Source organism: Balaenoptera borealis (genome assembly GCF_965194805.1).
Source record: "Balaenoptera borealis genome assembly, chromosome: 8".
Classification (NCBI taxonomy): domain Eukaryota; kingdom Metazoa; phylum Chordata; class Mammalia; order Artiodactyla; family Balaenopteridae; genus Balaenoptera; species Balaenoptera borealis.
In genome coordinates, this window is record NC_138865.1 from 91,199,269 (window position 1) to 91,343,447 (window position 144,179).

At 39.4% G+C, this 144,179-nt stretch overlaps 2 protein-coding genes and 1 long non-coding RNA gene across 8 annotated transcripts in view; all 3 read left to right on the plus strand.

Moving 5' to 3' along the window:
* The first annotated feature begins 418 nt into the window (after nucleotides 1-418).
* Nucleotides 419-93,585, plus strand: TMEFF1 (transmembrane protein with EGF like and two follistatin like domains 1). 3 transcript variants are annotated; one of them, XM_082404121.1, is made up of 11 exons: nucleotides 422-1,080; nucleotides 10,440-10,526; nucleotides 25,841-25,950; nucleotides 43,877-44,006; nucleotides 47,187-47,213; nucleotides 49,386-49,482; nucleotides 64,229-64,377; nucleotides 66,668-66,733; nucleotides 78,297-78,420; nucleotides 88,833-88,991; nucleotides 92,482-93,585. In XM_082404121.1, the coding sequence occupies exons 1-11, from the start codon at nucleotides 888-890 to the stop codon at nucleotides 92,564-92,566; spliced, it is 1,227 nt and encodes a 408-aa protein (XP_082260247.1). In that variant the 5' UTR covers nucleotides 422-887; the 3' UTR covers nucleotides 92,567-93,585. The 3 variants fall into 3 exon arrangements, 2 of the variants coding, with proteins under 2 accessions (XP_082260247.1, XP_082260248.1); XR_014247898.1 differs by lacking the exon at nucleotides 78,297-78,420 and having other exon boundaries at nucleotides 419-1,080; XM_082404122.1 differs by lacking the exon at nucleotides 10,440-10,526 and having other exon boundaries at nucleotides 424-1,080.
* Nucleotides 93,586-93,718: 133 nt separating this feature from the next.
* CAVIN4 (caveolae associated protein 4) lies at nucleotides 93,719-104,652 on the plus strand. Its single transcript, XM_082404148.1, has 2 exons — nucleotides 93,719-94,502; nucleotides 101,225-104,652. The coding sequence occupies exons 1-2, from the start codon at nucleotides 94,095-94,097 to the stop codon at nucleotides 101,903-101,905; spliced, it is 1,089 nt and encodes a 362-aa protein (XP_082260274.1). The 5' UTR covers nucleotides 93,719-94,094; the 3' UTR covers nucleotides 101,906-104,652.
* Nucleotides 104,653-114,699: 10,047 nt separating this feature from the next.
* LOC309634304 overlaps nucleotides 114,700-144,179 on the plus strand; it is a 265,444-nt gene continuing 235,964 nt past the window's right edge. For all 4 annotated transcript variants that reach the window (XR_014247956.1, XR_014247957.1, XR_014247958.1 and 1 more), the window contains exon 1: nucleotides 114,700-121,454. This is a non-coding gene — a long non-coding RNA (uncharacterized lncRNA). The remainder of the gene's footprint in view (nucleotides 121,455-144,179) is intronic.

The window sequence follows — 144,179 nt, forward strand, 5'->3', positions numbered from 1 at the left end:
ATGAGGATACGAGTACTTTAGCCATTTATCCCCATCTCTAAGAACTACAAAGCTGGAGTCAGAACTTGAGTTCCAATTCTGGGGTCCTGCCCGTTTCCTCGTAGGTGACCTTGTACAAGTCACCTTCACTTCTCCGCGGCTCAGTTTCTTCACCTAGAAAATAGCTATATCATAGACCACCTGCCCTTTTCCCACCCAGACTGCTGGGCTAAAGAAACGCTTCAAAAATGCTCGCAAAGGGCGGCAAAAACGTCTGTTAGGGTAATGCTTTCGGAGCCTCCTCGGCGCCCGCCAGCCCCCCGTGGCCGGACCTAAGGGCGACAGCACCTCCTGCCCCCCGCGCTCCCGCCCCGCCGCAGGAACAATAGCTCCCCCGGAGGCGGCGCCGGCCGCGGGCGGGGGCGGAGCTGCCGGCGCGAGCGCTGGGGGTGTGCGCGGGGCGGGGTCGCAGCCACCCCTCCCGCCGGCGGCTCTGTCACGCTCCCCTCACCGGGCGGGCCGGGGTCTTTGTGACGCGGCGGCGACGGCTGCGGACACAAAGGGAAGGCAAGCAGGCGAGCGAGGGGCTGGGCCTGCCCCCGCCCCGCGACCCCCGCCCCACGACCCCCTCCCACCGCGCGCGCGCCCGCTCGTCCCCCGGCCTCGGTCTCCCCGGCGCGGGCTCGAACCCTCGCGCGCACCCGTCCCGACCCTCCGACTCCGTCCCGAGCGCGGCGGGCCCGGGCCTGGCGGGCGCTGCGGGTGGGGCGGGGATGCTGGGGGGCTGCTCCCGGGCGCAGCGGCGCGGCTGGTAGTTGGCGCCGAGGCAGCGGCGGGGCTCCCGGCGCGCGGCTGGATGCCCGGGGCCTGCGCTTCCCTGCGCTTCCCGCCGTCCAGGGGCGCCAGTCATGGGCGCCGCGGCCGCTGAGGCGCCGCTCCGGCTGCCGGCCGCGCCCCCGCTCGCCTTCTGCTGCTACACGTCGGTGCTTCTGCTCTTCGCTTTCTCTCTGCCCGGGAGCCGTGCGTCCAACCAGCCCCCGGGTGGCGGCGGCGGCGGCGGGGACTGTCCCGGCGGCAAAGGCAAGAGCATCAACTGCTCAGGTAGGACTGGCCGGAGCGCGCCCCTGCGGCCCCTCCCTCCCTCCGCTCCCGCTGCCGCCTCCCTGCAGGTCCCCGCGACCCGGCTGGGCCGGGCCCGGGCGTGGGGGTCCCGGGAGCGGGGCCGAGGGTGAGCGAGGGCGCGGGGCAGGGCGCGAGCGCGCGGTGCGGGCTTGGGGACCGGCGTGGGGCCGGGGAGTGGCTGTGCGTGCGTCCGTGTGTGCCGGGTGGCTGGGCGCGGGCGGCCGGGAGTGTTGGGAGGAGGTGAGGCCCGGCCGGCGTAGGGGAGGCAGCGGCCGGGGCCCCCGGTGTGATCGTGGGTGTACACGCGGGAGCGCGTGTTTGTGTTGTGAAGGCTCAGGGGAGGGAGGGCGGCCCCAGGCAGGGATTTTCTGTGTGTATGTGTGACGGGGAGGAGCCAGGGGAGTGACCGTGCGCTGGGGAGATTCCTTCTTCGGGCACTCGGGTCTCAGAGGGGTCGTGTGGGTAAAGGGAACGGGTGGCCCAGAGGACGCAGATTGACCAAGTAGAGTGACAGTGTGTGTGTGTCTTTTGGGTTGAGAGGTGGGCGCTCGGAGCTTGGAGTGACCCCGGGTCTGTGGATATGAGCAGGGAAGGTCCTGGGGCCCGGGAAGTGACCCTCTGCTTTTGTGTGTTGCGCTGGGTGAAGCCAGGAGCTCTGGGATGTGCCGGGGGTATGCACTGAGCAGGAAGGGTGCGGGTCCTGGGGTGAACCTCGTTTGTGTCGATTCACAGGGAGGTTAGCTAGGGAATCATCCTGTGTAGGATTTGGCTAATAGAAAGAGGCAGTTAGGTCTCAGGGAGTGCCTCTGTGTAGCAAGGTGTGAGCCGGGTTAAGGTGGTGTGGAAAGAGGGAAGCGGTTCCGAGGGAGTGATCGTGTGCGTGCGTTTGTCTGCTTTGCGGGAGGGCCTGGAGGTTGGCAGCCACGGGAGCACGGGAGTGACCTCTCCCCTCTCTCCAAGGCCATCTGCATCCCCGCAGCTGCTGGAAACAAAGAGCCTGCTGGGGACGAGACTGTGGAGGAGGGTATCCTGGCCGTGAAGTTCCCTTTTCCTTTCACAACGGGTCCCAGAGGAGCCCTGGGGCAAGGAGACGCTTCCAGGTCTCATTTAGGGGTGGGTAGGTCCTCCTGGAGCTGGCCTGGCGGATGCTAGTGATCATAAGCCACAGCCTTGCTAACTTGCCCTTTTATCAGTTCTCATTCTCCACTTGTCTTCTTTGAACCAAGGGTGGGAGAAGCAGCACGGGGGATGGGGGAGAGGAGGAAAGAGAGGGTGGACAGGCCACAGGGAATCTCGCTGGTCTGCCTGCCAGACAACCTTTGTACCCAAAGGGCTCTTGAAGGGGCATTGTTTTTGGGGGAGTGAGGAGGGAGCCAGAGGGCCTCAGCACAGATGCTTATGCTACCCTACATGAAGAAAACCTTTGGCCTGCTGTTAAGGTTTGAAGGTCTAAAAATCTTTTAATAATTTTCATAATGGCATGTTTTATGATGGGGGAGGAGTTAGCATAGTAAACAACAGTGTGTCCATTAAAACTTTTCCATCCATGAAATAACTTTTACTTTATTTTTCTAATTAAAAAAAACTTTATTTATTTTTGGCTGTGTTGGGTCTTCATTGCTGCGTGCCGGCTTTCTCTAGTTGGGGCTCACGGGCTTCTCTTGTTGTGGAGCACGGGCTCTAGGTGCACGGGTTTCAGTAGTAGTGGCACGCGGGCTTCAGTAGTTGTGGCTCCCGGGCTCTAGAGCGCAGGCTCAGTAGTTGTGGCACACGGGCTTAGTTGCTCCATGGCATATGGGATCTTCCTGGACCAGGGCTCGAACCCGTGTCCCCTGCACTGGCAGGCGGATTCATAACCGCTGCGCCACCAGGGAAGTCCCTATTTTTCTAATGTTAAGTGGAATATGGGATAATACTTCAACCATTAATCACACTTTAATGGTTAAAAATAAAAGTCATTTGTATAATAGAATGCCTTTTTGTAACAAATACTGGTTATCAAACTAGTAAGTGATCACACCATGTCAAAATGTTTTATGGGCTAATGTGCTTATTTGTTCTTGCTGAGCTAATTTGTCCTTAGCAAAATAAAGTGTGTATTGACGGATGTTTTTGTGTATGCATTCTAACTCTTTGTGGATAGTACAAGTTTTAAGAAAGGACATACAGGGCTGGAAACCCACATGGTGTGGAAAAAAGGGACTGATTTGGGGATTTTGGCTCTTGCTAAGCAACTGTGTGATTTGGAGCAAGTTACTTAATTTTTCTTAGTTTCCTCTTTTATTAAAAGAGGGATTTGGATTTAATAATATCTGAGTCTTCTTTCAAGGGTATATTGATATTTTGATATATATAACAGTAAATTAGGCTCATCAAATAAAATGTTTCCTAATGCTAAGATATACTTGAATAACTGGGTCTAAAGCTAGAGTTTTAACTCAATGATATTTGTAGATTCTTGTCCTAACTCTTTCTAGGATGAAGATCTGAGAATGATTCATATGAAAAATAAAATTTTTAAAAAAAATTAATTAATTTTTGGCTGTGTTGGGTCTTCGTTTCTGTGCGAGGGCTTTCTCTAGTTGCGGCAAGCGGGGGCCACTCTTCATCGCGGTGCGCGGGCCTCTCACTGTCACGGCCTCTCTTGTTACGGAGCACAGGCTCCAGACGCGCAGGCTCAGTAATTGTGGCTCACGGGCCTAGCTGCTCTGCGGCATGTGGGATCTTCCCAGACCAGGGCTCGAACCCGTGTCCCCTGCATTAGCAGGCAGATTCTCAACCACTGCGCCACCAGGGAAGCCCTAAAATTTTTAAAAATAAATTTATTTTTGGCTGCGTTGGGTCTTCATTGCTGTGCGTGGGCTTTCTCTAGTTGTGGTGAGAGGGGGCTGCTCTTCATTGCGGTGTGCGGGCTTCTCATTGCGGTGGCTTCTCTTGTTGCGGAGCACGGGCTCTAGATGCACGGGCTTCAGTAGTTGTGGCACGTGGGCTCAGTAGTTGTGGCTCGCGGGCTCTAGAGCACAGGCTCAGTGGTTGTGGCGCACAGGCTTAGTTGCTCCGCGGCATGTGGGATCTTCCCGGACCAGGGATCGAACCCATGTCCCCTGCACTGGCAGGTGGATTCTTAACCACTGTGGCACTAGGGAAGCCCCGGAAAATAAATTTTTTAAAGTTGATTAATTAGAAAGCTATAATACTCCAGTCTGAACATAACGCATCTATTAATGCAGGTTGAGATTGTGCATAGATTTTTTTAGTAGTTTTTATTACCCAGGTATTTTCCGCAAAGTTTACTCCTTTACATGTTTGAGTTTTAAAATCTAAATGCTGGCCTTGACTCCCTGTTGATTTTCATTTTGGGTTTTGGACCATCATTTCAGCCTACTCTGACCTTTCTGAAGCCTGATTCTGTCTGGCTGTGTGAGTTGGGTCACTCACAGCTTTGTGGCCCTTGTAAATGTGAAGAGCAGATCTGTGGCTTTATTAAATTAATAGAAGTTGTCTAGATTGTGGAAAAGAATGGAACTATGTGATATTTTACTGCAGACTTCCTTCTAAATTGGTTGATGTTGATACATTAATCAACCAGATGTTCAGCCAGCTATGCATCCTCCTAGTTGCATTTAACAGATTTTTGAGCTTCTGCTGTTCAACATTTTCCCATTTTGTTCGCCAGCCTATCATTAAAAGATTCTGTCAGATTGTCTTGTTTGAATCAGTATATATATATATGTCTGTATCATCCATTTTCCATTTTAGTAATCATATCAAAAAGCAAATGTCGTATAGTCTGCCTTAATCAAGAGCACATGGTGGCTTTTTCTTTTTATTGTGTTCAAAAACTTATTTACCCATTCTAGAGTTTTTCAGTGGATATGTGACAACTTTACTTATGGATTTTTTTTCTGGATTTCCATTTCTCCTTTTTTGAAAATTGAGAATGCATTCTCTCATTTCTGGTCTTATGGCACCTTGTCAAAATAGCTTAGATAATCAGCAGTCAGATCTTAAAGTTTTTTCAGTACCATGGAGTATGATTTGTTTGGATCAGAAAGCAAATTCTTTTGAACTAGCTCTCTATTCCATTACTGTCCACTTTCCATGCCACTTACCTTAGATGTTAGCTTTGTTTTATCAGAGTTCTACCTTTCCTAGTTTGAAGGTCATGCTCTTTGGAGAAGATTACATAAACAAAGAAGAAACTGAAAGGATCTGTATTATCCCTGTTATCTCTTGATATTACAACATCTTCCCTAAGCAATGGGCCCTTTGTTTATCTCTTCTTGTTCTAAACAAGACTTTAAAAAAAAATTGTCCTCTGTCTCAGTTCTCCACTCATTCTGGACTTTATATTTATTGTTTCGATTTTATATCTTTTTATTTGTACTTATTCTTTTAAAAATCTAACTTATCAGAAAGCTCCATGTTCATCCAAAGAGAAAAAAGTTTGGAAATACAGGATTTATGTGAAGAAAAATGAACCTTGAACCCAGGAGACCAGGTAACCTTAGACATGCCCCCCCTCCCCCTTTTTTTCATTTATAATGTGAAGATAATGATAATAGTCTTTTTTGGCTCTAGGGTGTTAGAGAAGAAAAAATGAGGCTAAACATGTGAGACATAGATGTCTTAGGGAATGGGGTTAAAGAGAAAGAAAAACATTCAGAGAGACCAACAAGCTGCATTGGTGAGAGACGTAAGGTGGAGAATTTGAAGTAGGTTTTTAAAATGTCCCGGGAATTAGAAGTGGATCCTCTGGATTGTGGTGGTGGTAAGGATGGTATAAATGGATGATATAAACTTCAGATTAAGAGAAGTGCCTTGTTGAGAAATTAAGGAAACACTCCCATTTACCATCACATCAAAAAGAATAAAATACCTAGGAATAAACCTACCTAAGGAGGCAAAAGACCTATATTCCAGAAACTGTAAGACGCTGATGAAAGAAATTGAAATGACACAACAGATGGAAGGATATACTGTGTTCTTGGGCTGGAAGAATCAATGTTGTTAAAATGACCATACTGGGACTTCCCTGATGGCACAGTGATTAAGAATCCTGCCAATGCAGGAGACACAGGTTCGATCCCTGGTCTGGGAAGATCCCACATGCTGCGGAGCAACTAAGGCCGTACGCCACAGCTACTGAGCCTGCGCTCTAGAGCCCGTGAGCCACAACTACTGAAGCCCACACGCCTAGAGCACGTGCTCTGCAGCAACAGAAGCCACCGCAATGAGAAGCACATGCACCGCAACAAAGAGTAGCCCCCACTTGCCGCAGCTAGAGAAAGCCTGCACACAGCAATGAAGACCCAACGCAGCCAAAAATAAATAAATTAAAAAAAAAATAAATAAATAAAATGACCATACTATCCAAGGCAATCTACAGATTCAGTGCAATCCCTATCAAGTTACCAATGCATTTTTCATAGAAATAGAACAAAAAAATTTAAAATCTGTATGGAAACACAAAAGACCCTGAATAGCCAAAGCAATGTTGAGAAAGAAGAGCGGTGCTGGAGGAATTACACTCCCTGACTTCAGACTATACTACAAAGCTACAATAATCAAAACAGTATGGTACTGGCACAAAAATAGACATATAGATCAATGAAACAGGATAGAAAGCCCAGAAATAAACCTATGCACTTATGGTCAAATAATCTATGACAAAGGCAAGAATATACAATGGTCTCTTCAACAAGTGGTGCTGGGAAAACTGCACAGCTATGTGTAAAGGAATGAAATTGGAAGGAATTCCCTGGTGGTCATGGTTAGGACTCGGCACTTTCACTGCTGGGGCTCAAGTTTGATCCCTGGTCAGGGAACTAAGATCCTGCAAGCTGTGTGGCATGGCAAAAAATAAACAAACAAACAAATAAACAAAAAAATGAAATTAGAACATTCTCTAACCCCATGTACAAAAGTAAACTAAAAATGGATTAAAGACCTAAATGTAAGACCAGATACTATAAAATGCATAGAGGAAAACATAGGCAGAATACTCTTTGACATAAATTGCAGCAATATTTTTTTGGATCCATCTCCAAGAGTAATGGAAATAAAAACAAAAATAAACAAATGGGACCTAAGAGAAGTGCCTTGTTAGTGGCAATTCAGGATTTTGGGGAATAAAAAGTGAATTTTTCCTAATTAGTATAAAATCTTGATCAGAACACTTCTGGATCCCTGGTATGTAATATGTGGGTGTTTATTAACTTATTTAATGAAACTTGATTGAATACCTACTTAGTATAACCTAATATACTAGATATTAAGGGAATATATGAGAGGTCATCTCTGCCTTCAAGGGCCTTATGTTCCAACAGAGGTGGTTAGTTAGCCTCTTATAAATATACACAGGAAATTTCTATTTACTAGACCTGGGCTTTCTCCCTCTTCCCTCCACCCCACTCAAAAGTAAGCATTTATTGAACACTGACAGCATTGGAATTTTTAAAAGGTGTACAGTTAAGTGATTTTTAGTATAGTCACGAAGTTGTACTGTCATCACCACTATCTAATTCCAGGACATTTCACCCCAAAAAGAAGTCCCATACCTATTAACAGTGATTCCATGTTCCTCTTTCCCCCCAGCCCTTAGCAACTACTAATCTTGTTTCTGACGTTATGGATCTGCCTATTTTGGACGTTGCATATAAATGGAATCATACAGTATGTGGCCTTTTGTGTTTGGCTTCTTTCACTTAGCCTGACATTTTCAGGAGTCATCCATGTTGTAGCATGTATCAGAACTTTATTCCTTTTTATGGTTGAGTAATATTCCACAGTATGGATGTATATGGCACATTTTGTTTTTCTGTCAGTTGATGGACATTTGGGTTGTTTACACTTTTTGGCTGTTATGAAAAATGCTGCTGTGAACATTCATGTACAAGTCTTTGTGTGGACATATGTTTTCAATTTTCTTGTTTAACTCTAACATTTTGAGGAACTAGCAAACTTTCCTAAAGGAGCTGCAACCATTTTAGATTTTCCCCAGCACTGTATGAGGGTTCCAGTTTCTCCACATCCTCTCCAACACTTGTTATTGTTTTTTTGATTATAGTCATCCTAGTTGGAGTCCTAGTTGAAGTTGTGGATCAATGTGGTTTCGATTTGCATTTCCCTAATGATGTTGAGCACATTTTTATATGCGTAACGGCCATTTATATATCTTGTTTGGAAGAATGTCTATTCAGATCCTTTGCTGGGCTTGATTTTAACTTTCTGTATTAAACATTCCCTTAGTAAACCATACTGTCCAAATCCCACAGCACACAAATGCTCCAGCGGTAGGTTAACTCTGGTTTGTCTGTGTATCATTTGATTTCTCTGCTTACCAAGAATCAGTTGTGTTTGTTCTCTGATTTACTTATACCACTGGTACTTGTGAGTATAAATTAATAAATATTACTCAAGTAGATGAAATGTGAATGCACGAGGAATTGTTTTTATGCATTGCTTTGGAAAGACTTGATAAAGGCACGAAGCTGAAAGAATTGCCTTTCAATGAATTACATTGTGGTCAAGACAGCTGAAACAGATTGGGGAAACCTTATAAATCTCTGGAAGGACTCTGCTCCTAGAAAACTTTGCAAGTATTTTTAAGTCCTGTTCTACTGTAAAAGAGAGGAAAACAGACATTGTAGATAATGGATTATGAGTGTGGTTTATCCAAGGAAGGGGGGAGCTGCATTTGGCAGACCCAAAGGTCTTGATGCTACATGGGGAAATGAATGTACATTTATATGTTTAAAGTTAAAAATGGTTATAATATGTATGTGTCATTTTAAAAAATGATTCCTTGCTCTACCTGACTTTTATGATTAATTCATCAGTGAGAGTTTTCACTATTCAAGGTGCCCTAAGGAAGATACAGATAAAGTGTTGAGGAAATGAATAATTCTGATTTCTAGGAATCAAAACAATACTTTCTCTGAATAAGTGACACTCTAGCTGGGCTTTACAGGCAGAATGTCAGGCTGAAACACCAGCCCCACTTTTGCCTGAGGCCTTTGCTGTTGATGTTCCTTTTGCCTGTAACCTTCTTGTCCCAGTTATTTATCCCCTCAGCTCCTTCACGTCTTTAATATCACTTTCAAAATGATGCCTTAAAATTGCACCCTTTTCCACCTTCCACCCCTTCTGCCCCTCTCCCACTCTAATCCTCATTTATGTTTTCTTCCTGCTCCAAAGCACCTTTTCCTGTGTGACCTGTTATACGTGTTACTTATTCTCTGACTCCTCTGTGTAGATCCATGAAGGCAGGGATTTTTGTCTGTTTCTTTCACTGCTGTATTATCTGTGCCTAGAACTGTGTCTGGCACAAAATTAGATGCCCATCTCATATATATATATATTTTAAATTAATTAATTTATTTCATTAATTTATTTTTGGCTGTGTTGGGTCTTTGTTGCTGCATGCGGACTTTCTCTAGTTGAGGCGAGCGGGGTCTACTCTTCGTTGCAGTGCACGGGCTTCTCATTGCGGTGGCTTCTCTTGTTGTGGAGCATGGGCTCTAGGGCACGCAGGCTTCAGTAGTTGTGGCATGTGGGCTCAGTAGTTGTAGCTCGCGGGCTCTAGAGTGCAGGCTCAGTAGTTGTGGCGCATGGGCTTAGCTACTCCGCGGCATGTGGGATCTTCCCGGACCAGGACTCGAACCCGTGTACCCTGCATTGGCAGGCGGATTCTTAACCACTGCGCCACCAGGGAAGCCCCCCATCTCATATTTATTTGAGGAATTAATGACTGAATGAACGTAGAAACTGAGAAGAGTTGGAAAGAGTATTCTCTGGGCCATGGGAATGGTGTTGGAAAAGGTACAAAGATGCGACAGCGAGGGGAATATTTGGGGATACTGGGATGTGGGGATTAAGGCAGGAGGTGAGTCGCACAACTGCCACCATGTTAGAGGAAGGCCTTGAAGACTGAGCTGAAGATTTGGCACTTGCCCTGAAGACAAAGGGAAACTTAAAGGATTCGAGTGACATTGTGGTTTTAGAAAACAAAGTCTGGAATTGTTGAAGATGAAAGGGAGAAGGGAAGAGACTGGGAGCATGGTGAAAGATAACAATAGTAGAAATGGGGAGAACTCAGAGGACTTGTTTGGCCTGCACTGTATTTTTAAAAATTGCATTGGTTGTTAACCATTAAAAATCTTGAGGTGTCACTTAAAAATCTGGATTGTGGTCTGCCTTTCTAAACTTGGAGGTATTGGTAACATTAGGCTCTTGCCACGTGGCAAAAATCCTCCAGAGTTGTCTAGTGGGGCATCAGCTGTTCACTTTGTTAGTCCCTACCCAGCCATCCTTTCACTGACCTTTTTCTCCCTTAGCTTCTGGATCACCTGCCATAGGAGGCGGGATGAACTGTGATGCTCTTGATTTGGGATGGAGAGCCTGTTTGGAGGAGGGTCAAATTGGTGTGTATTCCTTCCCTCATTCCTGTTACTCACCATCACCAACTTAAATGCAAATCCTTATTTCTGCAGTTTCAAACCCTTACCATCTGAGCACCTCTCCTGCCTGTAGTCCTTGCAACTTCTGCTGCACTCTGTTCTTTTTTTTTTTTTTTTTTAACATCTTTGTTGGAGTATAATTGCTTTACAATGGTGTGTTAGTTTCTGCTTTATAACAAAGTGAATCAGCTATACATAGACATACATCCCCATATCTCCTCCCTCTTGCGTCTCCCTCCCACCCTCCCTATCCCACCCCTCTAGGTGGTCACAAAGCACCAAACTGATCTCCCTGAGCTATGTGGCTGCTTCCCACTAGCTATCTATTTTACATTTGGTAGCGTATATATGTCCATGCCACTCTCTCACTTCGTCCCAGCTTATCCTTCCCCTTCCCCGTGTCCTCAAGTCCATTCTCTACGTCTGCGTCTTTATTCCTGTCCTGCCCCTAGGTTCTTCAGAACCATTTTTTTTTTTTTTTTTACATTACATATATATGTGTTAGCATACGGTATTTGTTTTTCTCTTTCTGACTTACTTCACTCTGTATGACAGACTCTGGGTCCATCCACCTCACTACAAATAGCTCAATTTTGTTTCTTTTTATGGCTGAGTAATATTCCATTGTATATATGTACCACATCTTCTTTATCCATTCATCTGTTGATGGACACTTAGGTTGCTTCCATGTTCTGGCTATTGTAAATAGAGCTGCAATGAACATTGTGGTACATGACTCTTTTTTTTTTTTTAAATATTGGCAATCAGATCCAGCAGTGTTTTAAAATTTTATTTATTTATTTATTTATTTATGGCTGTGTTGGGTCTTCGTTTCTGTGCGAGGTCTCTCCCCAGTTGCGGCAAGTGGGGGCCACTCCTCATCGCGGTGCGCGGGCCTCCCACCATCGCGGCCTCTCTTGTTGCGGAGCACAGGCTCCAGACGTGCAGGCTCAGCAATTGTGGCTCATGGGCCTAGTCGCTCCGCGGCATGTGAGATCTTCCTAGACCAGGGCTCGAACCCGTGTCCCCTGCATTGGCAGGCAGACTCTTAACCACTGCGCCACCAGCGAAGCCCTGGTACATGACTCTTGTTGAATTATGGTTTTCTCAGGGTTTATGCCCAGTAATGGGATTGCTGGGTCATATGGTAGTTCTATTTTTAGTTTTTTAAGGAACCTCCATACTGTTCTCCATAGTGGCTGTATCAATTTACATTCCCACCAACAGTGCTGCACTCTGTTCTTTTCCTTCTCAACCTTTGCCTTGAATCCACCTCCTACCTCTTCGTATTTGAAAGCTACCCCGCTATCTCTGACTATACCATTTTCCTTGAAACACTCTCTAATGATATTTTTATCATATTTAGTTTTCCTTTATTAATTTTATATTTTAGTTTTAGTACTTCCTCTTTTTCAACTTTCCCGTTTTTTTCTTTCTAAATTCTTGAGGTGGAAACAGATCATTGTTTTTTTTCCCTTAAGACCACAGGCATTTATGATAACACTCCTTTCATCATTGTTGTAAAATTTATGAATTTAGATATGTTACAGATAGTTTTGTGGTTTTGCATTATGGTCTAAGAATGTGTCATAGAATTTCTAGGTTTTCACATTAGAACTAGCTGTGTCTCTGCGTTCTAGTATGAGAACACATTTTATGAAATATACTTATACCTCAGAAAAGAAAGTATTATTTCCTTGGCTTCTTAGTCTCCTATTATATAACTATTAATTTTACTTAAACTTAAAAAAAATTTTTGAATTTCAAACTTTGAGATAAGTTGATGTAGTATACCCAGATTTCCCAATTAAGGTTTCACCACATTTGCTCTATCATAGTCTCTTTCTGTATCTAAGTCTATCTATCTCTATCTCTATCTATATGTATGTATGTCTCTATCTACCTTACATCTATATCTGTATCTATATTATATCTATATTTATGTATCTAAATCTTTCTTTTCTGAACCTGACTGCCAAGTTGGCTCCTACCAAGGGAAATGGTTTAATTTATGCTTTATATCAGTTCTGTACTTTTAATTCTTTGTGTTGTCATCTATTGTTAATGAAACATTGAAGCCTCCAGTTATAATACAGGTTTATTTTTCAAAATTTTTCTTATATTTTTGTTTTTCTGTTATTCTCTTAGGGACATATACATTGAATAGTTTTTGTTTCATTTTTTGTTGTACTTTTTATTTTTGTGCAAGGCAGATTTAAAGAATCTCCTGAAGTCATAATGTTGCCCATTCCTTTTTGGATTTGTGTTTGTTTTTTAGTTTTAAGTGTTGGGATTTGTTTCCCAGTGTATATGTAGACCATTCTGCTTTCATAGGTATTCATCCCATTTACATTAAGTGAAGTAATTATGATATTTGTGCTACCCTCCATTATTGTGATTATCTTTTAAAATGTAAAATCCAGTTGTTTTTAGTATAGCCACAAGGTTGTGCAACCATCACTGCAATCAATTTTGGAACATTTTTTTCCTCCCCAAAGAGACCTCATATTCTTTAACAGTCACTCCCCAAACCCCACTCCCACAGCCCTAGGCAACCACTAATCTATCTTTTGCTGTAGATTTGCCAATTTTAGACATTGCATACAAGTGGAATCACACAATATGTGGCCTTTGGTGATTGGCTTCTTTCACTTAGCATAATGTTTTCAAGGTTCATCCATGTCATAGCATGTATCAGAATTTCATTCCTCTTTATGACCAAATAATAGTTCATTGTATGGATAATACCATATTCTGTTTATCCATTCATCACCTGATGGACATTTGGTTTGTTTCTACTTTTGAGCTATTATGAATAATGCTGCTATGAACATTCATGTACACTTTTTTGTGTGGACATATGTTTTCAGTTTTCTTGGGTACATACCTAGGAGTAGAATTCCTGGGTCACATGGTAAGTCTATGTTTAACATTTTGAGGAACTGCCAAACTGTTTTCCAAAGTGGCTGCACTGTTTTACATTTTCACCAGCAATGTGTGAGGGTTCTAATTTCTCCATATTCTGGCCAATACTTGTTATTGTCTTTTTTATTATAACCAACCATCTTTTAAGTTCATATATGTTATCCCTCATTTCCCCTATATATGTGATTTCTCTAATGGCGTGTAAATTTTCAATTTTTTAAAAGCTGAATTGGGAGATACTGTCAACCCATTTACCTCCTCCTTCCCTCTCCCCCCTTTTTTACATTATTAGAAACATTGTTTTAGCAGAACTATTTTCATTATTCTTACTGTTAATTCCATTATTAGCTTCTCTCATGGGAGAAATAAAGCATTTAGGAGTTTGCATGTTTTTCTTCTCATGCACTTTGAAATTCTATGTTTAAATCTTAAAACTCCCTCAGTATTTGCTTTTAGTTTATTAGATGATTTACTGTTAATCTTTTGTTACTGTTTGAATCTATTTCCTTTTACAAGTGTCATGTATTTTTCATGGCTCAGTAGTTTCATCATTTTTTGAATTCTGAAGTTCTTAACATATTCTTCTGCCTTCAGAAACTTTTTAGCCATGGCGCCATTCCTCTCATTTTTGTGCAGATATTCTGAGTCTTTCTTTTCCATGGTTTAAAAAAAAAAAAGCAAAGCAAAGAAAAGAAAAAGGAAAAAAAACCCCACACCTTTTTTCTTTGTTATAAAGGCATATTTGTTTGATACAAGAAATTTGAGGAATATGGAAAAATGTAAAGAAGAAGTCTGTGATGATTGCCATTCTCCTCTGCAGTATCTTAATGTTTATGCTGAAACTATTTCAATTTATACCAGAAAAAGTTTGAACTTTTTCCTTGATATTAGTGTTTGCTTTGGCATATCCTGTTTAACCTGGAGCCACTATTGTTCACAGGACAGATCTTTTGGAATTTTTAAGTTTAGCTTATTTTGCCTTGTCAGCTTTCGTATAATACTGTTTTACAAGTGAATCTAAACTGCTGATATTTCTATTTCAATTCTGTTGTTTATAGCCTTATTGTATATTTAGATCCTCTATTGTTCACAAGTCAGCTCAGTCTTTTAGTGTCTTGTGTTCATCTTTTCATAGTTTTTTTCTCTTTAAAGTAGTTTGAGATATTTTTTAGATGGTGCCATTATGTTTACCGTTGTTTCCGTCTCCATGTTCAGAACATAAGTGCTTCCTAATTACCATTTAATTAAACTTAGTTTTTAAAAAAAATTATTCACTATTTTATAACAGTTTGCCATGGTTTACAGTGGTCCTTTGTAAAGATGTAAAGATGTCATTTAATCTTAGCAATCCTGTGAGGAGGGATTATTATACCCATTTTTACTCTAGGGAACTGGGATTTCTCAGAGAGATTTAGTGTTGGCCAAGATTATATAGTTACTTAATCAAATAATCAAAACTCTGACTCTGGAGCTCTTTCTAATGCACCAGAGTTTGTGAAGTCCTTTTAAAGTTCTCTTTTAAAATAGTTAATATCAGTTTCTTCAGTGCCAATTTGCAGGTTGTTTTGTAGATTTTTGTCCTTGTGGGTGACTTCTGGGTTCTGGCTACCTCCCATTCCATTTGGTATTGCAGACACTAAGGAATAGTGGTTTGAAATAGAGCCAGAGATGGGAATTCCCTGGCAGTCCAGTAGTTAGGACTCAGTACTTTCACTGCTGTGGACCCAGGTTCGATCCCTGGTTGGGGAACTAAGATTCCACAAGCCTTGTGGAGGGGCCAAAAAAAGAAAAAAAAAAGAAAAAAAGAAATAGAACCAGAGAGTGTTTTTTTGTAATTAGATTTATTTATTGATATTTTAAATTTTTTGATGGAGGAAATACACTGAATATACATGCAGAATTTTAAAATACTTATGTAAACATGTATATGTTGCAAAATATAAATTGCATTATAACTATATAGTTTATTTATTTTTCTTTATTTTTTTGGCTGCGTTGGGTCTTAGCTGTGGCATGCAGGCTCTTCGTTGAAGGATGTGGGATCTTTCATTGCGGTGAGGGCTCTTCGTTGTGGTGCACGGGCTTCCTTCTAGTTGTGGTGTGCGGGTTTTCTCTCTCTAGTTGTGGTGCATGGGCTCTAGAGCTCGTGGGCTCTGTAGTTTGCGGCATGCAGGCTCTAGTTGAGGCGCGAGGGCTCAGCAGTTGTGGCGTGCGGGCTTAGTTGCCCTGCGGCACGTGGGGTGTTAGTTCCCCAACCAGGGATCCAATCCGCCTCTCCTGAATTGGAAGGCGGATTCTTTACCACTGGACCACCAGGGAAGTCCCTATATAGTTTTATAACCTGCTTTTTTTCACTTCATAATGGATTTTGGTCTTTCCATATCAGTGTATGTGTTTCTGCTGCATACTTTCATGGCTGCATAATATTTCATCAATAACTTATTTAATTAATTCCCAACATATGGACACTTAGGGTTTTTTCCACTTTGCTGCTATAAAAAAAAAAAGCTGATGTCACCAATCTTGTACCTACATTTTTATATGTTTTGTCTTCTATCCCTATCATAATTTCCTAGGAATAGAATTGTAGGGTTAAGGCATAGAGACAATTAAAATTTCCGTGTATACAGCCATATTATCCTGTGAGAGGTTCTGCCAATTTATACTTTTATAGTTGGTTTGAGTGCTCATTTTCCACACCTTCTCCAGAGCTGGTGTTAATAAAAAAATAATAGCAAACACTTAACATAGCACTTACAATGTGTCATGCACTGCTCTGAGTGCTTTCCCTATCTTTATTTAATCCTTCATCAACATTATGAGATGGGTACTGTTATTGTCCCTAGTGTTATTGTCCCCATTTTACAGATGAGGGAACGGAGGCACAGAGTGGTAAATTACTAAGGTGTCACATAGCTGATAAGTGATAGAGCCAGGATACTGATCTAGGAGGTCTGATTCTAGGGTCTGCCTCTTAAACACTGAATTATAATGCCTGTTCATTTTTTTTTTTTTTAATTTAGGTAACATGGTTATTTTCTCTTATTCTTAAACTTTTAAATTTTTTATTGAGATATAAATTCACATAACATAAAACTCACCATTTTAAAGTATACAATTCAGTGTTTTTTAATATATTCAGTATGTTACACAACCATCACCACTATCTACTATCTAATTACAAAGCATTTCCATTGCCCCCAAAAAGAATTTCCATACCTATTAACAGTCGCAATACTCCTCTGTCCCTGTCCCCTGGCAACCATATAGGACTTCAGTTTATGGATCTGTGAGAGTGAAGCACACAGGTTTGCCAAGCTAGTGAGAAATAGTAAGGGAGAGAGTGTTGAAGTTCGAGATCTTTGATAGGGCTAGAAAGACCCTGGGTACCATTAATACCCAGCTCGAGATCTAGGTATTTCTTTCTGATCCTGCAATAGACTGTCCTCCCCATCACCTTGCCTGAAGCATACTGACATAGAGGCATTTAGAATTGAAGTAGGCAGCAGGGAATGATTGTAGGTGTTGGGGTAGAGGATTGACATGATCAAAGTGGTGTTTAACAAAGGGTGGTTTGGCAGTAGTGTGCAGAATGGGATGAAAAATATTGGAGTCAGATAATTATGTGGCACATGTGAATTTCTTTCGTTAAATATAGCTTAGAGAACTTTTAGTCATCTCTGCTGCGGATGCTGTTTAATATTAATGTAAACTGCTTTTGGTTTTCTATCATGAAGTATGAGTACAGTTTATTTTCCCTCTCATATTTTTATAGCAGAAAATCACAATGTAATATGGTTAATTTAGTAAACAAGTTGAAGAGAATTTAATTCCTAATTCATCTCATTTGCTGAGACTGAAGTCAACATTTACTAGATAGATCTGTTGTTTGATTTTCAATGATTTGTGTCATTAAAGGTATCTCTCAAACTGGTCTGGGGAAAGAGAGGAAGTGAATCTTTGTAGTATACCTACTTGTTCTAGGCACTGTTGCTTTTTAATACATTATCTCATCTAATCATTACAATACCTAGGGAAGGTGGTATACTCTACAATGTGAAGCACCAGCATGTGAACCTGGCCTGTATTGTCCCCCAAACTCACGCTTTGTGCATTGTATGGCAAGCTGTCTCTGGGGTTGTTTGAAATCACATTGAGTCTTTTCCCCCGTTAAATATAACTGGTATAGAAACTTTTAAAGAGAAAAAATCATCCATGTTCAACTGGTGCAAACACAACCCCTGTTAACCAATTTTTGTTTTTTCCTGGCTGGATTTTCCTATATGTGTTTTTTTTTTTTTTTAATTTTTATTTATTTATTTATTTATTTATTTATGGCTGTGTTGGGTCTTCGTTTCTGTGCGAGGGCTTTCTCTAGTTGTGGCAAGCAGGGGCCACTCTTCATCACGGTACGCGGGCCTCTCACTATCGCGGCCTCTCTTGTTGCGGAGCACAGGCTCCAGACGCGCAGGCTCAGTAATTGTGGCCCACGGGCCTAGTTGCTCCGCGGCATGTGGGATCTTCCCAGACCAGGGCTCGAACCCGTGTCCCCTGCATTGACAGGCAGATTCTCAACCACTGCGCCACCAGGGAAGCCCATATATGTGTTTTTTATACATTATCTTGGTGTATGTGTATAGCTTTGTTTTCTGCCTTTTCACTTGACATTCATCAGCTATTTCCACATTGCTATATAATATACACAGCCTTTTAAACAGCTGTTAAATGTTTTGTGGCTGTGTCACACCATTTCCTGGTGATATTTTAATGTTTAAATATTTAATATTTAAACATTAAATATTCTTAATATTTCCACTGTTTTCAGTGTAGAGATCATGGAACTGTCTTGTAGGCAGTTGGATATGGGGTCATGAACAAGCTGGGGTTTTTCTGGGAGTGAAAGCATCCTACAGGGGTCCTGTAAGACTGGATTGGTATACAGGTTTTCCCAAATACTATTAACATCTAGAGAATGAGAATAAACCCATTGAAATTTTCTTAAGAACAAGGTACAAAGTTTGAACATGTCCTGAAAGGGAGTCAATAAGGAATCAACTGGCGATGAACTGAAAATTTCCACGTGTTGATAAGTACTTAAAGAATACTTATCGTTAAGTATTATTTAAGTATTCATTTATAGGACTTTGCCTAACAGTGCTCTCTGAAGGCTGGAAATAGCACTGGCAAAAGCAGATGAAATGGCTTTAATAAGGTTGGGGAAAAGCAACTGAAGACTTGAGTGGTGGGAGTGCATGAGAATGCTGAGAGAGAAGAAGTAAAATGAGATATCACAACGGGATGGCTGAGGGCAGAATATTTTTATATATGGTAGGAGCCGTCTTGTCTCAGTGCTTTAAGATTCTGGTAGTTGGTTAATCAAAGTTTTTTAAGTGTGGAGTCACAAAATAATTCATAAATGCATGTAATATTTTAACTTAAAAATATATATTTATTAAACAGTATTTTGAAAGACGGCCCAGAATTTTTCTTTGAGAATAGCTGGAATTTCCCCTTTCTTGAATAAACCAGATTCATAATGCATTGAGTACACATTCCAGTTTTAATGTCTTTAAAAAGGAACTTAAAGACTTGTGTATACAAAAATCTAGATTTTTATCTTGCCTACACCTAAGGCAATAGCTATTTGTAAAAAGCAGCTCATCTTAAGTCTTTCTGTAGCATTCAATTTTGCTTTCATAGAAACAATTTATTTTCACTCTTATGAAGAGTTGAAACCACAGAATTACAATAACAAATACAGTTGGCATACACAAGCTATATAACATACATAATGACTCTTGAAGCACAAGAGCTGCTCTCCTGGTTGGAGCTAAAGTACTCATGAATGTTCTAGAGAGTGACCTAGTAGCCTTGAGGATTCATTGAGCCATGGGCATTGGTTTGTATGTTTTACAGAGAAAAGCACACTTTGGTTAATCTGGAGAGTTGATTAAATTGGGAATAAATTCTAAGAGTGACATGGACTGAGCAGTAGGAGAAGGGAAAAGGAGTGATTAAAAGGGAAGTGGTCAGAGAGTTGGGGGGATAATCAAGATTATTAGTTTGGAAGGGGAGGCCAGGTGTGTCAACTACTGTAGAAAGGTCAAGAAAAGAGTTGTAAGACTAAGAAAAAAGGTATGGATATTTAGAATAGAGGTCATGTTGACCTTTGATAGAGTTTTGATATGAAGGGGGAAGAAGCCAGGCTTGCTAGAGGTTAAGACATTATTAAAGGAGGGGCACCCAGTCTGAGCCAGGACTTGACATAAACTTGGAGGCAATATATTTAGGTCCTCCTGTTGAAATGAAAAACAGCCGTAGTAATGTGCAGAGATCTTGCAGATTGCTGCTTATTTGACTCACTTTCTTTATAATGATTGTATTAGAGAATTGAATGTAAAGCCTTTCATTTTATCTTTTATAGTGGATCTAACCCGGGGGTGATTTTGTTCCCTAGGGGACGTTTCGTAATGTTGAGACATTTTTGGTTGTTACAGCTGGTCCTACTGGCGTCTAGTGGGTGGAGGTCAGGGATGTTGCTGAACATCCTGCAGCGCACAGGATAGCCCCCACCCCCAACAAAGAAGCAGCTAACCCAAAATGTCAGTAGTGCCGAGATTGAGAAGCCCTCAATTCTGTGGTAACATTTCCAAAGTTAATTCACTTTTGGCTCCTGTAATTACTAGCTGACTCATAAGATCCTCCAACTACCTTCTGTTTAATTGGAACGGTGGTAGGAAAGTCACATCATTCTGGAGTGCTAATAGGTCTCATTTTGAACTGCAGCCTGAAGCTAGTTAGTGCTGCCAAAAGTTGGGGATTCTGGCAGTTCAGGTTCACAGTAAGTAGGGTTTCTTCCCTTACTGTGTATTGTTCCCCAGCTTTGAAATGTTAATGAAAATTGAGACAAGTTTTACATTTAGAGAATTATATGACTGGCACATTTGTAACCAGAGCAAAGTATATCTGTTTTGAGCCACTCTGCTGAGTGATTGCTTGTGTAAAATATTTCTATTTGGAGAACTGAGTTTTGAGGGCCTTAGAAATGGCTCATCCTTTTTGCTGAATTTCCATTTTGGGCTCAGGAAGGCAGGTGTGTAATCATCATCATCACTGACAGGTAGTAGAGTGCCCTCTTGATGCCTGGTACTGAACAGAATACTTGAAAAGAAATAACATTCAGAAGATGATCCCAATATAGAATTCCTTCTATACTGAGTTTGAGCTAAGGCAGTAGTTCTCAAATTTGGGAGGAGTCAGAGCACCGGAAAGTCATGATGCTCTTGATAATGTAATTTTATCATGTAAACTGTGATGTAGCACCAGATTATTTAAGACTTTCCTTAGAAATGTTTATCTTAAATTTACATGCAATCATTATGTCAGGATTGTCTTTAACTTACATGTATCAGTGACCTGACCAATAGTGGCTTAAATGATAAGGACTTTATGTGTTCATTTCCTGTAACAGTAAGTCTGGAGGGATGAAATCCAGGGTGGGTGTGGTGATTCCATAATTCTCTCCACACTCTTGCTCCTGTCTGTCTGGTCTACCATCTTTAGCTCGTAGCTTTCACCTTCACGCATGTAAGATGGTTTCCACAACCTTAGGCAAGAGGTTTACTTTCCAAACAGAACAAAGAATGGAAGAAGGAAGGAGGAATGGACAGTGCTTATATATCAACTGTGGTACACAGCAAGGGATTTGGGGAAATAGATTACTTAGCTGAGTACCTTGTTTCCCAGAACAAAATTGGGGTTCCCTTACTAAGTAAGAAGGAGAGAATAGATCCAAAGTAGGCAATTAGCCACGACGGCCACAATGACAAAACAATTTAAAGTATATGTTCGTGAGCTTGTGACATTCATTATCTTGTGTTCTCATAAAACACTGTTGGAGGACTTCCCTGGTGGCGCAGTGGTTAAAAATCTGCCTGCCAATGCAGGGGACACAGGTTCGAGCCCTGGTGTGGGAAGATCCCACATGCCGCAGAGCAACTAGTCCCGTGAGCCACAACTACTGAGCCTGCGCGTCTGGAGCCTGTGCTCCGCAACAAGAGAGGTCCCGATAGTGAGAGGCCCGCGCACCGCGATGAAGAGTGGCCCCCGCTTGCCGCAACTAGAGAAAGCCCTAGCACAGAAACGAAGACCCAACATAGCAATCAATCAATAAAAATAAATAAATCTTAAAAAAAAAAAAAGAAATCTAAGTGAAAAAAAAAGAAATCTAAGTGAAAAAAAGCTCACTTAAAATGAGAAAATTCTCTCCATTGAAGTTTTTCCCTTTCAAATGAGAAACTGAAATTCTACTTGATTTTAATGAAGGTACACTATAGTCTAGGACACGAGTTTTCCTAAGGAACATGGTTTGGGAACCACTGATAATTAATGTTTACGTGTACTATTAAATTATTTGTGTCTCTGCTTTCACTTATGTTGTTCATAGATAAGAACATTCTTTTCTCTCTCTTTTAATATTATCACATGTTGTGGGCAATTAAAACAATGCCATTTCTAAATTTTGTGTAATGATCCTATCTATATTAGTTTTATAATCAGAAAAAGTCTTAATAATTTTTCAAGGTCAGTGCAAGTGTTGCTGTCTTTGACACTGCACCCTATACTTCAAATCCATTTTTATTTCCTACTTCTTGAAACTCCTAGAGCAAACATGGTCTGTACAACACAATTTCCCCCTTATTATAGACTATATTTATGTTGAGTTAATCGCTTATTGTTCCATATGTTAGCAAGATCATAAGCTCCCTGTTATGTTCTTTCCAGTGTATACCAAATTCTTAGCATAATATTAGATACATAGGAGATACATAATTGCTTCCTGATCAACTAACTACATAATCACATTTACCACATTAACACACATGAAAATAGCATGGATTTGATAGCAAGATAGGTGTAAAATAAAACATGACAAGTAACCAGTATAATCAGAATTTCATGACTTTTCACCCTTACCTGTTAATGTAGGACCTCTAGCTCCCACAGAATGCCTCCTTGCCAAGTTTATTTTTGGAGTTACCCAAGGGTGTACCATGTAGGCTCACTAATGTATTCTGGCCGCTGCCACACAGCATGTCTTGTTTTTCTTGTGATGTTAGCTGCCCCTGAAGTTGCGCATTGGTACCTCCCCGTAGATATCAGAGGTGTACCTTGGAGCCTGACACCACTACCTCCTTGGCTTTGTGCTGGCCTGCCCAGGTGTGCTGGGCTGGGGATGGTGAGGTGTCCTAGCCCCTTTTCTACCCCTCTTATATCTTGTCATGTGGGTATCAAAGTGGAGCTCTTTGTGTCTTGTTGCCTCAGAGCTTTTTTTGGTTTGTTTTTGTTTTCAATTTTTATTGAAGTATAGTTGATTTACAATGTTATGTTAGTTTCAGGTGTACAGCAAAGTGAATCAGTTATACATGTATCCACTTGTTTTTTTACATTCTTTTCCCATATAGGCCCTTACGAGAGTATTGAGTAGAGTTCCCTGTGCTATATACAGCAGGTTCTTATTAGTTGTCTATTTTATATATAGTAGTGTGTATATGTCAATCCCAATCTCCCAGTTTATCCCTCCCCCCCATCCCCTGGTAACCATATGTTTGTTTTCTACATTCGTGACTCTACTTCTGTTTTGTAAATAAGTTCATTTGTACCCTTTTTTTTTAGATTCCACATATAAGCGATATCATATGATATTTGTCTTTCTGTGTCTGACTTACTTCACTCAGTATGACAATCTCTAGGTCCACCCATGTTGCTGCAAATGGCATTATTTCTGTTCTTTTTTATGGCTGACTAATATTCCACTGTATATATGTACCACATCTTCTTTTTCCATTCCTCTGTTGATGGACATTTAGGTTGCTTCCATGTCCTGGCTATTGTAAATAGTGCTGCAGTGAACATTGGGGTGCATGTATCTTTTTGAATTATGGTTTTCTCCAGGTATATGCCCAGGAGTGGGATTGTTTGGGTGCTTCAGAGTTTTTAGTGAAAGGCATTCTTTAGTTTCTCATTGTTAGCCTCTCTGTCTCCGTCATGACGACCCTTTGGGGCAGTCTGGATGAGATATCACCCTGTGCTTGGGATCACTCCTCCTTTCCAACCAAGGCTTTGTTTATCAGGCTGAGCTTTTCTGCCTCACTTTAGTAAGGATGATTATTCTCTAAAAATGTTCCTTCATCCCTCATGCAAACAGATGCCTGAACAACTCTCACAGACATGTGAGAATCTTAGTGGCAGGGAGGGTTTAGGCTCTAGATTGCAATCCCGTTGTGCTTTTAAAATGCAACAGGTAAAACATTGCAACTCAAAAGAATCTCAAGCCAGGATAGCAAGTCTTAACTCAGAGCATGATCTTGACCCATGGACAAAATAAAAACTTTATTCTTGTTTGGTATGTGTGATTGTATTGGAACCCAGTGTGAACTTTAAGGCTACAAAGAAAAGAAATAAGAGAAAGACACTAAATTTTATTTCTCAAATTGTACAGTTGTTTTTATTTCTATGGTCCCTTAAATTGATGAAACCTGTGGTTGAGCAAAGATATTATGCATTCTTATCTTCTTTTCCAGAGCAGTTCTTTATTAATATATAGTTATCTTCCTTGGGTTTTAAAATGTACATTAGACAGTAACTGGAACCCAGACCTTGTGCAGGTTCCCAGTAGGAATGTAGGCAGATTGAAAAAAAGCAAACCCCACACTTAAGATTGAGCCTCAGGAGGTAATGCAAGAGGTTAAGGGGGGAAGGGAAGAACAAGCAAAAAGTGGGAGATGAGGAAAACCAAGAACATAAAGCCTCCAGAGCCAGGATGAAAGAAGAGAAAGATGGTCATTTGTGCCTTGAATAGTGAGAGAAACAGAGAGCAACAAAACAGCTGCATTAGTTTCCTGTAGTTTTCATTTCTACTCATCTTTTTTTTTTTTAATTTTACACATATGCTTGAACTTTAGAGCAATCCAATTTTGTGCACCTGAGGTCCATTTAAGGAATAGAAGAAAAAATTTTTGTAACCAATAGTTACATAGACATATGCTTACTTTAGTGCAGTGCTTGGTGCAGAGTGGTTTCTCAAATAAGTACTGTGACTATCAACTCCTTGTGTATTTAGGTACTTGACTGCCAACTCATTGGAGGGTCAGCTAGGGGGAGGAGACCTGAGACACATTGCAGAGCACTGAGGACAAGTGGGGCAGAGAGAGGAAATGATGGTCAACCAGGACAGATGTCACTAGATAGAGAAGTAGAACCTCCTTGACTTAGTCCACCGAGTCCTGATTTGAAGTCTAGAAGTAGAAAACAACCAGGGATGAAGGATTGCTGGAGGAAAGCTCACTGAGATCTGTTTGCCAAGACCTTGTCTCCATCTAGAGCTGCAGGAGATCTTGTGCTCTTTCCAGAGTCTCTCAGCTGTTGAACCACAGGGTCAGAAGCTAACTTAGGCCTCTCTGCTCCCAGACTCATGAGTTCACCTCTACACTGGGATGAGTTTTTAAGCAACCATTTGTTTACTGTTTGTGTAAGTGCATTTGTTGTTATAGCTCTCATTCCCAGTAGGGAGGATATGAAAATTGTCTTTGTAGTGGTTTTCACCCAATTCCATGTGATTGGCTGCTTTACTTAGCACTAACCTGGAAGCAGTTTATTAGGTTTCCTAGAGAGATTATTTTGATAGTTCCAGAATAAGACTGACAGTTTTGGAACAGGCACAGAATGACCACAGAATACTAGTATTATTGATAGGCTCTGCTTCCTGTGGTAGTAAAATTAAATCAATCATTTAAAAAATTTAAGTTTAGAAAGATTTTGAATCTTTCTTTGCATGTAAATGCTCCATATGTACCTATTGTATGAGATTCAAGCTTACTTCATAATTCTTTTGTAATTAAAACTGTTTGTTTGTTCTAGAGTGAATAATGATCATCCAAAACTTATTTTGGGTACCAGAAGAATCAAGATTCTTTTTAGTTATTATTTTTTATCCTTAAAAGTAACTTAAACACTAGAAAAATAATCTAAAACGTTAAGACAATAGTAAGAAGACTGTCTTAAGCTCTTGGCAGGCAAAATAGAAAGATTCTTTGGATTTATCTTTGGGAATTATGTGAAATCCTGAAATTTTGAGTTTTATTTTTCTTTGCTTTTATATGCTTTTGGGCATATTATGCAGGACTCTCTTTGGGGAATCTTGAACATCTTGTGTCCTGTAGAACTTGTTTTTTGTATGTTGTGTCTTATTATTATACTTGTGAATGAGGTGTAAGGATTTTTTCTTTTATTTATATATGTACCTTTGGATAAAAAAGACAAATATATATGAAACAATGTTTCCTCTTTTACAGAATTAAATGTGAGGGAATCTGATATAAGGGTTTGTGATGAATCATCGTGTAAATATGGAGGAGTCTGTAAAGAAGATGGAGATGGTTTGAAATGTGCATGTCAATTTCAGGTAAGGAAATCAAACCTCTTTTCAAAATTTTTATATTTGTCATATTTTATAATTCCACATTTTTCAAATTAAAAAGCTTATTAAGGGGCTTCCCTGGTGGCGCAGTGGTTGAGAATCTGCCTGCCAATGCAGGGGACACGGGTTCGAGCCCTGGTCTGGGAAGATCCCACATGCCGCAGAGCAACTAGTCCCGTGAGCCACAATTACTGAGCCTGCGCGTCTGGAGCCTGTGCTCCGCAACAAGAGAGGTCGCGATGGTGAGAGGCCCATGCACCGCGTTGAAGAGTGGCCCCCACTTGCAGCAACTAGAGAAAGCCCTTGCACAGAAACGAAGACCCAACACAGCCATAAATAAAAAAAAAAAAAAAAAAAAAAAAAAGCTTATTAAAACACCTTGAACCCCACAAGAAATTTGGGTTCACAGCCCACGGATTCTTTTTTGTCAGATGAGGCGCTCTTATTTGTACCTTCCATGCTTCTTTTCTTGAATTATGGGAGCAGACTGGCTCTAATAGAATGTGAAAATGCCTTGAAAAATATATTAAAGTTCTATTCAAATGTAAGGTATAATTGTCACTGAAAGAAAATAAAGGACAGATTGCAGTAGAGTCACTTATTTAAAATGTTGGCCTTTTTTTCCCATTTCCTTCTCTTTCTAGTCTATCTCTTTCCCTTCCATTCTTATTTGCTGCTGTCTCATCTTTTTAGGCCAAAGAACATGACTGATTTGGTACCTCAGGGTAGATCAGGGTTAGAGATGGACTAGAAAGGGGAACCTCAAACCAAGAGTGTGAATATCTTTGCTTTTCAAATGTTGTTTTAGTTGTGATTTTGTTGTTTAAAAAAAGAAAAGGAATGGAAATGAAATGTTTTACATTCAATTCTTCTTTTTTTTTTTGGCTGCGCCACCTGGCTTAAGGGATCTTAGTTCCCTGACCAGGGATTGAACCCGCGCCCTAGGCAGTGAAAGCGCAGAGTCCTAACCACTGGACCGCCAGGGAATTCCCTCAATTCTTTTTTTTTGTGATTAAGTTATAATCTGGCTTCAGAATATTGTTCACAAGACGGTCCCTTATTAAGAATTTGAGATGAGACAAAGAAGGAACTAGAATTTTTTAAACTCATAATCTTATTCTAACTGTACCCACCATTTTGGATTTTAAAGGTAGGAAAGGGAACAGATCAGGAATAAAAGCATAGGATAGTCAGTTACTTCTAGTAACCCTATAACTTCAGTCATGTTTCTGTATGATCCACCTGAAAAGAGAAGGCATATTTCCCACCCTTTCTTATGATATTGTAATGAGAATTAAAATCAGAAAGGGAGCTTGAATATGAAGCCTCTTTGAAAACTATTAACTATCATGTTTATTTTCATTAAAAGAAGTAGAAAGTTTAAGTAAAGGAGGAAGGGTTGGGGAGTGTACTGTTGACCAGCCAAAAAGGTTGTTCTTGGTCAAAAGGGACTTTACAATCCACTATTTATTCACACTAGCCACCTTTGAAGTCACTTAGCTAACCTTATGCCCACCCCTCCATGGTTGCTTATGTAACAATAGTCAGGCCAGTGTAACTACTATTTATAAAATAGATAATCAACATGGACCTACTGTATAGCACAGGGAACTCTATTCTGTAATAACCTACATGGGAAAAGAATCTGAAAAAGAATGGTTATATGTATATGTATAACTGAATCACTTTGCTGTACACCTGAAACTGACACAAAATTGTACATCAACTATATTCTAATATAAAATAAAAATTAAGTTAAAAAAAAATAGGTGGTGATGTGTTTGACTGCCCTCCTTCTCCCTAAACCTTCTTAAAAATGATAGTAACTGAAGTGGGCTTCTTTCCTTAAAAGAAGGTGTTGGTGTACATGGTGTATACCAAGCCCTCATGAACTTTTACTTCTTCCTATTCTTCATGTTATATAAGTTTTATTGACCTATCTCAAGGGTCACTAATCCTTTCTTCTGTCATCTCCATTCTGCCCATCCAGTGAGTCTTTAATTTCAGATATTTTATTAAGAATTTATAGTTTCTATTTATCTGAGATTTCCTGTCTTTTCATTCATTACAAGAATATTTTCCTTGAGCATAGATATTGCTGCTTTAAAAATCTTTGCCAGTTTCAACATCTGGGACATCATAGGGATCATCTCTGTTGATTGCCTTTTCATTTGAGAACGCATTATATTTTCTTGTGTTTTGTTTCATATTTATTTTGAATATATCCTACACGTTGTGAATGATATGTTTTCGAGTGTTTGAATTATGTTATGTTCCTCTGAGTATTGTCATTTTTGAAACAGTTAAATTGGCTGAACTTACACTGCAGACTCTATCTTTCCCGTTGGGGGTAGAAACACAAATATCATTTCTTTTAGTCTTAGCTGGGCTACTTGCAGTGTGCCCCCAGAGTGCTTGGTTCAGAGGTCAGCCACAGAATCTGGGACTCCGTGCTCCCTCTCTCCTTTCTGGGATTTTCTCTCTCACTTTCCAGTGGCTTTGGTTCTTGATGCCACAAAGATTGCAGGGTTTTTGTTGGTGTTTCAGGCATCCTGTATGGGGAAAACTGGGGCTGTTCCCTTCTTCCAGCTGTCTTATATTTCCTTAGGTTAAATTCTTTGACGTGGAATTGTTGGGCCAATGAGATATTCATGTACAGGTTAACATTCTCACCAAGAGCAATGTATCAGGCTGCTTGTCTCCTTTCAACCTCTTGGTAGTGGATTTTGTCAATCCTTTAAAATTATATAAATCTGAAAGGGAAAAAGCTTTTTTATTTGCATTTGATTACTAGGGAAATTGGAAATGTACCATAAACTTATTGACCATTTCTTGTGAATTAATATTTCATATTCTTTGTCCATTTTTAGTATTTTCTTTTTCCCTTGTGTTGATTTGGGAAGACATGTGTATACACTATATATAATATACTATTTGTGTCCTTATAATATTGCTTACTGTGCTGAGCATTTTATATCCATTGACTATTCAAATATTTTATATATATATATAAGTTTACATAACTCATAAACTCTCATGAGAACCTATGATGTAGGTGCCATTTTGATACATTTTTTAGAAGAGTGATATATGCCCATAGTAAACAACTGGAACATTATATAAGATATATAATGAAAAATGTCTTCCTTCCATTCTAGAATACCAGTTGCTCTTCTCAGAGGCAACATCTGTTAATTCTTATACTTCCTTCTACAAATATTCTGTTATACAAACACAGAGGTGTTTTAATTTCTCTTTTAAGTACTAAATCACTTCATAGTATTTACCTTAGAGATGGTTACTTTTAGTTTATATAGATTACAAAAAAGAGTTCTGTATTTTAAAAAAGTTATCCTAGTATCACTTTAATTTTCATTTTGTTTATATTTTCTGATATAAAGAAGTTTTAAATTTTCATTTCATATTTATATTTGTCTTTATGATTCTGCTTTTCATTCTTTGAAAGTCTTTCCCTGCAGCTCTAAGATTATGAAGCCTTTTTGACCTTTTGACCAGCTAGAGAATCTTCTCATGATCTGTCTGGAATCCCTTGTATTCTTACCTTGCAGCAAAGCAAGAAAGGAAAATAAAAGTTAGGAGTTTAGATTGGTAGACATTTATCCAGTGCTTACTTTGTGCTAGGCACTAGGCTAGGTGCTAGGGATATGAGGATGTTTAAAGACAAGTTGCTTGCCTTGTAGGAGCAAACTGCCTAAGGGCTTATAGTGTGATTTGATCCTGCTGCTGAGCGAACTTTCCTCTGCCTTCTTACAAGCTTATAAATCTGTTCAAGTTAGACTTAGGTTCGTGCCAGTTTAAGAACAATGACCTCACATGCCCATTAAACACTCCTCTGACGGATGCTTTAGCAGTATCTTTCGATTCATTTAAAAACCTTGCTTATGAGGAGATTGGTTCAAGATGTTGGAGTAGAAGGACATGTGCTCACTCCTTCCTGCGAGAACACATGAATCACAACTAACTGCTGAACAGTCATCGACAGGAAGACACTGGAACTCACCAAAAAAGATACCCCATGTCCAAAGACAAAGGAGAAGCCCCAATGAGATGGTAGGAGTGGTGCAATCACAATAAAATCAAATCCCATAACCACTGAGTGGGTGACTCACAAACTGGAGAACAGTTATACCACAGAGGTCCACCCACTGGAGTGAAGGTTCTGAGCCCCACGTCAGGCTTCCCAACCTGGGGGTCTAGCAACGGGAGGAGGAATTCCCAGAGAATCAGACTTTGAAGGCTAGCGGGATTTGATTGCAGGACTTCTACAGGACTGGGAGAAACAGAGACTCCACTCTTGGAGGGCACATACAAAGTAGTGTGTGTATCAGGACCCAGGGGAGGGAGCAGTGACCCCACAGGAGACTGACCCAGACCTACCTGCTAGCGTTGGAGTGTCTCCTGCAGAGGTGGGGGTGGCTGTGGCTCACTGTGAGGACAAGGACACTGGCAGCAGAAGTTCTGGGAAGTACTCCTTGGCATGAGCCCTCCCAAAGTCGGCCATTTGCCCGACCAAAGAGCCTGTAGCCTCCAGTGCTGGGTCGCCTCAGGCCAAACAGCCAACAGGGAGGGAAATCAGCCCCACCCATCAGCAGACAATCAGATTAAAGTTTTACTGAGCTTTGCCCACCAGAGCAACACCCAGTTCTACCCACCACCAGTCCCTCCCATCAGGAAGCTTGCACAAGCCTCTTAGATAGCCTCATCCACCAGAGGGCAGACAGCAGAAGCAAGAACTACAATCCTGCAGCCTGTGGATGAAAACCACATTCACAGAAAGACAGACAAAATGAAAAGGCAGAGGGCTATGTACCAGATGAAGGAACAAGATAAAACCCAGAAAAACAACTAAATGAAGTGGAGATAGGCAACCTTCCAGAAAAAGAATTCAGAATAATGATAGTGAAAATGATCCAGGACCTTGGAAAAAGAATGGAGGCAAAGATCAAGAAGATGCAAGACATGTTTAACAAAGAGCTAGAAGAATTAAAGAACAAACACCTAGAAATATTAAAGAACAAACAAACGAAATGAACAATACAATAACTGAAATGAAAAATACAATAGAAGGAATCAGTGGCAGAATAACTGAAGCAGAAGAATGGATAAAGACCTGGAAGACAGAATGGTGGAGTTCACTGCCATGGAACAGAATAAAGAGAAAAGAATGAAAAGAAATGAATACAGCATAAGAGATCTCTGGGACAACATGAAATGCACCAACATTCACATTATAGCGGTCCCAGAAGGAGAAGAGAGAGAGAAAGGACCCGAGAAAATATTTGAAGAGATTATAGTGGAAAACTTCCCTAACATGGAAATAGCCACCCAAGTCCAGGAAACGCAGAGAGTCCAGGCAGGATAAACCCAAGGAAAAACATGCTGAGACACATAGTAATCAAACTGACAAAAATTAAAGACAAAGAAAAATTATTAAAAGCAACAAGGGAAAAATGACAAATAACATACAAGGGGACTCCCATAAGGTTAACAGCTGATTTCTCAGCAGGAACTCTACAAGCCAGAAGGGAGTGGCACGATATATTTACGTGATGAAAGGGAAGAACCTACAACCAAGATTACTCTACCCAGCAAGGATCTCATTCAGATTCGATGGCGAAATCAAAAGCTTTACAGACAAGCAAAAGCTAAGAGAACTCAGCACCACCAAACCAGCTCTACAACAAATGCTAAAGGAACTTTTCTAAGTGGGAAACACAAGAGAAGAAAAGGACCTACAAAAACAAACCCATAATAATTAAGAAAATGGTAATAGGAACATACATATCGATAATTACCTTAAACATGAATGGATTAAATGCTCCAACCAAAAGACACAGGCTCGCTGAATGGCTACCAAAACAAGAGCCATATATATGCTGTCTACAAGAGACTCACTTCAGGCCTAGGGACACATACAGACTGAAAGTGAGGGGATGGAAAAAGATGTTCCATGCAAATGGAAATCAAAAGAAAGCTGGAGTAGCAATACTCATATCAGATAAAATAGACTTTAAAATAAAGAATTTTACAAGAGACAAGGAAGGACACTACATAATTGTAGGAGGGATCAATCCAAGAAGGAGATATAACAGTTATAAATCTCAATACATAAGGCAACTGCTAACACCTATAAAAGAGGAAATCGACAGTAACACAGTCATAGTGGGGGAGTTTAACACCTCACTTACACCAATGGACAGATCATCCAGACAGAGAATTAATAAGGAAACACAAGCTTTAAATGATACAATAGACCAGATAGATTTAATTTATATTTATAGGCCATTCCATCCAAAAACAGCAGATTACACTTTCTTCTCAAGTGCACACTGAACATTCTCCAGGATAGATCACATCTTGGGTCACAGATCAAGCCTTGGTAAATTTAAGAAAATTGAAATCATATTGAGTATATTTGCGGACCACAATGCTTTGAGATTAGAAATCAGTTACAGGGAAAAAAGCATAAAAAACACAAACACATAGTGGCTAAACAATACGTTACTAAATAACCAAGAAATCACTGAAGAAATCAAAGATGAAATCAAAACATACCTAAAGACAAATGACAACAAAAACACAACGATCCAAAACCTATGGGATGCAGCAAAAGCAGTTCTAAGAGGGAAGTTTATAGCAATACAATCCTACCTCAAGAAACAAGAAAAATCTCAAATAAACAATCTTATCTTACACCTAAAGGAACTAGAGAAAGAACAAACAAAACCCAAAATTAGTAGAAGAAAGAAATCATAAAGACCAGAGCAGAAATAAATGAAATAGAAACAAAGAAAACAATAGCAAAGATCAATAAAACTAAAAGTTGGTTCTTTGAGAAGATAAACAAAATTGATGAACCTTTAGCCAGACTCATCAAGAAAAAGAGGGAGAGGACTCAAATCAATAAAATTAGAGATGAAAATGGAGGAGTTACAATGGACACCGCAGAAACACAAAGCATCCTAAGAGACTACTACAGGCAACTGTATGCCAATAAAATGGATAACCTGGAAGAAATGGACAAATTCTTAGAAAGGTATAACCTTCCAAGACTGAACCAGCAAGAAATAGAAAACATGAACAGACCAATCACAAGTAATGAAATTGAAACTGTGATTAAAAATCTTCCAACAAAGAAAAGTCCAGGACCAGATGGCTTCACAGGTGAATTCTATCCAACATTTAGAGACGAGCTAACACCCATCCTTCTCAAACTCTTCCAAAAAATTGCAGAGGAAGGAACACTCCCAAACCCATTCTATGAGGCCATGATCACTCTGATAGCAAAACCAGACAAAGATACTACAAAAAAAGAAAATTACAGACCACTATCACTGATGAATGTAGATGCAAAAATCCTCAACAAAATACTAGCAAACAGAATCCAACAACACATTAAAAGGATCATACACCATAAGGTTGCAGGATGCAAAATTAATGCACAGAAATCTCTGGCATTCCTATACACCAACAACGAAAAATCAGAAAGAAATTAAGGAAACACTCCCATTTACCGTTGCAACAAAAAGAATAAAATACCTAGGAATAAACCTGCCTAAAGAGGTGGAAGACTTGTACTTAGAAAACTATAAAAAACTAATGAAAGAAATTAAAGATGACATAAACAGTTGGAGTAATATACCATGTTCTTGGATTGGAAGAATCAATATTGTGAAAATCACTCAAAGCAATCTACAGATTCAATGCAATCCCTATCAAACTACCAGTGGTGTTCTTCACAGAATTAGAACAAAAAAATCTTACAGTTCATATGCAAACACAAAAGACCCTGAATAGCCAAAGCAATCTTGAGAAAGAAAAATGGAGGTGGAGGAATCAGGCTCTCCGACTTCAAACTATACCACAAAGCTACAGTAATTAAGACAGTATGGTACTGGCACAAAAAGAGAAATATAGATCAATGGTACAGGATAGAATGCCCAGAGATAAACCCATGCGCCTGTGGTCAACTAATCTATGACAAAGGAGGCAAGGATATACAATGGAGAAAAGATAGTCTCTTCAATAAGTGGTGCTGGGAAAACTGGACAGCTACATGTAAAAGAATGAAATTAGAACACTCCCTAACACCATACAGAAAAATAAACTCAAAATGGATTAAAGACTGAAATGTAAGATGAGGCACTTTAAAACTTTTAGAGGAGGGCTTCCCTGTTGGCGCAGTGGTTGAGAATCTGCCTGCCAATGCAGGGGACACGGGTTCGAGCCCTGGTCTGGGAAGATCCCACATGCCGCGGAGCAACTGGGCCTGTGAGCCACAACTACTGAGCCTGCGCGTCTGGAGCCTGTGCTCCGCAACAAGAGAGGCCGCGATAGTGAGAGGCCCGCGCACCGCGATGAAGAATGGTCCCTGCTCGCCGCAACTGGAGAAAGCCCTCGCACAGAAACGAAGACCCAACACAGCTTAAAATAAATAAATAAATAAATAAATAAATAAATAAATAAATTTATTTAAAAAAAAAAACCTTTTAGAGGGAAACATAAGAAAAGCACTCTTTGACATAAACCACAGCAAGATCTTTTTTGACCCACCTCCTAGAGTAATGGAAATAAAAACAAAATAAACAAATGGGACCGAATGAAACTTAAAAGCTTTTGCACAGCAAAGGAAGCTATAAACAAAACGAAAAGACAACCCTCAGAATGGGAGAAAATATTTGCAAATGAAACAGCAGACAAAGGATTAATCTCCAAAATATCCAAACAGCTCATGGAGGTCAATATCAAAAAAAAATCAACAATCCAGTTAAAAAATGGGCGGAAGACCTAAATAGACATTTCTCCAAAGAAGACATACAGATGGCCAAGAGGCACGTGAAAAGATGCACAACATCACTAATTATTAGAGAAATGCAAATCAAAACTACAATGAGGTATCACCTCACGCCGGTTAGAATGGCCAGTATCAAAAAGCTAGAAACAATAAATGCTGGAAAGGGTGTGGTGAAAAGGAGACCCTCCTACATTATTGGTGGGAATGTAAATTGATACAACCACTATGGAAAACAGTATGGAGATTCCTTAAAAAACTAAAAATAGAACTACCATACGACCCAGCAATCCCACTACTGGGCATATACCCTGAGAAAACCTTAATTCAAAAAGAGACATGTACCCCAATGTTCATTGCAGCACTATTTCCAATAGCCAGGGCATGGAACCAACCTAAATGTCCATCAACAGATGAATGGATAAAGAAGATGTAGTACATATATACAATGGAATATTACTCAGCCATAAAAAGAAATGAAATTGAGTTATTTGTAGTGAGGTGGATGGACCTAGAGTCTGTCATACAGAATGAAGTAAGTCAGAAAGAGAAAAACAAATAACCATATGCAAACATATATATATGGAATCTAAAAAAAAAAAAATGGTACCGGTGAACCTAGTTGCAGGGCAGGAATAAAGATGTAGGCATAGAGAATGAATTTGATGACATGGGGTGGGAGGGCGAAGCTGGGGTGAAGTGAGAGTAGCATCGGCATATATACACTACCAAATGTAAAATAGTTGGCTGGTGGGAAGCAGCAGCATAGCACAGGGAGATCGTCTCGGTGCTTTGCGATGACCTAGAGGGATGGGATAGGGAGGATGGGAGGGAGGCTCAAGAGGAAGGGGATATGGGGACATGTGTATGCATATGGCTGATTTGCTTTGTTGTGCAACAGAAACTAACATGGTATTGTGAAGCAATTATACTCCAATAAAGATCTCTTAAAAAAAAAAGGATCATACACCATGATCAAGTGGGATTGATCCCAGTGATGCAAGGATTCTTCAATATATGCAAATTAATCAATGTGATACACCATATTAACAAATTGAAAAAAACCATATGATCATCTCAATAGATGGAGGAAAAGCTTTTGACAAAATTCAACATCCATTTATGATAAAAACTCTCCAGAACGTGGGCGTAGAGGGAATCTACATCAACATAATAAAGGCCAGGCTTACCTGGTGGCTCATTGTTTAAGAATCTGCCTGCCAATGCAGGGGACACGGGTTTGAGCCCTGCTCTGGGAAGGTCCCACATGCCGTGGAGCAACTAAGCCCGTGCACCACAACCTCTGAACCTGCGCTCTAGAGCCCGTGAGCCACAACTACTGAGCCTGAGTGCCACAACTACTGAAGCCCGCACGCCTAGAGCCTGTGCTCTGCAAGAAGAGAATCCACCCAATGAGAAGCCCAGGCACCACAATGAAGAGTAGCCCCCGCTCGTTGCTTAGCCTGTGCGCAGCAACAAAGACCCAACGCAGCCAAAAATAAAAATAAATAAATAAAATTAAAAACAAAACAAAACAGAAAAACATAATAAAGGCCATATACGACAAACCCACAGCCAACATCATTCTCAATGGTGAAAAGCTGAAAACATTTCCTTTAAAATCAGAAACAAGACAAGGATGTCCACTCTTGCCACTTTTATTCAACATAGTTTTGGAAGTCCTAGCCAGGGCAATCAGAGAAGAAAAAGAAATAAAAGGAATACAAATGGAAAAGAAGAAGTAAAACTGTCACTGTTTGCAGATGACATGATACTATACCTAGATAATCCTAAAGATGCCACCAAAAAAACTACTAGAGCTAATCAATGCATTTGGTAAAGTTGCAGGATAGAAAATTAATGCACAGAAATCTCTTGCATTCCTATACACTAACAATGAAAGATCAGAAAGAGAAATTAGGGAAGCAGTCACATTCACCATTGCAACAAAAAGAATAAAATCCCTAGGAATAAACCTACCTAGGGAGACAAAAGACCTGTATGCAGAAAACTATAAGACACTGATGAAAGACATGAAAGATGATACAAACAGATGGAGAGATATACCATGTTCTTGGATTGGAAGAATCAACATTGTGAAAATGACTATACTACCCAAAGTAATCTACAGATTCAATGCAATCCCTATCAAATTAACAATGGCATTTTTTATAGAACTAGAACAAAAAATCTTAAAATTTGTATGGAGACACAAAAGACTCCAAATAGCCAGAGCAATCTTGAGGGAAAAAAACGGAGCCGGAGGAATCAGACTCCATGACTTCAGCCTACAAAGCTACGGTAATCAAGACAATATGGTACTGGTATAACAACAGAAATATAGATCAATGGAACAGGATAGAAAGCCCAGAGATAAACCCATGCACCTGTGGTCAACTAATCTATGACAAAGGAGGCAAGGATATACAATGGAGAAAAGATAGTCTCTTCAATAAGTGGTGCTGGGAAAACTGGACAGCTACATGTACAAGAATGAAATTAGAACATTCCCTAATACCATACACAAAAATAAACTCAAAATGGATTAAAAACCTAAATGTAAGACCAGACACTATAAAACTCTTAGAGGAAAACATAGGAAGAACACTCTTTGACATAAATTGTAGCAAGATATTTTTTGACCCACCTCCCAGAGTAATGGAAATAAAAACAAAAATAAACAAATGGGACCTAATGAAACTTAAAAGCTTTTGCGCAGCAAAGGAAAGTATAAAGAAGACAAAAAGACAACCCTCAGAATAGGAGAAAATATTTGCAAACAAATCAATGGACAAAAGATTAATCTCCAAAATATATAAACAGCTCATGCAGCTCAATATTGAAAAAACAAACAACACGATCAAAAAATGTGCAGAAGACCTAAATAGACATTTCTCCAAAGAAGACATACAGATGGCCAAGAGACACATGAAAAGCTGCTCAACATCACTAATTATTAGAGAAATGCAAATCAAAACTACAATGAGGTATCACCTCACACCAGTTAGAATGGGCCTCATCAGAAAATCTACAAACAACAAATGCTGGGGAGGGTGTGGAGAAAAGGGAACCCTCTTGCACTGTTGGTGGGAATGTAAACTGATATAGCCACTATGGAGAACTGTATGGAGGTTCCTTAAAAAACTAAAAATAGAATTACCATATGATCCAGCAATCCCACTACTGGGCATATACCTAGAGAAAACCGTAATTCAAAAAGACACATGCACCCCAATGTTCATTGCAGCACTATTTACAGTAGCCAGGTCATGGAAACAACCTAAATGCCCATGGACAGACGAATGGATAAAGAAGTTGTGGTACCTATATACAATGGAATATTACTCAGCCATAAAAGGGAACGAAATTGTGCCATTTGCAGAGACGTGGATGGACCTAGAGACTGTCATACAGAGTGAAGTAAGTCAGAAAGAGAAAATCAAGTATTGTGTATTTATGCATGTATGTGGAATCTAGAAAAATGGTACAGATGAAGCAGTTTGCAAGGTAGAAATAGAGACACAGATGTAGAGAACAAACGTATGGACAGCAAGGGGGGAAAGTGGGGGGAGGGGGGTGGTGGTGGGATGAATTGGGAGATTGGGATTGATATGTATACAGTAATATGTATAAAAGATATTAATAAGAATCTGCTGTATAAAAAAATAAAATAAAATTCAAAAAAAAACCCTTATGATTCAGTATGCTTTCGGTGTTAATATAAGCTTTCTGGGACATAATTTAAACACATTTTAACAGATAATAACAGGATTTTAAATTCTAAAATTGTTTTGTTCAGCCTGTTGATAGGAGCTATTACATCTTGCCACATATATAAGCAAAGCTACTTTTATTAATGTTGAACAAAGAAAAATGATCAGTATTGCATCTTTTCATTAAAACCTGGGTAATATACAAAGAAGAGTGCCTGTGGCTTTTTCCCTGTTTTCTTTCTTCTTTCTTTCTCTTTGTTCTTCTGACTGGAGTTCTTGGGCCTATGTCTTTTTTCCTGAGTTTTTTAGTGTCTGCTCTTGCTAGGTACTGTGTCCACTTATTAGACCTTTGTATTAGTCAGAGTTCTCCAGAGAAACAGAACCAACAAGATATATATATGGAGAGAGAGAGGAGAGAAAGAGATTATAAGCAATTGGCTCACTCAATTATGGACGCTGAGAAGTTCCACAAATCTGCAGTCCGCAAGCTGGAGGCCCAGAAAGGCTGGTGGTGTGGTTCCAATCCGAGGGTGAAGGCCTGAGAATCAGGGGAGCTGATATATATGTCCCCGTCTGAGTCCAAAGGCCTGAGAACCAGGAGAAGACCAAGGTCCCAGCTCACCAGTCAGGCAGAGAGTTAATTCTCCCTTCATTCACCTCTTGGTCTATTCAGGCCCTCAGTGGATTGGATGATGCCACCCACATTGGAGAGGGCATTTATTCAGTCCACTGATTTAATGCTAATGTCATCCAGAGACACCCTCACAGATACATCCAGAAATAATATTTAATCTAGGCACCCTGGGGCCCAGTCAAGTTGACACATAAAATTAACCATCACAACTTTGTTAATATTATTTATTGTATTCAGCACAGTTCCTGACACACAGTAGGTACACAATAAATGCTTGAATGGATGTGGCTGCAGAGTTGTACACTGCTGCACCTTTGTAAACTACTTCAAATCACTCTTGCAGCTAAAGAGAAGGTGTAGGGGAGAGTTCTTTTCCCCAGCAAGTGGCAGTATAGAGGAGGCAGACCTTAGGTTAGAGTCAGTGCCCAAGTCAGAAGTTGTATGTTGTTAAAATTGCCCAAATCCCTTAATTTTTCCATAGCATAATGAGAGGCTCTTAAAAGAGACTTCTGGAAACAGAATGGCCAAAGAACTGTAGGTCTGCTTTTCCCATCTCATGCTCACTCCTTGGTATGTGCTCGTTAGGTTGCATTTCAGGGACATTGCCTACACTGTTTTAAGCCCCCTACTCACTACCACCAAGTGACATATAGTGAGATCCTGCTGAAAAACTGGTGTGTAGTGGTTAGAGAACATCACTTGTCAGGAGTCGTGGGTCTTCCATTTGTTAGCTGTGACCTTGGGCAAGACTTAAGACTCAGAAATGATAATAGCAGTAGCAGAACCAGCTAATGTTTGTTGAGAATTTACTATGGCTAGCTGTAAATGCTAAAGATAGATTTCTCTTATTTAATCCTCATAACAATTTTATTAGGTAGATACTATTATAATTACCATTTTATAGGTAGGGGTAATGGCACTGGTGCTAGCCCATAGTCACATGGATGGTCAACCTAGGATTTGAACTCAGCATTTTACTTTGGAGCCCCAGCTCTAAGCACTAAGTCATGTGCTTTGCAGGATTGTTATATTTAAGTTAGTTTAGGACATTTAAAGTTGTAGCCAGTGTTTACTAGATAGAAACTCTTCAATAAATCTTAGCTATTACCATATAGATTCTCAGCCCTATCAGACTTAATAACCCTTTTTTTTTTTTTTTTTTTTTTTTTTTTAAAGGGGCCTGCCCTGAGACAAAGGGCAGGGTTGTTTTTTTTTTTTTTTTTTTTTTTTAAGTATTTGCTTATTTATTTATTTATGGCTGTGTTGGGTCTTCGTTTCTGTGCAAGGGCTTTCTCTAGTTGTGGCAAGCGGGGGCCACTCTTCATCGCGGTGCACGGGCCTCTCACTATCGCGGCCTCTCTTGTTGCGGAGCACAGGCTCCAGACGCGCAGGCTCAGTAATTGTGGCTCACGGGCCTAGTTGCTCCGCGGCATGTGGGATCTTCCCAGAGCAGGGCTCGAACCCGTGTGCCCTGCATTGGCAGGCAGATTCTCAACCACTGCGCCACCAGGGAAGCCCAATAACCCTTTTTTATAACCAATAATTTATATTCCATTTCTTTTCTATTCTTAAATGAAATTTGTAGATAATGTAACCTACATAAGCACATAATTAAAGAAATCACTATAATATACACTTGCAATGTAAAGGAGAAATGAAAGTAATTTATAGTAAAATAAGTATTTCAAAATGTAAATGTTTGGGCATGATTACACTAGAAGACAATATATAGTAGTCAGATGCTTATATTTACTTATAATGAATATTTGGATTTTTAAAAAGATCATCAGTAGCAATTTCATACTAGTAGTATTTGAAAACAAAAAAGTAGAGGTATGGTGGATGCTAGAATAAAAGCTATTAGAAGCTAGAACAGTCTTATTTGTATATGGTCTTACCATAGTTCCTACATGAATGGCTAGAGATGCACTGAGAAATTGTATGGTATGTATGTTGTGTGGAACTATCCTTTCCTTTGCAGTACACCGAGCACCATTGGAATCCATCTGCTAAATGACAGTAACGTCCCTTTCTCATTGTGACAACCAAAAATGCCTCCATAGGGGCACCCACCCCTAGGGGGCGATATTAGCACCTTTGTGAGCACTACGTTAGAAAGTTATTAGATGTTTGTTGAGTGAAGAGTTGGCTTGAGAAGTCCATAGACTTAGCATTTGACATCTTGGAGCTTATGGTCTTTTTTGCTAATTATACAGTGTATAATTACAGAGTAACATTGATTCCTGCAGACATCATACAAGTTATTGTGTACATTTTAGGGGGGGAGAGAATAAAGTAAGTGATCCTTGAAGAATTAGAGGAGTATAGGAAGGCATCCTAAAGTAAAATTTTAGTTTTAACTAAAGTTGATGTAGGAGTCTGCTGATATTGTATAGCAAATCAACTTGGTTATAAAATATTTTATTAGAAATTGTTTTTACCAATGTTTGACCTGGGGTAGCATGCCATATTTAAGATTCATAAAGTAAGTTGACCACTTTTTAAAAAGTAAATAAATGATAAAAGTAAGCCTTGTTCTTTGCAGAAAAATTGAGAAATACAGAAAACCATATACATGGAAATAAAAAACTATGGTGACAAGTAATGTGAAAAATTTACTGGTGTTTTCTTCCAGGATTTACTCTATGAATATTTATTTTTTCTAAATTAGATATATATGTGTATATATATGTAATTTATTTTCTTGCTATATTTTTATATTATCAAATTATTTAAGAAATTTGCATTCAGTTTTGTGGACTAGATAATACATTTAAAAATGGCAGGGACTTCCCTGGTGGCGCAGTGGTTAAGAATCCACCTGCCAATGCAGGGGACACGGCTTCGATCCCTGGTCTGGGAAGATCCCACATGCCGCGGAGCAACTAAGCCCGTGCGCCACAACTACTGAGCCTGCGCTCTAGAGCGTGTGAACCGCAACTACTGAGCCTGTGCTCTAGAGCCCGTGCTCCGCAACAAGAGAAGCCACCGCAGTGAGAAGCCCGCGCACTGCAACGAAGAGTAGTCCCCCGCTCGCCGCAACTAGAGAAAGCCCGCGCGCAGCAACAAAGATCCAACGGATCCAAAAAAAGAAAAAGGGCACAAAATTCTCAGAAGTTACGTATATGGTATTATCACCTACTTTTCACCTAACATCTTTTTCTGTCACACAGTATTCTTATAAAGGGTAATGCTCAGTGACTCCTTGAACAGATATAGCATGGTTTAAATAAATATTGCCTTGTTGGATATTTAGGTTGTTTCTATGTTTTAGATATGAATACATTTCTATTTGAAATGACTGTAATAAATTTTCATCTATAATAGTTTCCTTCAGATATATCCCTAAATGTGTAATTCTAGATAAAAAATCACATTTCTTTTTTAGAACTCTTGAAATGTATTGTTAAATTATGTTCTCAAAAGATTGAGCCAGTTTAAATTAGCACAACAGGTATATTGGTATGCCCACCAAACTGAATTTTTTGTTTGTCTAATAACCAGTTTTATAAGCTAAAAATAGCATTGTGTTTTCATGTACCACTCTGATTGCTAGTGAAACTCAGCATTTTTTTTTTTTAATATTCTTTTTTTTTTTTTAATTTTGTATTTATTTATTTATGGCTGTGTTGGGTCTTCGTCTCTGCGCGAGGGCTTTCTCCAGTTGCGGCAAGTGGGGGCCACTCTTCATCGCGGTGCGCGGGCCTCTCATTATCGCGGCCTCTCTTGTTGCGGAGCACAGACTCCAGACGCGCAGGCTCAGTAATTGTGGCTCACGGGCCTAGTTGCTCCGCGGCATGTGGGATCTTCCCAGACCAGGCCTCGAACCCGTGTGCCCTGCATTGGCAGGCAGATTCTCAACCCCTGCGCCACCAGGGAAGCCCCTCAGCATTTTTTATATATTAATTGACCATTTGTTATTTTTTGTAAATTTATCTTTTGTATTAATTTGTACTGTCTCTCTTTTAGTAATAAGTTATGTCATATTATACTATTTTCCCCAGATTTTAAAACTTTAGTTCTTTATGATATTTTTGACATTTAGAAGTGTTAAAGTTTTTTAAACATACCAATTCAGTGTCATTTCTCAAACATGAATCATCTTTTTTCTTTTCATCTACTAATCCTTCAAGACCCAGTTCACATTTCACTTTCTCTGAGGAGGCTTTTCTTGAATACTTCAGTTTACAGTAATAGGTATTAGATATTACATTTATTGTCTATACTTTTGATTTAGTACATGATCATATGTGTGTATATATATATATATATATATATATATATATATATATATATATATTTCCTATTTATATGGTTCGCTACCAAGATCGTAAGGTCTCTGAGAACAGAGTTCATTTTTCTACTCTAGCATTTACCTTGAGACTTTGTGTACTAGACGTATTGAATAAGTGAATTTTGATAATAATGAAATGACATTACATCATTAGTGCTCATGACAAACATTGGCAAGCATTTCCTCTTATATTATCTCCCTGGATCACAAGCAAATGATGTAGATAGGATAGGGATTTTCATTCTCATTTTTATGGATAGTTGATAGTTAATTTTCATTATGATTGTGAAAAAAGGTATGAGAAAGTAGCATAACTCTTCTTTTTAAAAACCAAATAAAAGAACAAACTCTTTTGTAGTAGAAGTATGTCATAATACTATGGTATTGCATTCATGAATATGAAATGAACTATTAATATTCATGCCTAGTCTGAGAATTTATTTTTGTTTCTTTTGCAGTGCCATACAAATTATATTCCCGTCTGTGGATCAAATGGGGACACGTACCAAAATGAATGCTTCCTCAGAAGGGCTGCTTGTAAGCACCAGAAAGAGATAACAGTAGTAGCAAGGGGACCATGCTACTCTGGTATGTGTGATATTCTTCTGAAAAAATGTTAGAAATGGTTCTGCCATACTTGTAAGAGGAAGTTTCCAGTCAGAGGTTTATTCCCAAAACTGCTGTATGGTTTGGTGATGATTATGTGGGGAATGGGGGAGCTCTTTTTTGCCTCCATTTCATGTTGCTTTTTAACCCCAGGTAGTCTTGTACCGACTATGTTACTTCTCAGGACGTTTTTAATGCTTAATGCTTTTTTTTGGTGGGGACTTTGCATATCTTTTGCCTTATGGTTTGAATAGAAGACAGGATAAGATTTGGGGTGGGAAATGCTATGGGATCCATTTTGTTGATTTTTATCTTGGGGGGTGGGGAAGGAGTGGGGAGTATCCATAGGAAGTCATTAGTGGCATCCCAGGATGTGTCTCTGTCCAATCTCTTCTCTTTTTATATCTTCTCATTTCTGTTTGCTAGCCCTCGTCATCCACCTCCCCCAATTGTTTGTATTTACTTCCTTGTCTTTTCCTTCCTGAATTGGTAATGGTTAATTTTAGAAGGCATTAATATTAGTATCTTACTTGCGTTTGTATTTGGGGGCAGGGATGCAGAGTGAGGTATTGTAATAGAATTATTGTATGAAGGTTAGCAGTAAAGGTGGAGACTATTCTTACATGATTACTCCATTTCCTTTCTTTCCCTGTATATTACAGTGCCTATGTTTTTATTGGGGCTCCATTACATAAGCGTAATTGATTGATGGCCCATGTGGTTGATCTCAAACTCCAGGTACACTAATACCACATGACTCAAAGCCCCCACTCTGAACTGTGTGGTTGGTATTTCTGGTGTGGCCAGCCCCTGCCCTAAGAGTATTGAGTGTGGCTTGTCCCACCCTAAGGTCTGATGTGGTCAACACCCTTCCTAAACATCGATTGCCTTCCAGAAGCTGAGGGCGAAGGCCAAAACTCTCTTTGGGCAAGGCCAAATTCTTTTCCATACACTAAATAATTAGATGCTCTTAGGCCAATAGACTATCATTTGATATGGTTCTTATACACTTCTCTAAGTACATTATGTTTCACAGACTTGATTTAGTAACTAAGAAGGAATATGGCGTTCTTTATAATCCCAAATTAATTATGCATCCTTTATGAGAAGTTTAAGACACCAACTGCTTTGATAAGCAGTGAATATTAAGCATTGGGAGGCAGAGTGGAAAGAGCTGGAAAGAGCACTGCACTAGGGTTACAAGACTTGACTTTAAAGTAACTCCAGCTCTTGTTTACTGTATGACCTTACACAAGTCACTTAGCTGCTTTGAGCCCCAGTTACATACCTAAATTGTTAGATGGATGTCATCTCCTGGGGTTAAGTGAGAATTGAATGAGCTAAGCTATAAGGTGCTATATTGATTTTGTTATCTTCTGGCTGGGGCCAGAGTTGTTCATGTCATTTGGTCTGGTGTTGGTCCTATTCCCTGTGCTAGGAACAACATTCTCCTTTGCTTATTTGAGAACTTTTTTATGCTTTAAGATTGAGCTTAAGCCTTTTCTACTCTGTGAAATCTTTCTTCTCTGGTATCTCCTGGCAGAATTTATTCACACTTTGTGCATATCTCTATGTAAATATCGTACTGTATTTCATTTATCCAACACATCTGCCTTTGGCCAGATCCTGTTTCTCAACAGGAAAGTACTATGTCCTGCCTAGGGAGGTATATCATAATCCCAGGGTTGGGGCAGGGGAAGGCGTGTGTCCAGCGAAAATATGATTGACAAGAAGAACTCAACCTCATTATCAGAATAGTCACAGTATATTTAATTTATTTCACAATTTTAAATGACCCTTAAGGAAGGTGTGAGATATTATATTTATTAAAATTGGACATTAGTTGGAAAAAAGATTGGGAGTGAGTAAGTATGTCATGCACTGGAACTGTCTTATTTATCAGTTTATATCTACCTTTTACTTATTATGTGTATGTTGTCTAACACATAATAAGTACCCAGTCAATGTATATGGAATAGAAGGGACAAAGAGAGTTTTCCTAAGAAAAGTTTGGTAATAAAAATACTTCTGAGTTCCCTTTTTCCTTGTCTTTTTTTCTGCTCTTTTACTCTTTTCCTCTTTGCTTTCTCAGAGAAGATATAATTTTTTTATGGTTGATCAATCAAAATGAATACAATGTAAGACTTTGTATAAAATCCCATGAAGAGTTGAAGTGGATGCTACATAAAATATGTATTTTTTTTCCAGTTCTTCCTGTTTCTACCACGTTTGGGACTTTTATTATAGTCTGCAGGAGATTGAAGGGAAGGGGGGAAGGGAGCAATATTGTTGAGGGTGTCTCCTACTCTGGAGAACTATTTGAAGAACTGGAATGGATTCTCTAGGAAATCCTCCTCCCTAGAAAGTGCTGGGTAAAGTGTTTAGTTCATCACTTGCCATCTCTGTTCCACACTTATGATACTGCACCATTGCCCTCTTTTCAACATGCTCTGCGCCATATGTTGGTTCTTCTAGGATTATAAAATACATATTTTAAATTAATTACATTTTACTCCGGCTTCTTGCTGGTAACTTTGAGGGAGGCTCTTTAATTTGACTAGTAACAAGTTTCTCACCTACACCTTGGTGAGATTCCCTCTGGTGAGGTTTCCTAGAGGAAGTTAATTTCATCAGTAATATGAAAACCTCAACCTTGAGGTTCTTTCCTTCTAAACCTTGGGGCTTTTCATATCTTTTGGCTTTTGGCTGTTATCCACAGATTTAATGAAGAAGATTTTTGGAGCAAGACCCAAAGCTCTTTTCCTCCCTTTTTAATAAAAGCAGTTTATTCTTTATTCCTTTCAAGCTTTAACAAAATTAAAAATTTCTTCTACCTTTTAAGTGAGTTATTTAAAGTTATTTCTATTTAGCCATTTACTTTATAATATTTATCGGTTTTTACTCTGTACAAGGCACCTGGGTATTTCCTGAATGGGCTACAAAGATGTATGAGGTATGGATTATGTGTCCAAGTAATTTATATTTGAAGAAAGGTACAAAATAAGTATATAAGAATAAACTGTTAGATATCCAGAAAAAATGAGAAAAAGGGCTACATGAGAATGGATATCACAGTTTGATTTTTGATAAGAAATTTTACTATTTGATAAGATGAGATTTCCAGGAAAAGTATTCATATTCATTCTTTATTTTTCTTCTCAGATAATGGTTCTGGATCTGGAGAGGGAGGTAAGTTTCAAATACCCCTTAAAAAGCATTTTTTTTCTTTCACTTTTAAAAAACAGCTCTATTGAGATAAAATTCACATACCATGCAGTTTGCCCATTGAAAGTATGTAATTCAGTGGCTTTTAGCGTATTCACAAAATTGTACATTCATCACCACAGCCAACTTTAGAACATTTTCATTATCCCGGAAAGAAACCCTGTACCCCTCAGCTATCACCCCCAATCCCTCTATCCCCCTTAGCCCTTAGCATTCTTTTTTTCCTGCATTTATTTTTCATTATAGGTTTGTTGTCAGACAAAGGGGAAATGTTGCACCTGTTAAACTGAAGTTACACCAAGGTGCCCTCTCCTTAGGATCATCCCCAGGTGATTTTAGCTTGGACCAGAGTATATAACACTCTCCCATCCCTTGCTTACAAATTTTTGCTCATAGGGAATTTTCAAGGTACAATATTTAAAAACTGTTTTAAAAACTAATATTTGGTAATTCAGTTTACTCTGAATTATTAGAATTGAGAATGACTGATCTATTTCATGGTCTAATGAGGCTGTAATTCTTAATGAGTATCCACTGTATGCAAAGTAAGTTTGAGGTGCTCTGGGGATGCACTAAAAGAAAAAACATACTCTGGTAAAATTCACACTTATGCAAATGAAAACTACAGTTGTGATCCTTTCAGTACTATCTGAAACCTTATTCCACCCTTCTACATTTCATAGAATCCTAACATTTTAGAGTTGGAAGGGACTTTGAAGGTCACCTAGAGAGTAGAAGAACTGTTCTGAGAAAGAATTTCAAGGATGACAGTTTGACCTTAAAAAAAAAAAAAGATTTAAACTGTCCAACAATAGAATTTAATTTAAATGGACATGTTCAAGCAGAAACTTCATGATCATGTGTGAAGGATGAGATCATAAATTCTGGATCTTAGAGCTGGAAAGGACTTTAAAGGATCATGTGGTCCAGCCCCTGTGGTCAGATATTCAGTTAGGAAACTGTCATTGTTACTATATTAAAGAAGTGGAAGTTGATCTCCACATTTGCTTATATGGTACAAATACTGGATATCTTGCCCTGAGGATGTTGGTTGTTGGCAATTTTTTTTTAGGGAGTGTGAGTTAGAAAGGCTAAGTGGTTTGCTCAGATTAATATACAAACTTTAGTGAGCTCATGGTGGCTGTATGATTTCTAGATCTCATTATGTTTCTGAGGCCTTAGAAATACTTAGGATTATGCTCCCTGGAATTGTTTTGGGAGTATTCATTAGAATTTGGGAAGGATTTCTACTTAAAGTGTAGGCAGACACACAAAATGGCAAGTTTGGTAATAGTACCAAACAGGCACTTACGTTTGTGTGCTTTCCTTATAACATCTTCTCTGCTGATTGACACCCCCTCAATAAGGTGTGCTTTCCCAAACCAGACTGGGAAATCCCTTGAGTAAACTGTAATCCCTAAATTGGCTTCAGAACTGATCTCCCTGCCCAGTTTGCGGTTATCAGGGTAGGATCCACTCTAGTTAAGACCCAGAAGTGTAGGGTTCCCTAAATGTGGGATATGAGCTGAGTTGGGGGCTGGTGGTATGCACTGTTTTTTTGTGCTGGGTCATGGGAGACGCGTACCCTTCTGTATTCTGGGTGTTGTTGGCTGTGCTAGGTGGTAAAGTAGAAAAGGGCAAGTTCTTTGTAAATAGACCCCTTTCCTTTTTAAAATTTGGAGATAATTTTTAAGGCAGGTGTGAAACTGATGTGAGGAAAAGGTAGTGGTTAGACTCTGCTTTGTTTAATCACTTATTTGCTAACCAGGATTGCACAGGCTATTTCGATAGGGTAATCACTGGACTAAATTTATTGCTCATGTTTTTTTTTCCTCTCTCTTATTTAATGTTTTGGTAATTCTTTTAAAGAATCAACAAAATCTAGCATACTGTTCCACTGTACATAGGTTAAGGGATTATTTTTCTAGCCCCAATACTTTTTTTTTCACAAAATATGTTGTACTCTGTATTGTCAACATTCTTGGACTCAAGCATTGATAGAGTTTTGGAACTGATTGTTTTCAAGAGCTTGGGTACATTTTCCCCAGAAGTAGGATAATGGCTGCTGAAAACATGAAGCATATCTGGAAAGGATCCCAACTTTTGGTTGAAAATTTAATTTTTCTTTTTAAACAGAAGAGGAAGGGTCAGGGGCAGAAGTTCACAGAAAACACTCCAAGTGTGGACCTTGCAAGTATAAAGCTGAGTGTGATGAAGATGCGGAAAATGTTGGGTGAGTTGATTGAGGGAAGGGGATAAACTTACTTGGAGGTTAATTATCAGCATTATTATATTATAGAAAGGTATCATCTAATTTGCTTCTGTGTATTTTGTGCGTGCCTTCTATTTTTTTTTGTTTAATGCTCGTCTATTGGCTTTTAAATTGATATAATACTATAGCTATTTAAGTGTTTTAGAATGGAAATCCATTTATAATTTTTTTCATTTTACCGCTGCCTTTTTTTACTGATAGTTTTACATATTTTTTAAAAAAAATTTATTTATTTATGGCTGTGTTGGGTCTTCGTTTCTGTGCAAGGGCTTTCTCTAGTTGCGGCAAGCGGGGGCCACTCTTCATCGCGGTGCACGGGCCTCTCATTATCACGGCCTCTCTTTTTGCAGAGCACAGGCTCCAGACGCGCAGGCTCAGTAATTGTGGCTCACGGGCCTAGTTGCTCCGCGGCATGTGGGATCTTCCCAGACCAGGGCTCGAACCCGTGTTCCCTGCATTGGCAGGCAGATTCTCAACCACTGCGCCACCAGAGAAGCCCAGTTTTACATATTTTATACCAAGTGCTAATTTTATTCATCAGAATTGCTCTTATTTGGAATTATCTTACTATTATATTTTTAACTAGTATCAATGATAAACAGTTTTTCTTTTTCTTAGCTTGCATTTTTATACACAAACTTTTCATGTATGTCAGTGCATTAAGAAAAATTCAAAACATTCAAAATTTTAGAGATAGTAAGTAAATATTACATAATAAGTAAAAATTATTTCTGGAAATCTCAGCTGCACTGATTGACATTTTGTTTTATTTTCTCACTCATGTTCAGCCTTCACTAAGGTGGGTTTTGTAGCTGGACAGCATTGTTTGTCCAATTTCCTGTGCACTCCCTGTGAGAAGGGTGTTGTTTGGTGGAGTAGTAACAATATAGACCTCATCAACACAGTCATGTTTGTTTCTTCCTTTCATCAGGTTCCTGTTTGTTTATTCCCAGTCTCAACCTTCTTTCATTTCTCTGTGGTGCTTGCTTTTTGCATAGGTGATTCTAAAAGCTTTAATGCTGTCTTTAGGACCTTATGTAGCACAAATGGATCTTCTTCACTTCCTCAATTTTCCCTTAGTGCATATTTTACAACACTTATTTTATAGAGATTTGCACTTTCTTTCTTACTCATATGTATTTTCACTGTGAATTTCCAGACTCATGTTTTATTCAGCCCTTAAATGCCTATTTGAGCCTTTTACTGATCAATGGTAGTATGGTTTAATTAGCATTTATGCCTGGAATGAGTTTTACAAATCAGGATAACCACATTTTCAGTATTTTGGTACAGAATCACCTATTTGTCTGGCACTTGGTAAAATTAAATGTTTGATAATTTACTTGATAGATGTTTGAAAGTAGGTGAGAATTGGCAAAAGACACGGTCAATAAAAAGTGAATTCAGCAAACCCTGAGTTTGCTCTGTTTCTGCATATTGGTCATTTGGATTGACATGTCCATCTGTTTCAATCAGAGTGGATTGATTTGTAAGAACATGTTTTCCAAAGTAGATTTTGGCCTGTAGAACATGAGAGAAATGATAGCAATGTGGACTTGCAGAGAGAACAGGTAATAGGTATTATGTTCTCTTCTTCTCTCTTTGTACTAATGACATGCATGATGAAACACCAGCATTTGTGTGTGTGTGTGTGTGTGTATTTTTGTAGCTATTTAGTTCTTTTCAGTATTTTTCCTCAGGACTGTTCTATAATAGTGTTCAGATTCAGAATAGCTGTCAGTGATTGATTGGCTTGGTCTGTTGATCTGTTGTTATTCCTTTGACAGTACCTCTCTTCAGTCCTATTTTTTACATTTCTCTGCTGTCATTTTTCATCCCTTAATTGAAAGAGATAGAGATCTTTTGCTGGGAAGTAGAATGGATTCTGTGTAGTTTCAGAGGTGGCCCCAAGTATGACATCTATATGATAAAATACACATCTTTCTATGTACCCCTTCTCTTGATGGAATATGTAGCCTATGCCCAATCAGAGCAACTCTGTTGTATATACTAAATTCATTTTGTGTGTGTCTGTTTGAGAACTTGCAACTGCTGTTCTTGCAGGTACAGGCTCTAAGCATAAGAAAGTGGGCATAGACCAGGGAAGGGCTTACCGATAGTAAGGAGCATGCAGGCTGAGGAGCTTCCTAAGGAGCACATGGATAGATTGGGACAGGCAGCCAAGACCAGGCCAGGAAATTGATGCAATAATAGGAGAACATTAAGGAAGTAAACTGTACCTTTACCTAGAAAATAAGTACATATATACATGGTAATAATAGATATTAAGTAAAACAAAATTCTATAAAATGATACTTAACCTTTACTAAAAATAATGTACTCTAATATTTTCCATACTGATTATGACCTACAGTTTAAAAAAATTGCTCTGTAATGTAACTATAATAGATATTTTATTTCATATTACATTTTTAGGTATGGGTATTCATTTTTCATTTAAAAAAATATTTTATCTTTTCTCATTTTGAAATGTCTTTCCTATCAAAAGAAATGCTATATATGACCTATCTGGTTTCCAAAGGGCAGCTAATCTTTTTTTTTCCTTTTGTAGTTGGTTAATTTATTATTATTTTTTAAAATTTCTTTTTTTATTGAAGTATGGTTGATGTACAATGTTGTGTTAGTTTCAGGTGTACGGCAAAGTGATTCAGTTATACGTATATATATCTATCCTATTTCAGATGCTAAAATCTTTCTCTTGCTTTAAAACTCTTTCTTTTTTTCTTGCTAATAGTAGGAAAGAAAACTGGCTATTTGGGGGAGGGGATAAATGGTACCATGTAAGTTAATTTTCTGCTATTAAGAGAAGCATAGTTTTTTATTTAGCCATTTAAATAGAAATTGATTTAAATATATTGTCTTAGAGTATACAAAACATATTCTAACATATTCTTAGAGTCATATATTGTATAGTTTGTTACATTTTTCAAATGCTGTTATATAGATTATTTTTTCAGCTCTTTATGGCAGTCTGTCCAGTGGGTAGGGCAAGGAAGTATTATCCTGATTTTACTGGGGGAGCTGAGCTCAGAAGAAGCTGAATGGCTTGTGATCAAGCAGCAGAACCAGAACACAGGTCTCATGACAAGAGATTTATCCATTCTGTTGTGCACACACGTGTGTAATACGATGATCTTCTCAGAGGCCACTGCTGTTTTTAGTGGTAGCTGTTTCACGCCTACTAAAGGCTCCATTTTGCTTTGTGTTTTGGGTTCTACATTGTTTTATAAAAATGATTTTTCTTCTCCCATGTCAGGCTCTTCGCTGTTGCATCTGGGTGCTGTCAGTATGCCTTGTCAGTGATTCTGACTGTAGATGACTCCAACTTATTAATTGCCTCTCTGCTTCCCTGAAATAGGAAACAGTATGCTTTTAGAAACTATATCAAATGTAGGAGTAAATTCTAAATGTAAAATCAGAGTAAATAGGTTCTTAGTGAAGTGTATGAACTTCAGATATTGCATGAATTTTGTCTCTCTTGTCTGCTCGGTGGCTATTTTATTTATAATTTAAATTATTTTTGCTTGTGAGAGGCTTTTTTCCTCTTTCTTCCTGAAGCACACTGTGTCTCTCTAATGGCATCGTGGGGCTTTGCATGGGTTTGTGATGGCTATCTTCATTGATGCTTACCTTTTGAATTCATACCTAGAGCAAGGTAGTTGAAGTTCCAAGAAATTTGACTCCCACATGGGTGAGGTTTCAGTATTCCACTGCGACCGTTGTGACATACAGTGGCTAGACTTTCTGCTTAGTCTTAAAACTTGGAAACAATACCTGCTTTACAGAAAATTGTATTTCTTAAACTACATAATTGTAGCAACCACACCCCCTCTTTATCTAAACAGTATTTCTAACCTGCCCAAGGCTGAGGTTATTGCTGCAAGATAGCCCTCAGCTGTTTGTCTGGACGGTGGGGCCAGGTAATCATAGAACTGCTTCAGCCAGGTAGACCTTTTATATACCTGACCTAAATCCCTGCCATGAACGATTTGAATAGTCTGTAAAATCATCTGGCATAATGTCAATACAGGCGAGTTATAAAAAACCTCTAATTATTCCTTTAAACTTTGTCTGCCATGTGCTTTATGGAAATTGTCCCTGCTCTTCTGCCTCTTTGATGTCAGTCATTTTGGAGATGCTGTTTCCCTTTTCCCCTGAGTGATGTAAGCTCTCAGAGTTGCTCAGAGAAAGAATCATGTAGGTGTGCAGTATGACAGACAACGTTGAGAAGCAGTTAATTCACCTGTTGGACATCTTTGTCATTTATGGTACCATTTTCTGTTTGGACACAGTTGCTGGCCGCTATCACAGTCTGATGAGTCTCTCCCTCAGAACGTGGAATGAAATTTTTTTGTTGTTGTTTAAACAGAGAGAGTAATGCTATACATCTGTCGTCTCCATTAATGTCCTCCTTTCTGGAAGTTGCATATACTTTTAAAAAAAAGAACAACCAAAGGAGTACTTTTCTACCATTATCTACTCTTCGCTTCTGATTTCCTCCTAATCAGAGATGACAATAATTTTCATCATTTAACATTGCCTGACTCTGGATATTTGGAATCTTAGACTTTCAAAACTATTTAGGTTTAATAAATTTCTACCAAGGCCCCTTAGATTATAATGGAAAAATAATTGTATGTTGTCCTTTATGCTCTGATAACAGGAAATAAACACTATTAAACGTTATTTTATACCAAGTATAACCCAGATGTTAATAATGACAGGCTCATTTGTCCAGAAATGCAGAACACAGTATCCCCATGGCCTCCTGCAGTTTGCTGAATGCTCTGTTACTCTTTGATGATTTGCCTCTGTTATTCTGTCTGCCTGAAGTCCCACCCCTGTATATCTACTTGTTTAATTCCTACTGTTCCTTCCAGCTTGGCTGAAGTATGACTTCAGCACCTCTTCCTAGCAGCCTCCCTTGCTGTTTCTGCAGTCCCTATGAGTTAGGTGACTAACTCTGTGTTCCTCCCTTGGTCTTGAGAAAAACAACCTCCACATAGCACTTAAATACTGTTGGGATCACTAACAGATTGTGGGCTCCCTGAGTACAGGGACTTTGTCTTGCTGGTTTCTATGTTGGATGAACTTGCCATAAGGTTGGGTATCTTAGGGTCCCTCTATAGGTCTTGTTGAACTCGTGGCAGTTCACACAGGGCTTTCCTGTTCACTTAGAGCCGCACAAAGGGTCGTTGTGATGGTTTAACATGTGTGAAAAGCACTAGTAGTATTGTGAGGAATTTGTAGCAGGTGAACTTGTTGCAGGCTTCGTTAGGTGTTTCTGAAATCTAAATAGCTTCACATGAATTAGTTTAAGCCAGTGTTTTCCTAACTGCTAAATAAAACTTACCATATGGAGAAGGAATGACACTTTCTATGTACAGTAAGGAGAAAGGAAGAGACAGGATAGATATTTTTCAATAATCATACCTTTCAGATGTACATAGTATTTGATGATTTCAAAGGGCTTTTTACAAAAGCTTATTTGATTCTGTCACCAGTGTTTGAGGTATTATCGCTATTATTAAAGACTCAGAGTTGTGATTTGCCAAAATCCTAGAGCTAAATCAGAGAAGTCATTGAATTTATTCATGTATGTATGTATGCATTCATGCCTTTGAAATTCATAGTGTTAGGAAATTCAAAAGTTTTAAAAGGCTATACAGTAAAAGGTCTGTTTCCCACCCCACCCCTGATCCTCAGCCACCCAATTGTCTTCACTAGACGCAGTCACTGTGATCTGTTTCTTAATCTCCCAGAGGTATTTTTTGCAGGTACAAGCAGGTATGTACACGTATTCTCTTTCTTTCCTTTTTTTAAACTAATGGCAGCACACTATACATACTGCTCTACTCTTTATTTAAAACTTTTTCTGTAAAATGTGCATTTTGCATACAGATGTGTTTAAAACATACACATGCAATTTAGAGAATACTACACCTATGTACGTAACACCTAGGGTACAAAATAGAATATTGCCAAATTCACAGTACCGAGTGTTGACTTAGCTGGCACTGTTAGATGAAAGCTTACGGAAAAAGACACATTGAACAGTCTCTGTGTCAGAGTCTGACTTTTGGCTTCCTGGTTTACAAGATTCCCTTCTGGGGAAGTGGGTGGGCAAGACCCTGAGTGAGTTATGGGGAATGTCATAGGGCTCATAGTTGAGACATCTGGCAGGATTCTCATGTCACCAGGTATGGATGATTGGCAGAAATGTGGTCAGAGAGTGGACTGCTCTGTGTTTTCTACCTCCAGCTCTCAGGAGTACGTCAGTTAAATGAGTGTGCTCGTTTGGTTCAGGTAGTTGACATGAAGGGGAGAGCAGGAACTTCATCAAGGCAAGTACAATTAAGAATCTGAGCCAGGCTTACCTGGGCATTCTGTCCTCTGGCTAAGAAGAGGGTAGTAGGCATCTTGGTAATGGCATCTAGCAATACGACTGTCCACAGAGTGCAACTATCAATATTTCAGTATGGGGACCTCCCTGGTGGCGCAGTGGTTAAGAATCCACCTGCCAATGCAGAGGACACAGGTTCGATCTCTGGTCCGGGAAGATCCCACATGCCATGGAGCAACTAAGCCCGTGCGCCACAACTACGGAACCTGTGCTCTAGTGCCTGCGTGCTGCAACGACTGAGCCCCCGTGCCGCAACTACTGAAGCCCGCGTGCCTAGAGCCCAGTGGTCTGCAACAAGAGAAGCCACTGCAATGAGAAGCCCGCGAACTGCAATGAAGAGTAGCCCCCACTCGCCACAACTAGAGAAAGCCCGTGTGCAGCAGTGAAGACCCAACGCAGCCAAAAATTAAAAAAAAAAAAAAAGAAAAATTTCAGTGTGGACTGGTTGCCCTCTTAATATAGCTGTCATCTTGGAATCTTCCTTCAATGTTGTGTCTTTTCCAACAACAATCAGTTCTCCAGTTCTCCTTCACCAACTGGGTGTCCTACAGTTTATTTCTTTTATGCACTTCTTGGAGTCAGCACAGACCCCACAGGGTAAGGGCTTAGACCCACAAATTGCCCCTGCTTTAGACACCAGCTGCAAATGAGGTTCCTTGCACTTCTGCCCAGGATACTACGAATCTGGAGGTTCCTACGACCTCCCTTAAGGTTCTATAATTTGCTAAAATGACTTAGAATTAAGGAAAGAGCTGAGTCATCTCATTAGCATACAAAAGACTCTTTTGTCAAAGTTCCAAGGGTTTTAGGAGCTCTGCCAGGAACAGGGGACAAAGACCAAACATATTTTTTGTTATACCACAAGCATCATCCTAGAAATTCCTTTACCTCTCTCCTACATAGGATATTCTGTTTCTTGCATTTTTTACTTTTAACTTTTTTGTTTTACTCTCCCATTTTAGTATATCTTTCAGTAGCTTCTTGAGAAAGGGTACAAGGTGAGACCTTATATTTAAGGTGTTTTTATCCTACACCTAATACTTGACTTATAACTTGGTGAGTGCATAATTCTAGGTGGCAGATAATTTCCCCTCAGAATTGTGAAAACATTGCTCTGTTGGCTTCTAGCTTCCAGTTGAAGTCTGAAGCCACTCTGATTCACGGTCCTTTGTATATGATTTGTTTTCTCTCTCTTGAAGCATGTAGAATCTCCTTTTGGTCCTCAGTATAATGAAATTTCACAGTTCCTAGAATCTTACTGACTTCTGATTTGAGAAATTTTCTTCAGTTAGTTCTTTGATGACTTCCTTTCCTCTCTTTTCTATTTCTGGTACTTCAGTTATTTGGATGCTGGACATTCTGGACTAGTCTTTTAATTTTCTTTTCTCTCCTATTTTCTATTTAGAAAAATTTTTGCTGTTTTTTTGAATTTGTCATTTCTCCTGTACTTTTTAATTTCTTAGAGCTCATTTTTGTTCTCATGGTGCTTTTTCATAGCATCCTATTTTTGTTTTATGATTGCAGTATCTTTTTGTGGCTTGCATTATTGGTATTCTATCTGCTATAAGGATGAGGTTTTGTTTTATTCATTTTTATTCAGTGAGTTTTAATCTGTTACTTTAACTTGTTTTGGGGGTTATATGGCCTTATAAAATGAATTAGTAAGTATTCTTTCTATTCTCTGGATGATTTTGTGTAAGAACAGAAATGTCTATTTATTGAATGACTGGAATGAATGTGTTCATGAACTCTTTTTAAAAAAACACCTGGATCTGATGCTGTTTTTGAGGGACATTTTTTAAACTGATTTCTTTAATGATTTTAGTACCATTCAGCTTCTATTTCTTTTTTGGTCAAATTTAACAGTTAATATTTTTTAAAGCTTATTCATTTCACCGAAGTTTTCAAATTTGCTGGCATAAAGTTGTTTACAATAAACTTTTATTATCTTTTAAACCATAATCTGTAGTCTTTTTAAGTCCAGTTACTGTTTTTTCTCTCATCCTGCTTTGTTGATTTGAAAGTCTTTTCAAAGGACCAACTTTTGGCTTTATTGATCTTCTCTGTTGTAACTTTGTTTTCTATTTCTGTTTAGATGTATCTATAAATCTATATCCATATCCATGTCATCTTTTTTTGTTTTCACTGGATTTATTCCACTGCTCTTTTTCTAGTTTCTTAAATGGATGCTTAGTGATTTAACTTTTGGCTGTTCGTTTAATATTTGAGATAAAACTTGAAAAAGGTGCGGGATCAAACCGAGTGGATGTTTGAGGGAAAAGTGTTCCGGGAAGAGGGGAAGCCCTGAGACGGGAGTGTTCCTGGTGTGTTTGAGAGAAAAGCAAGACCAATTTAGTGAAAAGATTTTTCATGATATAAATGTGGAAAATAACTACTTATCTCCTTTCATCTGTCACTTTCCCTGCTGAGATGTCTGTTTTATGTGACAGCTGTGATGAGTGGGGAGAACACCATCTCAGTCACTCATTAGATTTGTGATCTAAGGGTTTTTAACGTCTTTCATATTCAGCTTCCCTGTTCATAATTTGTTGTCGTGATTAAAGAGGCAAATGTGACTATCCCTGCACAGTAGGTGCAGAGTAAGTGGTTGTTAAATGTTTTGAATTTGACATGTTTGCTGAAGCGATTTCTTTCCATTTTAGTGCACACTCCTGTGCTTGGGCATCCTGCCCTCTGCTGCCGTTGCCAGTGTGCAAACAACGGGAACCGCTGTAATCAGTAGTGTCAGTGGCATCTAGGGTCTAATACTGTCCTCCCCTCCTCACTGTTTCACTGAGCTGGACGTTCCTTGAGATGGTGGTTTCATTTTCTTTCGTCACGTGCTATTGAAAACATCAGCAATGGTTGTTCTCACAGCTCTTGGTCTTACATGGACCTTTTCTACACATGATCAAGGAGGTTCCTGTTGAGCTGCAGTGCCCTCTTCTGAGTCACTCGTTTCTCCTTACTAGATTGGTTCAGGATCTTGCCTTTGTTGCTCAGCCTTTTCTCATCCCTGAAACTGTTCTGTAATACTTTCTTCCATTGGTCATCATTTATTCCTTAAACCTAGAGTTGGCAAAATTTTTCTATAAAGGACCAGATGGTAAGTATTTTACGGTTTGGGGACCACATATGGTCTCTGTCACATATTCTCCATCCCCACCCATTTAAAAATGTAAAAGCCATTTTTGACTTGTTAGTAAATATTCTTATGAATTTAAAGTTTTTTTTATGGTGCCTTAATTTTTAAATTGTGAAACAGAGCATATATTGAAAAGTTTATGAAAAACTTACACATTTAGTTTAATGTGCAAAAATGAAACAAATTGTGACTCCTGCCTTCCAAGCCAAGAAATATAGGGTATTGTCAATACTTTAGAGCTGCCCCCAGCCCTGTGACCCTCCCCAACTGCATCTTTCTTTGATCCATCCACTCTACTGCATTTTGTGGAAATCATTCCTTTGCTTTCCTTATGGTTTTATCACATGATAACCCTCCTAATAATATATTACTTGGTTTTTGTTTGATTTTGAGTTTTGTATAAGTGGAATCATACTATGTGTACCTTCTTTTGTTCAGCATTATGTTTTAAAGTTTTATTCATGTTAATGCTCATAGTTGCTTAGCTGAATTCAGTTGCTTAAAGTTTCCACATCCTTTTATAGTCCATTTTAATGTTGATGGACATTTGGATTGTTTCCAGTCTTCTGTTCTCATGAATAATGTTCTGTGAACATTCTTATGCATGTCTTCTGGTGCACATGTGTAAGAGATTTTCAAGGGCCTTACTCAGTAGTGGAATTATTGGGCATGTGCATGTCTAGCTTTTCCGGGTAATGCCTGTTTTGCAAAGTGGTTGTACCAGTAAGTTCTCCCTTCAGCAGAGGGTAAGAATTCCCTTTGCTCCTCATCCTTGTCAACACTTGGTATTGTTCTCTTAATTTTTGCTGTTTAGTGAATGTGATGGTATCTCATTGTGGTTTAAATTTACATTTTTTTGATTATTGAGCAGATTGAACACCTTTTTACATATATTGTTTTTATATGCTTCCAAGTTCTATGTCATTTTTTAAATTAATTTTTATATGTATTCTGGATACTGATTATTTGCTGGTTACATGGGCTGTAGTTTTTTTGTTTGTTTGCAGATTGTCATTTTTATTCTCTTTGTGAGGTGTTCTTTATTTCAAAGTTAAATTTATTGGTCTCTTACATTTGATCTTCTAAGTCTTTTGTAGTTTTGCCTTTCACATTTAGGTCTTTAATTCACCAGGAATTAACGAAATCTTCAAACATGTAGAAGAGGAGAAAAAAATAAAGTGGACCCCTCCCCATATACCCATCACTCAGTTTCAGTTAGTGTAAAAAATCCAACTTTGTTTTATCTCTTTTTCCCTCCACCTTTTTTGGGGGAAGTATTTTAAAGAAAATCCCAGCATTATGTCCTTTCATCTCTAGTTATTTCAGTTTTACTGATATTTTATCTGTTTGATATGTGAGTTACAGAGAGATGCATGTTAAAATCTACTGTGGTAGATTTGGCTGTTTCTCATTGTGATTTTATCAGTTTTTGCTTTATAGATTTTGAGCCTATTTAAAAATATTTAGAATTATTATATCTTCCTGGTGAATAAAATTTTTTATTATGAGGGATCTTCTTTCTCATAAATCTTTTCTGCCCTGAAGCCTCTTATGTTTGACATATATATAGATATATAGCCATACTAAGTTTCTTCCATTCCAGGTATGATATATCTCTCACAGTTCTTTTATTTTGGTACAATACAGATAATAAAATTAACCATCTTAACTATTTTTAAGTGTGCTGTCCAGTGGTATTAAATACATTCATAATGTTGTGCTATCATCACCACCATCCATCTCCAAAACTCTTTTAATCTTGTAAAACTGAAAATATATCTATTAAACAGTAACCCCCCCCATTCCCCCCTCCCCCCAGCCCCTGGCAACTACCCATATCATTACAGTTGAATATGTCCCTTACAAGCAGCATATAGCTGGCTTTTGTATTTTTATCCAGCCTAACTATCTTTGTATTTTAACTAGAAAGTTTAGTTCACTTAAATATATTATAGGGAATTCCCTGGTGGTCTAGTGGTTAGAACTTGGCGCTTTCACTGCCTTGGGCCCAGGTTCAATCACTGGTTGGGGAACTAAGATCCCACAAGCCCCGTGGCATGGCCAAAATAAATAAATAAATAAAAGGTAAGAATTAAAAAAGATATATATAGGGGCTTCCCTGGTGGCGCAGTGGTTGAGAGTCTGCCTGCCAATGCAGGGGACACGGGTTTGAGCCCTGGTCTGGGAAGATCCCACATGCCGTGGAGCAACTAGCCCCGTGAGCCACAATTGCTGAGCCTGCGCGTCTGGAGCCTGTGCTCTGCAACAGGAGAGGCCGCGATGGTGGGAGGCCCGCGCACCGCGATGAAGAGTGGCCCCCGCTTGCCACGACTGGAGAGGGCCCTCGCACAGAAACGAAGACCCAACACAGACAAAAAAAAAAAAAAAGATATATATATATATAAAATAAATACTGATGTACTTTGATTTTTTAAAAATCTTATTTTGTACTTTTGTCTTGCTTTCCCTTCGTTTCTCCTTTCTTGCATTCTTTTGAATTTTTTTCTCTCTATTAGTTTCAGTGTTATACATACTCCTTTTGGTGGTAACCTTAGCATTAACATGCTTATTCAACTTATCACCGTCTAAAATTCATCAATATCTTTGCTCTTCTTAAAATACTGTAATTTCATTCCCTCCCAATTTGTATGCTATCATTATTAATATTTTAATTTACTGTTTTAAAAAAAATTTAGCAGCACAGAGCATTGTTGTCATTATTTTATATTGTCAATATTTTGTTAATATTACCTATATATTTACACTTTTGTTCTTCATTTATGTTTGCATCTCAGATCTTACTTGTAGGATCATTTTTCTACTGCCTTTATAATTTCCGTTATTGACAGTTGGCAGGCGACAAACTCTCTAAATTTTTACTTCTTCCAAATTATTTTTATTTTACACTTAACCATGAAAGATAGTTCTTTTTACATAGAATTTTATTTTATCCCAGCACATTGCAGGTATTATTTCACTGTCTTTTGGCTATAAATAAACAATTTGGCTTCAGTATTGCTTTTGAAGACACCTGTCTCTCTTCTTGCTTCTTTGAAGGTAATCTTTCTCTTCTTTCTGGCTGCTTTTAAAATATTATTTTGTTGCTCTTGTTACAGAAATTCCACTGTGATATTTCACTGTCTGGATTCCTTTTTAATAATCCTGTTTAGAATTTATTAGGCTTCTTGGTTATTTAGATTAGTATCTTTCTTTAATTTTAGAAAGTTTGAGAAATTGCCAAGAATATTGCCCCCACCTTATTCTTTTAACTCATCTGGAACTCCAGTCAGATTTTTATTAGCTCTTGTGACTCTGTCTTCCATGTCTCTTAATTTTTTTTTCATGTGTTCTGTCTCTTTGACTCTGCCATGGTCTGGGTAGTTTCCTCTGACCTGTCTTCCAGTTCACAGATTCACCTTTAGTTTATCTAATCTCCTGTTAAATCTGCCCATGAATTTTTTATTTCTAACAGTGCATTCTTTATTTATTAGAAGTTCTCTTTGCTTCTTTTTCATATCAGCTTGCTCTGCCCATGGTGTTTTATTTCCTTGTCTCTTGTGGGTATGGGAGTAGGTGAGCACGTGTGTGATATACTTGTTTTTCTCAGAACTGTATCTTGGAAATGTTTGAGGTCTAGGATAATAAAGTTGTGTTTCTCCAGAGAGGATTGCATTTACTTTTGTCAGTTGTCTAGGGCCCCTTCCAGTCTTTGACTCTTAAAATAAATTCTGGACTTGAGGTTTTTCAGAACACCCAAGCAGTATTTTAAGTCGTAATTACTCATGTGAGGGCCGGCTTACAGTTTTGATTTCTCGGGGAGATATTTTTTTCCCCCTGTCTTCAATGCTGTGTAAACCACAGCAGAATATTTTTTTCCTTTAAAACAGCCCCCTTGGAATATGGCAACTCATTTATACTCTACCCTCATGCTTTTTTCTAGGGTCTTTAGACTCTCCACCTTAGGTAGGTCAGTATTCTTCATCTTCTGTTCTCAGAGGCCTGCAAAACCAAAAAATTGATAATTGAATTTACCTAGTTTGGTAAATGCCTTCAAGGTGAAAATCAGCTTTAGTAAACTTAACTGACCTTTCTCTATTCCTGTCTTCATATAACTTTTGTCTTAAAATTCCTTGCTTTCTTGACAACTTACGAATGCATTTGAGGGCGTTTTGAAACATTTTGTCCAGTATTTTTTGTTGTTTTCATTAGGAGGATTAGTACAGGTTCTGAGTTCACCATGTTGCTGGAAGCAGGAGAGTCTCTGTGTTTTTTATTTTTATATTCCGAGTTAGATTTTACTGTTCTTGAGAGGAGTGACCATACCTTGGACTTTCTTGGCCTTCTCTATAATGCAGTCTCAGTGTTAAGTGGACACTCAGTTTTACAGGTGGATGTGCAGCTAGGAAGCAATTTTGAGGGTCTTCTATTTTACATGTTTTATATCTATTATGTTTTTTAATCTTCCCAATTATTTGGTAAGGTTACATATATTATTACCTCTGTTTTACAGATCAGTAAACTAAGACTTAGAAGGAGAATATGGACACAAATCTGGTTATTAGTTGGGCTAGGATTTAGATTCATGACTTTTGACTTATAATTCTGTGTCCTTTCTGCTATACCATGTTGCTTTTTAACTAATGTCATTGACATTTGACATTTCTTGATTATTATCTCTAGATACGAAAATTTTAGAGAAACCACTGGATTAATAATATCTGGATGAAATTATCTCTAAATTCTCACCTGAAAGAAATTGTTAGCTGAGGGTTCACTTTGCTTAAACTTTTATCAGTGACTTAAAACAATGTATTGACTTCTGTTACAGAAAGCAGAAAAAGAGAATTGCTTACAAACTACTATGTATAAGATAAATAAGCTACAAGGTTATATTGTACAGCACTGGGAATATAGACAATATTGTATAATAAATTTAAATGGAGAATAATCTCTAAAAATATTGAAGCACTGTGTTGTACACCTGAAACTAATGTAATACTGTAAATCAACTATACCTCAATAAAAAAGTTAAAAAGTAAAAAAAAAAAAAAAAAAAAAGAATTGCTCATTTTTGCTGTTACAGCATTGTGAAATACTTTTGTTGTAAAATATAGGTAATTTTTGTTTTTTTCCAACAGGTGTGTATGTAACATAGATTGCAGTGGATACAGTTTTAATCCTGTGTGTGCTTCTGATGGGAGTTCCTATAACAATCCCTGTTTTGTTCGAGAAGCATCTTGTATAAAACAAGAACAAATTGATATAAGGCATCTTGGTCATTGCACAGGTAAAATTCATTCTACTTATCTAGAGACCTGTTTTTAATATTGAATATCACATGTCTGCAGTCTTATTTGTACATTTTGGTAGTGTTCCAAATTTGGAAAATGAGAAATCTTTTTTTTTTTTTTAATTATTTATTTAATTTATTTTTGGCTGTGTTGGGTCTTCGTTTCTGTGCGAGGGCTTTCTCTAGTTGAGGCAAGCGGGGGCCACTCTTCTTCGCGGTGTTCAGGCCTCTCACTATCGCGGCCTCTCTTGTTGTGGAGCACAGGCTCCAGACGCGCAGGCTCAGTAGTTGTGGCTCACGGGCCTAGTCACTCTGCAGCATGTGGGATCTTCCCAGACCAGGGCTCGAACCCGTGTCCCCTGTATTGGCAGGCAGATTCTCAACCACTGCGCCACCAGGGAAGCCCTGGAAAATGAGAAATCTTTGATGCTTTATTTTTTTATTACTATATATTTTAGAATTTCTTTGTTCTGTTACTAACTTAGCTTTTTTTTCCCACTTATTTTCATTATCTCAAGATACAAACAATGGTCTTGGTTTATTTATTTTAGTTACTAAGCTGATCCTAACATGGACTTGTAGATATATTTATAGTTCTTAAAAGTTGTCTCAAATTTGTAATGATTTTAGTTGTTTAAGAATTTGCTTATTTTAATTATAGTAAAACTATAAGTATTACCATATTTTTTTTCTTTGGCCGCACTGTGTGTCATGTGAGATCTTAGTTCCTGGACTAGGGATCAAACCCATGCCCCTTGCAGTGGGAGCACAGAGTCTTAACTACTGGACTGCCAGGAAAGTCCCAACCATATATTTTTTCATCTTTTTTTCTAGAGAATAATAGTTTACTTTGTTTTCACATTTTCTCTGTAGCTTTTGCTCCTACATATTATACACTGTTAGAGATTTTGGCGTGAAGTTATAGAATGTAAGGAAAAATTATTACCTTCAGTTTAAAATTCTTTTTCTCTTCTTGCCATCATTTAGAAGCCATGATACCAACTAAGAATGAATTTTGGTTTCTTTTCCTACTAGAAATATCCAGTCACTAAAGGCACAGGTTTTCAACCTTTTTCCTCAGTAATACACACATGGGCTGAAATAATATATCATTTCCTAGTAACAAACAAGGGCCCCACACATTTTCATGGCCTAGGATTGTGCATCTTTTCTGCTTACGAGGTCTAACGACCCTCCCTCTAAGCCCCGTCCCTTTTTTGGACTTATTAAAGGGATATGTTTTTTATCTGAGCTAAGGGAAAGAAAGTTGCAAGCCAAAGTTTGCTACTTTATACTGATAGCAAGCTATTTGTGAAATACTGAACAACTGATTGCAATATCTGTGGTCTCAGCTACCGAAGAATGCCCAAGAAGCTCATCATAGGGTTTCCACGTGGGGGTCAGATGTGCACATGGTACAGGAAACTGCTGATAGGGACCCCTTATAGGTGGAAGAAGTAGTATGGTTTGCTTTTCTTTCATGGGGTGGCATTTAGAGTGTAGGTAGGTTAAAGAGTAGCTTAGAGAGAGAATATCTTTTCTGAGGAACTGGTATGTGATTGAATGGTACTGTCTGGAATTTCAAATTCAGAACAGTTGGTCGTTTGAGGATTTTGTTAATTGAAACTCATGCCGATTTGGAAGTGAGTTTGGAGTAGCTGGTCCTTAATTTTTGTCTTGGTTCCCATTTACACCTGAGTATTCCTTCCCTTCCCCCCCCCCCCCCCCCGCTAGTACTGGGAAGCTGAAGCTTGTGCTTCTCAACAGGTGTTTATGGTTCATGTACAGTCTTCCTGTCCTACTACAATTAATCAGTCAGAGGTCATTTTTATAGTAAATTTTGTCTGACAACAGTTGAGGTTCCATGTTTATCTTAATCTGATATTTTTCCAGGGAAACTGGTGGGAGAAGGTAAATCTTGAGACCATTGTCCCTTGGAGAAAGGGCTAATCCTTTCTCTTCAGGGTATGTGTTATTTCAGTTAACACAGGGAAGACTTTTTTTTTTCAGGGAAGACTTTTTAAGGAGATGATATTTGAGCTGAAGTCTGAATGAAGTTAGACTGTTCATCACGCAGAAGACTGTTCATCACACAGAGTGCGTTTAATACCTGGGATGCCTTGAGACTGAGATAGAAGTGGCACAATAGATCAAGAGAGTGTTAGAAAATGTGAGCAGGATAAGTGGAGAGAGTTGGGAAGGACCTGGAGCATTTGAAATATTTAGGAGTTTCATGGTGTGACTTATATATCATATGTATCTTAATTTGAAAACTTTTCTCTTACAGACACAGATGACACTAGTTTGTTGGGAAAGAAAGATGATGGACTACAATATCGACCAGATGTGAAAGGTACTGAATCACAATTTCCCAAATATTGGCCAACTACTGAAATATGGTCACTAGCTGTCCTTAGTAGTTCTATTTCTATTATAACGACCTTTCTAACTTTGCTCTCTGTAGCAATATACAGTTGAATATTAGTAATAATACTGAAATAGTTAAGGTACTTCTCAGTTTACAGAGTACTTTCACATACGCTTTTTTTAAATTGAAATTTTTATTGAGATAATTATAGATTCACATGCAGTTGTAAGAAATTATATGGAAAGTTCTCTCATATTTGCTTGTAAAATCCTCTTTACTTCTCTAGAATCTACTGTTAACACTTACCCTCTGTGCATGGGTCTTTGAACCTTGTTCCCTCTGCCTGGAACTCTTCTTTGCCTAATATTCATCTTTCCAGTCTCACCTTAGAAGTCATTTCCTTTTGGGAACTGTCCCTTGACCCTTAAATCTAGATTAGGTGCCTCTCCTACATGCTCCCCTATCCAAGCCCTTAACCTGCTCTAAGTATAACCATCTCTTCTACTCATCTGTGTCCCCCTCTAGGCTATGAGTTCTGTGAGGACAGGAGACTGTATCTATCATGTTCACTTTGGGATTCCTAACACTTAGCAGAATGTCTGGTACTTACATAGATGCTCCACACTTGTCAAAAGAATGGATGCAGCTCAAAGAAGCTGTAGGATTTATTTGTACAAAGTCTTATGTGTAGTAAAGGTCAGATTCTTAGGTCCTTCGACTGCAGGGCCAGTGCTCTTTCACTCCTCATTTTCATATTCATTATTTCATTTGATTCTTACAACTACTCTGAGGGTTAAGGACCAGTGGGAACATTGAGGCTCAGTGAGGTTATATCTAGTGAACCAAAGCAGGTCTCCATCTTGGGATCCTAGACCAAGGCTTCTGTATAATTGCTTTTCCACGTGTGCATCTTCTACGCATTTGTTTGGTTATACTAATGGACAATTTTTTAAAGATATGTGATCTACCTTTTATGCCTAATTTCTAAAAAATATATAAAATGATAATAACAGGCCCTATCTCATAGAGTGTCATAAAAGTAAAATGAGATAATGCATGTCAAGTGCTTTGAATAGTATCTGACATACTCATAAGTGTGCAAGAAATGGTAGCTGTTATTATCTTTGAATAATTTGTTATTTCTGTCACTTGAATCAGTTATATCCCATGAGCCCCTGACATATCAGTTTCCTCTGTTGATAAAAAGTGCTATATTTAAAAGAAGAAGTCTCTGTATTCTCATAGGAGACATAATAGATCAGTGCTAGTTTTATTCTTTATACTGATAGTACATGACCAGAATAGGAAGGCTCTTTTTCAGTAGGTAGAAGCTCCTACTTAAGGCAATTTGGGGAATTGTGTATACCCAAAATACTTGTCTGCCTTTGATAAAATTACAGGGATAATTTAGTGCCTAAGCCATTTTTGAGATACTGAACATTCTTTACACATAAGAATTTGTCTGTAATGCAAATGAAATTATCATAATCAGTAGATATAATTTACTAAGTGCCTACTTTATACTGGTTATTTTACTAGAAATTATTGGTGGATAGAAAGATATCTAATACATGACATCCATCTTTAAAGAACTTGTGATACAATAAGAAATGAATATAACCTAATTCTAACAAAGTAGAAATGGGTTATTGTCATAAATGTAGTGCTGTTAAAAAGTGCAGTGAGAACTCAGAAAAGAAGAGATTACTATTTGGTGGGGGATGGTGAAGATTTGAGGAACTCATGGAAGAGGTGGAATTTGAGCTGAACCTTGAAGGATGGTTAGGATTTGAACAGAGGTCAAAAGGGTATTTAAGGAGGATGGAAGAGCATGAGTAGAGGTATGGATGCAAACAAACATTGTGATAGAGAATGTATTGGAGAATGATAAGGAATCCTTTTTTGGCTGGAGAGTAGGGGGCTTAAGAGGCAGAAGTGGAAGGCAAGACTGGAAAAGTAGCTTGGGGCCAGATTGTGTACAGCCTTTTTTTTTTTTGGCTGAGTCCTAACCACTGGACTGCCAGGGAATTCCCATGTGTAAAGTCTTGAATGCTGTGTTATCCTAGGGCATTTAAACTTCATTTGTGGGCAGTGGCAGAATCATTATATATTTGAAAAAGGCAAGACAACAAAGTTAACCAGTTGAATGCATTATATCTGGCAGGAATTGTGCTTATTATATACTTTGGACTAGAGGCAGGGAGATCAGTTAAGTAAACTCAAAAGGAATAGATTCCTGCTTAGATATGGGGGATAAAGAGTTCAAGCTCAGATGACTTAGATGATGGATTCTATTTGTAGAAGTAAGAATGTTGGGAGGGGAAAGGTGTTTGGGGTAAGGTAAGGGAGGAGGTGATTAATTTTATTTTGGAGTTTGAGTTGCTTGTGGAACTCACCCAGGTGACTTTGCTTATTAGCATAAATTTGTGAGTCAGTCGAGGTGATAACCGAAGTCATGAGAACAAGTGAGAGAGATTATAGAGCTGTATTGTCTAGTAGGGTAGCCACTGGACACATGGCTATTTAAATTTAAATTTATTAAAATAAAATAAAATTAAACGTTTTGTTTCTCAGTTATACTAGCCATATTTCAAATGTTCAGTAGCCCCATGTGACCCGTGGCTACCATATTGGACAGCACAGAAATAGAACATATCAAGAGTTGCAGAAAGTTCTGTTGGACAGCATTGTTATTTAGAAAGGAGAGGAGGCTAGGGACTTCCTTGATGGTCCAGTGGGTAAGACTCCACGCCTCCAATTCAGGGAGCCTGGGTTTGATCCCTGGTTAGGGAACTAGATCCTGCATGCATGCTGCAACTAAGAGTTTGCATGCCACAACTGAGAAGTCCGCATACTGCAACTAAGAAGTCCACATGCTGCAACTAAAGATCCCACATGCCACAACAAAGATCCCGCATGCTGCAACTAAGACCTGGAGCAGCCAAAAATAAAAATAAAGAAATAAGTAAATATTTAAAAAAAAGAAAGAAGGAAAGAAAAAAGAAAGGAGAGGAGGCCAGGATGAAGCAGAAAGAGGATCCAGAGGGAAAAAATAAAGAGTACAGTGGCACAGAAGTCAAACAGAAAGGTTGCCTAGTAGTTTAAAATGCTGCATGAAGGACTTAGATGACAAGCATCGAATTTGAAGACAAGGGGATCATTGGTAATCTTGGACCAAGGAGTTTCTATAGAGTTGTGAAGATGAAATCCAGATTGTAAGAGTTAACACATGTGCTAGTAGTAAGGAATAGAGGTCAGAGGTAACTCTATTTTGTATGTTTACCCCATTTGCTTTTGTTTTGCTTTTTTCTCACAAGCATTTATAGGAGCCCCTTAGTAAATATCTGTGTCCCCAGTACACAACCAAGATTAGGTAAGCAGGGTCTAGGAATGGAGGCTACAAAGTGAAAAGCAGGGGCACAGCATCAGCAAGAAAAACTGGAAGATAGTGCTCAGTAAGAACGTTGTAAAGCTGAGCTCTTGGAGAAGAGTGCTCCCAAAATGGAGCATTTGAATGTCCAGCATGGTGGCTGAATTAGTGCTTTTCTTGGGCTGTTGGAAAACCTGTGGTAAATATTGAAATTGCAGTGTTAGAAGCTTGGTTGCAGATGTTGAAGTCATAAAGGGATATGATGGCAGAGCATGAGGTGTGTGGGAACAGGGTAGGTGACATTTTAAAAACTTGATTGTAGAAAATTTCAAACATGAACGAACAAGATAGTATGATGAACCCTCACGTACCCAACCACCATCAACGGTTAAGAGCATTCTGTCTTTCTTGTTTTGCCTATGTATCTCTACCCAGTGGATTATCATTATTCTTATTTTACAGGTGTTTTTTTGAGGTGTAATTTACATACACTGAAATGCACAAATGTTAGCTATCAGTTTTGACAAATGGATATACCCCATCTGCACTACACCTTATCGTAGTCTATAACGTTTCCATCTACCCAGAAAGTTCCTTTGTGGCAAATGACATTTTAATGTGGCCATTTTTATCCAAAGACGTTTTCATACAGCCTAAAATCTAACCATATTAATACAGCTTATTTGATATGCCCTTTTAAAAATGGCCTTGATAAATTTGCCTCATCAAAAGGTAAGCCTGAGAAGGTTGCGAAAAATCACTGAAGGAAGGTGAGAGTGTGTGTTGTGGAGCGTGGTGGAGCGTCACGAGGAGGATGGTTAGAAGGATGCGTAGGTGGATGGTACAGACCCCTACGGGAGGGCGGTCGTTGGGAGATGAGAGTGGGATGCTGATCTGGAGGTGACAGGTGGTGAGCACAGCAGGGGAAGATGAAAGGAAGGGGGATGGAGGAGTGATGTGATTTTGGTATATCAGGGAGATGAAAGGAGTACTTCCTAAGCAAACAGCTGTGGAGATGGATGAGTTTATGTGCATTAGAAAAGGTGTTTCACTGGGCAGAGTAGAAAGACCAGGAAAGAAAGAGTTAGGGTTGATAAGGAAAAGAGTGGGATTTAGACATGAGAGAATAGGGGGTGTTGGAGGGTAGGTAAGAGTTTCTACCTAGGTAAATAATTCTCTGTTGGGGTCCGAGGAGACTCGGGTTAGGGAAGGATGTGTTAGTGATGAAGCTTGGTGTGCAGGGTGGTATAGGGGAAGCAAGAAAGAGTATATTGAATTTCTTAACTGTAGGGATTTGTGGAAATAATGAGCCCTAGAGTTACCTATGCAGTATTGATGATGTTGTTTCCGCCTCAGCAGCACCTTCTAGGTGCATGTCTTGGTTGTTAATAGCAACTCCTGATGCTTTATTTGAGTGGAGTATGGATGGACCAGGACAGATTGCCAGTGAAACAGGGCTTTGCAGATAAGCCATCCGGAGCTGGGCTTTCTTACAATATCATCACTTAGAACCATACTCCCCTTTGTATTTGAAAACATTGCCGCTGGTGGCAGATTTGTTTCTGCATGCCTCTGTGGGTGGAAGGAGCCGATGGGTGACCAAGCACACTTTTTATAATTGTTCAGAGACTAACAGTTGCAGCTGTTGTTCATGGAGCCTGTCACAACTTGCCCGAGTGCATTGTTTGTGCTGGACTGTGCCCAGTTCTTGCTGTGTGAGGCTACATCTCTGCTGTGGTTTCTGAAACTGTGCTTTATTACATCTTTAATGCCTTTTAATCTTTCCTTTTTGAAGTTATCTGATTTACTTGGTCTAGAGAACAGGTGCTTGGACATACCACTTTTGTCCATTCCTTACCCATCTCCCAGCGTAGCTTGGTGAAGTAATAGTGTGATGGTTAAGAGCTTGTGCTCTGAAGTCAGACTTGGTCTACACTTAAAGGCTGTGTGGCCTGATTTCTCTGAGCCTCAGTGATCACTTCTATAAAATGGGGGCAGTGATATCTACTACCTAGGATTACTTTAAGTATTGAATGCTGTGTCACTGAATTCCTTATCAGTGTTATTATGGTGATTGTAAATATTTTTGTTTTCTAATTTCATTGTTAGTAGCCTGGCTGTGTTAAAAGTTCTTGCCATTGGTGAGTCTGCCTGTCTGTAGCATGTTTCATGTGGTTCATGAGTGACAGTAGGGTGTTCATCCACTCAACAATTCTTAATCAGCACCGCCCTACTGTGTGCCAGGTGCTTACTCATATTTAATCCTCATCACAGCCGTATTATTGTCATTTTGCAGATGAAGAAGCTGAAACTGTGAGAGTTTGTGGCTCATGTAGAATGGCAGAGCAATGATCAGAATTCAGACTTTCTGACCCTAAGCCCTGGTGCTCTTTCTCTTGTATCACAACTGTTAGAGAATTCTGCACATTAGAAAAGGTGTTTCACTGGGCAGAGTAGAAAGACCAGGAAAGAAAGAGTTAGGGTTGATAAGGAAAAGAGTGTGATTTAGACATGAGAGAATAGGGGGTGTTGGAGGGTAGGTAAGAGTTTCTACCTAGGTAAATAATTCTCTGTTGGGGTCCAGGGAGACTCGGGTTAGGGAAGGATGTGTTAGTGATGAAGCTTGGGGTGCAGGGTGGTATAGGGGAAGCAAGAAAGAATATATTGAATTTCTTAACTGTAGGGATTTGTGGAAATAATGCCTGCTTTCTCTTGCCTGCTTTCTCTAATTTTCTTCAGAATATTTAATTTGCCCTCAGCTATCACCTTGGCGAACACTTGTTCTCTAGCTTTAATCTTTCTCTAAGAACTAGTTTCATACGTTCAGCTGCCTAGTGGGTCTTTGCACTTACATTTTGTTTGAACTGCCATTGCCTGAACCTCCAGGAACTACCATCTTGCCTGGAACATGATAGGTGCTTAATAAATACCTTTCAGAGGACTGGAGGTCTGAATTTGAACTCAGTTTACTACATTCTCTCTCCTGTCATTAGGCTCACATTAGAGTCATTTTTGCAATTTTTTTTATTGTGGTGAAATATATATAACAACTAGTACCATCTTAACCACTTTTAAGTGTATAGTTCAATGGCATTAAATAAATTTATGGTGTGGTGCCACCATCACCACCATCCATCTCTAGAAGTCTTTTCATCTTGTGAAACTGGAACTATATCCATTAAACAACAACTCTTCATTTCCCCCTCCCCTCAGCCCTTGTAACCACCATTCTGCTTTTTGTTTCTATGATTTTGACTACTCTGTGTACCTCACATAAGTAGAAATCATATAGTGTTTGTCTTTTTGTCACTGGCTTGTTTCAATTAACATAATGTCCTCAGGATTCATCCATGTTATAACATATGTCAGAATTGCCTTCCTTTTTAAGGCCGGAATAATGTTCCATTGTATGAATATACCACATTTTGTTTATCCACTCATCCATTGATGGACACTTGCGTTGCTTCCTATTCTAGCTATTGTGAATAATGCTACCATGAATATGGGTATATAGCTATCTCTTTGAGACCCTGCATTTAGTTCTTTTTGGTATATATCCAGAAGTGGAATTGTTAGATCATAAGGTACTTCTACTTTCAATTTTTTGAGGAAGCACCATACTGTTTTCCCTAGTGGCTGTACTGCTATATATTTTCACCACCAGTGCCCAAGGGTTACAATTTCTCTACGTCCTTGCCAATGCTTGTTATTTTCTGGTTTTGGGGTAGTAGTCATCCTAATGGGTGTTAAGGTGCTATCTTATAGTTTTGACTTCCATTTCCCTAATGATTAGTGATGTTGAGCATCTTTTCGTATGTTTATTGACCAATTGTTTATCCTCTCTGAAGTAAAGTTGTTTTACACAATTCTGTATTAGGAGCATCTTCAATAAGGAGGACAGTTCTGTTGTACTAAGCACTTAAATGTTAATGGGTTGGTTGTTTCAGACTATATAAAGGGTGGAACTGGGGGAGTTTGACCTTAAAAAAAAAATTGGTAGGCAGTGGGTTAGGTGGTGAGCAGACATGGGGAAATCCACACAAAGTTAATGAGAGAGAGATTTCACTTAACATGAGGAAAATTTGATAGTATTGGAATTAACTGTATTATGTTGAGTTCCTTATCTCTGGAAGTATTTAAGTAGAAATGGGATCTCGAGGCTATAACTAAAGAAATTCCTTCATCAGACCAAATGGCCTCCAAGGACCCTTTCAGATCTGGGTTTCTGAGCTCATTTACTTTCCAAAGCATCTTCCAGCCATATTTATTTTTTTCTGTGTTTCTAATATCTATTCCTACTTCTGAGCTCAAGCTTTTCAGTGCCACAGTTTGGATTCTTTAGTAACCTCCTCATTGGTCACCTGGTTTTACCTTTATCTTCCAATTAATTTTTAACAGCTTTTTGAGATATAATTTACATACTATTAAGTTCACCTGTTTAAAGACTGCAATTCAGTGTTTTTTTTTAGTATATTTGCAGAGTTGTACTAGCATCACATCATAATCTAATTTTAGATCATTTTTCATCACCCTCAAAAGAAACCTCACACCCATTAGTCACTCCTCATTGCCTCCAAACCACCAGCCCTAGGTAACCACTCTCAGTTAACTTCTGTTGTAAAATGTGGCTTTCATTGTGTTGCTTTCCAGCTAGGAGGAGTTCAGGGTCCTCTCTGTCCGTATGATTAAGAAAACATTTCTCACCTGAGGTTCAAATTTTTCCGTACTCTGATTTCAGCTTATTTTTCCAACTTTGACTTACACCTTTCTCCAGTCTGAATGTACAGCTCTTGCTAGGTCCATTTCACTCTCGTTCTTGAGAGTGAGAACAGGTGCGTTATACCTGTCTTTTGGTTTCCACCATTCCTCTGTCTAAATCTGTCTATGCTTTGAGACCTAACTTGAGTCCTACCTTTTCTATGAATCCTTCCCTGGGTTATTTTGCCTAAAATGAGTTCTCCTTTGCATGTGAACTTCCTTAGCACCTAGTATTATAAAACCTTCTTTTGGTATTTTGTTGTGCACTCTCATGTGGGACCCCTTCCCTTTTGTTGTTCAGCTTTTTGTGTGATTCCCTAAATTGATTATAAGCTTCTTAAGGGCAGGGACTGTGACCACTTTTTCTTTATACCTTCTGTAGCTTAGCTGAGCATATGGATGTGCACGGAAATAGAATGTAAGGATAAAGGAATGAATAGTGCTGGCACTGAGCAGGATGCTGAATTTGGACTCTGGAATAGACACAGATTTCAAAGTCTTCATAGACGTGTCCATGTTTTATATGGCTTTGCTTTGTCTAGAGCTTGAGACCACATTCTTTATTAATTCATTCAATAAATGCTATTGGTGTCATACTTTGTCTCTTAATTTCTCAAAACCCATTATTAATTTAGTTAACTTTTTTTTATTGCTATCATGCATGTGAATTCTCTGATCGCTTTCAGCTCTGCATTATTCTTGAAATTTCCTGCTGTTTCTAGGACTCTCTTATGGTAGATTAGTACATTACCACAGCCTCTGTAGACCAATATGGTCTTTTTGTTATACACTTTATAGGACTTTGTTATTATAGGTTAGTACATAACCTCAGTCTCTATAATCCCATTATTATATACTTCCTGGTATACCATACCATGAAAATATCATGTTCTGAGAAGTTGCAAGGTGGTGATAAGCACTGTGGGAGACAGTTGCATTTCTTGAGTCACTTAATGGCTTGATTGCGAAGGTAGAATAGTACTTTTGGCTTGATACCATAGCAAGAAAGTACTACATGCTAGGTGTCAGGAGTTATACAGAAATGAGTAATACAAGCATCTAGATTCTCAAGGAGCTCACAGTCTTATGGTAGAGACTGATTTAAAAAACCTAAATAGTTATAAGACAATATCGTGAGTATTGCAGTACAGAAGTGGGTGCTAGAGTTATAGCAGCCCAAAGGAGGGATTGATTTCTTTTGCCACGGCAGAATTACAGTTTGGGAGCTGGAGGAGACCCTATACGCCCTTTGAGGACAGGATATATCTTAACCGTTTTTCTATCCCTGGCACCTAGCAGAGTCCCTGGCATATGAAAGGTGAGGCATGATGATAAATGAGTAAGTCATCTATTCTGTGCTGTCCAATACGGTAGCTACTAGCCACATGTGACGCTATTGAGTATTTGAAATGTGGCTAGTCGGAATTGAGATGTGCTGTGAGTGTGGAGTGCTCATCAGATTTTGAAGACCTATTTGAGAAAAAAGAATGTAAATTATCAAAATTTTATGTGTTGATTATATATGTTGAAATGCTATTTATTTGATATATTAGGTTAAATAAAATATATGATTAAAATTTATTTCGTTTTACTTTTTAAAAATATGACTACCAGAAAATAAAAAATTATGTACATGTCTTGTATTATACTTCTGATAAACTTTGCTGATCTCATTCAACTCTCTTAGAAATGATTTGACTAAGGTTACAAAATAGCAGAGATACCCTTAAAATTGAGACTTTACGTGTTGGATTTCTCCTAGTTTAGTTCTCTTCCTAGGCATAAATTAGTATAATGTAAATATATAAAATTTGAGGTAAAGTGATGTAAGTTTTGTCTTGTTAAGGATGACGTGATACTCCCTGCTGTAGTTATCTTTGAGCTTAATAATCATTAAAATTTTTTTCCTTTTGTGTGTAAATTTTGATCTCCAGAAAAATCTACATGTTCAGTTCTCAGTTTTTTCACACTTGGTACTTCTATTCCCATTTCTCCCTTGCTTTTCCTCTCCCCACACTTATATAAACAGATATACACATAGCCTCCTATTTATTCCTTCTTAATTTGTCTCCATTAACTTTCTTCCAATTATATTAACACTTTATTTGTATTTTGGGGAGATAAGCCTTTGCTGTTGCATGATGTGCTACATGGAGAGCTGGTTCGTTTAGTGGTCTTGTACGTGCATTAATTATCTCACATAATCCTCTCAAAACTGCATGAAGTATAGTCCTGTTGTGGTCCTAACTTTACAGTTGTGAAATCTCAGGCTTAGAGAGGGTGGTATGTTCAACGTCACACAGCTAATTATGCACAGAATCTGTAAGCTGGAACTGTACGAAACGGCAGGAAGCCTGGGAATTTTTCCTACACACGGACAGGCCTGTAAACATTGGGGAACTCTGGGTCCATAGAGCTGAGGACTAAAGTATTAAGTATATGCCAGAAAAAAAAGTAAAAAAAAAATCCATTCCAGATTGTGTGAGTATGTGAATGAGTACGTGTGTATGTAACTAGATGAGAGAAAGAGACAAATAAGGATAGAGAGAGAAATGAATGAATGAATGAATATCATTGATTTAGAAGACTGGGTCTCCATGCCTTCATGTTTCCTGCCCTTTTCTGTCTTTCCTTCCTGACTCTCTTCCCATTTCTGATAGTGGTATTACTCACCACCCTTCGTATTTTCTTCAGTTCAACACAATTCAGTTCAAATCAGTATGCCTAAGTCCAAACAGATGTTCATTAACATGTTTACAATGGTTCTCTTTGGTTAGAGGGATTTCAGGTGATTTTAAATTTCTTTTTTATTTGTTCTCTGTATTATTTGAATTTTTTTATAGTAACATATATGAAGAAAAGCTATATAAAAAGAACAGCAAAACTATTTTCATTTGGGAAAAAATCAGTATGCTGGATAGTTTTCATTCCAAAATAAACCTTTTACCCTAAAATTTCAGAATCTCATACTTGTTCTCTGCCATACCAGTGTTCTTTGGCCTCAGTTTCATAGCCTCAAGGTGAATGGTTACAGTAAGTCAGTGTTCCAAAAGCCAATGCTGTATACACCATCTCTCTGTCACAGAGGTGAGATTTCTTTTGGAAGTAACATTTATTTTTATAGCAAAGATGTTGAAGGTTTTTTTTTTTTTTTTTTTTTTGGCAGATTGTTTTTAAACAGCAGTAGCCCACAGTGGTCACATCCTGCAAATATTTTTAAATGCTTTGAGTCTAAAGAGCCTACCTGCTGTGTTTGTGGCATAATGAGACCCTGGTTTTTGTCCAGCCTCCTATCTGATACATTTCCTTTCCAAATTACCCAGCAAGGGGTGAATTTATTTGTTGCCTTAGAACCTTTGAAAAGTCCATATTTTTCAGTTTGCTTTCACTGTTTATTGACCTGTTTTATGTTCTTGTAAGATGCTAGTGATCAAAGGGAAGATGTTTATATTGGAAACCACATGCCTTGCCCTGAAAACCTCAATGGTTACTGCATCCATGGAAAATGTGAATTCATTTATTCTACTCAGAAGGCTTCTTGTAGGTAAGTCAGAGTACCTCCAGATCAGAGGTGAGACATTTTTTCCATCATTGGTCACTGCTCTATAGAATACAATGAAATGTGGATTAAAAATATTACTAAGAGGTAGTATTTATTTGCAGGTGAGTTAAAAAATAAATTAGCAGCATCATTTGGAAAAAACTGGCAAGTAATATGTAAAAACAAAAACAGATGTTCTATTAGGGTTTTGAGATGGACTTAACATTTTTAATATTATGCTATGTATTTTTTAATATAAAAATATGCCATAAACCAACATTATTTTGGTTTTTAGGCAATCTATCACGGAGTGGTTTGAGGGACTAGAGAATGTGTTAAGAACCGAGGACATGTAACTCAAATAAAATTTATAGTAAAATAGATTTCTAAAAATAAGGGAATGTGGATGTAGAATCAGGTGTGATATGAGAGATGGTAACAGAAAGGGTGTGAATCTTCAGCTGTGTGATTCCAGAGAGGCTATGTGACTTGTTCAAACTCAGTAGCAAGTTAGGAATAGAGCTGAGACAAAACTAGGTCTCAAATTTCCTGATACTCAACCTGATGATCTTTGTGCTTTTTGCTCTTCTGTGTCTGTGCTGATAACACTTCTTGCCGCTGCTTCTGGGAGCTTGTCCTCCACCTCAGAATGGTCTAGTGGGCCAGGCAATGTTTCCAGACTGAGGGAGATTGCTCTCATTCTGCTCACTCCTGCCCCCCTGCAGTTTGGCCAGTGAATCTTTCTCTCAAGAAGTAAAAGAAAGCTGTGTGAAACCAGGTCTCCTGGTTCCTCTATTCCTTTAGCTCCATTCTCCTGACTCTTTCCCCTGCTGCCCCACTCTCCTCCTCCTTAAAAAATAAAACAAAACAAAACACTATAAACTGTTTTAATGGTTATTAAGAATTCTTTGTTAAGCTTTCCGCTTCTTCCTGATTGAAAGGTTTTCTTGTCTTTGAAGGAGCTAGCACCAGCCTCCCCCCCACCCCACCCCTTTTCCTGAACATTGAAAATACAGCCATGCAAGGGAGAACAGACCAGTTTTAAAATAAAATCATACAGTGGATTCCTCATACTTGTCTCACAGTGACATACATACCTTGAAAGAAGATCAGATCGTGTTGTCCTCTTAGGATAGAGTGTCTTTTAAGATACCTAACACTGAGGGATGAGAGAGGATGATGTCCTGATAATGAAGTGATACCAGGTCACTTTGTAGTATTTTACTCATTGACAGTAAGAAGACTGAATGGGGGCCTGGTGGTGCGGTGGTTGGGGATCCGCCTGCCAATGCAGGGGACACGGGTTCGAGCCCTGGTCCGGGAGGATCCTACGTGCCGCAGAGCAACTAAGCCCGTGCACCACAACTACTGAAGCCTGCACGCCTATAGCCCGTGCTCCGCAGCAAGAGAAGCCACCACAGTGAGAAGTCCGTGCACCGCGGCGAAGAGTGGCCCCCGCTTGCCGCAACTAGAGAAAGCCTGCATGGAGCAAGAAGACCCAACACAGCCAAAAATAAAAATAAATAAAATAAAATAAAAAAACAAAAACAGAAAAGAGAACTGAAGAATAGACCAAATTTGTTAAAAAAAAAAAAAAAAAAAGAAGACTGAATGGTTTAGTAGTTAAAGGCTTTGGAATCAGATATATCGGACTGGCCAGTTTTTGGCTATGCCCTTTGGAAGTTACTTAAAATTTCTAAGCCTCATTTTCCTTATTTGTAGAAAAAATAGTAATGGTACTTGTTTCCTAGTGTTGTTAAAATTAAATGAGCTAGTGTATGCAAAGTGCTGAGCAAAATGCCTGTTACACAATGTGTGTTTAAGAAATAGCAATTGATGTTATTAGACTGTACGCACCATTAGGTTAGGGACTCTGCTCTGCTAACCACTCTCTCCCTAGTGCCTAGCACAGGGCCGCTTCCAGTAGCTACTCAGTAAATAGTTTTTGAATGACATGTGATGATGGCCAACTTTTCCCTCTTCTTCAGACCAGAGGTGTTTCTTAAATGCTACAGAATCTCTTTTCTGCATTCTTGTAACTCCAAAAAGCAGGTGATCTTTTTTTTTTTAGTCTAAGCATTTATAGTGTCCACAAGAACCAGGCCATAGTATCACGTGCATTTCCACTGGTAGGTGTATGTGTTTGAGTAGCAGTAAACAGGCAGGGATAAACGCCCTTTAGGCACAGTCCTATTATTAGGTTAAAATCTTTTAGCATTATCCCATCATTAGTTTGTTTATTTATTGCCTATTTTGTACCAAATCCTACCTGGCACTGGGGTCTCAAATTCAAATATGACATGGATCTAGCCTTCAACAAAACATACAGTCTGGTGGCAACGACTGAAAAATAATACACAATTAAAATATAATATGAAAAATGCTATCATACATAGATATGCATGAGGTGATTTGGGATTTCAAAAAAGCACTTCAACCTGAAGGGGGCATGGAGGACATTGCAGGAGGAGGGGCAGGTCTTACAGGGACAGTTGTGCCAACCCAGGAGGTTGTCCTCTGTCTTAAAAGCAGTGAGAAGCCATTTAAGGATTTAAATAAGAAGGATGTGGTCAGATCTGAAAGCCACCCTGGTGGCTTGGTGAAAAATGGATTAGAAGACTTAATGTTAGGAGACTGTGTATGAGTGAGGAGTGAGAGCCTGAACCAAGTAAAGAAGTTGTAGTGGGAATGAGATGAGGAGATAAGTTGCAGAGAGAAAATAGGTGGCTGAATCCATAGGTTTTGGTGACCAGTTGAGTATGAAGATGGGAATGTGGGAGTTGGTGGAGGGTCATGGGAAAGAAGAATCAAGAGAGTCTCCCGGGTTTCTGGCTGATGCAAAATTGAGTAGGGAAAGAGAATGGGGGCAGGAGGTTTGCGGGGACATGATGTACTGAGCTTCATAATGCTTGGTCTCAGGTGCCTGTGGGGTATCCCCTTACCTAGTAGGCTACTGGGTATCTGTGGTTTTGGAACTCATGAGACAGATGCACATTGAAGGTGTGTTTGGGAATCATTCCATCTCTAGCATATCCCTTCTAATTCCTACTCAGCAGTCCTTCCACCCCACTGGGCCTCCAATTGATTGATCTCTCACCCTGCATGTCCTCTTCGCCTCCTTACTCAGCTTAACTCGTGGTCAATCCTTGCAGTCCCTCTCTTGCTTCATCATATACTCACTTGACAAAACTATAATCCAGGTTCATTCCAGCTTCCCGCCTGCTGTATACCTACACCCACCAGACTGACTGGTCTCACTGACCTTTATACTCAGTGGGCCCTGTATGCTGCCGGCAGTCACTCTATAACTGCGGTCCATTCATCCTCTCCTAGATAAGGTGACTGCTTTACACCGTCACCCCTCTCTTCAGACTGTCAACACCTCCTCTCTCATCCTCACTCTCAGCTGATGATCTTGTTTCCAAGTTCACTGAGAAAACTGAAGCAAGATGAGGAGAATGCTCACAGACTTTTTACTATCACTGCCAGCAGTGCTCCCCCTTTTTCTTCTTATCATATATTCTTGTGTACATATATTTTTTAATATATTTGTAAATATATTTTTATTTCTTTTATCTTGAAAGATATTTCTCATTCTTACCTCTCCCAGCTACTGTCCCATTTCTGTCCTTTCCTTTGTAGAAGAACTCAAAACAGTTGTCTATAGTCTGTCTCCAGTTTCTCACTTCCCATCTCTCATGAATCCACCCCAATAGGCTTTTGCCACCCAGCACTTCACTGAGACTGTTCTTGTTACTAAATTCATTAGTCAATTCTGAGTCTTAAATTACTTTTTTTTTTTTTTTTAAGATGATAGGCAATCCAAGACTTCAGCTTTCAACCAAGATGGAGTGAAAGAGAATAGATTTGCCCACCTTACTGAAACAACGTTTTTATAACATATTTAATTAATTTATTTATTTATTATTATTTTTTTTTTGGCTGTGTTGTGTCCTCGTTTCTGTGCGAGGGCTTTCTCTAGTTGCGGCAAGCGGGGGCCACTCTTCATCGCGGTGCGTGGGCCTCTTCACTATCGCAGCCTCTCTTGTTGCAGAGCACAGGCTCCAGACGCGCAGGCTCAGTAGTTGTGGCTCACGGGCCTAGTTGCGCCGCGGCATGTGGGATCTTCCCAGACCAGGGCTCGAACCCGTGTCCCCTACATTGGCAGGCAGATTCTCAACCACTGCGCCACCAGGGAAGCCGTTAAATTACTTTTGAACGATCAGTGGCGTTTGACCTCCTGTGTGACAGGCATTCTTCACTTGGCTTCTGGGACGACACTCTCTTGGTTTTCTCCTACCTCACTGGCCATTCCTTTCAGCCTTCTTGCCTGGGTCCTCTTTTGCTTCCTGGTCTCTCAGTGTTGGTGTACCACCAGGATCCAGTCCTGGTCCTTTTCCTTAGTGATTCCATCCAGCCTCAGGGCTTTACATGACATATGCTAATGACCCCCAGACCTCTCTCCTCAATGTGGGACTCACAGATCTCTCTCCAGCACTGCCATTTTCACATGGTTGTCTGACCCCCCAAGGTAACAGGACCTAAGCTGATCTCCTGATCTGTCTACCCTCCCGTAAACCTATTCTATCTATAACTTCTCCATCTCAGTTTATGCCAACTCCGTCTTTTCATTGGTTTAGACAAAACACCTCTGATACATCTTTGACTTCTCTCTCTGTCATACTCCATATTTAGTCAGTTGAGGGGTCCTGTTCGCTCTATTTCAGAATATATCCAGAATTTGATTACTTCTCATCATTGTCACTGCCATTCCTAGTCCAGGCACCATTTTTCCCCTCTGGCATTATGCAGTAGCCTTCCTGATTGTATCCTAAATAGTCCATATTCAACACAGCAGCCAGAGTGAGACTTTTAAAATGAAAGTGAGTTCATGTCCTTCTTCTGCTAATGCCCTTCCAGCAACTCCTCCATCTTCTGAATGAGGAGAACTTCACAGGTGGGCCCCTTCACCTCTCTGTCTTGGTCCCCTGCTTCCCTTCGACTGGCCCACTCCAGCCATACTTGCTATTTCTTGGACAAACCATGCACTCATGCTCCCACCTCAGGGCCTTTGCACTGACTCTTCCTTTGCCTGCTATGCTGTCCTCCCACTTGTCCACATGGCAAACTCCCTGACCTCTTTCACATCCTTACTCACATGTCTCTTACTGAAGCCTACCTTGACCACCTTACTTAAAGTTGCAGTCCTCCCTTCCTGGCCCATACCTGGCACTCATGTTATCCCTTAGTTCTCTCTCTTCTCTCTCTTGTGTAGTACATGTCACCTTCTAACATAACCATTTAATTTGCTTATCGTGTTTCTTGACCCTCCCTCCCTGACTAGAGGGTAGACAGGCCAGAGATCTTTGTTCACTGATGTATCCCAAATGCCCGTTATAGTACTTGGCACATGTCAGGTGCTCAATCAGTGTGTTAAATGGATGAGTGAATGAGTCAGCCCATGAGGCCATGGGAGTGAATGAGATTACTATGGAGGGTATGGGGATGAAAGAATAGGCAGTAGAGGACCAAATGTCTGGATCTGCCTTTAATCAGCAACAGAAGAAGTAGTGCTAACCTAGAAGTTAATACTCTGGGTATTTGGAGAGTATAACCCTAAAGTCAGGTGCAGAAAATAATGTCCAGGGAGGATTGCCTGAATCATATATGGCCTATACATTCTTTTTGATATTCTGATTTTTAATCTTTGGGTTAAGCTAAAGTGTCAGAGAGCTGAATAACTAGGACATTGTTATAGCTCCCTATGGAACTATTTTTATTTCACTGAGCTTTGAGTTTTGGCTGTTAGCCTACCATGAAAGACATTATTTTAAATAATCCTATGAGACTTCATTATTGAATTTATTGCAGCTATATTATTGAGGATGATATTCTCTGTATGAGAAAGTACCCTCCTTTTTTTTTTTTTTTTTTGGTCACACCGCGTGGCTTGTGGTGATCTTAGTTCCCCGACCAGGGATTGAACCTGTGCCCTTGGCACTGAAAGCGCCTAGTCCTAACTACTGGACCGCCAGGGAATTCCCAGAAAGTACCCTCTTTAAGTGAGGACTAATGAGATAAAGTTCCCTTAAATTTACTGAAAATAGTAACGTGATTCTTTATTTTTTTAAATTAAAGTATAATTGATTTATAATATTATATTAGTTTCAAGTATACAGCATAGTGATTCAGTATTTTTATACATTATACTCCATTAAAAGTTATTACAAAATAATGGCTATAATTCCCTGTGCTGTACAATATATCCTTGTTGCTTATCTATTTTAAGCATAGTAGTTTGTATCTCTTAATGCCATACCCCTATCTTGCTCCTCCTCCCTTCCACCTCCCCACTGGTAACCACTAGTTTGTTTTATATATCTGTGAGTCTGTTTCTTTTTTGCTATCTACATTCATTTGTTTTATTTTTTTAGATTCCACAAATAAGTGATATCATACAGTATTTGTCTTTCTCTGACTTATTTCACTAAGCATAATATTCTCTATGTCCTTCCATGTTGCTGCAGATGGCAGAATTTCATTCTTTTTTATGGCCGAGGAGTGTTCCATTGTACATACATAAAACACATCTTTATCCATTTGTCTGTTGATGCACACTTGGGTTGCTTCTGTATCTTGGCTATTGTAAATAGTGCTGCTATGAACATTGGGATGTATGTATCTTTTCAAGTTAGTGTTTTTGTTTTTTTCTGGATATATGTCCAGGAGTGGAATTTCTGTGTCATAAGGTAGGTCTATTTTAGTTTTTTGAGGAATCTCCATACTGTTTTCCATAGTGGCTGCACAATTTACATTCCCATCAACAGTGTAGGAGGATTCCCTTTTCTCTACATCATTGCCAACATTTGTTATTTGTGGACTTTTTGATGATTGCCATTCTGACAGATGTGAGGTGATATCTCATTTTTTTTTGTTTTTTTGATTTACATTTTGTTAATAAATAGCGATGTTGAGCATCTTTTCATGTGTAAGCCATCTGTATGTCTTCTTTGGAAAAATGTCTCTTCAGGTCTTCTGCCCATTTTTTTTTTAATTTTTAAAATTTATTTTTAGTTTTGGTTGCATTGGGTCTTAGTTTCAGCACGCGGGATCTTCGTTGAGGCATGCGGGATCTTTCGTTGTGGTGCGAGGGCTCCTCGTTGCAGTGCGCGGCTTCTCTCTAGCTGTGGCGTGTGGGTATTCTCTCTCTAGTTATGGCACGCAGGTTTCAGGGCATGTGGGCTCTGTAGTTTGTGGCACGCAGTCTCTCTAGTTGAGGCGCGTGAGCTCAGTAGTTGTGGCATGCGGGCTTAGTTGTCCCATGGCATGTGGGATCTTAGTTCCCTGAGCAGGTATCGAACCTGCGTCCCCTGCATAGTAAGGTGGATTCTTTATCACTGGACCACCAGAGAAGTCCCTTCTGCCCATTTTCTGATTTTTTTTTTTTTGATATTGAGTTGTATGAGCTGTTTTATATTTTGGTATTAACTCCTTATCAGTCATATCATTTGCAAATATTTTCTGCCATTCAGTAGGTTGTCTTTTCGTTTTGTCTATGGTTTCCTTTGCTGTGCAAAAGCTTTTAAGTTTCATTTGGTCCCATTTGTTCAGTTTTGCTTTTATTTCTTTTGCCTTGGGAGCTAGATCCAAAAAAATATCGCTACGATTTATGTCAAAGAGTGTTCTGCCTATGTTCTCTTCTAGGTGTTTCGTGGTTTTCAGGTCTTATGCTTAGGTTTAATCCATTTTGAGTTTATTTTTGCATATGGTGTGAGGAAATGTTCTAATCTTATTCTTTTACATGTAGTTGTCCAGTTACTGTGATTCTTTTGAACAACTGGCTTGATTTCATTTTGTGGAGATTGTATTTTGTATCAGTGATTTTATCTCTTTTCCTTTTCCTCTTCCTTTTCCATTTCCTTTTCCTTCTCCCCCCCTTTCCTTCTCCCCCCCTTTCCTTCTCCCCCCCTTTCCTTCTCCCCCCCTTTCCTTCTCCCCCCCTTTCCTTCTCCCCTCCCCTCCCCTCACTCCCCTCCCCTCCCCTCCCCTCCCTCCCTTCCCCTCCCCTCCCCTCCCCTCCCCTCCCCTCCCCTCCCTCCCTTCCCCTTCCCTCCCCTCCTCTCCTCTCCCCTCCTTTCCTCTCCCCTTCTTTCCTTCATCCAATGGTTTTTAGTATAGTCACAGAATTGTGCAGTCACCACAGTCAGTTTTACATTCCATTACCCCAAGAGGAAACTCTATACCCTTTAGCTATTACTCCCAAATCTCCCCATCCTCCTCAGCCTTAGACAACCAATAATCTACTTTGTCTCTATAGATTTATCTATTCTGGTCATTTCATTTAAGTGGATTATATACATATAATATGTGGTCTTCTGTGTCTTTCACTTAGCATACTGTTTCCAAGGTTTATCCATGTTGTGGCATATATTGGTATTTTGTTCCTTTTTGTGGCTGAATAATATTTCATTGGATGGGTAATACCACATTTTTTAATCCACTTACCAGTTGATGAATAGCTGGACTGTTTCCACTTTTTGGCTATTATGAATAATGCTGCCTTGAATAATTTTTTGCAAGTTTTTGTGTGGACATATGTTTTAATTTCACTTGGGTAATTGCGTAGGAGTGGAATTGCTGGGCTAAATGCTAACTCTGTGTTTAACTTTTTGAGGAACGACCAGACTATTATCAAAAGTGGCTGCATCATTTTATGTTCTCTACAGTAACCTTGCCATCACTTGTTATTATCTGACTTTTTGATTTCTAATGGGTATATTAGATACCTCATCATACCGTGGTTTTGATATGTATTTCCATGATGACTAATGATGTTAGTGCTTATTTGTCATTTATCTATCTTGTTTGGAGAAATGTCTATTCAGATATTTTGCCTATTTTGTATTTTTTTGTCTTTTTGTTAATGAATTTTAATAGTTTTTTTAATATATTCTAGATACAGTCTCTTATCAGATACATAGTTTGCAAAAATTTTCTCCTGTGGGTTATCTTTTCACTTTCTTGGTAGTGTCCTTATGTACAAAAGATTTAATTTTGATTTAGCCCAATTTAACTTTTTTGTTGTTGCTTTTGTTGTCATATGAAGAAATCATTGCCTCATCTAAGGTCATGAATATTTACTTTCCTTCCCCCCCCCCCAAGAGTTTTGTAGTTTTAGCTCTTACATTTAGATCTGTGATCCATTTGAGTTAATTTGTGTATGTTGTGAGAAAGAGGTCCAGCTTCATTCTTTTGTATGTGGATGCCCAATTGTCCCAGCACCATTTGTTGAAGAGACTGTTCTTTTCCCATCAAGTTGTCTTAGCACCGTTGTTGAAAATCAGTTGACCATAGATGTATGGGTGTATTTATGGGCTCTCAATTATGTTTTCTGATCTGTATATCTACTGTACTACTATTTTTTGTCTGCTAGGAAGCTTAGAACCAAGTGTGCAACCTTCTGGCAGGCGGCTAGGAACCTCAAGGGTAGGATTGGTGGACTCACATCACCCCTGGCTTCCCCTGTTTACTTGCTTCCAGGTTTCTTTCTTGCTATGTGTGTTTTATTAAAAAAAATTTTTTTTGTAATGAAGTGTGGGTCATTAATAAATATCCTTATACGTCAGATGTTTTATTAATCAGTTCTAACCGAAGGCTGGCTAATTTACACATTTTGCTTCTGTCAACTAAAAAATGTGAATTTTCTATTAAGTATTTTAAATGTTTCCCCCTGTCAAATTACTATCATCACCTGATGTCGCCTTTTTATTTACTCTTAATTGGAATTCAGATAATTTCTAAGATTCGCAGCTATTTGACTGCTTGGCTGTGTTTCTGTCATTAATAACTTATTTTCATCTCCCCCTCTGCATTTTAAATGATTATATTATGTGTACTGAAAAGTAACTTGAATATAATTTGGTGTTATGTTCAGAGAACTGTAAATGTTTATACCTATTTATTCAATAATCCCACTTCCAAGTATCTAGCCTAAGGGATAACACTAAATACAGAAAAGTGAGCATTCATCATAATATCCACCACACCTAATTCATAATTCTGAAAAATGGAAAATAACTGATATGTCTCAGAGCAAGAAATAGATGTTAGCTGTATTATAGCCACTGAATGGGATATTGTGAATCCATTTTTAAATGGCAGTAATAAAGTAGTATAAAGACTACTTAGCAGCTTTAAAATTAATGTGATATAATGATAAGTGGAAGAAGCACTTTATAAAATAGTCATATTAGAAAGAGTAGAAAGAAATACAATGATGGCAATGTTTTTTTTTAGATGGTGGGAGAGTGTCTGATTTGCTGTTTTTGTTTAAGTGTGTCATTCTTTTGTATGTTTTAATTTTAAAACCTGGAATTATTGAAATTTATAGGAATCCTTTTTTTTCCCTTTTTCAGATGTGAATCTGGTTACACTGGACAGCACTGTGAAAAGACAGACTTTAGTATTCTCTATGTAGTGCCAAGTAGGCAAAAGCTCACTCATGTTCTTATTGCAGCAATTATTGGAGCTGTACAGATTGCCATTATAGTAGCAATTGTCATGTGCATAACAAGGTAGGTAATGGCCTAAGAAACACCAACTTTCAATTAGAGGTGGGTGGCTGTTAAAGAAAAACCTTGAAACACTCAAAATGATAGGGACTTTACGTCCACCAGCCTATTAGGAAGAAATCCTAGGATCAGTTCTCTAAGGTTTCCATGTAGGTCTGACCTCTCAGTGTCGTGCTGCTTTAGAATTTGGTCAAGAACTCACTCCCAGGGTTACAGGCTGCAAGCAGAGGAAGCGTGAGGATATTCAGTGGCTTAAAGGAATTTCGAGATCTTAGAACTATGTGTGTGCTTCAAGCACTGAATTTAGGGACAGCGATGGTAGCAGAATGGTCTGCACATGCACGTAAGAGCCATGCAGAAACTTTTTAAGTCCTGCAGAACTGATTAGGTCTTATGCCCTAAGAATATACTTTATCCATAGTAAATATAATAAGGGAAGAAATCAGAGGTTAAAGAAAACTGCTTTTTTATATGTTGTCTTAACATTACTTCATTTTCTGGAATACAGTCATAAATATTAAACTTCAAAATTCTCTATCATAACTAAAACTGTTGGAGTTTATCATAACTAACCCCCAAACTAAAGGACATATTTGGAGTGCAGTTAGCCTAAAAATGGGTGTTTTCCAGGCTGAGTGGAAATATGTAAGTCAGAACGGAACTGGACCTGGGAGAAGTCAAAGCAAATTAAGTTCATCTTGTCTTTATGCTTCCCAGTCTCATGTCTTTTCTTCTTGCTTGCTTTGTCCTACCTCCTTTAAGGCTTGGTTCAGAGTCCCATAAACATCATCTCTATACTTTTCTGTATTATTCTGGGCAGAGGGTTGGAATTTATCAAGTGCAGATATTGGCAGGCCATAATGGATTTATGGCTCTTCTATCCAAAGTCTGGATAGAAGCAGATCTTCAGTGGTCTCAGCCATCTGGAGCTAAAATGATAAATCTAGAAATGATAAAAAATATTCTCTGAGTAGCAGATAGTTTTCATAAAATTTAAGCACTAAAGCCAGTGGACTTTATTCTGTAGAACAGATGATCTGCCCTTAGACAAGACTACTGAGTATAAAATTTGACAGTAGATTAAAGTAGAGACATAATATTATAAAAAATAATGACAGCACAAAGAGAAAACAGGAAAAAAAACTACCATGTAACAGCAGGGCTGCCTCTGGCTATTTAACATAGGCTCAGAGGTTAAGTAATTTGCCTGTAGTCATCCAGATAGCAAGTGGAAGTGTCTGGATTTGGATTTGGTGCTGCCTCATTTCCTAAATCATTCCTCTTTCCACTGAACCACCAAGAGGAGGAGGGTCTATGTTGAGTCATCTTGGGAAATATATTTGCCAAGTATGACCATTGCATGGGAGCAAGGTTCAAACCTGATTTTGTATTGGTTCAGGGTTTTTGAACGGGGGAGGGACTTGGTATGACCCATTTTTCCAGAGCATTAATCTGAGTGTCATCTGAAAAATTCACCAGAGGAGAGAAAATGTGAGGTTGGGGGAGACCATTTGGGACATTATTAGAGTAAAGCAGGAGTGGAGTAATAGATGATTTGGAAGATGAACGAAAGAAATAAGGTAATAAGGTAAAGGTAAGGGAAGATTTTGAGGCCCAGTGATAGTGCCATCTTTAAGATCAAAGGATGTTAAAGTCAGCAGGAAGTTATTTTGCATTCAACCCTTTCATTCTAGAGAAGTGAGGAAACTGGAGCCCTGGGATGGGAAGTATCTTAGCCAAGATCACAGAGATAGTTCAGCCCTTTTACAAATCCTGTCCAGCGTTTTGTCCAACTCTCTGCTATGATTCTCACTGTGCTGTAATCCTCAACGACTAAATTAAAGATACCCGGCAAGTAGTTTTCAAGGTAGTAACCCCCCCAGTTTATACCCCAAATGCATTTGCTGCCTTCACAGACATGTCAGCATTGCCACATATTTATTTTTAACTGCGTTACAGTGTCTTCACTGCCCTCCATCTCTATGTCTGAAGGGTCATCTCATTGAATTTATCATAGATCTCTCCCTGAGGGCTTTTTATTGTGGCATTTTCTCCTCTAGAATGTCTTGCTCATGTGGATTTAGGATATTATAATTATGCACTTGGACTTATCTGCATTGCATTTTTAAGGAGTGCCTCTCCCACATAGTCCATTACGGGACAGCTGTTCGCTTATCCTGGGGTGGCTGTTACATATGAGGAATCTTCCTTTAAAAGGATGTTCTCACTGACCCACTTATCAAGACTGCATAAGTGAAATTTTCTTCTTTTATGCTTGTAATCTCCTTTCATGTTGAACATCACCTTAGCCAAACCCCTTTATTGTATAGATGAAAAAACCGTGGTCCTGGGAAGTTGGAACTTGTCCAATGTCAAGGTGAGTTTGTGACAGTTGCAGAGGGTTGCTTGCCCTCTCAACCAGTGTCCCCATTTATGAAATGGAGATGATTCCATCACTGTCTACCTCCAAGTGTTTTTATGAGGATGAGTAAGATAAAATTTGTGAAAAACAGTATGTAAGATGGAAGCGTTACCATCAAGGCTTTTAAGTCAAGACAAAGTAGTGCTCTTTGAAACTGAATAAAAACCTGGAACCTTACAGTAGAAGCACTCATTCTCTCAAGACTTTCTTTCCATTAGATTATAAGTTCCTTGCTGGCAGAGATTTTTGAGGTTCGTCCAACTTTAATATTTTGCTTATAGGAAGAGGAGGTTGCACAGCTAGTTTCTAGCAGAGCCCAAACTCAGAATTACTGGAACTCATCTCAGTCCCTTTATTCCATGTTGTGTAGCATAGCACTTTGTGCACAGTGAGAGCTGATATGTTTGCATTTCTAGTGGGGGCAGGCACAAGAGCAGTGACGGCACCATGAGCTTTATACCCCCGCGGAGGAACATGTACGGAACAGTGAGAGCAGAGTCGAGGAATATCCCTCATGCCCCGGAGGGCAGTTCTATTCTGGGTTCTGTGGTGTGCCCTAGCAGGGTGTGGAATGACTTCTTCTTAGTTACTGTCTAAAATCGCTAGGCATTTCCTGTGTATTCTGATCTGAGGTTAATAAGCACATTTCTTCCTGATTTCTCCTTCATTGAAGCTGTCCTTGTCATTTTTGGGCGTGTCATCATTCTCAGGGAAAGTACATAAGCCAGGAGCCTTTCTGTTTATATGTTAGCAGTCACTGTGTCTTGGGAGCCGCCAGCCCAGAAGAAGGGTGGGGATTCCTCTCGGGGATGCACATGCAACAGGGGAGACCCCAGGAGTGAGTTTCATTTGTATTCATACCTGCATCATATATCTAACCCTCTCACCTCCCAGCTTTATAGAGAAGATGGCAGTCTGACATGTTGGTCTCTCATCAAATAGCGTCTGTTTCCCTTTCATGTGGTCACATGCAATATGGCTTTACGTGTGAAGTGTGTGTTACTCTGGAAACATTTGAAACATCCTAAACAAAATGACATTTTTCTTTTTTTTTTTTTCTTAATTCAACAGAAAATGCCCTAAAAACAATAGAGGACGACGACAGAAGCAAAACCTAGGTCATTTTACTTCAGATACATCATCCAGAATGGTTTAAACTGATGACTTTTATATGTACACTGACCATGTGATGTACATTTGTCTTTTTTTAAAGAATGGAAATATTTATTTCAGAGGCCTTATTTTTGGACATTTTTAGTGTAGTACTGTTGGCTTGTATTTAGAATATTCAGCTACAACAGTTTTGGACTGTTTAGTAGTCTTTGTTTTATGTTTTTAAATACAGAAATTGATTTCACAAATTTGTACCACATGGTAATTCTAAGACTTGTTCTTTACCCATGGAATGTAATATTTTTGCAAAGATGGACCACTTCACAAATGGTTATAAAGTCAGACCCACTTCTTCCACAATGACCACAGCAAATGACCAAGCATGAACTGAAGGTAAAGATGTTTACAGATTACTTTTCTTACAAAAAAAAATCTAGAAGACTCTGTGTTTAGACATTTCAATGTTTTTGAGATTTATTAACCGATTTTTTAGACACTGCCTATCGCATGAATTGTAAAGCTGTGTGTGTTAGATGTAAAATATTTATAAGATGTGTGGACTGGATTTGATCCTTTCTCTCTTTGAAAAAATAATTCTGAATTTTTAAAAGTATATGGTAGCAATGATGGAACGGATCACTGAAAAGTAGATTTAGATGTCGTGAAAATAGTCTGTTTAACAAACAGATTGGAATAAAGCCTACTCTATCATTTAAATTACTTCTATACACATTCATTTTTAAAGAAATATTTGTTTTAACATAAATAAACCAATTGTATCAGTGTTTGTGAATAAATGCAAAAATGATTGTTAACGATTGGTGCTCTTCACATGAGCTTAAAAATCATCTAAGACCTCTATCCAAATTTGTCCTGTAGTAATAGCTATACTAATAGATTGTTGGTGTTTAAAGATCTGAAGTGTGAATAGAATGTATTCAGCTGTTTAACATGTAGTTTAGGTATTCAGAAGTATGCATGTAGAATTTAAGAATATATTCAAAATATTAATTTTAATATTTGGTTTGGAAAAGCATGTTATAATATAATGTTTTCACTATACGGCCTCTGTTTTGGTGTGTTTATTTACTGCATTCTTTGATATTGACATATCAGTACGTTTAATATGTGAAACTAATAGGAAAAGCAGATTTCAGTTCAAAATTCCCATTTGCTTTTACAAATACTGCTTGAAATTGTCTAAAGATAGAAGCTTCACCCAGCGCTTGGAGTTTGCTTTTTTGGTTATTTGGCTTCTAGGCTTAATATTAGTAACATGGTGGCTTTAGGGAACTTTTTTTTTAAAAAGCTTTCCTCTTCTACCCACACAGTCTTATTTGAGTCCCTTAGTCATCAGTAAGCATGTTTGGAACAGCACCCAGTGCTTTTGCAAGGGTTCATATTGCAGAACAGTCACGTATGGGTATTTGTAGTTACAAATACTTGACCAGTCTCCAGGGGTGGGGTTTCCAACCCTTTAAACAACCCTGTTCCCTGTTATCAAGCTAACTTTTTGCTCTCAGTGCCAGAATTGATTGTGCTAAGACATCTTTCACTGAGAAATAAATAAAATGGAACATAATGGGTCTGCTTCAAATGCTGATAAAATCCACCAGAATCGCCTGTCGAGTGTGACAGAAGATGAAGACCAAGACGCTGCTTTTACCATCGTGACTGTGCTGGACAAAGTAGCTGCCATCGTGGACAGCGTGCAGGCCAGCCAGAAGAGGATAGAGGAGAGACACAGGGAGATGGAAAATGCCATAAAGTCCGTCCAAATTGACCTGCTGAAGTTTTCACAGTCACACAGCAACACAAGTTATGTCATTAACAAGTTGTTGGAGAAAACGCGAAAGATCAGTGCTCACATTAAAGAAGTGAGGGCCCGAGTGGAGAAGCAACAAACTCACGTCAAAAAAGTTGAAACCAAGCAAGAGGAAATAATGAAGAAGAACAAATTCCGTGTGGTAATATTCCAGGTAAGCTTGCACCTGTGTTTAGCTCGATTACTGCTATCTCTTGCATCCTTTAATGGCCAACAGGTCCTATCAGACCTGTCACATGGTAACTATTGTGTATATGCGTGTGGTGGAGTTCTGTATCATCAGAGATCTCAGGATAAAACCATTTCTGTGTTAATTGGTATACTATCATGTCAGTGTTTTGAGCTTCTCAACCGTTTCATGTAATATGAACTGTGGATCATAGCTGAGTCTATTTCTTGCCTTTGAAACTTAATATTGGTAAGCTGCTTTTGGCATATTAGCCATATTAGCATGATGCCCTCTCAAAGCCTTTGAGAAGGTTAGGACTAGAAGATATCTAAGAAGCCTCCAGTTTAAAACACCTCTTTGTTGTAGAGAAAAAGAAACTGAGGACCTGTAGCCCTGCAGTGTGGTTCTTTCCCTTATTATGGAGAGCCCAGAAAGCCCTAAGCAGTAAAATGTAAACTTTTCAGAATATAATTTGTCTGTTGGAATTTTTACCTATAATAATGTATAAGTCACAATAATAAGACAAACGGTCTATTTCTTAATGAACAATCAGACAGTTGTTCTTTTTCTTATAGTTATATAAATGTAGGAGTCACATAAGTAATTCCTTATATTTGATTACCAAGTCTTTACTTAGCTGAATTCTTTTAGCTGCACCGCACAGCTTGTGGGATCTTAGTTCTCTGATCAGGGATCGAACCCGTGCCCTCTGCAGAGGAAGCACAGAGTCCTAACCACTGACCGCCTGGGAAGTCCCTACTTAGCTGATTTTACATGATAGTTTTTGTGTGGCGTTGTGTGTTGAGCTAATAAGTTCCTATCTTACTCTGCACTTGATACTCATATTTTTTGAAATAGGAACACATCCATGGCAAATGCCTAATATCTATAATATATTTGGAAACTCTTACAAATTAAAAGGGAAAAAGTTGAACTTTCATGGTAGAAAAATTGGAAAGTCATTATCAGTTAGTTCACAAAAGACAAAGTAAATGAGCAAAATTCCATTTTCACCTATGTAAATATTTGCAGTTACTGAAACATATTCGCAGAGTTTAAGAGTAGGAAATAATAAGCACTTTCATATTCTGCTGGTAGAATATTAAATGGTACATTTCTGGAGGGCGGTTTTGGTAGTATGTGTTAAGAACCTTAAAAATTCGCAAACCTTCTGGCCCCAAAATTTAATATCAAAGAATTTGTTGTAAGCATAAAATCAGGAATGTGTGCAGGCATGTTCATTGGTACATATATGCAGTGTTATCACACTGTATTTTTAAAATAAATGTATGCCCATATGCATAGGGAAAAGGCCTAGAAGAATAAAAGCAAATTGAAATAGGAACACAGTTGGCAGGTATTTGTAAGATACCAGGGATGTGGGCCATAACTCCCGGGGCATTCTTTACACTTTAGTCAATTCTCCGTAGCCCACTGTTGGCTGATAAGGTTACACGGGGATGGCAGAGTGGTATTTTGGATCTGTATTTAAGAGCCTGTTGGTTATTTAGGAGGAAGAATGGGAGGAGAGAGAGGGTTTCTTATTTCAAGGGTAGTCAAGTTCGACTATGCCATCTGAAGGCCTTTACCATTTCCCTCTCCTCCCAGGTCCCTGGAAGTCCTTCTCCAGACTTAAATTTTTGAAAAAAAAAAATTAGTCATCTTACTCTCAGAAGCCAGTGGTAGTATGTGTAATGGGGATCTAAATTTATTACTGGAGAATGTAGTATCCATTCTTGAATTTGCTTTTCCACGGGCATTAACAGTAATGGGTATAACTCACCCTCCACTTGCATGGGGCATGCCAGGAAACATTCTTGGTATCCAGCATTTCTCCTGAGAACCTTTGTGTGAAGAGTAGACCAGGTTAACAATCAAGATTTACAAAGGTTAAAGAAAGCAGAGTTTCTGAGAAGTTCTAATTGACCCTTGTTTGTCTATTGACATAATTTTTTTTTTTAAGTTGTTTCTATATTCACCTGTTTATTCCCTGAAAGTTGCTAGTTTTTTCTTTGAGTGCCTACAGTTACTTGAATAAATAGAAGATGGTATGAAAAAGGAAGCGAGAGGCACTAGTGAGAGACATAATGCTGTGAAGAGTCTGTGAAATTAAGTTGTTCAGAGTAAGCAGCACTTTATCAATAAGCAGTGGCTATCTCTTGTAATGGGAGAGCATGTAAAAAAAGATAAAGTAAATACCAATGGATTCAATGATTCATTAGATATTAGAACACTGTATACAGCATTCATATGGGATTGCTTAACAGTTAAAAGTCATATATATATATGTGTGTGCATATATATATATATATATATATATATATATATTTTTTTTTTTTTTGGCCAAGCTGCGCACCTTGCAGGATCTCAGTTCCCCAACCAAGGATTGAACCCAGGCCACGGCAGTGAAAGCTCCAAATCCTAACCACTAGACCACCAGGGAACTCCCCAAATTCTTATAATTCATCTTATAGTTAATATGTTTAAGTGGCTATATTGAGATTGCGCCTTCTACTAAAATTAACTTGAAGCTGAGTAATTCAGCTGTAGTATACTTTCATTTCGATTTGGGTTTTTCCTCAAAAAGATTTCCCTAGATATATCTTTTGGTGGCAGTCTTTATTGCTATTTTATCTCCCACCATTGTGTACGACAGAGCTTTCACCTAATTCTGGACATTGGCATTGAAAAAAATTATCTGCTCTTTATCATACAATTATGATTTCTCTTTGAACGTGCTTTCACCTTAGTGACCTCCTCACCATGAAAGAAAGCCAGGAGGCTTACCATATCTTCTAACAATTTTGCTTACTAACCACATGCCCGTGCCTCCCAAATGAGGTATTTGGCCATTCCCTAATGATAAGTCCTGGACTTCTAAATATTCAAAATTCTCTTAGCAGTATTACTTTGATAATCAAGGCCATTATACTCTGACTCATAATACTCATTTTGTTACAAAAATCATCTTTTTACCTAGAATTTTACATGAAAAAATGTATAATAATTGTATTTGGAAATCAACTATAATTCAGCCCTATAATTTTCAATTATTATTACAGTGTATTTACCACTAACTCATGGTATCTCTGACTCATAGGAGTTGCAACAAATAGATTTACATAGCAGGTACTTTCTCTGTCTCTACCCCTGTTTTGTTTTGTTTTTAAGCCTGATTTTGTAGAGTTTGTTGTGCAGTTGAAGAAGGGTTTGTGATTCCTGAGTTAAGCCATAACTGATTTCTTCACAGCAGGATTGTGAGGGTTTTTCCCTAGGAAACAGTAATTATTGTTTGGCTCCTTTTCTAATTATACCTACTCAGTCCATACCCACCCACTCGGTGCTGCTGAAGCTACTCCCTGTAGTAGGTGTCAGGAAAGGAGAGGAATAATGTTGCTGCTTCTGATTCATCAGAGAGCTATGAGATACCCACCCTGCCTTTTTTTTTTTTTTTTTTTAAGTTCCTAGACTCTCCAATCCTGTAGCCAAAGAATTTAATTTTAAATAAGGATCCAGAGAAGTAAAGTTCTGGGGATACGTTCTTGACTATCAGGATGATAGGTTTTGGAATATGTATAAATGTATTTCTTACATAGTAAATTTTTTGGTTGAACAGATTTAATCTGGATCTCAAGTAGGAGCACAGTTTCTTTTAGAAATTTCAACTCGTGGGTTCAGTTAAAAATCTCATGATCTTTAAAGTTTTTCCTGTTTAGTGTTAGAAATAACCCCTAAATAGCAAGTTGGGGTTCTTTAGCAGCCATGTTTCTGGCCTGCTTCTCAAGGTTACCAGTGTCTGCCATGTTCCCAAATCCAATTTGATGAGTCCTTATCCATTTGACACATTTGACATAGTTGGTCCCTCCCTCTCGAAACTTTTTCCCCCTTGGCTTCTGGGGGTGCCTCTCGCTCTTGGATTTCCTCCTGCCTCACTGGCTGATACTTCTCCTTTTTGGTTCCTTCTCATCTCTTCCTTCCTCTTCTTCTTCTTTTTTTTAAAAAAAATATTTATTTATTTGTTTGGCTGTGCTTGGTCTTAGTTGCGGCATGCGGGATCTTAGTTGCCCCGTGCGGGATCTTTGTCGTAGCATGAGGGATCTTTAGTTGCAGCATGCAGGGTCTTTAGTTGTGGCATGTGAACTTTTAGTTGTGGCATGTGGGATCTAGTTCCCTGACCAGGAATTGAACCCAGGCCCTCCTGCGTTGGGAGTGCAGAGTCTTAGCCACTGGATCACCAGGGAAGTCCCTCATCTCTTCCTTCTTATCTTCAGGTCCAAAATCCATTTATCTATCAATAACACCAAAATTCAAAAATCTGTAAAAATAAAGTTTTTATCGTAACTTATTTGGCAGCAAGACCTAGCTTTACCTGAACTCAATGGATGCCAAAACCCAACCTCAAGTAGCATGAGGCTGTTTATACTCTTTGTCCCACCTTGGAGTGAATATTTGTATATTTTTTGCCACAAAAAGGTTTCTTCCCAAGATCTCACTGGGAATGTTATGTAATATATTATTTTCCCCAAATCTGAAATATTCTGATTTCTGAAAGGTAGCTTGGTTCCAAGGAGTTTTGAATAATGGAGAGTAGACCCATTCATTCAATCTCTTGGTGATCTCTTTCATCTGGTCTCATGATTTTTAGTTTCATCTTTATGTTATTGATACCTAAATTTATCTCTAGTCCAGATCTCTCTCCTGAATCCCAGACTTAGGTACTCAGCTGCCCACTCAACATCTCTGCTTGGATGTACAGTGGGCATCTCAAAGTCAGCATGTTCAGATCCCATCCTTTCCCATCTCAGTGAATGGCTAATCTGTCCTTCAGCTGCTCAGGCCCTGGACTAGAGAATCATCCTTGACACTCTCCACATCTCAGTCTAGCAGCAGCAGATCCTGTTGGCTCCTACCTTCAAAGTGGATCTGGAATCAGGCCACTTCTCACCGCCACCTCTGTCAACACCCTGATCCATCTCTCACCTGATTGAGCTCAGTGGTCTCTAACTGCTGTCCCTGCTTCTCATCTTGCCCTCGATAGCCTCGTTTCAACAGGGTGACCCTTTTACAACATGGGTCAAATCATGTCACTATCCTCCTGAAAACTTTTTAGAAGTCTTCCTATCGCACTCGGAATAAGAGCCACGGTCCTTATGATCAGATACAGAGCCCTACGTGAGCTGGCCGTCCCACTACCTCTCTTACCCTCTCTCCTCCTCTTGCCCCTTGGTCACTCTGCTTCAGCCACACTGCCTTCCTTGCTGTTTCTCGTTTCCTCCCAGTTATGTGCATTACCTTCAGGTCTAGGCTTGGATGTCACCTTGTTAGTGAGGCCGTTCCAAGCATCCTCCCCAGTCACTGTGTATCCCCCTGCCCTGCTCTATTTTTCACCTTAGCGCTTATCACCATCCAACATACTATGTAAGTAACTTGTTTATTTCTCTCTTCAAGAATACAAGTTCTTTTACTCTGTTTTATTCACGGGAGGTTCTCAGTTCCTAGACTAGTGACTGGTGCGTGGTGGGTGCTTAGTAACAATTTGTTGAATGAAGGCGTATGCTTCTTATTTGTTCCAACAGTCATTTGTTGAGTATACCTACTATGTACAAGGTACTCTGATAGATGCCAGGCATAAGACATAAATAAGATACAGCTCTGCTTTCATGGAAGCTATTATTTAGTGAAGGCCTCAGAGAGACATATATAAATGAGTAGAGTTCTAATTCAATTCAGACTGTGATAAATGTTATAAGTAGAGGAATGCATGTGTCATTTTGGTATAAATTGGAGACAGGTTTGACCTCTGGGGGAAGTTGGGGATATTTGAATTGACTCGAAGAAAGATTTTATTCACGAAGCTGGAAAGAGGTGAAAGGTAGCAAAAACCATGTTTATAAAGGCATGCAGGGATGAAAACAGTATGTGTTTAAGGAACTCAGAGGGGTTGTGTTGCTGGACTGGAGGAGTGGGAAAGTAGGTTTTGCTCAAACTGAAGAGCCTTCTAATTATGCTGAAGAATTTGAACTCTATCCTTTGAGTATTGGTGAGCTCCCCAATGTTTTAAAGTAGAGAAAGCATGCGATCAGAGCTATGTTTTAGAAATATTTCTCAGGAAATACTTTGGTGATGTTTTGGAGGTATAGCTATTGCACGAGTTCAGGCCTGAGATGACAGGGCCTGAATTAAGACGTTGGTAGAGGCAAGGAGGAAGGAGGTGGGAACAGAGGAGTTAGTAGTTATTAAGCAATATTATCGACAGCGCTTAGTGACCAGTTGGATATGGGATGAGGAGAGGGAATATTTGGGACCATGCTTCTGAGGTTTCTCTGGGTAGCACCTGGAGGTATTGGTGCTGAGAGGTCCAGGAAAGGATGATGGCTGGGCCTTGATTTTTGGATATGTGAAGTTAGAGGTTCCTGTGTTACATCTAGGCGGAGAAGTCTGTCTGACATTTAGAAATGGGTTTTCATCTTAGGGGAAGGGGAGAGGTGAAGGTAAAAGATTAGTGAGTCTGCTTCCTTGGATTTGAAGGTAGAGCAGTGGATAAGTTTGCTCGGGGTGAGCTTGGGAGATGAAGAAAAAGAAACCCTGAGAAATGCCAGCATTTAAGGAGTGGGGGCAGGATAAGCAGCCCGTGGAGGAGATTGAAAAGGCGTGGCCGGAAAGTCCAAGAACCCATCGCTAACACGCTCGCTTTCTCTCTCCTTCAGGAGGATATTCAGTGTCCAACGTCCCTGTCTATCATGAAAGACAGAAGCTTGACTGCTGAGGGTCCAGAGGAGGAGGACGATATCTTCGATCCCCCAGTTGATCTGTCTTCGGACGAAGAATATTATGTTGAAGAGAGCAGATCTGCCAGGCTTAAAAAGTCAGGCAGGGAGCGCATTGATAATATCAAAAAGGCCTTTTCCAAAGAAAACATGCAGAAGACACGGCAGAATTTTGACAAGAAAGTGAACAGAATTAGGACTAGAATAGTGACACCAGAGAGGAGAGAGCGGCTAAGGCAGTCAGGGGAGAGGTTAAGGCAGTCGGGCGAGAGGCTGAAGCAGTCAGGGGAAAGGTTTAAGAAATCTATTTCTAATGCAGCTCCTTCAAAGGAAGCTTTTAAGATGCGTAGCCTTCGGAAAACTAAAGACCGCGCTGTGGCCGAAGGTCCCGAAGAGGTCAGGGAGATAGGGGTGGACATCATTGCCAGGAGCGAGTCTCTGGGCCCCATCAGTGAGCTGTACACCGAGGTGCTCAGTGAAGCAGACCCCGAGGAGGCCAGAGCCTCGCATCCTCCCCGAGAAGGCAGGGAAATCTCGACTCCCGAGCCTTTAAAAGTTACTTTTAAACCCCAGGTGAAAGTAGAGGATGACGAATCTCTTTTGCTAGATTTAAAGCAGTAATTATAAAGAGGAATTAAGTATATTATAATTGTAAGTCTCCTTAATCACACAGTTTTAGTTTAATTAGTATAGTCATTTACATGTATATGCCATATAGGAAAACATAAATGGTATGGCTGTCTCATTTCTTAGGTTTAAAATTTTAAAGGTAATACAATTATTAATATACATTTCCTTAATTAATATACACTTCCTGGGGAATTCTTTATTTTTCCTCCCTTGGGGAATTTTTTTTTTTCCCCTCCCCCAGGACTTAATGATTCTATCAGCTTTCTCTCTTAGGTCACCTCTCATGGCAGCTGTGGATTTTTAAGTTCCTTTCTCTTGCCCATCAGAAAAATACTTTCCTAGTGAGGCCCACTTAGGTGTTTGGTAGTCTACAATAAATGAAGGCCAAATTTATGGCCATCATTTATTTGCAAGTGAACTCTCGATTTTGGTCTAGATTAATATTGTGGCCAAGCTGAAAGGGGAATAAGTCACATGTGGATTTTATCTCTATGTTCAAATCAATAGATTTTTTAGTAAATTATCAGTCACACCCCTTTTTGATGGCTTTACATAAAAACATTGAAGTGCTGGACTTGAGCATTTAGTTCTGGCATCACAGCTTTGCTTACAGGGAGCCACTTGGCAAGTCGTCTAATGGTCTGGCCAGTACAACGGAGAGGGTTCGCCTGTCCTACCCATCTCAGAGGACTGTTGTGAAGATAAGGAAATGTTATACATTCTGGGAGAACAAGAGCTATGTCCAGAGAAAACAAACCCCACTGGTTCCTCAAAAGCAGAATCGAAATAATTCCATCTTCTGAAAAAGTCCTGAGCTCCAAGCAGTGAGGACCTAGGTCGAACAGACACTAAAGTTGGTCTTCAGAAGCGTTTTCACAGAATCAGGAATCAAAAGTCAATGTTTGGGTGACATCTTTTTTGTCAAAGACTAAAACCAGACCTTGGGTTTGAGTTGGGTCTTAAAACGTTTCCTGGAAAATTCTTTTCTGATTTTCTTCTGATTCAGATATCTGGTGGACCGGAGCAGCATTGTTTTGAGCAGCATGAAGCCTGCAACTGTGGCTGTGTCTTCTAGAGGCCTTTCTAAAGTCAGCCCTTGTGCAGTGCTTGGAAATGACCTCAAATGCTTCTGATTTCCAGAGTGAACCCCTCAGGGCCCATCTGTCCAAAACAGTGTTCTTAGGAGTTCATCATAACTGCTTTGGGAGGAAGCCAGATTCCACTTATTTGTTAGCTGTAGATCTAGCCAATCTAGAAGTAGATATTATTGCTAAAGAAAGAGAAATGGTCATACTGGTCCTGCACTTGTGTATGTTTAAATCTTCTGGTTTGTAAAAGGAAAGAAATGATGGAATTGTGGAATTTGAAGAGTTTGGACAGCAGTCAGCTTTCAGTCAGTTTTGGATGCTCAAGTAGTAATTAAAAATTGTAATGTATACACACACACACACACAAATCAGCTTTAAAATATTTAACTCAGTTACCCAGCTGTTTGGGTTTGAGAGTTTGATTCAGCATCATTTCCTCTTCACTCTGCGTGAATACATAAAATCATGAATTGTTAATCTCATTATCTTTTTTTATTGAAAACTAAAGTGTATACAGCTTTGAACAATACTTTAAAAGGAATAAGTTTTAAAATGTTACAGTTTAGAAAGAGCTTGGATGCCTAATCACACATTTCCTTAAAGCCATAATAAATCTGAATTTAAAAAAGACATTATTACAAAGTTTGATGTCAGTGTCCTATTTGTAAATATTTTTACTAATAATGAATGCAAACAGTATGGCATGTATTTGATATAGTAACCCTACTCATAATAGATATGTTTCTAGGTTAAGCAGAATGTAAAGAAGTTATATGCTTTTTTTTTTCTGGCCCTACACAGGATAAATATCAATTGAGCAAAATATCACTGTCAAGGAATTTTTGTAAAGTCCATTTGCTTACTGACCCATTATATAAGCAGACTTGATATGTTATGGAACATTTCCCACATAGGTATGTTTGAATTTTGATTTAGAAGGCATTATAGCCTGGTCAGCTCTTCATCATGGTAGGCGCTGAACAGTTTCATGTTCCCAGAGGTTCATTATAACTTACACTGCTTTCTTGGCACTAGGATTTTCCCCTCCGTGTCACTTCTGTCTCTCAACATTTCCCCCCGTGTTTAGAGCATTCCTCAATTCCACATTCATGATTTTCTCTCCTTTCACCCCATTCTCTTGACGTAAAGAATGTCTGTTTATTATAGGCTGCAGAATCATACATCTTCATTTAATGCAAGGAATAGTCTAGTCAACATTCTCTATTTTTAAAGTTTCAGACAACACAGATTTTCTGCTCATTTTACTCTTCTGTGTTTTTGAAATTATATGTTAGATTTTAAACAGCTTATTGAACTAAAACCATTAGCAGGATTTGTCCCCTTTTCTTTCTGTGAGGCAGAACAGTACAACATCCATAGACACCCAGGCCGTGGAGCCCGCTCTCAGGCTCTACTACAGAATAGACAGGCGAGAAGAGGGAAGTGCAGCTCTGTCTCCTGCACGTGATGGATCCAGAGGCTTTCCTCTCAGGGTCTATGGTGGCCTGGTTCTGGGTCATAGGTTAGAGAAAAGGGCCCAATGTGAAATAGTGATAAGAGGAGCATGAAAATTCAGCTTGTTGAGAGCATATTTGTGGTGTGTGTAAACTCCCTTGAACAAGTTTTCATAAATTAAAAATACAAACCAAACTACAGTGTTTCATTTTGACTTTATCGTTTGCCTTCCATGTACGTATAGGGTTTGGTTCAGAACAGTCTGAAGTTCACTGTGATTCTATCAGCTAGAGAGCATGGGTCATGTTATGTAAAATATTTCACAGAATCACTGTTAACTCTACAGTCCCCATACATGAAATTACTGGGCCTGTTTTTCTTTTGAGACATGTTTTCTATAGCTTTTATTGAACCCTACTAAAAATATTGTAGGTTACAATCCCCAAATAATTGCTGTGGCGTATCTGAGTCAAGACTAGGAAGAATGACCACTGTGGTCTCATCCTCAGTTCTGTTGGAATTTGGGGCATGCTAGTATCTGGTCTGTAGTGAATGAAAAATGAATAAGCCTTAGTGCTGAGTTTTGTGTGTCATTCGTGTGACCACTTCTGAGTTATGTGATTTCTGAGGATTTATAGCTGTCCTTAGCAAGTCAGAATCCTTCAGGGTATTTCTTGGGTGGATAGGAGATCTAGGGTAACTAGCTCTTCACTGTGAGCCTCTTAGGACATCCAAGGATCCCCAAGAGGATAGCATGGAGTGGCAGAATATCCTCAGGCTTTGAATTTACTCTGGGCATCTTCCTAAAATCAGCTGTGCTTGTCAGGGGCTGTGCTAGACTGCTCTGCCGCTTGATGCCTTTGCTCATGCCGTTTGTCTCTCTTGTGGTTTGGGAGATGAGTTTCGAGTTCAGTGATAATGTCCATTTCCTTCTTTTAGCTTTCCTTGGTTACCCCCCACCCCTTAGGAAGGGTGTGATTAATTACTCCATATAGTCAATATACACAGCACCTTTGATCTGCCAGATTCTGTGTGAGGCACTGAGAATTCAAAGATGAATAGAACGTAGTCCTTGTTCCTTCCCCTTCCCCCTCTCCCTTTTTCTTCCCTCCCCTTTCCCAGCCCTTACCTCAGACTCACTGTTTCTAGGAGTCCGTCAAGCCACAGTTCAGCAACGTGACTAGTGCTGTGTATAATATGATAGAGCTGTAGAGATGGAAGATGTTGATATAGAATTTTGACTATACGTCAGTCATACCACTTATCATTACATTTTAGCTCATTTGTGTGATTGTCTCCTAGACTAGACTGTGCTGCTCAGGGGCAGGAACTCTATTCTATTCATCTTTGGGTCCCCAGCACTTGGGAGCCTTCCAAGTGCTAGGCATCATTAGGTATCATGATATGAAAAATATGAAAAATATGGACCCTGCACTTAAGGAGCTTTTCCTCTGGTGGAGAAGACAGACATGTAATCCAACATCATTGCGTAATGTGATTGGAGCCTCATGTCTAAGAAAGGATGATGGGAGCATAGAGGAAGAGCGTCTAACAAGCTGGGGAGGAGGTGTCAGGGAAAGCTAGAGAAAATGGTGCTTCACTTGCCATTTGAAGACCAATCAAGAGTCAGCTAAATAACAGAATTCAAGGCAAGATGCAGCTGGAGAGGTTGTATGAAGATGTTTTGGGTTTTATGTCAAAGGCCATAGAGAGCCATTGAGATAGAAAGCCGTGGAGTGCCATGACTGACGTTTGTGGAAGGATGCTCTGTTAACACAGCAGGGGCAGAGGGACCAGTTACTAGGCCCCTTACATTTTTCCAGATGAGAGTAGCACCTGACCTCAAGCATTAACAGAGCTCTGCAAGGGATAAACTTAGATGTGGCTCGTGACAGGGAGCAAATGATAGCCAGGTTTCTGACTTGGGTGAGTGGTCCTGCCATTCACTGAGACAGGAAATGTGGTATCCTGTCTGGAGACTCTTAGTACTCTCCTGATGCCCCTCTTACTCTCTGCTCTGACAGCCTTTGTTGCTGGTCCCTTGCATAGCCTGAGAAACAAAGGGAAGCCATGCGTATACTCCAGAAGCTCCCACACTAGAGGTCTGCCTAGTCTAGCCATTGTGGCTCTCACCCGTGCTTGAAGAAAGCCTCATTTGGAGTGATCCTTTCCTGGTTCTAGCAAGTGCCTTGCCCTCTCCACCAGGACTCAAAAGTCCTTGGGAAGCAGCATTGCCTTGCAGATCTAAGGCCATTGTGAGAGCTTCTCTCCCATCAGTATCTTTGTTCAAGGCCAGATTTTTGCTTGCTCATTGTATGGTCCAAAGAAAAGCTGCCCTTGATCTTAGAATGGATGCTTTTGATTTGTTTATTACTCTTTTTTTAATCTCAGCTGTTGTTTGGCACCCAAGGGTTCTAGCCAAAGCTGTGCTTGGTATTGCAGCTCTACAGTAAACGCTGCTGTAACCTGGTATCTTGGCCAAGGCCAGTCACCCAGGTTCATGTAGCTACTCGGCTGCTGTGGCTACAGTAAGAGCCTCGATCTCATCATGGGTGCTTTGGTTTCAAACCTCATCCCTTGGTGTCTGTCACATGAGATCTGAGTCATGGCATCACAAATGTATTAGGGGTTCAAGATGGGCTTTGATGCAACCCAGTTTTCTTCTTTTCCAAGGTTCTGGCTGATGGAAGAGTTCATTTAAGAATCACCAGCAAAATGGAGACCAAGGTGTCATCTTATTACTGGCTTGGCAAATGTCTAATACTTCCCCCAAATGCAGAGCATCTGGTGGATTCTGTTGGAGAATGTGGCTTAGACCTAAGATGGGAGAGAGAGAGAGAGAGAGAGAGGGAGAGAGAGAGAGAGAGAGACCCCGCTGTGTCCCTGGGGACCTGCATACTTTGGTGTGGCCGTAGAGAGAGCAAGGTTTGTCAAGCAGAAGCAGGGTCCATTTTATCAGCTAGCAATGAAGCCCACAGGCCAGCCTCACATACTCAGCCAGGAGGAGCAGGGGATGGGGGGACCCCTTCTGCCCCCTGGCTCGGTTGGGCAGGTAGTAAGGAGATGGGAGGCAGGGAGGCTGGGGCTCCTGACCCAGAAAACCCACCATACCAGAACGAAGGGTCCGATTTGAAGCCATAGCCTGGTTTGTGCTGTTGCCTAACGTGCAGAGTTAAACCTAGCCCACGGAAGGTAGCCATTACCCCTAAGGCCTATTTTGGACACACTAAATTGAGGTGCTGATCTTCACTGAGGACCACGAAGAGGGCAGGCAAGTAGGATACTACAGATCCCAGACCAAAGGAGAGGGCTGGAGAAACACACTTGTTAGACGAAGCACAGGTAAGTGAAATTGTGGGTTTTCATGAGAAAGTTCTGGCAGTTTGACTTTGAGAGAAACAGTGGATAAAGATCTTTCAAGAAAGGAATGGGTAAAGAAGTTGGCTAACTGGTAAATTAAGCCTTTCTTCTGAACAATTCTTCGTGGGCTCTTATTTCAAGAAGAACTTTCTCCTGGTCAGTCTATTAACTATTTTTGTAAGGGCAAGAATTCTCTGTTAAACGCTGTCTGGTTTCCAAACCTCCCTGATACAATTCACTTTAGGATAAGAGAAGCACTAAATATTGTTCTAACCTTAAATTTAGAACTACAATGAGCACCACAGTCTGGAGGGTTTCGTTCAGTTTCTTGCTGTTAGTCCATTAAGGTATTACTTAATGGCTAAAGTTTGCCTACAGCATAATATTACAAAGCAGCCAAGTTACCCTTATAATCTCATGGGCTAATATTCACAACTTATCAGAGTCTCATTAGGCCTTTTATCTGAATAAGCTTCAAATTCTCAGACTGTGGTTATGTAGATAATGTTTTAGGGTGAAATAAAATCCATTGAAATGAGTTTTTCACTTTAATTGTATTAGTACCTTTCAAGTGGCCGCATTTATTTGGAAAGTTTCTGTAAGGAGAAGAAATAAATTAGCAGAATTATGCATGGGTTGTACTTGGCTCTAGTTCAAAGCAACAGAGAAGATTTCAGAGGGAAACATTTGTATGCTTGTCAACTGTTAAGAAATAGGACTAAATCTTCTTCAAGAGGAGAGAAAATATCCTATTAAACCATAGGTTGTAGATGCATGAGGAGAGTGCACCCAAATATTCTCTGCCTGAAACTCATACATCTGTCTCACATAAAAAATCACCAACATTACAGGCAAACCTGTGTTGGAGAGTAAAATCACTTAAGATTTACTAGTTATTCTCCCATATTCTTAAATAATCATCTTCCAGTGATAATCTACTTAAACATCTCTCTCCTTGTTTTTCCTCTCCATAATGACAGCATCTGTGAGGGTAGAGGGGCTGGAAAGAGACTAAATCATTGGTTATAGGGACCAAAGGAGCCTGAATTTACTCCTATGGTTTGATGGAGGCCACATATACATATGGTGGATTATGTTTCTTGACTTTCTCTCAAAATTTTGTGCCCAAAAGGCAATGATTATTACATTTTTTTTTCCCCCAGGGGCAGACGATATAGGAATGGAGAGAATGGACATGGAAATCATGAAACTTAGTCATGAGTCTTCTGGGCAAAAAAATAACTCTCTCAGCTACAAATTAAAGATCAAAGCCAGGAACACCTTGAAATAGTACACCTTGAGGAATAAGGGTAAATGGGTGGTCTCCATTGTCACTGAGGACAAAGCAAAATAAATGGGTTTCAAATGCAGGGGATTTCCACAAAGAAAGGCTCCTACTGTGCAGAAACATTTTCAGAGGGTTTAAGAATTGAACCCTCTTCTGTTTGGAGTTAGGGTAGTAAATGAAATGCCTAGAGATGAATGCATGCATCATATTTTTGTTGTTCCATAGTTTCTTACAATGTGCAGCCATGATTGTCATATTCATATTGTTCTGTTTGTAAAGCCTCTTAAAATATTGTGCATGCCTGCTCACTGGGATTTTATGAGTTAAGAGCAAGAGACTGTATTTCCCAACAATAAGATAATGTCTTGGGCTTCCCTGGTGGCGCAGTGGTTGAGAATCTGCCTGCTAATGCAGGGGACACGGGTTCGAGCCCTGGTCTGGGAAGATCCCACATGCCGCGGAGCAACTAGGCCCATGAGCCACAACTACTGAGCCTGTGCGTCTGGAGCCTGTGCTCTGCAACAAGAGAGGCTGCGATAGTGAAGAGGCCCACGCACCGCGATGAAGAGTGGCCCCCGCTTGCCGCAACTGGAGAAAAGCCCTCGCACAGAAACGAAGACCCAACACAGCCAAAAATAAATAAATAAATTAATTAAAAACAAAACAAAACAAAACAAACAAAGCTTTAAAAAAAAAAAGGATAATGTCTTATCTTGTACCTCCCATAATTCAGTGCTCTCTTTATATTAGGTATTTACTAAGTAGTTATTGAATGATAACAAATGATTCTTTGAAGTATGACATCTTTTCTTAATATCTTTGAATTAAGGACATTTATTTATTCGGTATTTATTGAGCATCTCCTATAAACCTGGCACTTTTCTAGGCTCTGGGGAAAAAGCAGTGAACAAGACAAAAAGTTCCTGCTTTCAAAGAGAGCTAAACTAACATTCCAGAGGGAGACTAACGATAAGTAAGTAAATGTAATATGTTAGGCGGTGAAAAGTGTTAGGAAAAAATAAGTCAGGGTAAGGAGGTGGGACATTATGGGTGGGGTGGTGCCCGATGGGTGCTGTTTTACAAAGGGTGTCCAGGAAAGCCTCTCTTGAGAAGGTGGCCACAGTCAGTGTCCTGAATCTAATGCAAGAATTTCTGGGAAAAGAATTTCAGGTGTGTTCAGAGGACAGTGTGGCTGAAGTGGGTGAGGATGGAAGAGTGAGACCAGTGGGGTGTTACATAGGCTGTGGTAAGGAGTGTGATTTTTACTCTGAAAAGGGGTCATATTAAGCTTGTTGAGCAGAGTGACAAGATGTAATTTATTGATCTATTTATACTTGTTGAAAAGTCAAACCATTGTGTTCATACAAAAAGCTAACTAGGGACTTCCCTGGTGGTGGTGGTGCAGTGGTTAAAATCCGCCTGCCAATGCAGGGGACACGGGTTCGAGCACTGGTCCGGGAAGATCCCACATGCTGCGGAGCAACTAAGCCCGTGCACCACAACGACTGAGCCTGCGCTCTAGAGCCCGCAAGCCACAACTACTGAAGCCCGCGTGCCTAAAGCACGTGCTCCACAACAAGAGAAGCCACCGCAATGAAAAGCCCGAGCACCGTAATGAAGAGCAGCCCCTGCCCGCCACAACTAGAGAAAAGCCTGTGTGCAGCAACGAAGACCCAATGCAGCCAAAAATAAAAAACAAAAAACAAAAAAAGCTAACTAGCGTTCCTGTCTTAGTTCACAGTGCAAAGGAAAAATCATCCAAACTCCAAACACTTTCTGTCCTATGCTCTCCTTAATGGTTTAGTCCTTTGCCACATCCCAGGAACCCCATTGCAGCTCAAGGCTGACATCTAGTGGATATTTTCACAATTGTTTATAAGCCTGCAAATTGGAACATTCCACCTCTTGATTAGAAATAGAGGGTGAGCTTTAACGTAAAAATCACAAACAGGATGATAAAACAATCATAATAATCTTAGGAGAAGATTACAGTAGATTTGCCTCCTTGTTTTTCTTTGGATCATATTCTGGTAAGTTTGCATGCCTCTACCAAGTATTTGTTAAAACTGGTAGGTTTAGCTGCCAGAAGATTGTGGCAGGAAAATCATGGGCTGGTAAAGGGAGAATAAGTCAGGACTGGGTGGAATCACTAGGAGAAAGTGCTCTGGTTCTAGGAGTGGCCTTCAAAAGGTAGCCTGTGGTTTGTTGTGTGATATCTAAGGGTGTGTATGTTCCAAACCTGACCTGGAGTCAGGTTGACACTGATTTACAAAAGGGGTCCGAGCTCATGAGCAGGGCATGATGGGAGGAAGTTCAGGGCAGTGGGGAAATACTCAAAGTCAGGTGCAGTTAGGTGGTTCCCAAAGCTTAAGTGGGGTATTGAGTGCAGCAGTCAAGAGCTTTAGCTTTATAATTGGACATCTGGCTTCATGTCTTACACTGCCATTTACATACTGACTGTAAGAACTTGGGCGAATTGCACTCTCTGTATCTCAGTTTCTAAATTGTACCCACTTTGTAAAGGTGTTTTATTAAGTCAGGTAATTTATGCAAAGCACTTAACATGCTGGCACTTAGTAAGCAGTCAGTAGCAGCTAGGTGTTATTTTTCAGAGGAACCATGAGTAGCCATTAGAGGTAGAGAAGCAGGCTATTGTAGTAATAATAGTACCGCACTAAAAAACTTTTTTTTTTTGCCCCCAGCACTGAAGATTAGCAGAATTGGGCTTCCCTGGTGGCGCAGTGGTTAAGAATCTGCCTGCCAACGCAGGGGAACACAGGTTCGAGCCCTGGTCTGGGAAGATCCCACATGCCGCAGAGCGACTAAGCCCGCGTGCCACAACTACTGAAGCCCGTGCGCCTAGAGCCCGTGCGCCTAGAGCCCGTGCTCCGCAACAAGAGAAGCCGCCACAATGAGAAGCCCGTGCACCGCAACGAAGATTAGCCCCCGCTCGCCGCAACTAGAGAAAGCCTGCGTGCAGCAACGAAGACCCAACGCAGCCAAAACTAAATAAATAAATATAAATAAATTAAATTTAAAAAAAGATTAGCAGAATTTAGATTTTAACTATTTTGTATATCTATATGATCCATTTTATCTGCATTGATTGGGGGTAGTTGAATATTCTGCCTAAGGTATATCATACTACATAAATATTAAAATTGTTCAGGGGCTTTCATTACTTTTAGGGAAAAAGATCCAAATATTTAGCTCTGTGGGACCTGGCTCCTGCCTGCCTCTTCAGATGATCTCTTACTACTCCTCCCCCTCAGTTTCTGCATTCCAGACATGCTGAGATGTGCTGGCATTTTTTTGGGTCCTCCAACACCTTGTTCCACCTGTCTCAGGACCTTTGCACAGGCAGTCTCCTTAGCCAGTCCACATCTCTCCCACCCTACCCACCCCAACAACCAAGTACACACCTACTAATGCCCACTCATCTTTCCGATTCCAGCTCAAATGACACTTCTTCAGGGAAGCTTTCCCGGCCTCCACCCCACTCCCAGGCTGGGCAAGCCTCCCTTGTTATAAGATCTCACAGCATTCTGCGCTTTTAGTTTTTCTTCAGAACACTTACAGTTTTAAAGTGTATATTTGGATGATTATTTGCTTCCCAACTAGACCGTAAGCATCTTAAAAGCTGGAATGGTGTCTGCTTGACCCCTCGTTCTGTCCTTGCCAGAGTGCCTGATACATTTAAACTCTCAGATATTTTTTGACTAGTAAAGAGAGTAGTGTGAAGGAGGTGGGATCTGATTTGAATATTAAAGTGTAGAAATAGGTAAAACAGTTGATGACTAACTCGAGTGTGAGGGGTCTAGTGGGTACTGTGGTGTGATGCCCAGGTTCCCTCTTTAAGACTAGGCATTCATTCCTCCAGGGTGCTGGGAGTTTTGATGGCTGATGGCAGTCAGCCTAATCCCTCCACAGGAATTACCCTCAGCAAGGAGAGCCACCTCACCTAAGGTCACAACCCCTCCTGAGAGCAGCCCACCACATCCAGTGACAGGTTAATTGGGGGGGTATGTGTTCCACCCCTTGCCTAAGTCTGGGACAATTTTGAAGGGCCATTCCAGGTCCAGAGCTCACCACGGGATTGGCTGAGGCTACCGTGAACAGTTCAACTCCCCCGATCCTCCCTCCCTCAGCCCTCACAGGTGCTGTTTCTGAGGGCACTCCTATAACCCCAAACCACTTGCACATAAGTCTCAGTGTCTGTTTCCTAGGGAAACTGATCCACAACTGGGCGTGGAGGAGAGGGAGGAGTCTAAGGTAGCGCCTCGATTCCTGGCTTGAGGCAGCAGATGATGCCATCCACCGAGATGAGGAACACAGGAAAAGATGTGAAGTTGAAGCAGGTTGTCTGGAAAAGATAAGTTTTGGAGGTTCTAAGTCAGAAGTTCCTTTGGGATAGCCAAGAGTCTGAAGCTCAGAAGAAAGATGTGGGCTGGAGGTATGGATCTGGGAGTCATTGGCACAGCAAAACAATGACATGAGACAGCTCACCCGTGGAAGTGTGGAAAGTGACACAGAGGACTAGTGTGACCTGGGAACCAGCAGAGGGAGGCAGGGCAAGGAAGACAAACCCGTGGCAGATAAAGAGTGATCAGAGCGGCAGGAAAACCTCTCAGGAGTGTGAGCGTTATGGATAGCAGAGGGAGCAGCAAAGGGGTTTACAGCGAATACAGGCAGATGTGTCAGGTGCTGTAGGGAACGCAGCACGGAAATGTCCTTTGGATTTAATGATATGGCCACTGAAGACCTTGCTGAGGACAGTTTTAGTGGAGTGAGTAGAAGCAGCCAGATGCCAGTGAAGGAGATGGGCTTGGAGGGACGAAGAAGAGACAGACGGGGTAACTTTTTGGTTTTCAATAGACAGGAAGAGCGACAAAGGAGAGGTAGATACAGCAGTGAGGAGCCAAGAGAACAGGATATTTGTGTATAAATGATGGGAAGACGGGCTGAAGGAGAAGGTCCAGTTAGAAAAGTATAAAGTGAAGGCCACAGGAGTGACAACTGGTTAGAAGTTCTTGAGAAGGTGAAAGATGATTGAGCGCGCAAGAGGAATCTTGGGAGAGGTGGAAACAAACTACTACTGACGCTGGAAGGAAAATGAGTAGCCATGGAGGCAGTAACAACAGCTACAACTTATTTATGCTCTATAAGCATCAGGAACTTTTAGTACTTTCTTTATCCCTCACAGATCTTTCAGTACAATACCACGCCACCTGTCCCGAACAGGTGATGCGAAAGGGGCGGGGCCTCGGCGCTTATAGGGTTCCTCCCTCCCTGGGGCCCCGCCCAGTCCCCCAGATTGGATGGTGAGCACACGCTTCCGTTAGGGACGTAGGGGGCGTGCTCTTCAGGACTGGGCGGTTCCAGAAGCCACCCCTAACCGTCTGGAAACAGGTTCCTCTAGGAAGCAGGAGTGAAAGTTGCATTTCTGGAAGGAGGCCTACGGGAGCTGGGAAGATGGATGTGAAAAAGCACTTCCTGGGTGATACACGCGCGCGGCAAGCGCGACCGTGAAGGTCGGCTCCAGTGCGCAGGCGCCGAGGCCTGCTGGGCGTGGCGTTTCTCTTCTGGTGCGTTAGAATCCTAGCTCTGCGCCTGACTGGAGTCCCACGTGACTCCGCAATTTGGTTTCCAGGAATTGCGTTAATAAAATAAGTTGGTAGCAGTCGAACCGTCTAACAAATAGGGGATTTGTTAATTAAAATATAGTTATGTACATAGGGTGGAATATTTTGTAGCCCCACCCATGCAAGCCAGAAATCTAAATTGTGTGTGAGTTTGTGTGTGTTTTGGTCTCTTTGCAGTCGAAGTACCAATATTCTCTCGTTGAATTGTTATTAATGGCCGGTGTCCAAGCTGTTAATTCAAATCTTTGAGGGTGAGACAAGTGCAGTTTCTTTCCCTGGGTCGAATTAGATTATGAACACGTTAATAATGAGAGAAGGGCAATGATGAGTGAGTTTTCTCTGCGCCAAGTGGGTCTGTGGTAGGGAGCTGGCGTGGAGGTCACTTGGAAAAGACAAAGGCATTGCTCAGAGGTGAGGAGACCTCAGCAGAGGGCCTAGAGCTGTACGGTTAGATGCGGAAGTTGCGGAGGGTGGTGGGGTGTAGTCAGGGACTTGCTAGAGGAGAGGCATTGCAGGAGGAACCTCTGAAAGACCACAAGAAAAAGAATCAGCCACCTGTGGAAGGCACCACTGTTCTCCAGATTTCCCAGGTGGGAGTAGACAGCGATCCACTGGGACTCCTGAAGTGTAAGCTCTTTGGGTGGTCTTGCAGAGGTCCCCTTGCTAAGCTTGAAGTTAGAAAGGTAGGGCTCTCACACCCACCACCTCTGGTTGGAGGATCAGCAAGGCTCTCCGAAGAAATCCTCCAATTCCCTTCCAAACTTTACTCTGACCCTTTTATATCTTCTTTATGGGCAGGATGATGGATTCAAGAAGTTTTTAGCTGAGTCCTTCTTTGCAAATGCACCAGGATGGTCTGTTTCATGACTGATTCATGCTTCAAAATATTTTGATATATCGATTCACGCCTCCAAAACAGGAAGAGTTTGGGTTTGATGCTGCAGCATTATCAAAATTGACCTGCAAGAAGCAAGCAAAACTTTCCCGGAATAAAAGAGCTTGCTGATCTCTATCTCAGGAACCAAGGCTACCCCTAGATTCAGACTTGTCCAAATCCTAGTTCCACTGAACAAACAGAGCTCTATTCTACATAATTCTTTCTCAACGCTAGGGGTGCAGTTGTATTGAGAGCTGGAATCAAAGGGGTGCCAGCAGAGGGAAACTGTTCTTTCCCCACTGATTATGTCAGGCATATCCTATAACTTCTTTAGCCACTCTCAGATAGGAAGTCCTCTGGTCACCTACAGACTCAAAAGTAATCTTCTTTGAGTAATTACAATTCCAGTCCAATGTCATAATCTAACAACTTTCTCTTATCCACTGGAAAGCTTCTCTCCACTTTCCTTTCAGGCCTGGTTAAAAAAATATCAAACCACATAGAAGGGTTTATTTAAAAATCACTGCCCCGCTCCCCTCCCCATCCTCAGTCTCACCTCCCAGAGGGATCTGTTATACACTGTTGTTTATCTTTGTGTTTAGTAAATTTTAGTTGTTGAGAAATTTACCTCAACCTTCGCTTCCCAGTTGGTACTCAAGTTCTACTACTTGGCGATGTTAATGGTTTGGAAAAATGAGGGGTGACTCCTTACAGACAAGCTGTGGCACTTTACCCCCCTCACCTGGACCCTGCCCCCCTGATGATCTTGGTACAGTGGGTAGATTCAAGATCTGTATGAAAGACCAGAAAGTCAGGCTTGCTGGCTGTTAAAAAAAAAAAAAAAACACCACTCATTTAAAAGCTTTTTAAAAATGGGAGTGGATGGTTTGTCACAAGTCATGCTCACTTTTCTCTAGTAACTTATGAGACCCAAAAGGCCTGCTCTTGCAAGCCCGGCTGTGGTGGTATTTGCATGGATTGGGTGCAGCTTTGATTGCCCCTGATGTGTTTGTTAAGCCTGGCAAGTCTGTCTCTTGGGAGCAATACTACTCCTGTGCCTTTTGTATAGAAAGAGTTGCCTCAGTATGGCTGGTGCTGCCCATCTCTTGTCCTGGGACCCCTGCCAGCTGACCCTCCTCGTTCTCTTAGCCATGCTTTCTGAGGCAGCACTTCTGCAAGTCCATTGAGCACAAGGACATAAACTGTGCTTCTTGGTGTCTTTCCTGTAGCCCATGGGGGACTTGCAAGTGTATTTTGTCCAGCACCTTATAGATTATTACCACTTTCTCTTCTCTCTCCTGGACTACTTAAGTACCTCCTAACTGGTCTGTTTGCTCCTCTTTTAGAAGGCTCACCACATGGAGGCCAGTGTGTGCTGGTTATCAATTTATAGCCTCTCAGCTTCAAATCCACTTGCATTGCCTGCTCTACTGGGTCCTTTATATATTTTTCCTTTGCGGGCTGGCGTGATGCTAAGCTTTGTCAGTAGAGGGCACTAGAGAGACACTGTAGGAGGAAGGAGTTTTTTTTCCTCCTTGGGATGTCCTGCACTCTGCAGGTTCCGCTGGGTGCTCGGCTTCTCCAGCCCCAGGATCCTGGGCCCAGCTCCTGCAGTGCACAGTGGCCGGGAGCACCCAGCAGCCAGAAACTTCTCGTGGTGCCCCCTTTGGGTGGCTTCATAGCAGAGTGCCTCCAGAGAGCTCCTGCCCCTTGAACGGCTTCCCTTGGCACCCTAGAGGGGGATGGTGACCGGTTTCCAGCTCTGCAGCTTCTCTGCCATCCAGGGAGCCACAGAGGTTCCCTCTCCAACAAGGTCTGGGTCTCAGCCCTGGGAGTGGGAGGCCCTCCCTTGGGGCGTGGCTCTTCCTTGTAGCTGCTACACCTGTATTTTTTAGAATTCTCTTCCTGTCTTACAGGCCAGTCCCTCATTACTCTGACCTCCTGTTAAATAGTTAATAATTCCTGATATTAAACTTTCCCTCTTCAAATCACTGTGTCGTTTCTGTCTCCTGATTGGACCCTGACTGATACACAGTGTAATCTTTGTGAAATGTAAATCTGATTTTGTCATGCCTCCTTGTTTAGAACCATTTTATGGTTTCACTCTGCTTATAAGATAAAAAACTACCCCCCTTCATTTTCATGGTTTCTGAGGCCCTGCATAAACTGGCCCCTCTTTACCTCCCTGGCCTTATCTCAGACCAGAGTCCCCCTTGCTTTCCTCCTGCTACAGAGTTTTTACAGACACTGTTCCCTTTCTCTGAAATCATCTTCCCTCACTTTTTTGCCTGGTAAATCCCTACTCACTTTGAGTTAATCATCCCATCCTCAGGGAAGCTTCTCCACCTTCCCTGCCTCCGTCGAATCCCTTTTATTTACTTTCAGAGCACCTGTGTAAGGCTCCTTCAGACCATTTTTCATGGTTGTAATTTTACATATGTTTGTGCAATTTAAAGATTAGTATTCATCTCCTGTCTTACAGACTGTAAGCTCCTTGAGGACAAGAGATTGTGGCTCTTTTGGTTCCCTGTATAGACGCATATCTAGCACATGTTACAGAGTGGCTGTTATGAAGCAGGCATGTCACCTTGTTGCCCTTGTCTTTTTTGTTTTTAATTGAAGTATAGTTGATTTACAATGTTGTGTTAGTTTCTTGTGTACAGCACAGCAGTGATTTAGTTATATGTGTGTATATATATATATTTGTATATGTGTATATATGTATGTATATGTATTCCTTTTCAGATTCTTTTCCGGAAACGGAGCTAAAGGGAACTGTTTTCAATATCTTGTTGCCCTTGTCTTGGTCCAAGGATTTCCCTTTGGAAATACTCCAATTCGCCACAAGATGGCAGGCTAAGACACTCTGGCACTTAATTTCCTTTGAGAAAGAAGTGGTGTTTCAGGTTAGAAGGCCTTTCTCTGAGCCAGAAGAGGATCCCTTTGAAGTGAGGTTGAGTCACATATTACAGAAGATTTCTCTGAAAATGTCCTCTGCATCTTCACTTCTTCACTGACTCGGAAGAACAATCTGGGATACTAGTAAGCAAGACAAAGGAGAGATTCTCCGCTGCTTGCCTGAGGGGCTACTGTGCTATTTAGAAAACAGTTCTAGGGAGACACAAGGACCCTGAGCTCTGATTCACCTGGGAAAATAGGGACCTAGCAGTGGGTGCGGGGGCGACAGGAATATTTATGCCCCTCTCCTCAGTCTTTGTTTTGCACTAACTGTGAGTTCTAGAGGAAAGTGTAGAGCAATGGGGTCAACAAACTGTGGCCCTAGGGCCGAGTCTGGCTCTCTGCCTGTTTTGGTAAATAAATTTAATTGGAACCCAGCCATACCCATTTGTTGATATACTGTCAGTATTTTGTACAACTATGAATACTGTGGCAGAGACCCTGTGGTCTGCAAAGTCAAAAATATTTACTGTCTGGTCCTTTAAGACAAAATTAGGGGACATTTGGTCTAGAGGCAAGTAAACTTTTTAGAAGCCTTGATATCTGGTTAGCATTTAGCTGACATTCCATAAAAAGTAGTGATTTGACCTTTTGTGGGAAAGACTTGTCTTTCTTTACAAGAAGCAAACATTCTGGGTGGAAATGATATGGATTCCTTGAGGTTACTTATAGTGGTACCCATATAAGTCAGAAATATATTTATTAATTCATTTCAAGAGTTGCACATTTAAGTGTGCTACATCTTTTCTTTTGTAAATGGAAATATGGGCAGACATGATGTAATGCTTACCATGCTTTCCAACAGCAGGATTAGTAAGTCACTGTTATGCTAATTACCTGTACTTCATTTTTCAGGGTACCAACCAAAGGTCTTGTAGCTATTTACCTTTCATTCAAGAAATATTCTTGGCATGGTTGTTGTGGCTTATTTATGAATTTGTAAGTGCTCAGACAACGCTGAGTCAGAATCACATTAATTCATTTTGCAAGTTTTAAACAGTAAAATACATTTGCTACAAACCCAGAGCTGTATTTATTTATGATTTAAATTTAAGGAATTTCAGTGTTAAACTTCTTTGCCCTTCTAGAGTTCTTTTTAAAAATTTTTTTATTATTTATTTTGGCCGTGTTGGGTCTTCATTGCTGCGCGTGGGCTTTCACTAGTTGCGGCGAGCGGGGGCTTCCCTTCTTGCGGAGCTTGGGCTCTAGGCGCACAGGCTTCAGTAGTTGTGGCACATGGGCTCAGTAGTTGTGGCTCACGGGCTTAGTTGCTCTGCGGCATGTGGGATCTTCCTGGACCAGAGATCGAACCCATGTCCCCTACATTGGCAGGCAGATTCTCAACCACTACGCCACCAGGGAAGTCCTTCTTCTAGAGTTCTTAATGTTGGTTTATGCTTCAGTATGCTGATTTCTTCAAGCACTTTTAATAATGAAGGTATGTGTGTTCCATATTTTTTATATGTGTCTGTACCTTTACATGTGTGAGAATATCCTTGTGTTGTTTGTAAAAAGTGGGCATAAACATTTGACATAAAAACCCATTTTGACATTGGTTTTTTTTTGAAAAAAAAAAGACTATTATAATTATAGTGTTGAAGATACTTCAAAAAAAAGTGGAATCATGATTCTCATACAAATATAAAATGAAATGTGTATCAAGATTTTATTTAGCTCATTAGTTAATAAGAGAACCAGTAAGATTGGTTCAAAGGGAAATTCAAAGAACCACATATTATATAGGCAAATAAGGAATGCTGGAATGAATCTACAAAGAGATTCAAAAAAGGTCTATTGGGGACTTCCCTGGTGGCTCAGTGGTTAAGAATCCGCCTGCCGGGCTTCCCTGGTGGTGCAGTGGTTGAGAATCTGCCTGCCAATGCAGGGGACACGGGTTCGAGCGCTGGTCTGGGAAGATCCCACATGCCGTGGAGCAACTAGGCCCGTGAGCCACAGCTACTGAGCCTGCGCGTCTGGAGCCTGTGCTCCACAACAAGAGAGGCCGCGATAGTGAGAGGCCCGCGCACCGCGATGAAGAGTGGCCCCCACTTGCCACAACTAGAGAAAGCCCTCGCACAGAAACGAAGACCCAACACAGCCATAAATAAATAAATAAATAAATAAATAAATTAAAAAAAACATTAAAAAAAAAAAGAATCCACCTGCCAATGCAGGGGACACGGTTCGATCCCTGGTCCGGGAGGATCCCGCATGCTGCGGAGCAACTAAGCCCATGGGCCACAACTACTGAGCCCGCGTGCCACAACTACTGAAGCCTGCATGCCTAGAGAGTCTATGCCAATTTTTCCTTACAATAATAACAATAGTATTTAGTATGTCTGGTATAGTTATAAATATATTATATACACTAACTCAGTAAATGCTCACAAAATTAACTTCATTTTACAGGTGAGAAAACTGAGGCATTGAAGTTTTAATTTGCTTGTGGTAAAGTGGAAGACCCAGAAGTGAAAAAAATAACATGCATACTATTCCAGCTATATAAAATTATACATATATATATGCACAAAAATATTAGAACAAAGAAATTTGACCTTTATCACTGGCTAATATGTCCATGCTTTGTGTTAAGAGAAAAAGGGAAGGTGTAGAGTAATATGTATAGAATTATTTTCTTTCTTTTTTTAATTTTAATATTCATTTATTTGGCTGTGCCAGGTCTTAGTTGCGGCACACGGAATCTTCGTTGCGGCATTTGGGATCTAGTTCCCTGACCAGGGATCGAACCTGGACCATCTGCATTGGGAGCATGGAGTCTTAACTGCTGGACCACCAGGGAAGCCCCTCCCACATTGATTTAGACCACCCACTTCTGCCATCTTTGCACTGCAGCCAAAGTGATCTTTATAAGGTAAATAATCACCTCTCGTTAGTTTTCCCATTGCACTCGGAATAAAATGAACATTTTTTTTAGCTTGGCTTCTAAGGCCTTGGATGGTTCACCCCCTGCCTGTCTCTTTAGCTTTATTTTGGAACATTTTTCTTTTCTTTCTTTTGCTTCAGGCATAATGTTCTCTCAGTTTCTACAGAATGTCACGATCCCTCCTGCTACAGACCTTTGCCCAGGCCATATTTTCTGACTGGAATATTCTCTCCATCACCTTCCATCTAAGTTGGGTGTCTTTTCTGTAAGAGAACCATGTTCTTACTGATCCAAGTTTGTGGCCATTAAGTCATTAATGTTATTATTTGGTTACATCTGTACCCCGCAGTCAGGTTGTGCATTATAAAACATATATGAGTGGTGGCCCTTTCTTTCTAGAACACAAACTTCCAGAAAGTCAGGACAATATCTTTGTGTACCACTTTATGCCCAGCACATAAAAGAACTCAATATACATTCATTGATTGAATAAATAAATGGCTACCAGAGATGTCTCTCTCTTTTTAAAAAAATTAATTAATTAATTAATTTTTGGCTGCGTTGGGTCTTCGTTGCAGTGTGCAGGCTTTCATTGTGGTGGCTTCTCCTGTTGCGGAGCACGGGCTCTAGGCACGCGGGCTTCAGTAGTTGTGGTGCACAGGCTTAGTTGCTTTGTGGCATGTGGGATCTTCCCAGACCAGGGCTTGACCCTGTGTCCCCTGCATTGCCAGGTGGATTCTTAACCACCACACCACCAGGGAAGTCCCCAGAGATGTCCCTTATTCAGGCTCGTTTCTCTAGCTTAAAAGAAATTAAAGTTCCTAAAGTTTCTTTGACTCATTTATGTATATCATCCATTCTTGTATCTTCCATAAGGTTGCCTCAAACACTGAATTAGTGAATACTGCATAATTGCTCCTAAGGGAAGTACAGGGTTAGGTTCCTGAGAGCCTTTGGTCACAACATTTTTGTTAACTGGTCAATATATAACCAGTTGTTTTATGTGTGTTTCTATTTAAAGACATTTTATTTAATATCATTATTGATTTTTTAATATTGAACTCATAGCTAGCAGCACTATAACTCATGCCTGAACGAAGCTTATCTAACACACGTATTTTCTCTGTCAGCCACATCAGAGCCTTCTTGTACTTAGGAAACTAGACGGCACTTCAGCACTATGCTTGGGGCTCGTGTAGAATCACCAACTAAAAGCATAAAAATGTGAGAAACGTGGCACTAAATAAACCATGAAAGGACATTTGTTTAAGTAGGAGAGCTGAAACAAGAAGGTAGAATGTTGCCTTGTTCAACTTCAGCTGAGAAAGAGGGCATTGGGCATCTCAAAATTTTCCCTGCTTTTCAAATGTCAATGCATGAGACTGCAAGGGTGCCATGAAGATTGATTTTGGGGTTACAAATAAATTTTGGCAAATAGACAGAATTGCAAATATGAAATCCAAGAATAATAAAGATCAACTGTATCTATAATAACAATGTATACTATATAAATGCATTTTATATATATTTATATTTCCTATGTAAATAAGAAATATATAAAATACATAATAACACAATTGTTACTATCTTATACATAGTGTCACACTACTTGGCAATATATTGTATGCATGTCAGTAAGCATATTTACAAATAGATTCCAAATCATGTTTCCCAGACCAGCATTAAATGTGTCTTGGGTTATAAGGATTCTATGAGAGATCAGTTTGCCAAATGCTGATATCAAGAAATCCTCTAAGTGTGTGGCATTTGAAAAAAGCCCAGGACTTCCCTGGTGGCGCAGTGGTTAAGAATCCACATGCCAATGCAGGGGACACGGGTTCGATCCCTGGTCCGCGAAGATCCCACATGCCGTGGAGCAACTAAGCCTGTGCGCCACAACTACTGAGCCTGCACGCCTAGAGCCCGAGCTCTGCAACAAGAGAAGCCACTGCAGTGAGAAGCCTGTGCATCTCAACAAAGAGTAGCCCCTGCTCGCCACAACTAGAGAAAGCCCGTGCGTAGCAACGAACACCCAATGCAGCCAAAATAAATGAACAAATTTATAATAAAAAAAAAAGAGAGAGAATAGCCTGTGCCCCAGATTCTTATAGTTATGCTTTGACAGGAACAGGGGCACATGTGCCAAAATAGAGGATAGAATCAGTTTCCCTTTTACAGTTGTATATTTTACCCATCTTTTGTTACTTTGCTTTTCGAAGCTCTCATAGCCCATTATACTGTATCTTATTGGATAGGGCCTTGTTCTGGGCTTCCTCATGTCCTATCTCTCTAGGCATCTAACAGGAGCTTAATTTAACAAGAAGCCATGGCTGTCCTCAATTGAAATAATTTCAAAGTCTCTCATCAGATGGCTCTTTTGGAAATGTCAACAGTTTTTAAACTGTCAGTGCTACAATATAAACAATGCTACATACACTGTTAATCATGGAAGTGATTTCTGGTTTCAGTAAAACAGACCCCAGGGAAGTTTGCTGTGGTGACATATTTTTCACTTGAGATTGCTAAAGACTCAGCTACAGCTGGTGTCTGTCCACAGCCTGGCATTGAATTGTCTCATTTCCTGAGACCTAAGCATTATAGATTACATCTGGTATGTTGAAACATTATTTGATAATGGGTGCAATATCATTTTAACTACATACAACTTCTGCCAGTGAATATGTATAATTTTTGCTTTTAGAATTTATATTCTCTCCCTGCTCCTGTATGTTTTTTTTTTTAACCTTTGAATTGGGAAGAAGCCCAACCACTCTAATTGAGAATATCCTCATAGTATGGTTTTTATGTGCTTTGTTTAATATTCTATTATTATTAAAGAATCAAAACCTAACAGATAATGTGAATGGTAATTGTGCTGTTCTGATTTTGTTTTTTCTTATATTTATGTACTAAACCCAGATACTATGAAAAACAAATTGCAGATGCAAAAAATTGAGAAGATAATGATGATGAGAAAACTCCCTGTAAGAACCGTAGGATATGACCGAAATTGCAGTCAGAGACAAATCCATAGCCTTAATGCTGTCACTGTTAAATGAGAATGAAAGTAAATAAAACCTAAGCAGAATTAAAAGGTAAACCACAAACTCTATAAAGAGCTCTTATAAATCAATATGAAAAAATACAATATCCCAGAGGGAAAATGGAGGAAAGAAGAGCTGTCAAGAAGAAGGCCCATGTGCAAACAATTTTTGGGTCCCCAGAAAGGGAAGACTAGCCAAAAAATTTTCAGGTTGTATTATTTGGAGAAGGTAATAGAGAGGACGTGACCTCTGGTTGACTTGTGAGCTGTACCTGGGCAGTCAGAGGCTCCTCATCCCTCCCCTGTCCTTGGAATCTATGTTCCGCCCTCCGTTCCCATGTGGGAGTGTTTTCAAGGCTGTAGGCTTGGGAGAGCAATGTGTTGCTGAGACCATCTGGATGGTATACGTGATCGAACCCCAAGAATTCCATATAAACTTTCTGGCGGGCAGTACAGAGGTCTACTAGTTATGCAGCCGCCCAAGAGAACTCTCATGAGTAAGTCCCCTCGCTGTATAAACCTGCCCCTACCACTCTGGAATGCTGTGCCTCTTCAGTCTCTGCTTGCCCTCCGCATGCTGGGGCCAGTTTGCAAACCAATGTGTATTTGCCTTGGGGCCCTTGACCACCAGGACTTTGTGATTTGCCAGTTTTCCTCCCTCTCTTCTGCTCTGGTGAAAGATAGGAAAAGGCAGTTTATGAAAGCCAAATTACATGTTTAATAGTAAATAAAATGCAAAATACATATAATACTGATCTGCCACTTTGTTCTGCCAAATTGGCAAAACTATAAGAGGAAAATATCGAAGTGGACAAGAGTGTAGGGAAATGAGCATTTTTATACTGTTTTTGGAAGTGTAAGCTGATTTAGGTTTTCTGCACAATGGGCCCTGTGCATCATGAATCTCTTTTGGTCCATCAATTTCACTTCCAGGATTTTATCCTGAAGAAATTAGGGATACATATAAAGATAAACAGGATTTTCTTATAGTGTTTATAAGAGGGGACAATAGGCTACTATGCAGTCATTAAACATACTCATTGCTATCCTTATCAACATTTCTTAGATCCACAGATTGTACTAAGTAAATGAAATATCCCATCGCTGGGGTCAGTATTTTAAAAAAATTGTGGCATAAGAAGGTTGTAATAATTTATTGAAGGTCACATGGTTAAGAATTATTAAAGCTTAAATGAAACCCCAATCTTAACTAACTGCTATAATTAGTGTCCTCTATAACTGAACAAGTGACATAAGGAAATGTTTATATAATATATTGCTCTATGAAAAAAATCAGGCTATATTCAATTTCTCTAATGGATATAGGCCTATGCAGATTTCTGATGCTTTTGCTAAGTTATGTTTTTCTAAGGACTATTTATCACTTCAAATTTATCAGCTTAAAGTTAGTAATATCCACTTATATTTTAATGTCTGTAGACACTATAGTTGATGTCCTTTGTAACTCTTCCTTTTTGCCATTTTTCTTGGTCTTGGCAGGGGTTTGTTAATTTTATTAGGGCTTTCAAGGAACCAACTTTTTGCTTCGTTGATTCTCTCATATGGATGTTTTTTATTTAATTAATTTCTGATCTGATCTTTACTTTTTCCTCTCTTCAGTTTTCTTTGGATTTAATTTGATATCCTTTTCTCTTTCTGTCTTCTTAAGGTGAGTGTTGAGATAATTGATTTTTAGCCTTTCTTGTTTAAAATATGCACATTTAAGACCATAAATGTTCTTCTAAGTGTGGCTCTAGTTCTTCATCTGCAAAAATGCATATGTAGTTTTAAAAAAATTATTGTCATTCACTTCAAATATTTCTCATATTCATTATCTTCTTTAACCCATGAGCTATTTAGAAGAGTACTAGTTAATTTCTAAACATATGGGGATTGTTTAGTTATCTTTTTGATATTAATTATTACTTAATTCCACTGTGGTTTGCTAGGACATAAACTATATTATTTAAATCTTTTGAAATTTGTTTGGTTTTTGACTCAGATTTTGGACAATTCGGTAAATGTTCTGTGTGGCATTTGAACAGAATGTATATTTGACACTAGGAGTGCACTGTTCTGTATTTGTCCATTAGGGTCACTTGTTCATCTTGTTCAAATCTATATCCTTACTGACGGTATATTTACCTTTTCTAGCAGTTATTGAGAAGGATGTGTTAAAGTCTCTAAGCATGATGTGAATTTTTCTATTTCTTCTTTTATTTCTGCCAGTTTTTTGTTTTATATATATTTTAAGGTAATGTTCTGAGATTCATACATATTTAGACCTCTTGTATTTTCCCTTTACATCTACTCTTTTATCATCATAAAATGTCCCTCTTTATGTCTGTCTAGTAATGCTTCCTGCCTTAAAGTCTGCTTTGTCTTATAGTAGTCAAGGCATACCAGCTTTCAATTGGTCAGTGTTTGCATGGCATTTATAATTTTTCTATCCTTTTATTCTCAACATCATTTTCTTTGGGATTAAGTTGCTCATTTTTAATCTGACAGTCTGACAACCTTTTCTTTTATCTATGTATTTGATCTATTCACGTTCAATGTATTATTGATATATTTGGGTTTAAACTTATCTTAATACTTATTTGTCCTACTAGTTTGTTCTTTTTTTCTCCTTTCTTGACTTCTTTTCTTTGTATTTAATTATATAAACTATTATTCAGTATACATAATTTTTTTCACATGCTTCTTTTATTCAACAATAGATTTATATCTAAAATACTTATAAAATACTACATAATATTCTAACGTACAAATATGTCAGTTTAGCAGTTACCTTCTTAAAAATTTTTTTTGTTTTTGTTTTATTTCTTCAATAAAAATCCTGTTTCACATCTTGTAAAAGTGCATTAATACTTTTCTAAGGAAGATGCTTCAAAGAATTACTGGATCATGTGGCATTTGTACTTTGTATTTTTTTTTTTTTGGCCATGCTGTGCAACTTAAGGGATCTTAGTTCCCCGACCAGGGATTGAACCAGAGGCCACGGCAGTGTGAAAGCGCCGAGTCCTAATCACTGGAGCCCCAGGGAATTCCCTGTCCTTTGTATTTTGATAGCAGCTCCACATTGCCATTTAATTTCCCTGTGCCAATTCCCCCCCACAGCAGTGTGTAGGAGTTTCAATTCCCCAACAAACTCACCAAGACTTGATATTATCAAACATTCGAATGTCTGCATTCTGATATATGAAAAATGGTATTGTTTAATCTGATTTGTCTGATTGCTAGTAACTTAGAAAATCTTATTCAATGTAGTATGACAGTTTTTTTCTTTTTTTGCCTTCCTTTTGATCAAATAATTATCGAAGTATTATATGTCTTACTACTTTTAGTAGTTCTGAATAATGTAAAAATGGTAGACCAGCCCCTTCCTGCCTTATGTGCTATGAATGTCAAGGATATTAGTGATATATTTTAAACTCCATATGACATTGTTACTATTATTTTGTAGTCGATTTTACTTAGAATAACTGACATATTTACCCTTTTTATTGTTCTACATTTTATTCTGTATCTTGGTGGTTCTTTCGGTGATTATTTTCCTTTCTCTTGAATTGTATTTCCATGAGTGTATTTGTGCTAATCACAAATCTTCTCAGTTTTTGTATTAACTGTATTTTGCCTTAAACTTTGAAGGATATTTTTGGTGAATATAGAATTCTATGTTGGGAGTTATTTTCTTTTAGCATTTTGAATGTATCATTCTGTTATCTCCTTGCTTTTTTTTTCTTTTCCTCTTGAGAAATCAGCTGATGGTTTGTGTTGTTCTTTCAAAGGTAATATATCTCTTTACCTCTGGGAGACTTTAAGGTCTTCTCTTTGTCTTTGTTTTTCAGTAGTTTGACCGTAAAGTGCTTAGGGCTGGTTTTATTTGTATTTATTCTTCTTGGAGTTCGTCGTACTTCTTGGTGTTTCGGTCATTTTTGGGAAAATTTTTGACAGTACTATTTCTTCAAAAATTGCTTCTGCTTTATTCTCCTCTCATTCTTGGACTTTTCACCATGTCCCATGTGTCCTTTATGTTCATTTCTGTATTTTTTCCTCTTGATTTTCCATGTTCCAGCTTAGATTTTTTTTTGTTTTTTTTAAAAAATTTTTTGAATTTTATTTTTATTTATATTTTATACAGCAGGTTCTTATTAGTCATCCATTATATACACATCAGTGTATACATGTCAATCCTAATCTTCCAATTCATCACACCACCATCCCCACCCCTGCCACTTTCCCCCCTTGGTGTCCATATGTTTGTTCCCTACATCTGTGTCTCTATTTCTGCCCTGCAAACTGGTTCATCTGTACCATTTTTCTAGGTTCCACATATATGTGTTAATATACGATATTTGTTTTTCTCTTTCTGACTTACTTCACTCTGTCTGACAGTCTCTAGATCCATCCATGTCTCTACAAATGACCCAATTTTGTTCCTTTTTATGGCTGAGTAATATTCCATTGTATATATGTACCACATCTTCTTTATCCATTCGTCTGTCAATGGGCATTTAGGTTGCTTCCATGACCTGGCTATTGTAAATAGTGCTGCAATGAGCATTGGGGTGCATGTGTCTTTTTGAATTATGGTTTCCTCTGGGTATATGCCCAGTAGTGGGATGGCTGGGTCATATGGTAATTCTATTTTTAGTTTTTTAAGGAACCTCCGTACTGTTCTCCATAGTGGCTGTATCAATTTACATTCCCACCAACAGTGCAAGAAAGTTCCCTTTTCTCCACACCCTCTCCAGCATTTGTTGTTTGTAGATTTTCTGATGATGCCCATTCTGACTTGTGTGAGGTGATACCTCATTGTAGTTTTGATTTGCATTTCTCTAATAATTAGTGATGTTGAGCATCTTTTCATGTGCTTCTTGGCCATCTGTATGTCTTCTTTGGAGAAATATCTACTTAGGTCTTCTGCCCATTTTTGGATTGGGTTGTTTGTTTTTTTAATATTGAGCTGCATGAGCTGTTTATATATTTTGGAGGTCAATCCTTTGTCCATTGATTCATTTGCAAATATTTTCTCCCATTCTGAGGGTTGTCTTTTCGTCTTGTTTGTAGTTTCCTTTGCTTTGCAAAAGCTTTTAAGTTTCATTAGGTCCCATTTGTTTATTTTTGTTTTTATTTCCATTACTCTAGGAGGTGGATCAAAAAAGATCTTGCTGTGATTTATGTCAAAGAGTGTTCTGCCTATGTTTTCCTCTAAGAGTTTTATAGTGTCCAGTCTTACATTTAGGTCTCTAATCCATTTTGAGTTTATTTTTGTGTATGGTGTTAGGAAGTGATCTAATTTCATTCTTTTACATATAGCTGTCCAGTTTTCCCAGCACCACTTATTGAAGAGACTGTCTTTTCTCCATTGTATATCCTTGCCTCCTTTGTCATAGATTAGTTGACCATAGGTGCATGGGTTTATCTCTGGGCTTTCTATCCTGTTCCATTGATCTATATTTCTGTTTTTGTGCCAGTACCATATTGTCTTGATTACTGTAGTTTTGTAGTATAGTCTGAGGTCAGGGAGTGTGATTCCTCCAGCTCCATTTTTTTGCCTCAAGACTGCTTTGGCTATTCGGGGCCTTTTGTGTCTCCATACAAATTTCAAGAATTTTTGTTCTAGTTCTGTAAAAAATGTCCTTGGTAATTTGATAGGGATTGCATTGAATCTGTAGATTGCTTTGGGTAGTATAATCATTTTCACAATATTGATTGTTCCAATCCAAGAACATGGTATATCTCTCCATCTGTTTGTATCATCTTTAATTTCTTTCATCGGTGTCTTATAGTTTTCTGCATACAGGTCTTTTGTCTCCCTAGGTAGGTTTATTCCTAGGTATTTTATTCTTTTTACTGTAATGGTAAATCGGAGTGTTTCCTTAATTTCTCTTTCAGATTTTTCATCATTAGCGTATAGAAATGCAAGAGATTTCTGTGCATTAATTTTGTTTCCTGAAACTTTACCAAATTCATTGATTAGCTCTAGTAGTTTTCTGTTGGCATCTTTAGGATTCTCTATGTATAGTATCATGTCATCTGCAAACAGTAACAGTTTTAGTTCTTCTTTTCCAATTTGTATTCCTTTTATTTCTTTTTCTTCTCTGATTGCCATGGCTAGAACTTCCAAAACTATATTGAATAATAGTGGCGAGAGTGGACAGCCTTGTCTCATTCCTGATCTTAGAGGAAATGCTTTCAGTTTTTCACCATTGAGAATGATGTTGGCTGTGGGTTTGTCGTATATGGTCTTTATTATGTTGAGGTAGGTTCCCTCTATGCCCACTTTCTGGAGAGTTTTTATCATAGATGGGTGTTGAATTTTGTCAAAAGCTTTTTCTGCATCTATCGAGATGATCATATGGTTTTTATTCTTCAATTTGTTAATATGGTGTATCACTTTGATTGATTTGCATATATTGACGAATTCTTGCATCCCTGGGATAAATCCCACTTGATCATGGTGTATGATCCTTTTAATGTGTTGTTGGATTCTGTTTGCTATTATTTTGTTGAGGATTTTTGTATCTATATTCATCAGTGATATTGGTCTGTAGTTTTCTTTTTTTGTAGTATCTTTTTCTGATTTTGGTATCCTCATAGAATGAGTTTGGGAGTGTTCCTTCCTCTGGAATTTTTTGGAAGAGTTTGAGAAGGATGGGTGTTAGCTCTTCTCTAAATGTTTGATAGAATTCACCTGTGAAGCCATCTGGTCCTGGACTTTTGTTTGTTGGAAGATTTTTAATCACAGTTTCAATTTCATTAGTTGTGATTGGTGTGTTCATATTTTCTATTTCTTCCTGGTTCAGTCTTGGAAGTTTATACCTTTCTAAGAATTTGTCCATTTCTTCCAGGTTATCCATTTTATTGACATAGAATTGCTTGTAGTAGTCTCTTAGGATGCTTTGTATTTCTTCAGTGTCTGTTGTAACTTCTCCTCTTTCATTTCTAATTTTATTGATTTGAGTCCTCTCCCTCTTTTTCTTGATGAGTCTGGCTAAAGGTTCATCAATTTTGTTTATCTTCTCAAAGAACCAACTTTTAGTTTTATTGATCTTTGCTATTGTTTTCTTTGTTTCTATTTCATTTATTTCTGCTCTGATCTGTATGATTTCTTTCCTTCTACTAACTTTGGGTTTTGTTTGTTCTTCTTTCTCTAGTTCCTTTATGTGTAAGTTTAGATTGTTTATTTGAGATTTTTCTTGTTTCTTGAGGTAGGCTTGTATTGCTATAAACTTCCCTTTTACAACTGCTTTTGCTGCATCCCATAGGTTTTGGATCATCGTGTTTTCATTGTCATTTGTCTCTAGGTATTTTTTGATTTCCTCTTTGATTTCTTCAGTGATCTCTTGGTTATTTAGTAACGTATAGTTATTGTGTTTGTGTTTTTTACAGATTTTCCCCTGTAATTCATTTCTAATCTCATAGCGTTGTGGTCAGAAAAGATGCTTGATATGATTTCAATTTTCTTAAATTTACTGAGGCTTGATTTGTGACCCAAGATGTGATCTATCCTGGAGAATATTCAGTGTGCACTTGAGAAGAAAGTGTAATCTGCTATTTTCTGATGGCATGGCCTATAAATATCAATTAAATCTATCTGGTGTATTGTGTCACTTAAAGCTTCTGTTTCCTTATTAATTCTCTGTCTGGATGGTCTGTCCATTGGTGTAAGTGAAGTGTTAAAGTCCCCCACTATTATTGTGATACTGTCGATTTCCTCTTTTATAGCTGTTAGCAGTTGCCTTATGTATTGAGGTGCTCCTATGTTGGGTGCATATATATTTATGATTGTTATATCTTCTTCTTGGATTGATCCCTTGATCATTATGTAGTGTCCTTCCTTGTCTCTTGTAACATTCTTTATTTTAAAGTCTATTTTATCTGATATGAGTATTGCTACTCCTGATTTCTTTTGATTTCCATTTGCATGGAATATCTTTTTCTATCCCCTCACTTTCAGTCTGTATGTGTCCGTAGGTCTGAATTGGGTCTCTTATAGACAGCGTATATATGGGTCTTGTTCTTGTATCCATTCAGCAAGTCTGTGTGTTTTGGTTGGAACATTTAATCCATTCACGTTTAAGATAATTATCGATATGTATGTTCCTATGACCATTTTCTTAATTTTTATGTGTTTGTTTTTGTAGGTCCTTTTCTTCTCTCATGTTTCCCACTTAGAGAAGTTCCTTTAGCATTTGTTGTAGAGCTGGTTTGGTGGTGCTGAATTCTCTTAGCTTTTGCTTGTCTGTAAAGCTTTTGATTTCTCCGTTGAATCTGAATGAGATCCTTGCGGGTAGAGTAATCTTGGTTGTAGTTTCTTCCCTTTCATCACGTTAAATATATCATGCCACTCCCTTCTGGATTGTAGAGTTTCTGCTGAGAAATCAGCTGCAAACCTTATGGGAGTTCCCTTGTATGTTATTTGTCATTTTTCCCTTGTTGCTTTCAATAATTTTTCTTTGTCTTTAATTTTTGTCAATTTGATTACTATTTGTCTTGGCGTGTTTCTCCGTGGGTTTATCCTGCCTGGGACTCTCTGCGCTCCCTGGACTTGGGTCGTTATTTCCTTTCCCGTGTTAGGGAAGTTTACGATTATAATCTCTTCAAACATTTCCTCGGGTCCTTTCTCTCTCTCTTTTCCTTCTGGGACTCCTATAATGTGAATGTTGTTGTGTTTAATGTTTTCCCAGAGGTCTCTTAGGCTGTCTTCATTTCTTTTCATTCTTTTTTCTTTATTCTGTTCCGCAGCAGTGAATTCCACCATTCTGTCTTCCAGGTCACTTATCCGTTCTTCTGCCTCAGTTATTCTGCTATTGATTCCTTCTAGTGTATTTTTCATTTCAGTTATTGTATCATTCATCTCTGTTTGTTTATTCTTTAATTCTTCTAGGTGTTTGTTCTTTAATTTTTTTAGGTCTTTGTTAAACATGTCTTGCATCTTCTTGATCTTTGCTTCCATTCTTTTTCTGAGGTCCTGGATCATCTTCACTATCATTATTCTGAATCTTTTTTCTGGAAGGTTTCCTATCTCCACTTCATTTAGTTGTTTTTCTGGGGTTTTATCTTGTTCGTTCAACTGGTACAAAGTCCTCTGCCTTTTCATCTTGTCTATCTTTCTGTGAATGTGGTTTTTGTTCCACAGGCTGCAGGACTATAATTCTTCTTGCTTCTGCTGTCTGCCCTCTGTTGGATGAGGCTATCTAAGAGGCTTGTGCAAGTTTCCTGATGGGAGGGACTGGTGGTGGGTAGAGCTGACTGTTGCTCTGGTGGGCAGAGCTCAGTAAAACTTTAATCTGCTTGACTGCTGATGGGTGGGGCTGGGTTCCCTCCCTGTTGATTGTTTGGCCTCAGGCGACCCAACACTGGAGCCTACCCGGCTCTTTGGTGGGGCTAATGGCGGAGTCTGGGAGGGCTCACGCCAAGGAGTACTTCCCAGAACTCCTGCTGCCATTGTCTTTGTTCTCACAGTGAGACACTGCCACCCCCCACCTCTGCAGCAGACCCTCCAACACTAGCAGGTAGGTCTGGTTCAGTCTCCTGTGGGGTCACTGCTCTTTCCCCTGGGTCCCGATGCGCACACTACTTTGTGTGTGCCCTCCAAGAGTGGAGTCTCCATTTCCCCCAGTCCTGTCGAAGTCCTGCAATCAAATCCTGCTAGGCTTCAGAGTCTGATTCTCTAGGAATTCCTCCTCCCATTGCTGGACCCCCAGGTTGGGAAGCCTGATGTGGGGCTCAGAACCTTCACTCCAGTGGGTGGGCTTCTGTGGTATAAGTGTTCTCCATTTTGTGAGTCACCCACCCAGTAGTTATGGGATTTGATTTTATTGTGATTGTGCCCCTCCTACTGTCTCATTGTTGCTTCTCCTTTGTCTTTGGATGTGGGGTATCTTTTTTGGTGAGTTCCAGTGTCTTCCTGTCGATGATTGTTCAGCAGTTAGTTGTGATTCTGGTGCTTTTGCAAGAGGGAGTGAGTGCATGTCCTTCTACTCCACCATCTTGAGCCAATCTCTGCCATCTTGAACCAATCTCTGCCATCTTGAACCAATCTCCCAGCTTATATCTTTTCTTCCGATGTTTTACTTTGCTAATTGTCTCTTCAGTTGCATGTAATCTCTTATTCAGTCCATCTCTTGTCAACTTACATTGTTTTGTTTTTCAGTCCTAGAGTTTCATTTTGATTTATTTTCTGCTTTCCAGTTCTTTGCTGAAATTCTCCACAGGACATGAAAATTAGTGTATGTAATAAGATACCAGTAGCAGCATTTATTTAAAATTGTTTAAAAATATTATTGTAACAATAATAAAAGATATATAAACCAAAACATCACAGATAATCTGCTCACTAAACTTACCTCCTTTATTTTCCAGTCTGTGCCTTTATTTCATATACAGATAAAACAGTGCACATGTTAAGTGAGTGTTCAAATATTGAATTTTAATGATATACTTTGTTAAAAAATAACCTCTTTCTATTTTTTCTAATACCACATTTCTAATTGTGGTCTAACGTCTTATCATTCTTTGCCCAGAATTATAAAGATTGGCAATTTAAAGGTTTCTTGTTCTGTCCATTAGGTATATAGTTAAGATGTCAAATAAAATGGTTAAAAAGATTAACATCACCACAAGATGTATATGTTATCTTTCTACAGATATTTTTCTTTTCAAATCAGAGGAGACATAGGAGAATTTTGCTTCAGAATATTACATTTGACTTTGCCTGCCTTTAAAAGCTTTCTTTCAACCTGGATAGATTATTTTCCATTCTTCTTTATTTAAAATCCATTTATCAAACTCCAGATGTATTTCCCTTCCCAGAACAATGCCTTTGTGTCATTAATGGTGACGGTATTGATCTTTAATAATGCTAGACTCTTAAGACTTGAAATCTTTTCATGATATCTCTATTATCACATATAAACTTTTAAAAAAGCCAAATTATTAACAGATTCACATTAATATTGGTACATTTATAGGCATCTTAAATGAAATTCATGACAGTGTAAGAGGAAGCTAAATTTTAGTTGAAGGTTGCCCTTAAAAATGGAAGAATTCCAAGATTTTTGGTAGTTAGATAATATTAAGTAGGTAAAAATAGGAAATAAAAATTGGCTTGTTCTCTGAAATAAAAATTTTTAAACACTAGTGAACTGAAAGACAGTCTTCTCTGAAAATGGTACTAATAATTCTTGGTTCGTTTAAAATATCAGTCATTTTATGAAAAAACATAGGGATTAATCTAGCCCAGATTATCTATTCCCTTGAAAACACGGTGACTATAAACTATGTAGTGAATCTTATTTTTATGAAAGGCTCCAGTAAGGAACTCATACAGGATGCCAGCTTTGGAAACTTACTTAGAGGCCATAGAACCTTAGCCTCTCATTTTCTAGATGAGACTAAAGGAATTGTTTCACAATCAAGTTGGTGGGTAATTTCATGAAAATTCCTAGAACAGTTGGAGTTTGGCCTAGAGCATATGTTCTATAAATATTTTCTTTTTTTTCTTTTTTCCCTAGAACACAGAAACCTAGTTTCCCTGTTCTTGGGATCGTTATGATTTGTGTGTTGTATTAATCATCTAACCTGTGATAAGAAGCAACCCCCAAATCTCAGTGGCAAATAACAAATTTTTTCTTTGTCTCATTGCGTGTCCTCTATGGATGGGCTTGAGAGCTCCCCTTTTTGCTGTAGGTTGCCTGCGGTTGCAGCTGTGGCAGGGGCTCTGTTCCATGAGTCTTCATTTTGGAATGCAGGCTAATGGAGCATCCCATCTACAATAAGCTGTTCGTCAGTTAGTTAGAGATGAAAAAGCAAGAGCAGGCCTCTTCAAGAAGCTCCTGCTTGGAGAGAGCACACTGTCATTTCTGCTGACATTCATTGACTAGTCAAGTCCAAGGCCAAGTCTGACAATATGCAGTAAGATGTGCTCCTCTGGCAGGAGTCATGGCAAACAACAAAGATGTTGCAAGGTAGGGAGCAAATAGTTGTCAACATTAATATGAGCTACCCCACGATTGATGATTATTTTAATGTGGTACCTTTATTGGGCCTACTATTCCTTCTCAATTCCACCTTGGGAGAAATGCAAGATGCTGGCTCTTGCTACATTTTCTATGGCTGAGCTGCGTTCTAATTTTTTCACTTTAGACTCACAATGCAGATCACTTTTTGGCTACTCAGGAAGAATATTTTCAAAGCTGCCACAGAATTTGAGGACCAATTGATTTTCCTTTGAATCAGATTGTTCTTACTAAACTTGAGGATGTTTATTTTATTTAAAAAAAAATGCTTGGTGGAAGGGGGACATTGTGTGCAAGAGGCTGTTGTCATTTATATTCTGAAAGAAGACTTGCAAAGCCTTCAACTTAATCCTTAGAGAAAGTTTAAACTTTAGGTGGTTTAGTATTGCTGGTGTTACTCATATAAAGATGAAAAGCCATGGGAAGGAAGGGTATGTTTTCATGAAGTCTTTTAAAAATGTTTTAAAGCTCAATTTAACAGTCAGTAGGGTCTTAACCATCCCTTAAGAGCCTTCTTCAAAATTTATTTTTAAGAAGAGGAAGGCTCTGTGTAAAGGAATGGGGAAGAGAAGGGAATGAGCTATTTAGATTTTATTGTATATTTCTCTTACACTTCAACAATGTGCTTGAACTTCACAACAGTCCTTTAATGGATGGACAGGTGAAGACAGGAGTTGAGAATGAGAGGCGGGAGAAGGGTCACCTTCCTCCTGCCAGAGACTTGGATGATTTCTTCAGATTCTTACCATTACAATCTGTCCATCTATCAGGTATCTGTCTATTGAGTGTGAGAACATTCACTTGTAAATTCTTTCCTGAGAGAGGAGAGAATAGAACCTCAAAAGATGTAAAAGGGACTATAAGAAGCAGTCTTCTTGACTATAAGGAGGAGTCCCCCAGCCACCCAGTTCCCTTCCAGGGAGGCAATCTGTGTTGTCTGTTTCTAGAGTATTTTAGGCATTTACAAGTAAATACATTTAACTAGATATTTCTCCCTTTTGTGTACAGAATATATCTGTTCTACACTTAGCTTTCACTTAATATATTTTGGAGATAATTTCATATAAATATACGAGTCCCCTCCCCATACCCTTACGTCCTCTTTTTGTTTAAAGGCAGCTTAGGTGTTAACTTTGTAAGTTATACCATAAGCTACTAAATGGTAGTGTGTTTCTTCTTTCTGGAAATATATGTTAAGTCTTCTCTGTCCCCAGAACGGTGACACCCAGAGGACACTCACTAGGGGACCTCAGGAGTCTTATCAGTTTGTACGTTACGTGTATTTTTTTTTACTGTGGATAACTCCTGCTTGTTTTCCCAGAGTGATAAACAGCAAGACCCTCAAGAACGCTCCTCGGACTTCCTTTGCGAGATCATACCCAAGGGAAGGGGAGGGACCCAGGAAACAGAGTCCTGTACCGCAGCACAAGGGGAGAGGTTCCCTGAGGAGCGCTCCAGGTGATAGTAACTCTAAAATGGGAAGGAGAGCAGGCAAAGCCCTGACATGGAGGTGAAAGGGGCTCGTAGGGGTGGAGAGGGCAGAGTGATGATAGGACAAGCAGCTGAGGTCAGAGGTCCTTGTGGTTCCCTAGTACGCTCCCCTTTACTGCATACATTATCATTATGATTCATCCTACAGAAGAGCCTTTCTGGTGGAAAGAGAATGTACTGTGATCTTGAATGTAAATGGGAAACGTGCATCTGTTCAGAGTGCTGTTAAAAGGAGAATCACATCAAATTACAGGGTATGAAATGGTAACTCATTTGAGGGAATTACCTGTTAAATGTCCGCCATGACCTATTAATATGTTTTTCTTCATGTGTAAGGCAATGGCACTCCTCTGCTATCAGTAGGGCTATTTCCTCTCTCTGTCGTACTTTGTCCCCCTTGCCACCAGCTGGGGTGAGGGGCCAGCTGGAAGTCATGAAACCCAGTGACCCTGAACAGCCTTCCTAAGGACTGACCCTTGGCCATGGCTTCATTAGTACCTTGTCTGGTGTTCTGCAATTAATCAGTCTCAGACAGTAATCCGATAGCTTAATAATTACATAATGCTTATTTCAATAATACTCAAGAGCACAGGTTATTATGAAAGAATGTATACAATTTTTTCTCTTAATTGTTCTAGGAAGAACTTTTATAGATGGCAGATAGTAATATAAACAGTTAAAATGAGATTTTTCAAGGCTGAATAACATTCAATTCAGATGAAAGAATTTTACTATATCCCATTTAGTCTGAGTTTTTGAAAATACCTTTTCTTTAGAAGAGGTTGCATCTGCTAGTAAGTGGTCACAAGCATCCTTGATGTTTGTGGGCACTGATCATCTATCTACTTAACGACTTAAAAAGTACCACTCAGGAGCTTATTCCCCAAACTACCCTTAGCTTATCATGCTTTCAGCTCAAAAGATCTTCTGAACTTGTCTTCTATGTAAAATCCAGAAAATATAAATTTTATAGAGCTGTGTCCTCCAGACCTATGTAGTGGCATTTTTCAAATACCACAGCACGCTGTGAAAATCCTGATTTCATCATCCTAATGAAAATTGTGCACTAGATGGTGGGCTTCAGCGTATCAGCGAACTTTGTGTAACCATACTGGCTTCTGAGCTTCCCTGCCTGCTCCTATTGAAACCGCACAACTTAGATGGGACTCGAACCCAGCCAAAACCCAGATTGGGACTTGAAGCCACTGCCTTTTAATTGCGATCGCACACCTGGCCTCAGGACTTGCTGAAGTTCAGGTTCTTTTTGTCTCAGCACAGAAGGAATTCAGCGAGAGGCAAAGTGATAGGTAAGAAGCTTATTTACTGAGAGAGATACATATTCCACAGACAGAGTGTGGGTCATCTCAGAAGGCAAGAGGCCTTGGGAGATACATTCCATAGACAGAGTGTGGGCTGTCTCAGAAGGCGAGAGGTCCCGAAATATGGGGGTGGTTAGTTTTTATGGGCTGGGTAATTTCATAGGCTAATGAGTGGGAGGATTATTCCAAGTATTTTGGGGAGCTGGCGGGGATTTCCAGGATCTGGGCCACCGCTCACTTTTTGGCCTTTTGTGGTGGGTCTTGGAACTGTCATGGTGCCTGTGGGCGTGTCAGTTAAATATACTAATATATTACAATGAGCACATAATGAGGCTCAAGGTCTGCTGGGAGTTTAATGTTCTGCCATCTTGGACCTAATCGGTTGTAATGAGTTTTTGTTGTATCCTCAAAGGCTATGTCATTCTTTTAAAAATTGTGCCCTGCCCCCTTCCCTCCTGTTTCACTACCACAGATTCTCTGACTTTATTTTCTCCCTCAACTCCCTGCAGCTGGGCTCTTGAAAGCCCAGGATTGTTCCAGCACCCGAGCCTATTCAAATGGCGGTGTGGGACCAGCCGCCTCAGCTTATCTATTTTGTGAAACTTGGAATTAAACCTTGCTTCAGAACAGACCTTGGATGTGTCCTCCCTGAGGTGTGTTTCTGCAGCAGCTTATCTACTCTCAGCCCGTATTTTACGTCCAAGTGAATAAGGAACTTCAGGATCTCAGTCAAGTCTCGCTCCTTGTTGGTCTTGTGTTGTTATTTTTGCTTCATGCCTGAGCCTGGGTGCTTTGAAATTTATATATCCTAGTGGATAAGAGTTTGGGTGCTGGAGTCAGGATGACATGATTTTAAATTCCAGTTCTACAGTTTACTAGCAGAGTGACCATGGGAAAGTTACCAATCTCTGTACAAGCATCAGCGTTTCTCATCTATGAAATGGGGATAATAATAGTACCTCCCTTTGGGGGGTATTGAAGATTAAGTGAAGTAATGCGTGTCAAACGCTTGGTACCCAATGATTGTTCAGTAAGTGTTAGCTATTATCATTCTGACTAGGATGTTGACTGTTGTCTCCAACCAGCACTGGTGGGTGTGATTCTAAAGCTTCTTGAGGGTAGAGACTATGAGAGGGCCACCTGGCATATTAGTTCGTGTTTGTTAAATGAGTAAATCATGGGAATGCTCTTGTTATTTAGTTAGTTAGCTTGGAAATTAGAGACGCCACTAAACGTGAGCTTGTAATCTAAAAGTACAAAACACGCATGGAAACAATTCACCTGGAGTAAGAGTCACCAGAACAATAATTAGCAGAATTAGAACTTCAAGAATTTGAATGATATAGTTATTGGGTACAAAATAAAAAATAAGTTAAGATGCTTCTTTAAAAAAAGGATGGAATAGAGACCATGAGAACGAAACAAGATGTGATCATAGTATAGTAATTTTCTACAACCTCCTTCTTCCCCCCTTAAAATTTCCTGAGAATCATTTTTCCTCCTAAGAGAGTTCATGGCCAGGACATGGTCAGCTTATCACTTCAGCATCATATAAACAAGAGAAAGGGGAGAGAAAGTGCCCTCATATGCTGACCCTTTTATGCATGGTGGCTTCACCCACTAGCAGAGGTGGTCTGATCTGTGTCCTGTACTATGACTTAGAATTTCCCCTCTTTGGAGAGAATGGGGTGTGAGGAGGGTACAGGAGGTAAGAGAGATACCTAAAAAAGTATGTCTTGTCATAAAAGACCACAACATCAGAGAATGTGTTTAGGGAAAATAATGATTTCATTGAATTGTTTAATTTTAATGAATTTATTCTTGCTGTTTATATTGTAATCGTGTCAATTAAAAAACAATTTCAAAGTGTGTTTCAGTAATGAAGACCCTGACCTGTTTATGTGATGATTAAAAATCAAATTATCTATAATCCCCGTTTGCAGAAGTCCTCAGGAGCGCTCAGTTTGAGAACTGATAATAATGAATGTTTTCCAGCTTGTGGCAATATGAGGAAACTCCATGTGTGAGCGTTATACAGCATTGACTGCTGTGTGTTCCTTCCAATCTAGGGTTTCTGCTCATCCTCTCTTGTGTTGCTGACTTGGTCGTTTTTGTTTGTTTGTTTCTTTTAGCTTTTTATTTTAACATAACTTTTGATTTACAGTGAAGTTGTAAGGAATTCCCATATATCCTTCACCCAGATTCCCTGTATGTTAACAATGTACCACATTTACTTTATCTTTTTCTCTCTTGACATATTTCTCTTAACATAAGTTTAACAATAATTTCTTAATATTTATACTAATAACATTATACATTAAGATATACAATACTCACAGTAAATATAATCTAATACAGCATAGTAAGCTTAGTACATTAAATAGCCTTTCATATTTCCTGTCCATATTTCTCTGGTCATCTTGAAAATTTTTTCAACATAACATAACAGACCATACTTTGCAACTTGCTGATGTTCCCCTAAGACTTCTAAAATCTAGATCCTCATCCTGGCTCGCTCTCTCTTTTCCCCTTACAATTTAGTTGAGTGAACTGGTCATTTGTCGTGTAGCATGCCCACAGTCTCTGCTTACTGTTTGCATCCTCATGGGGCTGTGCAACCCATTCCTCTGCCCCTCTGTATTCCCTGAAGACTGGTTGTTCCATGTAGAGGCTTGATCAGATTCAAGTTTGATTTTCTTGGTGAGAATATTTCATATTGTTGGATTCTAATTCTATCATACTTTCTTTAGTAGCTGGAATAGTTCCATAAGGAGAATATCCATCAACTATTTGGTTATGTTGTCTAGATTGTTTTTAACTTTTGCAGAACGGAGTCAATGAATTCTGGTACCTAGCTCAATAATTAAAAGTCGTTTGGGCTTTTTATAGCTTATGAAGAACAACATCCGAATACTAAGCAGGAGTTCATTGGAAAATCAGATTTACTTGAAGTGATTCACAAATATCTTTAATAAACTATTATTATCTCCTTCACTTAGCTGTGCCTCATGACTTCTCCTATTTAACTAAATCCAGTTCATGATTCTTGACAAACTTTACGGTATTCATTTAAAATGAGTAATGAAATAATTTAACAGTGAATCACCTTTACTTATTTATTTTTATATTGAATAGCAGGAAACCAACAGAGAAATTTGTCACTTTTGTTTGAGAACGCAGTTAAATTTATTATTTGACTCTTTCACCCTGGTTGATTAACCAGTTATGTTTAATTTGAAAGCTTATAAAATTAAGTTTCTTATCAGCACAGAACAAGGCATTTTATAATACAGCATCTGAATTTAAAAGTGCTGACTTGGTTTTTGATCCCTCAGAAGAGAAAAGGCACTGCTTCGTTGACATGGGCATTTCTGTTCTGCATGGAGGTTTAGGAAAGCTCCCTCATCCCTTAGGAATTCATAAGTATGCTGGCTTCTTCCTGCCGAGGTCTTTCTTCCCACTCCAGGTGACTCTCTTGGACAATATCTAAGAAGACCTATGTTACTCCTGTGCATCTGGTCCACAGGAAATAATCACATATCCTTTGTTCCACAGACTCTGGGAACATAGGCTGCCCCATGCAGCCATCTCACATTTGCTTTTCTATCAAAGCCTCTAGCCAGCTGGGTCTCACCCTTTAGATTTTTCAGGTGGGAGTCAGTCTGTATATTCCCATCTCTAGAGGCCAAATATCAAACTCTCCAAGTGCTTTCCTTAAAACCCCTCTATTTTGATTAGCAGGGATGCAGGAAACACCCGTTAGTTTGCTACCTTGGGAGCAGGGTTGGATCTCTTGGTACACCAACAGCTTTCTCCAAAATCTCCTAATCTCTGACTTCTGACCCTTTTATATCCTGATATAGCTGAGGGGGTAGGAGACATGTAACTTTTTTAAAATTAAATTTGACACAGTTATAAATTTACATGCAGTTGTAAGAAATAATCCAGAGAGATCCCGTGTACCCTTTATCCAGTTTCCCCCAATGATAGCATCTTCCCAAACTGTAGTGTAATATCACAACCAGGATTCTGACATCAGTACAGTTAAGATGCATTAAAGTTCCATCCTTACAAGGTCCTTTGGCTAGAGAGCAAAGGCTCTTGGGGAACTTTTTAGTCTGTGCCCTGGGTTTCTGGGTGGTTGGCTTCTTCAGCCCCTACTCTGGGATTTATGAGGCAAAAAGAAAAGCCAGGAAACTCACCACTGTGTTATTCCCTAGCTTGTCTATCTTCTTTTCTCCAAATTTCAGCGTCTTCTTTCATTCGTTTTATATATAATGTCCAGGGTGTTTGGTTGTACTTAGTGGGGAAGACAGGGAAAAGTATGTCAACTCCACCCTCCCAGAAGTGGAAGTCTATGTAACTGTTTTTTTTTTTTTTTTTAATAAATTTATTTATTTATTTATTTTTGGATGTGTTGGGTCTTAGTTTCTGTGCAAGGGCTTTCTCCAGTTGCGGAGAGCAGGGGCCACTCTTCATCGCGATGCGCGGGCCTCTCACTGTTGTGGCCTCTCCCGTTGCCGAGCACAGGCTCCGTAGCTGTGGCTCACGGGCCTAGCCGCTCCACGGCATGTGGGATCTTCCCGGACCGGGACACGAACCCGTGTCGCCTGCATTGGCAGGCGGATTTCTAACCACTGCGCCACCAGGGAAGCCCTATGTAACTGTTTTTTGATCACCTCTTTTGCAATTTCTCAGCATAGCTTTGCACTTCACTTGGAATTTGAGATTGTCTTGGTGCCTCAGCTAAAATTTCCTATTAGCATTTAGTCCTATACATGTGAAGAAGAAAGGGTTACAAAAATACATTCTCAAAAATCATGATTATAAA

Coding starts and splice junctions, on each gene's coding strand:
- TMEFF1 (XM_082404121.1), top strand. CDS start 888: ATGGGCGCCGCGGCCGCTGAGGCGCCGCTCCGGCTGCCGGCCGCGCCC. Junction 25,951..43,876: donor AATGTGCATGTCAATTTCAG/GTAAGGAAATCA, acceptor TTTCTTTTGCAG/TGCCATACAAATTATATTCC. Junction 66,734..78,296: donor ATATCGACCAGATGTGAAAG/GTACTGAATCAC, acceptor TGTTCTTGTAAG/ATGCTAGTGATCAAAGGGAA.
- CAVIN4 (XM_082404148.1), top strand. CDS start 94,095: ATGGAACATAATGGGTCTGCTTCAAATGCTGATAAAATCCACCAGAAT. Junction 94,503..101,224: donor TCCGTGTGGTAATATTCCAG/GTAAGCTTGCAC, acceptor TCTCTCCTTCAG/GAGGATATTCAGTGTCCAAC.